Here is a 144,179-nt window from a genome sequence, read left to right as displayed (position 1 = left end):
ATTTTGCTACACTCACGTTAACATCTGCTAACCATGTGTATGTGACAAATAAAATGTGATTTGATTTGATTTCTATCCCCCAGCAGTGTAACTTCTGCATCAACTCACATTCCCAAACATTTAGATCCCCGGAACGCAGCCCGCTTTCCAGCTCACTCTCCAGATCCCAATCACTGGAATTCTAATCAGCTGTTCACACACCTGCATGTCGTCATCGCACACTATTTACTTCAGTTCCTTGCACCCCATCACTGTGAGGTATTGTTTGTTTTGAGACACACTTTTTCGGAGCTGTTTTTTCCGGTCCGTCTCTCCTTCCGTGTATGATAGTGTTTTGCCTGCCTCACTAACGACACCTTTTGTTGCCAGTCCATACCTGCTTCAACGATATCAGGTGCCACAGCCTCCTCTCCTTCATCCTCCCCTATATCCATGCCTAATAAATACGACGGGTCCCCTGGGAAATGACAAGGATATATCGTGCAGTGCAACCTGTACACAGACCATGACCCTGCTGACTTCACCTCTGACAGGGACAGGGTGGACTTTGTCATCTCCCTACTCACAGGCAAGGCTCTGGATTGGGTCACAATGGGCCGCTCATAGTTCTGATCTGTCCTCTGAATCACGTTTCCACTCCCTCTTCAAGGAGGTGCTCGGCCATTCAGTTATGTGAGCTGCGACAGGGCCGTCGCTCCACCACTGAGTATGCCCTTGAGTTCTGCACCATGGCTGCCGGCAGTGGATGGAGTGAACCAGCTCTCCTTACCGGAAGGGTCTTAATTGGGAGTTACAGACGGAACTGGCCTGCAGAGGAGATTTAACGGACCTAAACCAATACATCCAGATGTCCATATCCATTGGCAACCTACTGGTGGTCCGCAGACCTATACAGTCGCTCATTGCATGTGAGTCTTCCACGCCCTTGTCTCGTCCATCACAGTCCAATAGCCCCGAGCCCATGCAACTCGGCCACGCCCCTCTCATGCCAGCCGAGAGACAACGGTGGTTACATGAAAACCTAAGCCTCTATTGTGTAGAGAATAAAAACCTCACTAGGTGTCCTATTCACCCCCCATGAGGGGGTGACCACAACCCCTCCACTTCCGCCCGGGTAAGCACCTCTACGTTTTTGAATATTACCAAAAGGCAGTTTGGTATCCCGACTCTTCTTTCTGCTAATGAGGTCACTCAGTGTGTGGAGGGACTAGTGGACTCGGGGGGCCGCAGGAATTTTATTGACAAACAAATGTTACAACAGTTAAGAGTCAAACTAATCCCTGTTAATCCTCCCCTTAGGGAGAATCACCCTTCAGATTGGCTTCCTTAACTGTCATTCAGTTAAAATGGTGTTAACTTCAACTAAAGAACCCCTCGTCCTCGGTCACCCCTGGCTAAGCCTTCATGAACCTGCCATCTCAGGGCGACAAGGGGAACTGCTGTCATGTTCTCCCGCCTGTTTTAATAACTGCTTCAGTCTAACCTGTCGAGCCACCTCTATACACGAATCGGAGTCTGCAATTCTAACCCACATCCCACCTGTATATGCCCAGTTTCTGAATATCTTCAGCAAGAAAGGCATCCATTCTGCCCCCTACATGGGGCATCACCTCCCATCCCAGAGAATGAGGCTTTGGACACTTGTATAGAAGAGGGATTGGGACATGGGATTCATCCGTCCATCTACGTCCCCGGCTGCATCCAGTTTATTTTTTGTGAAGAAAAAGGATGGAAGTCTCCGTCCCTGCAATGATTACCAATCCCTCAATGACCTTACCATCAAGAATCGCTTCCCTCTTCCTCTGATTCAGACCGCACTAGAACAAGTTGGACAGGCTACCATCTACTCCAAACTGGACCTACGTAGTGCTTACAACCTGGTCTGTGGGGATGATTGGAAGACAGCGTTCATCACCACTAGGGGTCACTATGAATACCTGGTTATGCCCTACAGTCTCACCAATGCTCCCGCAGTCTTCCAGTCCTTCATGAATGAAGTTTTCCAGGACATGATCAACCAGTTCCTCATCGTGTACATTAATGATATCTTGATCTACTCCCACTCCCTTGCAGAAACATGTACAGCATGTGCAACTGGTTCTTCAACAACTACAGGACCACCATCTTTATGTCAAGGCTGAGAAGAGCACCTTTCACGTTACTACGGTAACCTTCCTAGGGTTCGTGCTGACCCCAGGAGGGTTCAACATGGATGAAGGCAAAGTCACGGCCATGCTTAACTGTCCCATACCTACCAACGTAAAGGAACTACAATGGTTCCAATTGTTCTCCAACTACTACCGCCGGTTCATCCGAAACTGCAGCAGCACAACCGCTCCTCTCTCAGCTCTCACCAGCCCAAAAAACTCCAATGGACCGACACCGTCCTTAACCAGTTATGCATTAGGGGGCGCTATTAAAAATGTTGGATGAAAAACGTTCCCGTTTTAAACAAGATATTTTGTCACGAAAAGATGCTCGACTATGCATATAATTGACAGCTTTGAAAAGAAAACAATGACGTTTCCAAAACTGCAAAGATATTGTCTGTGAGTGCCACAGAACTGATGCTACAGGCGAAACCCAGATAAAAATCCACGAGGAAGTGCCGCATTTCTGGCTTTCTACCCAGGACATCCGGCTCCGTGACTACTGCAAAAAGTTCACTCCCCGGTTCATTGGTCCCTTCAAAATAACACACCACATCAATCCTGTCACCTACCGTCTCCAGTTGCACCACCATTATCGGATCCCCTCATCCTTCCATGTGTCCCTCCTCAAGCCTATGAGGTACCATCCTCCTGTGGCACACCTCGGCGAACCCCTCCCCCCGGCTTTTTGATCCTGGCTTTTTAACCATAACCTTCCTGAAAGCCCAGCTCCGCGCCCCCTGCTCAGTTTCTTAGGCCGTCATGAGCCACCCGTGGAAGGGGTGGGTACAGTAATGTCTGCGTCCATTCACACTCCCAAACATGTAGATCCCCAGAACGCTGCCCACTTTGCAGTTCACTCTCCAGATCAATCACCGGAATTCTAATCAGCTGTTCACACACCTGAATGACATCATCCCACACTATTTAGTTCAGTTCCTTGCACCCCATCATGTTGAGGTACTGTTTGTTTTGAGAAAACCTTTTTCATAGCTCTGTTTTTTCCCGTCCTTCTCTCCTCCCATGTATGATAGTTTTTGCCTGCCTCACTCACGACGCCTTTTGCCTATTCCCTGCCTTTACTGTTGCCATTTTTGGACCTACCGTATATGACCTTCTGCCTGCCCCTGGATCCAGCTTCCTGCCTCCTCCAATGGTCCCTTTCATTAAACACCTGCTGCGCTCGGCACTTGAAACCAGCTCTCTCCCCCAAGCAGCACCTGGTGCTGTGGCTGTGCAATGGATTTACAACCCATAGTTTACTTTTATATCAGTGGAGGTCATACAATATGATATTTTCTGTTTCCTAAAATGGCTTCAGCTCAGGACCCAGACGTATAAAACATTCCAGTGACAGCTATACATTTCATGTGATGACACTACTCTGAAACAATCTCGATATTGCCTTTCCCCATCATTAACAAAACCCGACCAGAGTTCTGTACTCCAGTGCATTGTACGCTCATCTATCCGGCCTCCAGAAAAACCATGGCACTCAGTGGTAGATAGAAGAAGTAGATACACTCAGGGGAAAGGGAGTTGGATTGGTTGTTAAATGCTGAGCTCCACGGTGACTGGAGATATGACACTGGTGAGAAGAGAGAGGGGGGGGAGGGAGGGAGGGAGGGAGGGAGGGAGGGAGGGAGGGAGGGAGGGAGGGAGGGAGGGAGGGAGGGATAGGAGAGAGGGAGAATGAAGGGAGGAGAGCAGACAGACAGAACAGAATGGAACAGACAGGGGGAAACGTTGGCAGGTGCTTCATCATCTGCTCAGGCATTCTCAGGCCGACCGTAAACAGTAATTTGGCCTCCCAAAGGACCCGACTTCTCCATAACTAGCACAGATATAAATCTCCTCCTTACTCTAATAAATTAGGCACATTCTTGGGAGAGTTTGCTCTGCAAATGCATCATACAACCCAGGAGAAAAAGAGGGATTGTTTGCAGAATTGTCAAATGAAGCGTAAATGTATTTCCATGAGTTACTATTGGATGATTTTACTTTGATTCAAAACAAATATGTGATGATTTTTCAATGCAAACATGTTACTGAATGAATAGACCCTTCACATGGTGAAATTATACATTTCCCCTCAGCATCTCTGAGAGCAGTCATTGCATCACGTGTGACTGTTTGCGTTGGCTCAAAGGTGAAGTGCAAGACGAAGGCCTGGTTTCTGTCAACCCGTCATAATATTTATCCTTCAATATGACTTGTTGTGTGCATCAATTTTCAATGAAACTCTATAATTCGTGAACGGATGACAACACTTGACGACACTTGCATATTGCTTTTACACCTGCAGGTGTTAGTTTACGTAAATAGGCATATGGTAAGTTTTGGACCAATCAGATCTCTATTTGAGACTTGCGACAGTGTGCCAGAGTGCTTTATTCAGATCACTGTGTTGTGTGCATATATACTTTAGTGATGTGTGATACTTCCTTGTCAAGGGCAGAGTTATAAACACAGCGGAGCTACGGTAAATACATCTCACAGAGGCTTGTATAATGGAAATAAAGAATAATCAATTAATTAAAAATGTGGTCACACACACATACATACATACATACATACATACATACATACATACATACATACATACATACATACATACATACATACATACATACATACATACATACATACATACATACATACATACATACATACATACATACATACATACATACATACATACATACATACATACATACATACATACACACATACACACATACACACAGCTTTGTAATACTATACTTGTGAGAGCTTTTTACCTAAACCTTAAACCCTAATTCTAATTCTAACCATAACCCTGAACCCAACCCCTAATAGCCTTTTTATAAGTGAGGACTGGACAAAAGTCCTCACTTTTCTGAATTTTCCTTGGTTTATCATTGTTGTGAGGACCACTTCATTTCGAACTCAGTTCCAGTTCCAAGTAAATATAAAACAATGAATTATTACATCAAACATTCCTAGAAAAGGGTGGGTCAAAATGTCTACAGGATGTATTCATGCAGCCTATCACCATGGCTGAATGATAGGTTTGGCTTTGAACAGCACTTGTGGTGTCATCCAATGGTGGTGTCATCCAACAGGTGTCATCCAATGGTCCTAAAATCACAGCCAAGAAGTGGTCTCTCGTGCGTGTGTGCGTGTGTGTGTGCGTGTGTGCGTGTGTGCGCGTGTGTGTGTGTGTGTGTGTGTGCACATGTCTGTGGAAATATGCTAATCTCTCTAAAGGTTCAATGCAGTCGTTTTTATCTCAATATCACATTATTTCTGGGTAACATTTAAGTAACTTACTGTCGTTTGTTTTCAATTACAATGGTAAATGCAATTCCTCAAGCAAGAATTTCGCTAGGACTGTCTGGAGGTGTTCCAAGAGAGTGGCCTAATTGGAGGAGCCTAATGGGAGAGATATGTAACCTGAAAACTAGCAGTTATTGGCAGAGAGAAAGGCAAACTGTCTTTGTTATTGGTCTATTCAATTAGAACGCCTAGTGACGTCAACAGCCAGTCCAAAAACCTCACCCAGTCAAACAAGCTGTAATTTCAGGCACTCTTTTCAAACAGCTCTTACACTAAAAGTGCATTATCATAATTTTCACAACTTCAATATATTATTCTAACCTCATAGTGTGTAAATATATATAAAACACAGGAACATCACATTTTAGATTGCACTGCCCCTTTAACAACAATCTGTGTTTGCTCATGCATAGCCTTAGTCCTCTCAGAATCCCCCAACCCTTCAGTCGGTAACAGATGACTGACATAGGGGTAACATCCAAGGTATTATGTAGTAATCATTATTTCTATAATTGCTGGATATCACCTTTCTATCAAGAGCATATCAATGAGCTGTCACAATGACAATCTGCAGCTTTTTTTATATTAAAGACAATTAAATAGGTCAGGACCACCTCCTCCAGCTATTTAGAACAAGAGCACTGATGAGCTTTCTAGAAATGCAATTATATAATTGATAATTAATGACAAGAGTTAGGTAACACCAATATTACCCTGAAGGCTCCACAAATTCAGAAAATGGGAAATAAATGAATCATTACATCAAGTTTATCAATCAAGGGTATCACAAATGTGAATCAGGTTTTAATTGCCTATAATTAAGTGTGCATGAAGGGCTCTAATAGGGGAGAAAAATAACAGGTTGGTATGGGTTTGTTACGGGATTGTGTAGCTACCAACAGGTTGGTATGGGTATGTTCCGGGTTTGTGTAGCTACCAACAGGTTGGTATGGGTTTGGTAGCTACCAACAGGTTGGTATGGGTTTGTTATGGGATTGTGTAGCTACCAACTGGTTGGTATGGATTTGTTATGGGATTGTGTAGCTACCAACTGGTTGGTATGGGTTTGTTACGGGATTGTGTAGCTACCAACAGGTTGGTATGGGTTTGGTAGCTACCAACAGGTTGGTATGGATTTGTTATGGGATTGTGTAGCTACCAACAGGTTGGTATGGATTTGTTATGGGATTGTATAGCTACCAACAGGTTGATATGGGTTTGTTACGGGATTGTGTAGCTACCAACAGGTTGGTATGGGTTTGTTATGGGATTGTATAGCTACCAACAGGTTGGTATGGGTTTGTTATGGGATTGTATAGCTACCAACAGGTTGGTATGGGTTTGTTACGGGATTGTGTAGCTACCAACAGGTTGGTATGGATTTGTTATGGGATTGTATAGCTACCAACAGGTTGGTATGGGTTTGTTACGGGATTGTGTAGCTACCAACAGGTTAGTATGGGTTTGTGTAGCTACCAACAGCTTGGTATGGGTTTGGTAGCTACCAACAGGTTGGTATGGGTTTGTTATGGGATTGTATAGCTACCAACAGGTTTGTATGGGTTTGTATAGCTACCAACAGGTTGGTATGGATTTGTATTGCTACCAACAGGTTGGTATGGGTTTGCATAGCTACCAACAGATTGGTATGGGTTTGGTAGCTACGAACAGGTTGTTATGGGTTTGGTAGCTACCAACAGGTTGGTTTGGGATTGTGTAGCTTCCAACATATTGGTATGGGTTTGTTATGGGATTGTGTAGCTACCACCAGGTTGGTTTGGGATTGTGTAGCTTCCAACAGATTTGCAGGGGTTTGTTATGGGATTGTGTAGCTACCATCAGGTTGGTTTGGGATTGTGTAGCTACCAACAGGGTGGTATGGGTTTGTGTAGCTACCAACAGGTTGGTATGGGTTTGTTATGGGATTGTGTAGCTACCAACAGGTTGGTATGGGTTTGTTATGGGATTGTGTAGCTACCAACAGGGTGGTATGGGTTTGTGTAGCTACCAACAAGTTGGTATGGGTTTGTTATGGGATTGTGTAGCTACCAACAGGGTGGTATGGGTTTGTGTAGCTACCAACAAGTTGGTATGGGTTTGTTATGGGATTGTGTAGCTACCAACAGGTTGGTATGGGTTTGGTAGCTACCAGCAGGTTGGTATGGGTTTGTGTAGCTACCAACAGGTTGGTATGAGTTTGTGTACACTAACCCGGCCAAGGTCAGCCATTCACTCAGTTTAACATTCCAATAAAATGATTTTACAGAATGGCGTGTGTGGATTTCACAGGTATTTTGCCGAGCAAAGACAATTCTTTTCATAAGTATCCTCATGAAATAGTTGATATTTAATGAAATAATACTAATAATATGTTCCCTAGTAATTTATTTTAACTCATCTAAAAAAAGATAATTACAAATTCAAACATGTATGAAAAGTACTGTAAATACGAATAATTATAATAATATTTTCAGGGCAAAACTATATTTTTTCAACTGTGCTACAATTTACACTTCATCAATAGAACACACCGTCATCCCAGAGAACCTAATCACACTTTGATACGTAACTCCAAAATAAGAGAAATAATCCAGTGGCCACCTTCTTAATGAATAATTGAATGGTGTCTTAGCGGGCTAATGAATGAATGTGGTTAGGGTTTGAGTGATAGACCTCTGGTTGGACGGCCTTCCCTGGAGGCTCAGGGCACTGGAGACAAGGATGCCATCCTCTATAACCTGTATAATTGGTCATCTGACATGAGTGACTTGACTCTGTGTGTCCGTGGCCGTCGTGCCAGTGGAGACTGACCCTTTAACCACACCATTTATTACAGGAATCCCTGAAATCACTCCAACTAAGGGTAGAATAGCAGTGATCAGGGAAACAAAAACAAAGAGCATAAAAATGCACACTATTAGTGGAGGCAGTGGGAGTATCTTAGCCTGCATATCTGATAGGGAGAATAGAAAACATTCACACATATACACATGTCATTTCTTAATTTGAGTCAGTTTGCTACATCAGGAAACGAGAAATTATTATGTGTTTTATAATTAATGGATATTTTTGTAGGAGTTCAGAGGGGAAAATCAAGTCAGAAATTTCAAAGTTGAAATTACAAACTTTAGAAGCCTTTTTAAAGTACACTAAAATACACTAAAGTTTTACATTTCCTGCATTGCAGGAAACATATCTTGCAACAGGGGGATGAAATTAAGATCCTGTACTCTCTAATAATGAAATGTCTGTCTTGGATTTTCCAAATAATAACAAAAATCAGAGAAGCAAACACAATACAACTGCAGTAAAACCCTGCACAATTCATGCATTATTTTATTTACTCTTGTATGTTTCCATCTAAGGAGGTGAGCGATGTGGTTTCTTGGGTCGTTCCCCATGTATACATTTGCACTGGGCTTGTCCAAACAATCATACTTACATTTTAGCACAACTATCAGCACACCCTATTCCACAGGTCTGATAACATTCTCACCACAGTTCCGGTGTGGCACTCTGGGGAAACAATGCCTTGTTGACATGAGTTCCAGCCTCACAATGGCCGCCACACAACATCAGGGTTGCTGTTTTTGTTGACACTGTTTAAGCCCGCCATTGAAAGCCATGCCACTGTGGACACAGCCATGCATAATTGGAGCCCTCTGTCATACAATACAACAAATAAGCGCCTTAAATGTTTGAGCATGATACGCCAGGGAGCATGCACACAGAGGGAGAGAGAAGCAGGTGAATGCAGCTGCTTTGATTTTGATTTGATTTGAATAGAGTATAGGCTGATAGAACTGAAGGAGGGAGAGAGCGTAAGATAGGGATGGAAGGAGAGAGGGAGTCCACAACCACTAGGGGACACTAGTAAGTCACAAACGGCTGGAGTGGTGTGTGCAGCAGGCAACACCGTGAACAAAAGACTTTCTTTGTTGCACTCTCAGATAATAAAATAATTCAGAAATAGCTACTTGACTGCTTTACAAAAGATCTTGACAATGTGTTGGCCCGTAATGCACAGGAACAGCTACACATTTACATAATCACATGAAATGTAAACCACAGACCACTATGGCCAACAAACAAACAGACAAGGGAGAGGGAAAAAGGATTGACTTTCACCAATGGAATTAATATACCCACGAAAAGTACATTTTTACATTATGTACCTGCTCACAACAATGGGAAACATTTGCAAATGTGGAGTTTTGCTCTGTCTGAAAAGTCTGTCAGAAAGGCTCTTTCAGAAAAGCTTCACAGCTTTCTGTAATGAATACTCTATACAAGCCTTATGTTACACTGTAGAGTAGATGAGAGAGTACTTACCTACCACAGGAATGATTTACAACTTTTATTAATACAATTTCCTCTAGAAACAGACCTGCCTTGATGTAATATACATATCCCACAAAGACTCCCATGTTATTCTATAATATAAAACAGAAACAAAATCATCATTGGGATAGGTAGAAACTAGGGCCGGGATGATACCAGTATCGTAATACACGTTAATATCATGGCAAAGAAACAGAACACGAAGAGGATTAAACTTCTTTAGGAAAACAGCTGTTGGAAACAAACATCATTATGTTTTCATCCAGGGTCACGTTAATTTATTGTCAAAGCTATAGCACACCATATTTTATCTGCAGCTTTTTAAAGGACCAAAACGTTGGATCTCTTTCGTGTTTTCATTTGTGACATAGAAAACATATTGCAATACTGGTATTGTCACAGTCCAGGTAGAAACTTGACACTGAAATACATTCTCTTGCACTATAAACATGAACTAAGATAAATTCACCCACAACTATACCGTACACACAGTCTCAGTAGACTATTAGCATAAAACACACAGCTGAGTTGTCCATTTTCTGTGTGTCTTAAAAAGGGAACATTGTCCTGTCTGTAACTGGGTTAACTATGAGCATTAACACCTCTATTCACCTCCATCACCAGATAAAACTGTCACGAAAGGGCCAGTGTATTGCCTTTGCTATAGCAACCAAGCACATAACATGCCTCCTCCTCTAGCAATTAAAGGCAGAGCAATATTCGCCAGTGACATGCATAGTTATAGCCTTCGTTAGTTTCACAATGCTCCTCGTGAATTAGTAACATCTGTTAATTGCACATTTATTGCACTCAAGACCGCAGAGAGATACACTAAATGGCTGAGGAAAAAAACATTGCACTTCAATAAGAGAGTTATGAATTAATTGAGAAATTTGAACTTAACCTTTGGCAAGGCAAAAATAAAACAAATAAATATGTGGACTCTTCATTCTTAGTACAAAGGAATTATAATCTTACCCCACCTGAACATTAAATGTATTTGTTATTACACTCATAAATGGGAATCTTAGGCTTCAGTAAATATAGCATTCAACTGCTGTGTAGGTATAAAACATTAGAGGAGACAGTCCATGGAAAAGTCTAGAGATTTAGTCCACAATTTATACCTAAATTAGAGTAAAAAAACACAACATTTGCATTTTCTCTCAAAAACTCCTTGAAGCAATATATTAACAACTAGATTTTTTCAACGATGGAAATACAAATATGACAATCATCCAGCAGCATAATACTTCTGCTGTTTGCACTTCATTGTCGCCTTTTCAAATATCCTCCTAGTGTTTAATTTCCATGTGACAAGTTTGACTGACAATGTGGCTGGTGTGTTTGAACCATGTGCTCGGTTTCTCTGTCATTCCCTCACATATTGAACAGAAATAATGACTATTCTTGTGCTGAGTATTTGTGTTATTGTTGTGGAGCGTTAGTAGCGGCCCCAGATGTTTGCCTAGCGTGCTATCAGCGGGAGTGTACAAATACAAACACATTTCTCAGAGTTATTGACCTTTATCTCTCCACTTTCTTGACAGCCTTCTCCAGTTATTGACAATACAAACACACGGGGCAAAGTATAACCTTTCATTTACAGAGTCCTCTCTTCCTCTCTCTCTCTCTCTCTCTCTCTCTCTCTCTCTCTCTCTTTCTCTATCCTATCTCTCTCTTCCCCTCTCTCTCCCTCCTCTCTCTTGCTATATATCCTCTCTCTCTCCTCATCCCTCTCTCTCGCTCTCTCTCCTTCTCTCTTCTCTCTCCCTGCTCTTTCAATTTGTTGAAATAAGATGGCAGACAATAGTACTGTTGATTTCTGCCATTTCTCTTTCATTCCAAATTTCAGAGGCTAATGTCATTAGACAGACACAATAGCTGCTATTCAGCCCCGGATACAAAGATACGTCAACTATTCAATCTAGTTTTGACATTCTGACATTAGAGCAGACTGTTGTTTTCATATTTGTTTGCTTACAATGCCAATAATATCATAAATCATATATTCCTTTAAACAAGCTATCTGTCCCCCTCGCATTTTCAAATGACCACTATATTTATATGTATGTAGGTATACATACAATTTATACTGTGGACATGTTCAAGTTCTAATGACATATTCTGACACAAAACAGGGGACATAACTCACCATAATCAAACTAAGTCCATCTGTAGTAAGAGTAACATTTTCATGGCATTACAGGACACCTTTTATGAGAAATAATAATGATCCCGAGAATAGGCTTGAAGAATCTTCCTGCATCCATCTCTAATGGTAAACAACACAGTGATGATTCATTTACTTCACCTCTGCTTGTAGAAAATATTAGCACCACTCTTCCAGGAGAAATCATAGTGTTTTTGAATATATCATTTTGCATTTGAACAATGAAAAATAACATCCATAATATATGGGTGTCCCCACCAACCAGCCACTCTGCGGGCACTTCAGAGCTGAACATTACATTGTTAACAATCCAGACCAATGTTTGGTGACCACGGTTAATCATCAAGAAACAAAGACATCAAACAATATTTGATAATGAGAGAAATGCCTCCAGGATATTAGGAATGGGGGAGAGAGAACACAGCATGAGCCTCACTGCAGAGGTAGAGAAGCACACCAGACACAAGCCGCATTCGCACACCACAATGTGAGTGTGTGTAACTTCCCCCAGCCACACTTTCCCTGAGCGGGGGACAAAAAGCACACACTCATCCACACGCAAACACACATACATGCCAACGGTTCTTATAGAGTTATAAAGCCATTAAACATTGTCTCTTTTATTAAAGTTCATGACGAGATAATTAGAATTCAGCGAGTGGAGCCAGTGGTGAGATTAGAGCTTTGTGGAAATGTGTTTCATTTTGAACCTCACTGCATCACAATTGAACCCAATTATCTGCAGTTAAAATGTCTTTGTGAGGGCCAGAACAGTAAAGCTCACACTGACAAAGATCCAAAGGAGATGAAAAATAATTAAGACAAAGATTAAAAAATAAGTTTGGATGGGATTTATTTTCCCCGGGTAAAAATAATAATATTTCCAATTTTTTTACAGTATATGCATGGCTACAGGCTTGAGTTTTGTTCATATTTTACTGTACTGACTATACATATGGTATTCATTGAACAAAATATATCCACAAATTCCTGTAGATATTTGTACAAATACACCACATTGCATATCTATATACTTAAAAACTCACTGTGCTGTTATATAGTGCAGACAGCATTATTCCTAATATAGAAAGACTCAGTAGGCATGATATATTTTTGTTTCTCAGCTGATAATAAATCCATACTCTATTGGTTTCATTTTAAGACATCTCGTTGTCAGTTTAATTAGAGTTTAGCTGAAATTAGTAATTGGGGAGCCGATGTGTGTGTGTGTGTGTGTGTGTGTGTGTGTGTGTGTGTGTGTGTGTGTGTGTGTGTGTGTGTGTGTGTGTGTGTGTGTGTGTGTGTGTGTGTGTGTGTGTGTGTGTCAGGGCCCCTCTTCCCTTTCCCTTTCCTCACACAGGGTATTACTTGGTTATCCTTGATTGACGTGACGTTAACGGTTTGGCCAAATCGAAGCAGATCCAGCAACCTGGGCCCAACTGCAGCATGTGTCGCCACCTCCGTCATGCAAATTGCATCCGGGCAGCCCGTTGACTATGATTAATGAGCCTGGGCTACAGCCTTTGTTTCCGCGTGCAGCCATTTAGTGTGAAACACAATCCCAAAATATTATCTATCCCCTATTAATGCAGTAAATTTGTTCACACCACACATGTTGTTTAGAGCAATTTACAAGGAGAATGAGATGGGAAGAGTTTTGTGAGCACTATTGCAATTAATTACTTGCCCCCTAATTAAATGAAAGAAACAGATTTGAAAGCTCCAGCAAAACACACTTCTTGTCTTCCTTGATGTAAAATATGGATGTGGGATTTTCAGGGGCAGTCATGCTGTTAGGGGGGACGTTTTGTACAAACGCACGAATCCGATACCTTGCTAATACTACAGGCATTTCCTGGTTATGGCTTGCCTCAAGTTTAAACTGTTATTTTTTTAGAGCTGAGAACCTAGACTCCCTGATGATTGGAGAGCAATTCTGTGGTGGAGAGAAGTGATGTCACTGAATGTGTAAACACTGGGGGAAAAATGAAACATTATGACAACACGGCTGCTTGTATTCTATTACAAAAGTGATGGTGAGATGGTAAGGTCCAATGTGGCAAGAGTGCAATTTCCTTAAACATAGCGTGATGTGTAAGGGAAATGAATCAAGGTCACAAATCCTCAGGATTAAACAGTTATGAACTGAAAGAATCAATAAAAAACCATGATTACTTTCTCTCGATGTCTCTCTCTGTCACACACACACACACACACACACACACACACACACACACACACACACACACACACACACACACAGAGAGCCACGCTCTCCCTCCGCTGATAGCAGAATGCAAATGTTTACCAGGCATTAAGGTATATAAGTGCCATTAGTACCACAGCGCTTAGCACTACAATTGTGTGCCCAGAGCTGTGGAGCAGAGATCAGTGCAGCGTCTTCTGGATATCAGAGGGAAACATCCTTTGTAAATGTATCTCCCACTGTGAGCAGGCTTCACAGCTGGTTAACGGCACTGTGTGTACCGCTGTCCTGTTTACATGCCGCCTCCCAAGCACTCCTCTCCTCTCCTTTCTTCCCCTCTCTCTTCTCTCTATCCTCACTCCTCTATCTCTTTCCTCTTCCAGCTACAGTGCCTTTGCAGCCTGCTGTGGCTCTCACTGTGTGTGAGACACACACTCACACATGAACACACCGACTCAGACACTACTTGCATCCAAGCACACAGAACTGCTCAGTGCTCCCCCACCTCCCCTGTAACCTCTGATACCAGTCTTTGGAGCCATTACAGTATGCTGCCTTACTTATTTTTATATTTTTATACCCTCACATTGATCCTTTATACTGCCTGTTATACTGCCTATTACAAAGTCTGCTCCCCACCAAAACCCCTGATCCTTTGATACCTAGACGGGTAAACTGCTCCAGCCGCCCCTGACCTCAGCCTTTTATACCAATTAGATGAGACTGCCTCAGAGGCCCTGATTTTATCTCCTCATACTGATCCCAGTACACTGCTCCCTTTTGTAGCACATCACGGTACACTGAGCCCTTTTAGTCCCCGAGACCAGGCTGGTTCATACAACCCCCAGACCGGGGCTCATCACAGCCATCATACTACACTGCCCCACAACAATACAGCTTTATTTTGATACACCGCAGGTCAGGTCACAGTGAGTCTGGCAGGCCCGCGACACCTTTGTGTTCACCGTAAAGGGAAAACCATGTTCAGTCATACAATGTACTACTGCCAGGTGGTGTTGTGATGTTATGATACAAAATGACACATTATGACAAAAGTATAGATACAATCAAAGAATTGGAGACAATATCAATGAAAAATAGGCAGGTCCATTTGTTTTCTTTGATCATTTATTGTGATTGAGAGATTTAATTTAAGTTCATGTTTTATTTTCTTTTAAGCTCCAGACTATTCTAGAGTAACTAAAAATCTAACATTGGCCTATTGTACAAAAATAAATAAATAGTCAAACTCACAGTAGAAATTACCTGATTATACTGCTTTCCTTCCAACAGGCACCTGTAAATGAAGTGTGTGTGAGAGAGACATTCTATTGGTCCAGACTGTGGTTTAGCACTGCTCAGAGAGTAATTGAGCCTATAAAATAAGACCATTGTAAAAATATATATTATATACTTATCTGACAGGAAATATATGACATAGTACATAAAACATTTCAAAAGAGAGCACTCAATACCTGCATCATACAACATAGGCAAATACAATTACCCACAATTTCACTAGATTCAGGTTTTAGATAAATAATGTCTGTACCAGTGGAGGTTGCTGAGGGGAGGATGGCTCATAATAACGGCTGGAATGGAGTCAATGGAATGGAATCAAACACGTGGATTCCATGTGGTTGATACCATTACATTGACTCCATTCCAGCCATTATTATGAGCCATCCTCCCCTCAGCAGCCTCCACTGGTCTGTACTCATATTACACTGAGTATATTGACAGTAAAATACAACTCTAAATACTTGACTCTTTATGTAGGCCTATGCCACCAGATAATGAAGGGTATTTCACTTGAGGAACACACTTATGCACTAAGCTCAATAACCCAGCTTTTACAAATCTTCTGTGCTTTGTCTACTATTATCCACAATGTTGTATATGTGTTCCTGCCACGGGCACTCGGAGTATAAACTATCAAGAGCTCCAATGAAATGAGATATAACGCATCAAAAAATGATGCCTTCCTGCCTCATAGTAGGCTACCTGCTTTAACTTTCCTTTCATACTTCATAAGGGTCAAAGTGGGCCCTGACCAACGACTACTTTTAAAGAGCAACATTTTCTAAACTACTCCCATATGGACACTGATCTGGAGTCAGTGGAGAGGGGATATCACTGGGGTTTAGGAGTTAAAAAGAAGCTACTTTGTATTAATGCCTAAAAGAACATCCAGGTCGTGTCTCTTTAATACAAAATCCCTTTAAAATGTCCTTTGGCAGCAAAAAGAGGATTTCAGGGTTTCTGAAAGTGTTGATATATGATTGAGTGGAAAAAACTGACACCAGTTTATAATAGCCATATCAGTTTTGTAATTTATCATTTTATATTTCCAGTTCATTATAAAAATGTCAAATGATCCAGGTTGGCATTTTGGTGAAACACATTCAAAGTGAATGTATTGTTCAGTAGTTTATTTAAATGTTTTAAGTATGCTCTCCCATTCAATGCAGCTATTGTAGGCTATCAAGTAAACATTTTAGATAAATACTGAGTTTTTAAAAATCAGAAATGCATTTTTTATTTTGCTGTAGGGCTCAATTTATTTTTAGGCCACTATAATGAAATAGAGTACCATGCACTGGTCTTGAATGCAGCATAATTTGTCCAACTTCATGCTGTTATTAGATTAGCGTACTTTTTGCTATCATTCAAACAGTTTGATACAGTGAACAAGATGGTTAGATAAAAACACACTAGCAAACAATTTTACAGCTGATCTTGTCAGATGATATCACAACAACGTTATTGATAGTGTTGTTTGTTTAGACACGCAGATTTAAAAAGAAATGTCTGTCTCGGGCTAAATACAAGGAGATAGTTAAATGAACCGAACATCTGAGACTCACATGTCAGTGTATGAAGATATAGAGGGAAATATTTGCAACGTCAGTGATGATGCTTCATAATGGATATTTCAGTCTTCGAATAGTTCACCTTCTTGATTTTGTTATCAGTTTTTGCTAAGTCATTTATGCTTCTTATCTACTGTAGAGGCTATCCTAGCCCTAGCTCTCAAAACCCCTATTCCATAGGGTCTTCAGCAGTTAGCTTCACCACGGTTGGCTGTGTGTACACTACAATTCCAACACTGTTTGAAGATTTTGTATAAATCATCACTTGTGAAATGGTTTTCGAAACATATGATGATATGCCCCTTATCTTTCATATCAGCAATATATAATATTTCAAATAAAAAAGCTACAGTTACTGGAGTAGTTTTTCACCGATCCATGGCTGTGTGCTTCCAGGTAACTACACTTTATTCCCAGTTATGCTTACACACAGGTGTTCGGAGAAAGCTAGAGAGCTGATTAACACAGGTGGCCGCCTCTGTCTTCTGCAAACAAGAGTTGTAACATATATAGGTGTGTAGTAATTTAAACTTCTGTTTTTTGAAAATGATTTCTCTCACTGATATGAAAGATGCATTCTTTATGTTTCCAAAACCGCACAGCAAGTGATGCGTTTTAATGCATCAGGGCTCTGAACAAAACTCCCCCGACCAGAATAAACTATTGTGAATGAGCGCTAAAAGGTAGTTAGCATCTATGAATGGGTTATCCTAGCCCTTATCATGACCCCAATTACATTGGGTCATTGCACCTCTCTTTTTGCCTTGTGAGGGAAATAACCGGACATTGGCCAAATGTTCTGTCTAAACGCAAATAGCCTCCACCTCGCATGTGTTACGGTTTTGGAAACATTTGGAACTTAACTTTCATCTGAGCGAGAAACATTGGTTGGGTTTAGATTTAGCAATTTACATTTATTTGCCCACTAACATTGGGTGAACAGCTGCGGTGATTGTCTATGCTATTGGATAGAGCGCAATGAGACGGACAGAAATACTGCACCAAGTTAGATGTAAAATGATGCAACTAAAACATCCTATGCTTAAACGTCAACATTTATTACAGATTTCTTGAGTTATCGTAGATTCATTCTGGGGATTTTGAGGAAGTGAAATATGCTTCTGGGTCTACAGTGTCTCGTGGGGGACAAACATCATTAACCAAATGTGGAATTGGTCAGGAAACACAGTTCCAAGACTTTCTAATGAGCAACAGAAAAACACACGTGCCAATCTGCTTTTTCAGTGGCTCTTTAAATTACAGTAGAGGGTCTGTCTCTGCAACATAACATGTTGTTGACTCCCACACCAGTAGGCAGTGTACTGTATGTCCAGACAAAGTCAATAGCTAATATTTTGTTCAAGAACATGTTTATTGAGAAAATATAAATACAATGAAATTCTGCTGTTTTCATGCATAGTAGTGTTTAAACTAATATTTTTTTTTACATTGAGTGACTGAATTAATTTAGCAATATATGTATATTCCATTATGTAGGCTATAATATGAAGTGCAAAAAAGTGTGTATTTATTTCAAAATATGTTGTCCACAATGTCCTACTAAATTCAGCCTCAGTAAGAAATCATCTATAGACAGTACTGTTCAATGTTTCTGCATTGAATTTCATTAAATCAGCCAGCGTCTCCTCTGGTCCACTTATGTAGCTGGCTGCATGTTCAGAAATATAAGCGGGGGTTAATGGCTGTGTTTGCGTTTCTCCTTGACACTGAGGGGCAGCTCTTTATTGAATGTAACACATGTAATCCCCCAAGGCCACCAGGACACCGCTAGATTCTGCCGAGGTCACTTACAAAGTCGAATGAATTTGGAGCTTCCTACAAGCATTGTGCCCTAATCACCGCCAGAAGAAGGTACCGGGGTCCCCAAGGGGAGGGGGGGGGGGGCACAGCCTACCTGCCTTTGTTCTCCGTGTCAGCATTTTACAGAATATGTTATGTGCAAAGTGCGTTTCAGCTACATATGTACTACCTTTTTGTCCATATTGGAATGCATCTTTGTAATGTTTATTTAGGTTCTGAATATGATCTTTAACATTAGTGTTTCTGTTTCTCAACCAAACCTCTAACTACCAGTATCCCTCCAGTAAGAACCGTTTTTTGGGGGTGATAATTAAAAGAAAACAAACATTTTCATTCCAATATTTCTGTATGGCTGGTCCTCCCAGCACTGCTGGCTCTTTTGTTTAGTCTTAGCAGTTATTGTTATTATTTCCTTCGGCGTAACCGATCACGGGGAGGCCCCTGCTCTTTAAAAACCCTGAGTCTTGTCACCGGGCCTGACAGACAGGCACCGCAGTAGTGTTTTCACAGCCTGCAAAATTATTCTGCTTGTCCAATCAGCTGAGCCTGACTCTGGAGGGTTAGTGATTGGACTGGCAGGAAATCAGGCTCTCAAGACATAACATATCGACTAGGCCATCCATCATCTCTTAGCATGCGTTCAGGCACGGCAGGCAGACAGGCAGGCAACCCCCCCCCCCCCCCCTCCCTCTCCTCTGACTGTGTGGGAGCCCTGCCACTGCGTAAATACTGGCCAGGCCGGATGTAGGCAGGTGGGTGGTTGGGAGGGTGGGAGATGGTGGACTGGCCCATTCAGGGTGCAGCAGGGACAGGGAACAGGTAGGCAGAGGGACACTTATCACAATACTGAAAGGCTAAGGATGGATATAAAAGTAGCTTGTATAATGACTAGGCTACCTTACATCAGTGGTTTCATGACAGTTTTGTTATTAACATGACTGTCTCAATGCAGATGAATGACAAGCTAGATGCAGGAACTATTGACTGTGAATAAAGTTATCCTAATCTTAATATGGAACTGGTGATGTAGGCCTATGTCATAAACATGGATATCCTATTTCATTTTTTTTTAAATATGTGAGTTCTGGCTGGGAACGCAGTTCATGCTATGTCATATGGTAAAAATAAATGCATAAAATGAACATTTGACCTAATTTTGAGTTGCACTTACAGCACAATTAATTGGAAAATATATTTCACGGTTCTAAGTGTTTAAGCACAATAGCATTTAGCAGTCATTGCTTTTGATAGGAGACTCAATGGGAAGAGGATCAAAATCCCGAACGATAATGATTGTGATAGGCCATTTCAAGGTAATTTCCAAAGGGCGTCTGTCAGTCTTTCTGCTGGGATATGAGTAGGGAGGGAGGAAAAGAGAAAGCTAGAGAAAGGGAGGGATGTGCCGGCCGCTGTCCCTTGGCTGTATCGCCTGCATAACACAGATGTTGGGAGTCATCTGTGAGCATGGCCTTTCCTGCAGAGCCCGGGCTGTTCTGAGGGGGAAAGAATTGGACACAGTGCTGTCACTTTTACCCCCCCCCCCCCTTACAATGAAGGGACATGCAAATGAATCCCCCCCGTCACCCCCCTCCTTGCAGGCTGTCCCTGTTCCTGCCTAGTGTCTGGCTGCCTGAGCCCAGGTCACAATGAGAACCAGGGAGGCAGCAGCACGGGGGTGGGAGAGGGCTCAACACAGCCAATGTGACATCAGGCCTTTCTCTCAACAACATATTAGAATTGGAAATGATGGGCTGCTGCTCTGAGGCCTCGCCTGGCTTCCCCCAGTCCAGAGGGGACCACTGTCCCTCCACTCGCTTTGTCCCCAGGGAGAGGGAGGGGAGAGAGAGAGAGTGGGGGGGACTCCTCTGGCCCTATGTGCTACCTTATGAATGAATTTGGATGTAATGATTACTCCCCTCTTTAACGGCCCGTTCAGCTCATTCTGCATGGCTCCTCTAAGTTAGAGAAGGGTGTGGATGGGTGTGTCATGTGGGGAAAAGAATGCGGCAGATGCTTTTGTTTTGGATACGTTTAAAGTGAAAAAGTGTGAAGTCCACCCACCAACACACACACAGTAGTCACCCGGCCCGTAGTCCCCCGGCCCGTAGTCCCCCGGCCCGTAGTCCCCCGGCCCGTAGTCCCCCGGCCCGTAGTCCCCCGGCTCGTAGTCCCCCGGCCCGTAGTCCCCCGGCCCGTAGTCCCCCGGCCCGTAGTCCCCCGGCCCCTAGTCCCCCGGCCCCTAGTCCCCCGGCCCGTAGTCCCCCGGCCCCTAGTCCCCCGGCCCGTAGTCCCCGGCCCGTAGTCCCCGGCCCGTAGTCCCCGGCCCGTAGTCCCCGGCCCGTAGTCCCCCGGCCCGTAGTCCCCCGGCCCGTAGTCCCCCGGCCCCTAGTCCCCCGGCCCGTAGTCCCCCGGCCCGTAGTCCCCCGGCCCCTAGTCCCCCGGCCCCTAGTCCCCCGGCCCATAGTCCCCGGCCCATAGTCCCCCGGCCCATAGTCCCCCGGCCCCTAGTCCCCGGCCCGTAGTCCCCGGCCCGTAGTCCCCCGGCCCGTAGTCCCCCGGCTCGTAGTCCCCGGCCCGTAGTCCCCGGCTCGTAGTCCCCGGCCCCTAGTCCCCGGCCCCTAGTCCCCCGGCCCGTAGTCCCCCGGCCCATAGTCCCCCGGCCCGTAGTCCCCCGGCCCATAGTCCCCCGGCCCGTAGTCCCTGAACGTTTTCGAATCAGGCCCTAATGTGCCGTTTTCATCAGCAGTGAGGCAGGCTGCAATATGGTGCTGGGGGAATATGAATGTTGATTAAGCATGCGTTCAGCCTTTTGAAATTCTGAAGAAGTGTCAGAATAATGGATGTTGAGCAAATGTCAAGCATTTGTTAATTTCTCTGTTATTTGGGGTTTATCTAGCGTGATCTGGGGAGGAAAGTGGAGGCCAGCGTTGTTGTGGCATGTGCCATTGATATGGTGATTTCTTGGCTGGAGACACTTTGTTTTTGATGGTAGTATTCAGGCTGGGGAGGAAGCTGTGGGACTTGCTCATTGATTATTTATTGCGGCTATGGTGTTTCTCTCTATTACATGCCAGTTAATCCCAAGGATGTCACATTATTCTTTAACTAACTTCTGTGCTCACGCTGATTTAACATTTTCAGCTTTGCACAGAGGATTGAAAATCATGTTGTTTTTGGTCGAATTGTTGACAAAAGTTGTCCTGTTTATTTCCTTTTCCATGTTTTGCCCTATTTTCAGTTTAAAGTTTATTTTGCAAAATATGTGCCATGTCTTTATACTGTTTATTGAACGTATTGAAGTCATTGTTGAGAGCTCTGTGGGCGATTTTCACTTCAAACATTTGGAGACTTGAGACTTGGCTAGCTAATTAAACTACTGCATATCTTGGAACAGAAGAGTTCACACATAGCAACAGAAAAATGAAAAATGAAAACATTCGTTGCTAAATAACTCAAACACTTGGAAGAACTTAGAATCACATCTTTCGTTTCACTTTAACCGTAAAATGTAGCGTATTTAGGCCAGATTTCATTCTACCATTTATTTTGTTCATCATTTCACTGTACCCCAAGCATGTGTCCTACTGTACCATTGGATTTTAACTGGGGGTGTCTGAGCCTGGATGTGGGGATGACATTAGCCAGGGCTGGGTCTAGCCCAGAGGCTGCAAGACAGGTCAGTAGTGAGGGCTAGCCTAACAGCCCCCCTGGCCTGGATGACCACTCCACATGCCTCTGGCTCTCATGGCTCTCAGCTCAGACCTAAACACAAGCTGGCAGCTAGGGCTTATGGGTGAAAACCACCCATTCAGTAGGAGTGCTGTCTGGAGCAGGCTGGGATGCTGTCGCTGGCTGGGAGGACTAATTACAGAACTGGACAGGTTTATGTCATCAGAAAGAATGGAGGGAGGAAGGAGGGAAGGAGCAGTGAAACTATGCTGAGTCTACAACTTGATGTCAGGCTGAGGAACTCATGAATAATAGATGTGATCAATTAGTTGATTAGGAAGCGGTGGAATAATATGCTTCCTCACAGGGATGTCCTACTCTGGCTTCAGCAAGCTCCCCAAATTGTAATGTATCGCCTCATTGGGCTAAAAAGTACTCCAATAAGCTGCTGCCAATTGCCGGAATGTGTCTCTTATTAAGTAAAGATTAGGAGTTTAAAAATAAATGAAAGTGAACAACATTCACTGATTTCCATAGCAACCTCTGACAAATTTCTCCAATAAAATGGGCATGACTTTCAAAGATGATAAACAACACACAGGACACACACAGGGGAAAACATATGTAGTGCAGTGTACAGTACAGCTGGGCAGCTGTAGCCCCAGGATCTGTTTGCATACTGGGATCAATTGCAAAAAGGAGAATGGAACAAATTGCCCAGAATGGTGGCGTAACCGTGCTTGAGGGAGTAGGCAGGCAGTTGGTCAGCGTAATTTGTTTTCTTGCCAGACCAGATGACCCTTGCTGTATATGATGGACAACCAAGGACTCATTTTAAAAAATGTCCTGGAGTTTTCAGAGACAGCTATGATAATAATTGCACTGGAACAATAGTAACGCGCCATAATAGCTGGGACGTAGTTTGTCACGAAACACATATGGAGAGGCCGCTACCTTTCATGACTATTCATAATTATGTCTGTGATGGTCTTATGGGACACTATTTTTACCACAGTTACATGAAAGCCCTGACATATTGGACACCTCTGAAGACACTTGATTTAAAAGATGATAATAATGAAGTGAGTGGGGTAATATGTACCTATTTCAGGACAGCTCTAGAGAGATACCCTGTTGTGTGCTTCTGTTAAAGCCATCTCTGTCGACACAGTCACACTACTCCGAAGAGAGCTGCAGTGGGCTATGGCTTCCTTGGAGAGAAGGAGGGAGGGAGATCCTGCCTGTAGTTTGATCCTCCCTGGTGCTGATGGGAGTTGTGGTTCATTCCTGGTGGTTCTCCTCTGAATCACTCTGAAGCCACAGATTAGAATTGTATTGTTCTCCTGTCAATTAAATATTTGACTTGGTTTTCAATATAGGTCTTTGTTTATTGCTCTTCATTGCTTTTAAGGAGCATTTGCCACAATGTAACCACAATGGTGATTTATGTGTGTACGTGGTAACCTTGAAGATATCTTCACAAGAAAAGGAACACATTTCTGTTAACAAGAATACATTTTGGTTAAGTTGGTGTTGTGACTCTTTACATGCACATCCCCATTCTAGATAGGGCAATTGTAATGAAGAAAAAAATGTTTAATAGTAAATATTTTTATTCAGTTAACAACTATTTGTTTGGAATGCCATTACTCAGAGATATCTATTTGTTTTTTGTGTTTTGTGTAAATGTATCACAGTTATACATTAAGAACTATCCCCCCCCCCTCCCCGATTCTGTCTTGCTGATGATGGTAGACTTTGGTAAGCAACATATGTTAGGCCTCTTATCAGCATGCGTCATTAGAGGGATTTGCATGTGCAGAGTTTTTAACCAAAGCACATCCAGCTATATTCCTTGTAGTGCAAAATAGATTATTTTAAGGGAAAGATAATGTGTTTGAAATAACATTTCAGAATTATGCTTTTACTCATATATTAAATCTCTTTTCACAGGGATAACTAAATGTGTAAAATATATGGATCAGATAATGTTAATTGTTTTAAGCCATTCCACTCTCGGCCATATCACTGAGAGAAGGTTGTAATAGCAACACTTAGCTAGACCAACTGTACAGCAGACGAAGGTACAGTAGCTTAATCAGACCTGGATAAAGTGTCAACCATTAAAATGCTAACACCGACACTCATACTGACTTTCCTTTTCGTTTTCACCCCCCCCCCCAAACGTTGGAGTCATTAGTAGGAAATCTGCTATGCCTCAGTGAGCTTCGTGCCCTGAAGAGTCACGACACACACTGCTCTCTACATATAGATCCTCCAAATGCTAAGTACTGTCGCAGCATATGATACCCACGCCATTAGCCAGGTGGCTTTCATTAGGGAAATTACTGCTATTGTTTATAATTAATTATTTGTAAATAGGAAGATTCTGAGAATAATTGATAGCTTGTAGTATAGCCCCTCAATTAATTAGCTAGTGAGACAATCTGGTGGTAATCTGTTCACCGTTGGTCATTTTGATTGTTTGTGATTAAAAAGCACTTCTGCCTTTTCATTGTTAGTATTATGATGGTGCATTTTTGGACAACTAAAGAAGGGAAAAGGGAACCCTATTCAACCTAACATGATTTGATAAGAGAAACGGAGTGGGACTAGTCTCATCCTCGAGGGGGTTGGGGGACCCTACAAGCATTGACAAAATATGCCAACCAGAACCAGTATACATGTACACAGACTCAATTTGTTATTTACAATCCAATATACTCTTCAGTGTCTTACAATGAACAGGCTTAAAGTGTTAAACACATGGCGATGTGTAATATATTCCATGGTGAATTCTAGAAGCGAACAGACAGTCCTAGCAGCGTAGTAACAAAGTGAACATCCTAATTGTTTTATTCAAATCTGAGGCACTACTATTTTGGGCTCTGTGCATATTAATGTGGCTGTCTAGGGTTGTGGGGCTGGGGAAGGGTAATTACACAGAGAGAGAATGATTCCCTAACCACTCTTCTGTTTCCTAACCTTCTGTCTTTCCACGTTCACAATTCAAGGCCGCCGGGAAGGATTGGATTCTGTTTTCCTTTTTTTGCAGAAAGGTCATTGTGTGTGTGGAAATTTTGACCCTTTGCAACTTCACAATGCCATGTTTTTCCTAAAACACTCAAGTTGCATACGATTTTAAGATAGCTATGAATAGGCCAAACTAGATTATATAGATCATATATGCATTATTTGGTAACACTTTACATTACACTCAGCTTCATTACACATGATGACACGGTCATAACCATGGCATAATGTCATAATAGCTGACATAACCTGTCATATGGTCATAACACTGTCATGACTTATATTTAGACCTGTTGTGACATATTGCATTATTTTATGGCTGGTTATGAACCGACATAAGTGTCAAAACCCACAAAACCTACCACACAAGGCAAATCATTCCATTACACCTTAGCCTGTCAACAGTATGTTTGTTATATAAAAATGTCTGACATTTTAACCATATTAAATGATCATTGTAATTGCGCGCACATGGATGTCAGACATGCACCTACCCAGATGCTCTGTTACTAATGAAGGGAATGAATACAGGAGCAGATTTCAGGAGCAGGACAAGACACCCTGTTTTTGACTGATGACTGACATAAGGGCATTAACGTGATAGGCCTATCTGGCTTATATGATTATGATGTCATAATGCTTCTTGACAGCGTCATAAAGTGCATTTTCATAGTCTAAGTAAAGTGACACAGGATGGTCATAATGCTTCTTGAAAAATCTAATCAAATTGTATTTGTCACATGCTCCAATTACAACAGTGAAATGCTTACTTACAAGCCCTTAACCAACAATGCAGTTCAAGAAATAGAGTTAAGAAAATATTTACTCAATAAACTGAAGTTTAAAAAATCGAATCAAAAAGTAACACAAGAAAATGACATAACAATAACGAGCCTATATACAGAGGGTACCGGTGCTGAGTCAATGTGCAGGGCTACAGGTTAGTCGAGGTCATTTGTAAAGTGACTATGCTTGGATAACAAACACTGTGTAGCAGCAGTGTAAAAACAGAGGGGCGGATGGTCAATGTAAATAGTCCTTGTGGCAATTTGATTAGTTGTTCAGCAGTCTTATGGCTTGGGGGTAGAAGCTGTTAAGGAGCCTTTTGTTCCTAGACTTGGCGCTTCGGTACCACTTGCCGTGCGGTATTAGAGAGAGCAATCTAATATGACTTGAGTGACTGGAGTCTTTGACAATTTTGGGCCTTCCTCTGACAGGAAGCTTGGCCCTAGTGATGTACTGGGCCGTACGCACTACCCTCTGTAGCGCCTTATGGTCAGATACCGAGCAGTTGCCATACCAGGTTGTGATGCAATCGGTCAGGATGCTCTCGATATTGCAGCTGTTTAACTTTTTGAGGATCTGGGGACCAATGCCAAATATTTTCAGTCTCCTGAGGGGAAAAGGTGTTGTCGTGCCCTCTTCACAACTGTACTGGTGTGTGTGGACCATGATAGATCGTTGGTGTTGTGGATACCAAGGAACTTGAAACTCTCGACACGCTCCATTTCAGCCCCGTTGATGTTACTGGGGGCCTGTTTGTCCATCCTTTTCCTATAGTCCACAATCAGCTCCTTTGTTTTGCTCACATTGAAGGAGAGATTGTTGTCCTGGCACCACACTGCTAGGTCTCTGACCACCCTATAGGCTGTCTAAGAAACTTAATGATGGTGTTGGAGTCATGCTGGCCACGCAGTCGTGGGTGAACAGGGAGTACAGGAGGGGACTAAGCACGCACCCCATGAGGGCCCCCAATATGGAGGGTCAGCGTGGCAGGTGTTGTTGCCTACCCTTACCACCTGGGGGCGGCCCGTCAGGAAGTCCAAGATCCAGTTGCAGAGGGAGGTGTTTAGTCCCAGGGTCCTTAGCTTAGTGATGAGCTTTGTTGGCACTATGGTGTTGAACGCTGAGCTATAGTCAATAAACAGCATTCTCACATATATGTTCCTTTTATCCAGGTGGGAAAGGGCAGTGTGGAGTGCGATTGAGATTGCGTCATCTGCGAATCTGTTGGGCGGTATGCGAATTCGAGTGGGTCTAAGGTTTCCGGCATGATGGTGTTGATGTGAGCCATGACCAGCCTTTCAAAGCACTTCATGGCTACCAGTGTGAGTGCTACATGGCAGTAATCATTTAGGCGTGTTGCTTTCTTGGTCACACGGACTATGGTGGTTTGTTTGAAACATGTATTACAGACTCGTTCAGGTAGAGGTTGAAAATGCTTTGAGGACATGTCCTGGTAATCCATCTTGCTCACATCGGTTACGGAGAGCAGTCATCTGGAACAGCTGGTGCTCTCATGCATGATTCAGTGTTGCTTGCCCCGAAGCGAGCATAAAAGGCATTTAGCTCATCTGGTAGGCTCACGTCACTGGGAAGCTCGCGACTTGGTTTCCCTTTTGTAGTGCGTAAAATCTTTCAAGCTCTGCCACATCCGACGAGTGACAGAGCTTGTGTTGTAGGATTCAATCTTAGTCCTGTATTGACACATTGCCTTTTCGATGGTCCTGCTCCTTGAGAGCGGCAGCTCTAGCCTTTAGCTCAGTGCGGATGTTGCCTGTAATCCATGGCATCTAGTTGGGAAATGTACATACGATCACTGTGGGGATGATGTCGTCGATGCACTTATTGATGAAGCTGGTGACTGAGGTGGTATACTCCTCAATGCCATTGGATGAATCCCAGAACATATTCCAACGGTGCCATCAAAATAGTCCTGTAGCGTATCATCCTCGTCACCTGACCACCTCTGTGTTGAGCGAGTCACTGGTACTTCATGCTTTAGTTTTTTCTTGTAAGCAGAAATGTGGATGATATACTTATGGCCAGATTTGTCAAATGTAGGGTGAGGGAGAGCTTTACATGCATCTCTGTGTGTGGAGTTAGAATGGTCGAGAATTTTTTTCCCTCTGGTTGCTTATGTGACATGCTGGTAGAAATGAGGTAAAACGGATTTAAGTTTGCCTGCATTAAAGTCCCTGGCCACTAGGAGAACCACCTCTGGATGAGCATTTTCTTGTTTGCTTATGGCCTTATACAGCGCATTGAGTGTGATCTTAGTGACGGCACCAGTTTGTGGTGGTAAATAGACAGCTCTGAAAAATATAGATGAAAACACTCTTGGTAAATAGTGTGGTCTACAGCTTATCATGAGATACTTTACCTCTGGCAAACAAATCTCAAGACTTCCTTAATATTAGACATCGCACCCCAGCAGTATTGACAAATAGACACACACCCCATCTCCTCGTCTTACCAGACTTAGCTGCTCTGTCCTGCCAATGCACAGAGAAGCCAGCTAGCTCTATATTACCTGTGTCGTCGTTCAGCCACGTCTCGTTGAAACATAAGATATTCAAGTTTTGAATGTCCCGTTGGTAGGATAGTGTTATTCATAGATCATCCCGTTTGTTTTCCAATGATTGCACGTTAGCCATTAATAAGTGTCGAAGTTAATTAAAATACGATGAAAGAAACGTGACTATAAAGAATTAGTTACAACAACAAAGGACTTAAGAAACAAACTTCCGAACAAAATGAAACTTCTTGACAGGGAAAAAATACATTTGAATGTTGGTTTTGAAATTCTTATGTTGGTGTCATAACCATCCACAAAATAAAGCAAAACATGTCATGACAGTGTTGTGGCCATATTATGATAGGTTATGACAAGTTATGTTAGCTGTTATGACATATTATGACATGGTTACGACCGTGCCATAATGTGTTATGATGCTGGGTGTCAAGTAAAATGTCCCATTATTTTATATCTATTTAATTACTGTTATCATATTGGCTAGATAAAACAACAGTCGTTACACAACCCAAATGTTGACTCAGTTGGTCAGTACCTGGGTCACTGGCTCTCTCACCTCACACAACGCAAGGGTTAACTCTTCAGATTGACATAGTATCCGGATGATGTCCCAGTCCATAGTATCTGTTAGTCAGACTGTGTATTGCTGGGGTAAAAACCGACACTGTATTCACTCCTGAGATTCATCATGACATGATGAACTGAGAAGAGGCCGTGGTGAGTTCAGTTGAATCTCTATGTCCTCAGCAAGGTGTGAAATAAAATGTTTATCTGCCTGGGTATTTCTAGAAGGTGGGTAATCAGTGGTGGGCAGGTCATCCCATGGCACTGGACATTGTGAATTACCCCAGGTCTTCCATGGGAAAGAATTAATTTGATCTGCAGATAAACTCCTCCTTGTCTTATTTACCTTATCCTGTTTGTTACCTTTTGTTGATTTGTTTACTAGCTACACACTAATGCATGAAATATGAGGTAATATAGTACACTAATGTGCATAGTTACTGTTATCTCCTGTCGCCATGCAGCTCTTATCTAGAATAGGATTATTCATTTTAGCCTGCATTAGGATGCAATGAATGGGTGCACACACGCATATTGGAGTCTTAATAACTTTCCACTCAAAAAGGAAATAAAATCTGGTTCAGTTGGGCTCTTTTGTTGTGAAATTACTGTGTTTACATAGATTTTTTTGTTATCATAGCCACTAAAAAGAGTCAGAAATCCTCTTATTATGAAGCAGAGAGAGTGGTGAATAAATGTGGATATGGGAATGTAATGCTACTGTTGAGCGGGCTGGGAGATCAGACCTCTATTGTAAGGCTATACTCTTGGCTCTATGTTTTTTTTAGCATGAATTGAGCGTAGTGCACCCAGGAGGGCACAGGTTGAATATACATTAATGTAAAGCCTGCAATAACTTACTATTAATGTCTATTCAATGGATAGAGGGATTGCTTCAGTGTAAAACCTTGACAGACTCTGTAAACCCAGGACAAGCCTTGGTTTGTGTCCAGTTATGGAGCGCTCAAGCTCCCTGCTTTCCATCTTGTAATTTGTCTCTTCATGTCCAGCTTTTGTAACTTGGAAGAATGGAACAAAATGTTTTTTCCCCCTTCTATTCAGTGTTTTCACTGGATTTCTAGGTGGGATTAAAGCATCGCAGACAGAAGCGAAAAACAAAAACCAAACATTCTTAACTGTGCTGTTTGAAACATATGCTTTCACAGATATTAAGAGCAGTTTGTGTCCCTTTAAACTTAACAGGGTAAAAATGTAGCAATTAGGCAGTAATCACGCTCATTATACAGAGTGATCCATTTAAAACCTAACAGATGTCTGTTTCAGCAGAGGGACTCAGAGAATAGTGCTATAATGTTGTTGAAATGCTCATGTGCAAGGTGGGGAAGAGTTATATTTTCTTTCCCCTAAGTGTCCACATGTTGACAGTTGACCGTTTAATGGCCCACTTAATTGCAGTGGCCCCTTGGTCCCTACGTATCATTGCAAATTAACGTCGAGGCCGCCGCCGTGTTTTCTCTCTGAGACCCTTTTTTGATTTTGTCATGTTACTTTCTTTCTTTCTTGACTTGTCCACATGACAGTGACATTAAACACTAGACACTAGCAGTATTGAAAATTAGGCTAGTCTTAGTCTTCCACAGTCACAGTGGTACAACTGTTTACAACCGACATCTGGAGAAGTTAACACTGAGGCTTTTGCAGGGTTTAGGCCTATAGTCATCATAAAGTACTAAACTATTCCAGTGCTGTAGTCCTTTTATCAAGGCCTCAGATTCCTCTGCCTTTGTTTACATGTCACATGTGGTCATTTCATGGTCTGCAGTGATTGATGGCAGAGAGCTATATGGACTCAATATTTCAATGCAGCTAGGAAACTAGGGCTTCTAGTCAGTATTTACATACCATTCTCAGGTGACTTGTAAAGAAAAGTCCATAAAATTTAACAATGAAATGTACTGAGAGCAGTATATGGAGACACAACATCTCAGGAGACCATTGCTCTCTGCAGTTGGTGTGTGTGTGTACTGTACGTGCATGATGTGTGGGGGGATGTTTGTACCGTCCAATGAGGAAAAAAAATCTGTCACTGCTTTAAATATTTTTGATTCAAAGACAGGAGGTTTAGGTGGGTGGGAGAGAAGAGTACCATCGGAGGGGCTGTGAATCCCCGTCGGAGTGCCAGGTTTTCCCCCACTGCCAGGTGTTTGACATTGACTGGAGTTGGAGATTAATGTAGCTTATGGCAATCCATGGAACGGACCGACTCCTGGGAGTCCCAGCTTCCTGCCGTGAAAGTTTCCATTTTCAAAGCACATCAGTTGCACTGGGAATGTTCCAGAACATCCCATATGCCAGCACTGACAGTCAGGCAAACTTTCTCCCACCCCAAACACCCCCTGCCTACACCCCCAACCCCCCCACCCCACACCCCTTTTCGAATTAGAAAGAATGAGGGCTCCCTAATCGCTAACAAAATGTATTTCAATATGTTGCCACTGGGCACTGTGTTCCCTGTACTGCTAATGGAATTGAACCCCATTAATTATTTACATGGATTTGCTTTGTTTCTCCCTCATGTTTGTGCCTTTGAGCTTGGTTACAAGCTAATAATACTGTCTCAGCGGTTTTCTACAGCACCAGGATGCACTCAAAATAACAACGATGATACAACGATGGACTGGTCTATTGTGTCTGTGTTCGAGGGGCAGGAAAAGATGGTGTGAGCAATAAAAAAACAAAAATCACCAGCTAGACTACATTTTCTCTCATCTCAAGCCACACACACCAACCTGCCCCTCCTCACCTCTCTCCCTGCTGCTGGTCCCTCTCTGCAGGAATCCTTTGTCCGAAGTGTTCATCTGGAACAACTTTGCCACACTTGTTTTCATGTTCTTTTAGATTACAGGGCAGCCGAGCCGGCCCTGGCTTTGAAGCTACTCTCTTGCTCCCTTTGTCTCTGTGCAATGCACTCTGGTAATTAACTTTGTCCTTCTTTTATTTGTTCCAGTCACTCGCAGTCCACTCTTCTGAGCATCTTCTCCCTGGAGTACCAGGTTAGACGTTTTCTACCTTTGTGAGCCCTGACAGGTGCCTAATTGAATGATGAATGTCCCTTTATATCTTTGTAATTGAACTGCCAGCACTCTGATTGGTTTGGAGGATGCCCCCTCCCTCGTTGTCCTCTCTTTCACGTGGAGGGCCCTGCTTGCCTGAGTCTCGGTGGATGTCTGCCAAGCCTTCCCATCCATCTGTCTAATAACATCTAGCCGCTGCTTATTTGGTGGACCTGTAATAAATTATGCTAAACCATTATTATTCTGACAATAATAATTTCCCTGTGTAGTGCGGCTGCGTGTGCTAAATGTTTGCTGACTCGCACTGTCACTGCCGCTTTCCACAGCTGACAGCGGATGATGATAAATGACCGCTGCCGCGAGTGGCAGAAGGCAGCACAGGCAGAAAATGGAGTCATTTATCATCCCCCTGACAGATGTCAGTCACGCCGCCCATCTCGAGGGAATTACATTTTTTGGTGTAGTAGTTTTTAAATAAGTCATTTTTTAAGCAATGCTCTTTCTCTCCTATCCCCCTGGTTAAGATGGGTTCAAATTGCATGATGGAAATGCGTTATGTTGGGGTGGCAGGCTGAGGAATAGGTTGCTGTTTGATCGAGGCCTTGTCTTGACTCGCTGTGAGACCCTGGGCAAACTTATTGAGATTCAATTACTATGACCCCTCTCTCACAGACTGTTCATACACAATACCATAGAGCCCCCAAGGCTGAGTGATTCTGTTCTTTGATTCGGGGGAAAGAAAAGCTATATGTTTTTTGCCTTTGTATTGCATTGCATGGATAACAAGTTTACCATATGGATATCAGCTGAAGTATGTGTATAATGTCTTTCTTACAAGCATGTTTATTCAAATGTTACTATTAATAATTGTTCCTTTACAAAAATAAAATGTAATGCATTTAATATTAATAACATTGTGTACTATTTGTTCTAGAAAATAACCAAAATAACCATATCAAGGCATCATGCCCTGGACATCATTGAAAGCTACTACCAATGGTATGGCCCTGCTTTCTCCCACTCGCCCCTCTTTCTCTTCTCTCTCAGGAAGGGAATTGTTCAAGTCGCTCGATAGGAAGTGGACAGGGCCTCCATGACAGATATAACCTCCTCCAAAAAAATCACCACCTTCAGGATTCATTCTAGACACCCAGCGTTCCTATCGCACAGCCCCTCGTTCCTCCCCTGAAGAAAAGGCAAAACAGCAGTTGGACATTTACCTCACACGGGCTTTTGTTTGACTGATTATCCCTAATTCTATTAAATGTTAAACACATAAGAAAACAATTATAAAAGACAGGCTGAAGGGGGGTCAGCTTCTTTGCATATCACAATGGGCCTTTAGCTAGTTTATTGGGCTGTTGGAAATGAGGCCAGGATAATGCACTTGTAATCCACTTATACAACAACAAACCTCAGATGATCTGGGTTAGATCTGAGGGAGCTTTGGTGATTTCAGTTGCAAGGGGGGGAAAATGCATTTTGGGGCAGGCTGGGGTGTTAACTAACTAACTATCATGCTTGTCTGGCTTTAAAGAAATCTGAGTCTTCCAAGCACTGCCGTTTTAACCACAGCAAGCCTGCCATATGCCACTGAGGCCAAAGTCATCAGGGACATTAACATGTCTTGGCTGGCCTGGTCTCGTCCTCTCTCCTCTTCAGTCTGCCTTTGTGGGCTGTTCTTTTTTTCAGTGCTGTCTGTTGTTTCTTTGTTATAATGAAGGTACACGAGTGAAGCCCTGTTGGAGCGGGTCAATGAGGTAATAGCATATAACCTCTATTTCTCTCTTCCTCTACCCCCCCCAACACACTTTATTTGTACTTTTATTTTCCATTTGAAGTGCACACAAGCAAGTCTGCACCAAATCTAGGTACAAACATAATTCTCCCTTGAAAAACCCCTGAATGCGTTTCAAAGAATTGTTTTTCCCTGTCTGGGATTGTGGAAATTTGACAAATGGTCCGGTCTATGGACCAATTATAATTTGTATTTATTTCTTAACCCATTTAAGACAGATGTGAAAATAGTTTGTCATATTACATCTTTATTATGTCCATTTCATAATTGACATTCAAAACTGCCACAGTTACTTCAAACTTCAGACAGGTGAGGTGCAGGCAGGGCACTGGTTCACTCTTCGATTCATCACAATATTGTTTTAATCAGGCACCGCACTTCCCAGTTACACCACAGAAAGAACTATGCTACTCTAAGCCTTCATTTTTGGGGTTTGGAATAATATACATTTTCACACTACTCAAAATATGTAATGCTAATTGAACATGTACCTGTCAGGTCAAACGTCAGTGTTTAGAAACTATTCTAGGTTACTGTGAGGATTTATTTTTGTTTCAGTGTGTGAGAGCACTGGGTGTTTGTATTAAACACTTGCTTGGTGCTGTAAGTATTAAATTGTTGCACACGGCCAACCTCTGACATATTACATTAATAAGAATTAATGTGCTTTGCGCTAGCTGGTGTTTTCTGTGCATTGCAGCCAGTCAGCAAATTAACAATTAACATCATGTTAGTCTCAAGGTTTAATGGGTAGTGAAAAGGTGTGTGGTACAGTAGCCGTAAGATGCTATGCTATTAGGGACGCTCCTTTCACACCCTCCACATCCTTAGTACTGTTCCATGGGGGAAATGGAGCTAATGGACTCATTGAAACAGAAAGCCTGGGAATAGAAGTTTACCCAGATAGTAGCAGAGATTAGGTTTTAATATCCCCTTCCAATAATGATAATTTCTGTTCACATGGGTTGGTGCAGCCATAGGTATCTAGGTAATGTCATTTTTAAATAAAATGTAGCCTATCAATAAACCTTACATATCTACATTTTTTTCTCAGTTCGTGATCTATTCAATTTCAAAGCATAGGCTTTTTTTAAGCTGGAAGGATAAAAAAGTATGACTAAACACATTTATTTATTTGGTTCACTCACACTTTCTGTTGTCCTGGGGTCGTGTGTGTCCTCTTGAATCTTTTTAAATGACATTCAAAATGTTTACTGCAGCCCCTTAAAACCAAGCAGCGAGAATCCATGCTTATTTTTCAAAATAAACATCTGACTAGTTCACATGCATCAGGGGCACCTCAAAGCTAACTGTCATTATTCATTCTCCATTTAAGTGACATATGATTTTTTTTTCAAATGATTAAACTGGAAGATAACTGTCTATGAACCATTTAACTGTCATTTTAATACACTACTTAACATTTAAACCAAGCACATGCTCTTGCAGATAGCTAATTGATGTTGTCTCAGCCATTTATGTGACATTATATCTCCTACAGGGGGAAATGATTAACATTGAAGAACTATTATTTTTCCACGTGAAATATTTTTACATTTAAAAGTTGTTGTTTTTGGTACATTTTTATGGTGCTACGTGAAGGTCAGTTAAGCACACATGCTTTAGGCTCCAGGCATTAGACTGCATTAGGCTGTCTGTGAGTGTAACACCCTTTAGCATCAGGCTAATAAAAGTAGGAATGGATAGTCTCTTTACAACTGTAATTCTTTTCAGCAGGCATTCAAGGGCCTGTGAATCTTAGTCACATGTTAAACTCATGAAGTGCTGTGATTTGAGAAGCTGGGAGATGGACTGATGATTAATATGAAAATTAGGGAGATGCAAGTACCTGAACTAATCAGCTGGTCCTTATGCAAGCTGGGCCAGCGTGGGTAATGTTGCCATTTTTCATGTGTCAGAGCTGATGTGGGTTACTGGGGATGCAACCCTCTCTTGTTATCCCGGGGTTTATGTGAATGGAAGAGAGGGATGAATCTTGGAAGAGGGGAAGAGATGGCGAAAGAGAAAGAGGGGGAGGGGGAAGAGAGAGCGATTTTGAGAGAGACCTGTAGTCTACACAGACTAAGATGCTCCCACACTAATAAAGATTTAGATTGTCTCCTGACCTCTGTTATAATTATAGACATGTTTGGTCTTAAGCTAGCTGCCTCTATGCAGAATTATGGAGATGTTAACAAATACTACCGGCGATTGTTAAAGTCTTCGTGCAGAGTGGAGTACTCTCTCTCGCTCTCTCTGCTTCCAACACCACCAGGAAGGATCACACAGATGAAACACTACAATCTCACTACAAGCTGAGGGCAAATTCACTTTTGGTCCCCAATTATGCTAACAAAAGAAAAATGTTCCCTGGCTGTAAGAACATTCGGTTTTCTAAAGAAGTAACTGAAAATGGCACACATTTAACTGGCCATCTTTGTGTATTATTGAAGCAATGGTGATATTAGGTAAAAATAAAAATTATAACCACAAATGTATGAAATGCATAAAAAATCCAAGTCCAGGCACTTTTGTGGGTATGAAAGTTAAAAAGCCTTTAATGTGTGGGTTAAGTCATTATATACTATACATACAGGCTAACGCCTGCATCAGGGTGTCTTGTTATTAGGTAGTTGGTCATTTCAAGTGTTTTCCATTTTGATATTGTGCTGTATTAACTTTTGTCCATACTGCTTCTTTTTGCATTATTTTCCTAACATTTTGTTACACTGTGTGAATAAGAAAAGAAAACACCTTTCTTTCCTCAAATCATTGCATTTCAAGGTGCCTGTTTGTAAAAGTGTAGCCTCCACGAGAGATAATCAGTTGGTGCACCTGTCCTTATTCCTAACCTGTTTTGACCCTCCCAGAGTAATACAGAATATGGGGCTACTGAACAATAAGTAGTGAGATGGAATGAGGGAGTGGGCTGGTGGGCTTGTTGTCAGGGCCAGATTCGCACTGGTAATCAGGCCTCCAAATGAGTCATTAGAGTCCCTGTACCTGTCAGGCTTACCCTTGACCTCCATCCTACTGCGGCCTTCTCACTTCTCAAGGTGTCTTCCCTTCCTGCCCTTCAGACTGCCTCTACCATAGGTCCGCCACTCTTCCTCTTCCTCTTCCAGTGCCTGTGATATTAGGCATTGTACTGTAGTTACTAGCTCCAGTCCCTCTGGTGGGTCCTGTCCTGTTTTCTCACCTTGGTAATCGTCATATGATTAAAGCTCTGTCTCTAGGTTGTTTGGGCTTTATTGTTGCTTATTAAGGAAATGTTAGGTTGACGGGGTGGTTTGCAAAAAAATAAAAAATTCTTTGAAGCCTGCTGTCGAAATTTAGGTCAAGGACGTAAAACAGGACAATATAGGCCTACTGCAATTTAGCTCCATTAGAAAATGTAATTATATCTGTGACATCAACCCAACATGGACAGCCAATGTTATTCCAATGGAGTCATTCTTAGTTCTTCAAAAAAAACTTTGACACGTCCAAATGATACAAAATTGTGGGAATGTCTTTGAATGTCTCACAATTGTGCCGTTCTCTATGGAGGGAGGATAGCAGAATCCCTCCACCCTGCTCTGTTTTGATGTGAACTCTCTAGATCCTCTTACCACACAATACTCATCCATTCTCTCCCTTGTTCTTTTAACCCCTTCACCAGTGAACCTCTCCCCCGCACTCATGGCTCGTGTCATCGTGGACAGGTTCCTTCTGGATCACGAGGGCGAAGTGTGTGAGTAGGGCCTTTCTTTCTCTCAGTCTTAATTCCCTTCTCGAGAGAAGCTTCCACCACAGTGCTGCTGCTGATGTTGTACAGCCCACACAGTCTTAATGAGAGATGGGCCCCTGCCACTGCTACTACCTGGGGTAGATGACTGACAATTAAGCACTCAGAAGACCACCCACCACTTAACTGCTGTTTAGATCAATGCTAGTTCATTTCATCAGTGTTATTTATAACCCCCCTGATCACCCCCTCTCCCCCTTCTACTCTACCTTACACCCACCCTCTCTTCCTCCCTCCCTCCCTCTCTCCCTCCCATTTCCACCCAGGAAATGGAATTGAAGGGAAAGTGTGGCAGAAAAAGCAAATGGTTTCTGCATAGCGCAGCTGATGGACACAAAGGGAGAGTGAAAATATAGATACAAATATTGTTTCTTGAATGTACCTTGTGCACCCACAATAACGTTACAAAGAGCAACAGGATTTAGGGATCCAGGGGTAAAATTGCCACTGGATAACGAAAAATCCTTTAGTTATTTTCCAAGTGTCAACTGAATGATTAAATGGGCTTTTAAGTGAACTCAGGGGACGTGCCTGTAATGGGTTGATGAGTAGGGGAGACTGGGGTAAGTTGAGCACAAAATGTTTCAGTTCACCAAATATTTAGCGAGAGATCATCATTTTATGGAGTCTGTGAAGAAAGAAACCACATGGAAAAAGTGGTAACCAAGTTAGGTCCAAAAAACGGATTTTCACCAGGTCAAATAAATTTCTTGTGTTAGAGGTTTCATGAGGCTTGTATCTAAACCAAAGTAGATATATTTTTAGCTTGTTCTACACAGTTGGCATCTCTAGAAACTTCATTATGAGGTCCTAAACCTAGCATGAATGTGCATCTTTGTAGCTGTGTGGGCTAATACAGTCAAAGTGTGCCGTGGGGTAAATTGAGCCAACGGACATTGGGTACGTTGAGCCAATAGCTGGGCCAATGGCAAGTGTTTTCTTCTTTGTAACAACAGGGTCTGGCCTATGTTAAGTGTTAACACTTTGCATTTTTTTAAAGGGAGATTTCACAAATTCTAAACTTTACCTTCGTCATCTCTAGCACCCCAACATCAACATATGTGAAAATTGTGTTTCTATGTTTTGTAGTAAAAAGATAAGTGTTTCCAATTACATCAACCATTTATCATTGGGATGGTGCCGGAGATGCTACATTTGCCCTTTAAGCCTGTGTTAAAGGTCCTTAAAATGACTAAAAGACAAAAGCGTGTTTGGGAAATAAAGACATGCATGGTTTTTAAAAGGTAGTGATAATATTTCATTCAGTACGGACATTTGTAATTGGCTTAACTTACCCTGTCCTGCTGTTCAACTTACCCCATTCCCAGGGTAAGTTGTGCGGAGAGACCACTATTTTTGGACAAACATGAATTCAGATTATTTCCAGTGATACACAACATCCTGAAATAAACTCAGCAAAAAAAGAAACGTCCCCTGACTGTCAATTGCGTTTATTTTCAGCAAACTTAAAATGTGTAAATATTTGTATGAACATAGCAAGATTCAACAACGGAGACATAAACTGAACAAGTTCCACAGACATGTGACTAACAGAAATGGAATAATGTGTCCCTGAACCAAGGGAGGGGGGGTAAAAATGACAAGAAACAGTCAGTATCTGGTGTGGCCACCAGCTGCATTAAGTACTGCAGTGCATCTCCTCCTCGTGAACTGCACCAGATTTGCCAGTTCTTGCTGTGAGACGTTACCCCAATCTTCCACCAAGGCACCTGCAAGTTCTTTGACATTTCTGGGGGGAATGACCCTAGCCCTCACCCTCCGATCCAACAGGTCCCAGACGTGCTCAATTGGATTGAGATCCGGGCTCTTCGCTGGCCATGGCAGAACACTGACATTCCTGTCTTGCAGGAAATCCCGCACAGAACGAGCAGTATGGCTGGTGGCATTGTCATGCTGGAGGGTCATGTCAGGATGAGCCTGCAGGAAGAGTACCACAGTGTTGAGATTGCCTGCATTGACAACAAGCTCAGTCCGATGATGCTGTGACACACCACCATTTGAATTTTTACAAATTATCTTTGAAAGACAGGGTCCTGACAAAGGGACGTTTAGATGTAGATATCTTTGTTAGAAAAAATACTATATTTCCCTTGACGGAGTGATGCTTAATGTAAAAAGGGCTCAACTTACCCCAACTCCCCTAATGGTCACCGAAATGAGTGAGCCATGAACAACACAGTAATTGCTCTCCGTCCATGTCTGCTCCACCAAGCGCAACACATCAACCCAACCGGCCAGACCTATGTATATTTGCGTTGTTATTTTGAGGATAGGGTAGAATATGGCTGTCTGTATTTCATAGTTTTCACTACTTCACCCCCTGTGTAATGCTTACCTTTGCTGGCTGACAGTCTGCAAAAAAAATCTCCCTTTCATTGATGCAGAGGAAAACACGACCTTCAATGCAAAACATTCAGGAGGACTGTAGCTTACGTGTTTAGCAGGGTTATTATTCTGGAGTATATCTACTTTCTTGTGTGATTTGATGGTATTTTTCCCACTGTTTGATTCTGCGATCCTTTCCCTCTCCTAATTCATTCAGATGAGTGTTCGGTGTTCATTTCCTTCTCGTTTCTGTCATTGACTCTCTCTCTCTTTTTCTCTCTCTCTCTCTCTATGTCACACACGCACTCTTACACAGACACTCATACAACTCACATACACAGAGAGAGAGAGTGATCCCATATAATTTCAATTGAAGCATCCTGGAAAGCGTGTGCTAGTGGGGTTGTTTTATGAGTGAATCACATGGTGTCAAAACGTAGTGCCTTAAATTTAATCAAGAACGAGATTAAAGTGGATGTGTGTTATTTTCAACTTCTCCACAGCACAGCCATTTGTCAAAGTCAAGTCTGTTATTGCTTTGGACCCTCCGTTATCCGCTCCCTTTCGAAATAGTAGTCAGAGCGGTGTGTAGAACAAGGCAGTCTTCCAGCAGACAGAGGCATTCTCTCTCTGAGATGCTGCCTGGGAGACTGTCTGCAAAACCCACACACTGGAATGATCTGAGATTAACTTCTTGAAGGCTTTACAGTACTAGGGATGGTCATTTAAAATTATTTCACTTTCCAAATAATATCATATAATTTTTTCAGATATCCAACATAGTTGAAAATGCATACTCACACAAGTGATCTAATAAAAACGTCCGTTCGGATATTCAAATAACAGTGCCCATCCTTAGTGTACAGTATACACTGGGAGTACAAATCATTAGGACCACATTCCTAATATTGTGTTGCACCCCCTTTTGCACTCAGAACAGCTTCAATTCGTCAGGGCAGGGACTCTACAAGGTGTCAAAAGCGTTCCACAGGGATGCTGGCCCATTCTTCCCACAGTTGTGTCAAGTTGGCTGGATGTCCTTTGGATGGTGGACCATCCTTGATACACACAGGAAACTGTTGAGGGTGAAAAACCCTGCAGCGTTGCAGTTGTTGACACCCTCGAACCGGTACTCCTGGCACCTACAACCATACCTTGTTCAAAGGCACGTTAATCTTTTGTCTTGCCCATTCACCCTCTGAATTGTCTCAAGGCTTAAAGGTACTTCTCTAACATGTCTTCTTCTCTTTCATCTACACTGATTTGGATTTAACAGGTGACATCAACAAGGGATCATAGCATGGTCAATCTGTCATGGAAAGAAAAACTATTTAATACATTTTAGAATAACGCTGTAACATAACAAAATGTGGAAAAATGAAGGGATCTGAATACTTTCTGAATGCTTGGTACATACTTACCCTACATAACCAAAAGTATGTGGACAGGTGGTCGTAGAAAAGCTAATTCTATAATAATGGACATTGGTCCCCGCTTTGCTGCTATTACAGCCTCCAGTCTTCTTTCCACTAAATGTTGGAACGCTGCGGGGACTATGGCTTCCATTCAGCCATAAGAGCATGGGCTCCCAAGCGGTGCAGCAGTCTAAGACACCGCATCTCAGTATAACAGGTGTCACTACAGTCCCTGGTTCAAATTCAGGCTGTATCACATCTGGCCATGACTGAGACTCCCATAGGGTGGTGCACAATTGGCTGGGGTAGGCAGTCATTGTAAATAAGAATGTGTTCTTAAATGACTTGCCTAGTTAAATAAAAATATTTTTTTAGTGAGGGCACGCACTGATGTTGGATAATTAGGCCTGGCTCGCAGTCAGCATTCCAATTGATCCCAAAGGTGTTCAATGGGGTTGAGGTCAGGGCTCTGCGCAGGCCAGTTAAGTTCTTCCACACCGGTCTGGACAAACAATTTCAATATTCATTTGCACATTAAATATGTAGCTTTGTGATTGAGACCACAACAACAGCAAAATCCAAATAGTAATGACAAAGACATAATTATTGAAAAGAAAAATGTGGATTTTTTTCAGTCTATAGATCATAAAATTCTAAATTATGTATAGGCTACACAAAATGCATACATGCACGCAGTTATAGCCTGTCTTCAAGCACAATATAGTTAGGCTGTAGCATCTATGCAACTTCCCCATTCAGATAAATGGTTGTCTGCTGCTAGCCAGCTAGCCAACCTGTGTGAGGGTGACTTATTTGACACAGCCTCTCTCTCTCCTTCGCCTCCCCTCTCAGCAGTGACCTGCCTGGACTTTGGCAATGAAGCGCTTCACACACAGGCTCCATGGTCAAATCCTGGAATCTCCCTGTGTGTATATTAGACGTCTGTAATGTGTTTCCATTATGAAACAATGCTAGGATAATTGTCTTTGCTGGCATTTAGCTAACAGGTTTGTTCAGGGCTATTGGCAGGCATATCCATCATTGCCCCCCACCCCCCGCCGAACACACTGTGAGAGTGTGGCAGGAGAGCGAGCGGTCTGCAAAGATCAATATACTTCTATATAAGGGGCATTACCCCCAACTGGGTGAGAGACTTGCCTTTGCCTATCACCATCCTTTTTTTAAATTCCCATTCTCCCCTCTTTCCTTTGCATTTAAGAGGCACAGAAATGGGGCCTTTGAGACTGTGGAATATATGTACATATTACTACAGCCAGATCGATACAGACTTAAATAGTTCTCTATACTTTTCATTGTTTTACTAGTGGTTTGTCCTCTTCCTCCTTTTCCTCCCTTCCTCCTCTTCCTCATCTTCTCTTTCCACTTCCTGTTAAAGGATTGGAAGGATTTTCACTCAGGCAGGACCATAGCAAGGCTATTTGGGGGCTCATGTAAATAAATTAATAGATTCAAAGCAGTTTAATCACGTATCGAATATGACATCAACATCCAAAATGCTCCTCGTCTCATGAAGACAGACTGGCCACTCCTTGATTCCTAGAGCGACACCAGCACTTCGAGACAATAGTATTCCCCTGTAATTATCTTTTTCCCCCAATACATTTCTTCATCATGTTTTGAAGATGTCTGTATTTATGTAGTTTTACAGGCCTACATCTTCTATGCACACTAATATAAAAATATAGATTTTTATTTTTATTGGTCACCTTCAGAACTTCCTAGATATTACTTTTTCGACCCCTTGACCTGTATGTATTGAGAGGGTCCCAGAGCCAATTGATGATGATAATGATGGTGATCCTCTTAGCAGCCGCTTACTTGGAGATAAAAAAGGGACACTGAGGAAGATCCTCCTCTTTCCATCTCTCTCTTCATCCCCTTTTTCTATTCAGCCTTTTTGTTTTGAATAGTTAGAGTCACGGCACTTCATTAGTAAGGAAGAAGTAAGGAGAGGAGGAGGCAGAGGAGGGGGGGGTGGTTGTGGGTGAGGTAAGCAGGCACGTGGCACTTCACTTGACAAGTATACTAATTACTCCTGTTCAGCAGAGGAACTGGAGTCAGACCCTACTGCAGTCTAATGGGCTGACCCATGGAGATCTCTGTATGGTATAGCCAGCCTCAATACACACACACACACACACACACACACACACACACACACACACACACACACACACACACACACACACACACACACACACACACACACACACACACACACACACACACACACACACACACACACACACTCTCACACTCTCATTTCACTGCTATCAGGTGGAAGCGGATCAGTTCTGCCCCAGTAACCCCTTTTGGAGCTCTGCTCCTCACCACACAGCACCACCAAACTAACGGCAGGAGGAAAGAAACAATTTAAGAAAAAAACAGATTTCTCTCTCTCTCGCTCTCTCTCTCTGTCTCTCATCTTATTTTTAAAGCGGGGGGATAAATTTAAAAGGAGTAAATTGGAAAATCAAATGAGGGCTTTAGGCAACCGTGGAGATTTGCAGAGCTGTCCGCTGGTGTCTAGGAGGCTCATCCATCATGTCCCACAAGTAGTCAATTCCTCTAGTATCTGTAAATGTTTTCAGATATTAGCCAATTTATATGCTCCGAGATTCATCATGGAAAATCAGCTTTAGCAGTGCACATTATCAGGACCCGTCTCTCCCCTGCTCCATGAAGTTTGATGAATGAGAGCTCCTCCACAGCTCAATGGCTTGTGTATGGAAACGATGAAGGGGGGCTTGGATGAAGGTGGGGGGATATGCAGGGCTGGGTTGTCATGCGTCTCCCATCTCCCATGGAAAAAAATCTTATTTTTTTTCCATTAATAAACAAACTTGCGGAGGAACTCATCAGTGTCTGGGGCAATAACGATCGTCATTGGTTATTGTGTATTACAGTCCTCCCTCAACAAATGTTGCATTCTAATGAGCTTTCCTGCAATTAATGACTTTTTCACCCTACTGGAAACAAGGGGACCGACGATACAATGACATGAGAGTAAGGAGAGTGAAATCAAGCAAGGTTACGTTGTTGTGTTTACAGCACCGAGCTACTTACCTGGTAGCGTTGAGCGTTTTGTTGTGTGTTTGAAGCTCTATTAAAAGGGATGTTGTGTTGTTTGTTAACACTAGCTGTTTTCTTTAGCAAATCCCAATGGGAGGTGAAGCGTTTGCTTCTAAATTCTCTTCTTCTCTCCTGCTCCTCAGATGTTGACGATATGATACCGCAGTCAGAATGTATGCCAACATGGGACAATTACAATACATTTGGTGTATATTTACATGGTGCAAAGGCATGCTGCAGGGCTTTGTTCTCTGCATGTGAGGCTGGAACATAGTGTTTGAGAGTGTGTAGTATATGAATTTGTGTGTGTCTCTCTCGCTCGCTCGTCCAGTGCAGCGAATGGTGGAGTCTTTAATAGCATGCTGATGTTAGAGGAAGGCTGCAGCGACGCGAGGGAGAGAGCCAGGGATGCTGTGCCATGTTGTTATTTACTGCTGTGTGGCAGGCGATTCCCGGCCTACAAATGGCATTAGGGCCTGTGATGAATGAGCATTAGGGTAAAGTCATTTTAAAGGCAGCCTGATTTATTAGCGGCCTGGTCTTCAATTTTCATCAGGTCAATGATTGGCTGAAACTCCACAATGTCAGCTCCAAGGTCACGTGAAAAAAAGGCCAAGAAAAAAACCTTTGTGCTTATCATGGCTACACTAAATAATATAGAATAAATAACAAGATGGAGGGAGAGCGTGTACTAGTCCGTTCGGGGCTCAAGCTAAACTGTACATGTGTTAGTGGCGTGTTATATGAGAGACCAGAATGTAGTGGTGGTCAACCTCCAATTATGGGCACTAGTACGACAAGCTTTAATGATGCTGCTTAATGTCAGGTTTATTACACACTACTGTTTGCAGAAGCAGCATCAAATCTATAAAACTACCATCAAGTCTATAAAACTACCATTAAATCTATAAAACAACCATTAAATCCATAAAACTACAATTAAAGCTATGTAACTACCATCAAATCTAAAAACCTACCATCAAATCGATAAAACTTCCATTATATCTATAAAACTACCATCAAATCTATAAAACGTCCATTATATCTATAAAACTACCATTACATATTTAAAACTACCATTACATCCATAAAACTACCATTACATCCATAAATCTACCATTAGAAGCAGCATCAAATCTATCAAACTACCATCAAATCTATCAAACTACCATTAAATCTATAAAACTACCATCAAATCTATAAAACTTCCATCACATCTATAAAACGACCATTAGAAGCAGCATAAAATCTATAAAACTACCATTAGAAGCAGCATCAAATCTATAAAACTACCATTACATCTATAAAACGACCATCACATCTATAAAACTACCATTAGAAACAGCATAAAATCTATAAAACTACCATTAGAAGCAGCATCAAATCTATAAAACTACCATTACATCTATAAAACGACCATCACATCTATAAAACTACCATTAGAAACAGCATAAAATCTATAAAACTACCATTAGAAGCAGCATCAAACCTATAAAACTACCATTACATCTATAAAACGACCATCACATCTATAAAACTACCATTAGAAACAGCATAAAATCTATAAAACTACCATTAGAAGCAGCATCAAATCTACAAAACTACCATCAAATATATAGAATTACCATTAAATCTATAATACTACCATACAATTTATAAAACTACCATTAAAAGCATCATAAATCTATAAAACTACCATTAGAAGCAGCATCAAGTCTATACAACTATCATTAAATATTTTAAACTACCATAAAATCAATTAAACTACCACCTGGTGCAGCATCAAATCTATAAAACTACCATCAATTCTATATAACTACCATAAAATGCATAAAACTACCATAAAATCTATAAAACTAACATTAAATCTTTAAAACTACAAATAAATCTATAAAACTACCATTACATCCATAAATCTACCATTAGAAGCAGCATCAAATCTATAAAACTACCTTTAGATGCAGCATCAACTCTATAAAACAACAATCAAAATCTATAAAGCTACTATTAAATCTATAAAACTACCATTACATCTATAAAGCTACCTTCAAATCTATAAAACTACCATTAAATCTTTAAAACCACCATCAAATCTGTTAAACTACCATCAAATCTATAAAACTACCATTAGGATTACCATTAAATCTATAATACTACCATACAATTTATAAAACTACCATAAAATCTGTAAAACTACCATTAAAAGCATCATAATTCTATAAAACTACCATTAGAAGCAGCATCAAGTCTATACAACTATCATTAAATCTTTTAAACTACCATAAAATCAATTAAACTACCACCAGGTGCAGCATCAAATCTATAAAACTACCATCAATTCTATATAACTACCATAAAATGCATAAAACTACCATAAAATCTATAAAACTAACATTAAATCTTTAAAACTACAAATAAATCTATAAAACTACCATTACATCCATAAATCTACCATTAGAAGCAGCATCAAATCTATAAAACTACCTTTAGATGCAGCATCAACTCTATAAAACAACAATCAAATCTATAAAGCCACCATTAAATCTATAAAACTACCATTAAATCTTTAAAACCACAATCAAATCTGTTAAACTACCATCAAATCTATAAAAATACAATTAGAAGCAGCATCAAATCTATAAAACTACCATTATATCTTTAAAACCACAATCAAAGCTGTTAAACTACCACTAAATCTATAAAACAACCATTAGAAGCAGCATCAAATGTATAAAACTTCCATCAAATCTTTAAAACTACCATTAGAAGCAGCATCAAGTCTATAAAACTATCATTACATATTTTAAACTACCATAACATCAATTAAACTACCATCAGGAGCAGCATCAACTCTATAAAACTACCATCAATTCTATATAACTACCATCAAATGCATAAAACTACCATCAAATCTATAAAACTACCATTAAATCTTTAAAACTACCATTAAATCTATAAAACTACCATTACATCCATAAATCTATCATTAGATGCAGCATCAAATCTACAAAACTACCATTAGAAGCAGCATTAAATCTATAAAACTACCATTAAATCATTTTAACTACCTTTAGATGCAGCATCAACTCTATAAAACAACAATAAAATCTATAAAGCTACTATTAAATCTATAAAACTACCATTACATCTATAAAGCTACCTTCAAATCTATAAAACTACCATTAAATCTTTAAAACCACCATCAAATCTATAAAACTACCATTAGAAGCAGCATCAAATCTATAAAACTACCATCAAATCTATAAAACTACCATCAAATCTGTAAAACCACCATTAAAAGCATCATAAATCTTAAAACGACCATCCATAGAAGCAGCATCAAATCTATAAAACTACCATTAGAAGCAGCATCAAATCTATAAAACAACAATCAAATCTATAAAGCTACCATTAAATCTATAAAACTACCATTACATCTATAAAGCTACCTTCAAATCTATAAAACTACCATTAAATCTTTCAAACCACCATCAAATCTGTTAAACTACCATCAAATCTATAAAACTACAATTAGAAGCAGCATCAAATCTATAAAACTACCATCAAATCTATAAAACTACCATCAAATCTGTAAAACTACCATTAAAAGCATAATAAATCTATAAAACGACCATCCATAGAAGCAGCATCAAGTCTATAAAACTACCATTAGAAGCAGCATAAAATCTATAAAACTACCATTAGAAGCAGCATCAAATCTATAAAACTACCATTAAATCTATAAAACGACCATTACATCTATAAAACTCCAATTAGAAACAGCATAAAATCTATAAAACTACCATTAGAAGCAGCAGCAAATCTATAAAACTACCATCAAATTTCTAAAACGACCATTACATCTACAAAACTACCATGAAATCTATGAAAGTACCATTACATCTGTAAAACTACCATCAAATCCCTTCAACTACCATTAGAAGCAGCATCAAATCTATAAACTACCATTTGAAGCACCGTCAGATCTATAAAACTACGATTGAATCTTTAAAACTACCATTAGAAGCAACATGAAATATTTGAAACTACCATTAATTCTATGAAACTACCATTAGAAGCAGCATCAAATCTGTAAAACTACCATTAGAAGCAGCATCCAATCTATAAATCTTCCATTAGAAGCGGGAAAAATCTATCAAAATGCCATTACAGTGTGATAAGTTCCCAATAATGCTAATGTGGTGTTGTTCCTTTGATTTCCCTTCCGATTATTAGGAACAGTCGAGTAGTAACTTTGCTAAGTGAAACAAGTGTTGTTGAGGAACAATATACCACCTGGCATCATAAAGTTTGCTGCCTCATATTTCCCGCTTTTTTGATGATCCATTATCATTTGTCATGAGGTGTCCTAACTCGAGGAGAGAGAGAGCCCTCTTTCAGCACTGGGAAGAGCAAGCGAGTGCTCGGGAACACCATATTTGTTCTTCCCCTGCCAGGTGTTTGCGGGGAAGAAGGTTCTGGGCTTTTTATGTGTTCTAGCGAAGACCTCTTCATAATGAGTGTTTAGGTTTAATAGAGGCTTATAGTAAGTCAAGTCTTATAAAACAGTCCTTTTAAGTCGACTTTGTTCCATTGGACACTGTTCACTCTTCTTTTTATAAATCCCTCAAATTAGCCATCCTGTCTTCAGCACTAACTATCTATCTTCACATCTCAGGTAGAGATTCCCCAGCTAGCCATGTTTTTGGAGGGGATCCATAATGCCTGAAATATGAATAGAAACATTCCTAATATTGTCAGTAATGCAATGAGTCTGTCACGACTGTATATATCATTAGAATGGCGCGCCTCAACCATTTTGTCACACTATGATACAATCCATTTAATCTGAATTAAAAATATATACAGTATATATATATATATATTTAAAGAATTTTTTTTGGTGTTGCAGTAATAGGGAATCAATCTAGCGACTTACAACTGATTTATAATGTTAGTGGAGCTTGAATGGAGATGAGAGATGCAAAATAGTCATCATTCATAACGTAAATAACATGGGGCTCCTGTTCTCCAGAGAGAAAAATCTATGGAAAAACTCAATAGGCCAGGCAGGCTATGGACTAGGCTAGAAATACTGTACTAACACTGGCAGCAGCAGGGTCATTTATGGCAAACATGTTCTTGGTGTCTCTATACTCTGTTGATCCTCCATCTTTGTGTCTCCCCAGTCAATGTTACATTTCTGAAAGGTTTGTGATGGATATTTGGATTTTTATGTAGTCCAGAACAAACGTATCTGATTCAACTCATTGAGGGCTTGTTGTTTAGTTAACAAGTCAAATCAGGTGTGTTTGTCCGGGGCTACGAGCACGCAGATGAGCTTCCCTAAGACGATTTGTGCAGAAATGTTTTGGTTGTCCTGGTGGCTGGTCACAGACGATCCTGGAGGTGAAGATGCCGGATATGGAGGTCCTGGGCTGGCAGGCCGGTTGGACGTACTGCCAAATCCTCTAAAACGTCAGAGGTGTCTTATGGTAATGAACATAACCACCTCTGTCCTTTTAGACGGAGATTATATTCTCTGGCAACAGCTCTGGTGGACATTCTTGCAGTCAGCATGCCAATTGCATGCTCCCTCAACTTGAGACATCTGTATTGTCCCCGGCACAAGGTGCACTTGTGTAATGATCATGCTGTTTAATCACCTTCTTGATATGCCACACCTGTCAGGTGGATGGATTATCTTGGCAAAGGAGAAATGGTTACTGAAAGGGATGCAAACAAATTAGTGCATATGAAAAGTTTCTGTGATCTTTTATTTCAGCTCATGTAACATGGGACCAACACTTTACATGTTACGTTTATTCTTGTTCAGTGTAAAAATATGTGGAAATATGTGAAATATTGGAAATTAATCAATACAGTCTCTTTCTTATGACTACTGAGCTATTGCAGCCAAGTTTTGCATGTGTGGGTAAAACTTTGAAATATTAAACATGACTCGTTATTTGTATTATTTAGTTTGACCTTGCCTTGTACTCCCAGGTTGTAAGCTGTTCATTCATAATTGGCTCCTGAATGTTTGCAGTTTACAACTGGCCTGCAGACTAAGCATCAAGCTCACGTTTACTAATAAAGTCACGTCAGAGCCGCCGGTCACGCCTGCCAATCCGCCACTATGTGTCTCCCGTGTTTTCTCCCCGTCCCAGATTCCCCGACACTGTTTAACGGGTGTGTGGGCTTTTTTCCTCCCGCTGCCTGAGCGCTGTAATATTTATTCCCCCTCTTTTCAGTGCACAATAAATGACTGCTGTTATGGACCACTAGTAGACTGCATCAAACAGTATCCTTTCCCATAAAATGTTTAAGCCTGAAATTGACGAGCAGCTATTGAAGGGGATGAGATGTCTGGCTTCACCTGACATAAAAGTTCTGCTTCTGAGGGGAGGTGTTTCATCCTGCCTGCGCCCTGCCATCCTCGTTGCAGGGGGTGGAAGAGAGGATGAGGCTGATGCAAATGCATCTCTCTTGTTCACCGACTGAATCAGGCCCAATGTTCTATGCCACATGAAGAGGACAGGCATGTTATTCACAGCCATTTTTATTTTCTCCCGGTGGGTTATGTGGCTCTTACAATTTGTCAACTCCAATCACAATAGAACAAAGGGATAGACAGGGGGCTACTGTTTTTTAAGTCTAAGTTTAAGATGCATTATAAAGGTTTAGTGTAATTTCAGCCAGCAGTTTTGAAAGTACCGCTCACGAGCCTAAACGGGTCCCCAAAAATGATGCACAATTGTGTACAACGTCATCCATTTTGAATGATATGTTGCATTCTCCAAACAACAAAGAAGTGTATATTATGTTACGAATTCCAATTTGTACAATATGGTACGAATTTGTAAGCGCTTAAGATCCCTTTAAATGTCTTTAAGCAAAGTTGGAATTGTTTTGGTCCCCTGAAAATGTGAGTATATGAGTGAGTAGCAATGGACTACATTTAATATGGTTTAGGAAAATATTACTGTCTGGCATTAGAAAGATGTACTCTACTGCCATTATGCTCAGTTGACCATTTCCCTGTTAGCCTGTCTGCTCAGTGAAAAGACCAGTCTGAGAGTTATCAGCACCATGGAGAGTTCTTGGCATGTCACTGCCACATGAAATACAGCCCTCATAGCTACTACTCTCTCTACTCTTACTCTTGGTCACTCTCTTTTCTCGCAGGTCTCTCTCTCTCTCTCTCTCTCTGTCGGTCAGTCTAGCAGTGCAGACCTAGTGATCAGAGGGCTGGAGATGGGAAGTCATAGGCTGTCAATGTCACGTCATCACCACCAGCACTTCTTCTCCCTTTCCCTCTCTCCCAGATCGGAGAGCTTGGATTGGGGCAGCAAGCGGCCGGAGTGGGGGTCTATTTGGCTATTTAGGGGCAAGCAGCTGGGGACTGCTATGTTTTCTGGGGGGCAAGAATGGGTTTGGGTGAGAAGGGAGGGGTAGTTCTCTGTTCACAGGCAGTCAACCCTGTCCTACCTTGGCCTCCATCCTCATCCCTCTCTTTACCTTCCTTTCACAATCCTCCCTCCAGTGTCAACTCACATTCACTCAGTCTGCCACGGCCAGTTCATGAAAACCGCCCCACTCCTATGTGCTTTTGGAACGGCTCCATGTGGACATCAGAAGATTGGCTCCGATGTATGTGCCGCTCAGAGTATGCATGTATTAATCGCAAGTGTTTTTTGAGTGATTTGTGTGTGTGTGTGTGTGTGTGTGTGGGGGGGGGTTAACGCCTGAAGGAGTTTTATCAGTTTTCCAAAAAGCAAATGATGCATGTCATCTGCCCCTTAATGAATGCAGAATGCTTTCCACGGTGTCTACCACAGTTTCCCTTGTTTCACAATGGCATTTATTCTCAAGGAAAATTATTGTTTTTAGTTTTTTTTCCTTTAGGGACATTAGCAACACAGTTCAGGGGCTGTGTGCATTTTGACAAATTGGCAAAATTAGCATTTGTTCTAGATTTTTGTTTTCTCTGAAAGTTCCGTCTCTTGTTGCTGTATTTGAATATGAAGATTTGTTGTTAAAGTTGAACTTGATGAATGACCTTAAAACCCCTGCTCAGATTATGTACTGGCTAATATTGTGATGGCAGGAGCTTATGATATGCATATCAAGCACAGAGCTTAGCAGGAGAGACCTGATATTAGATGTCTGATCTGTTATGTGATGGGTAACTTCCGTTCCTGTACCCCACACAGACACATACACGCGCATGCTTAACTCCCGCACACACTCACATTGTTGCCACAGCAACCCTTTAAGCAAGGCTTGCCATTTCTATAGCAACCCAATTGACAGGTAGAAAAGTCCTTTTTGCAGTGGAATTTAATAGATTTGGAGGGAAGCTTAATTCACCCTCGAATGCAGTTTCATGTATCATTCATGAGCGGTGAATGCTGTATAAATACAATGTTTCATGTTGTGAGTCATACTTCAAAATGAGCTTAAGACTACAACACTATGTGCTTGATTTTTTATCTAGACTAGAGGGACATCAGCGTTTGTCCTTTGAAAAGTGAATGAAAGTTGCTGAGTGTTGGTGGGTTTCCGTAACCTTTCACCCATAGTGCTATTGGCCAGGAGGCTGACGTGCTCCAACGTGACAAGCTGAAGGAGAGAAACCTGTCCTTAGGTAAAACTACACCTCTCTCACACACAGTCTCTCACACACCACAACAGTTAGCTGAGGTAATCTGTCCTTGCATTGATTCTGTTCTCAGGGGGAGAGTTAAAAAGGGAACGTGGACATGATTGATGTAGTGGGTGGTATCTTCCATTGATTTACTTACAACCATGAGCTGTGTTATCTAATACCCTGTATGTTTAATTCATGCACTCACCCAGTATGAATATTTGATCAAATAAGAGCTTCAAATATACAGGCTTGATGTTTGATCCTCTCAGGTTTCCCCACTCAACCCGTTTCATTGACAACATTTTACAAAATGGTCACTTTCTGACCAGATAGATTTTACAATTGATTACCTTCACCTCCTGCCTCCTGGATGAGAGAGGAGGAACATGGAGATGTATCTGCTATTATAATATTGATGCTGTTTAAATGGTCATCTGCAGTAGGAAGACATTATGGTCTTAAAAAGTAGTCAGTTGTAGTCTCACTATTAATCCAATAAAAAAATGATTTAAAAAATGCTTATTTAACACCAACACATTGCTGAATTCATCTTGTGTAACATGTGGTTTCAATGTTCTAATAGCTAATAAGCTTAGTCAGTTTTTAGCCATAATCACGCGGTTGACCATGTGAATTGGTAATTTCCCCTCCAGCAACAATAGAGGCTTTTCAAACGTGTCTTCTAGGTTAGTGTTGCCCTCCCCCCTAACACTATTGTCTTGTCCAGAGGCTCTATGTCAAGGTAGTGAGTGTCCAGGTGTGAAATGTCACCCCATCCCCTCGATCAGATGAGTGATGAAGAAAACAAGTCATTCCCCCGTCATTAAGAAGATATTATTTATTTGGGCCGGCGGTGCTGACCTTTCTCCAGGCCTGCGTGGAGTACTGTTCGAAAACTGTCAGAGTTTGGGGGCCATGGAGGCAGCCCTGCCTCACGACACCCGGCCTGATAAATGGATTGGAAATAAGCTCCCCGACAGTGGGGACGGACCATTAATTTTAATCAAAGGTGGTGTAAAAAGGCGATCAGCCTCGCATGACAATGTCAACAGCCCGGTAGGTGTTAGGAGAGAGACCACACCACACAGTCCCTCCACCACCACTATGGACCTCTGGGTGGAGGCTGCCTGCCACAGACCTTCGCTTCTCCTCTTTCAACCCCCCCACCCAACACCTTCCCTCTCCCCCTCTCTGGCCCATTAGTCGAGCTTGGCTGGCTACGAAGAGGCAGGCCTCCGGAATTGAATGACCTGGTCAGCCTGAGATTTAATGGAGAAATCAGGTGTTGGGCGGATAATGGCCGAAGCGCGCCAGGAGTCAAGGACAATGGCTGCGGCCCGTGCAGGCAGGGGTCAGGCTCACAGCGGCTATAATGCCAACCCTTGTCTGTCCCCTTTATGCTTTATGAAGCTCCACCAACCCATCTACTGCTGAAGCTAGTGGAGAGTGGAGTAACTACCAGGCTTTATAGACATTCTGCAGTGGTTCCGCAGTAAGTGTCACATATAGTTAATGGTTTCACTGTTTCCTGCTGTCCTAGGCTGTGTCTCGGTGCTTTTGCAACTGAGCTTTTGTTATCACTGCTGTGGTGGTAAAGAAAGGCATCTTGGGTAAAACATGCTGGTAAGTGTGAAATGGCTACTGGGGCTATGAAGGGTCAATCTGGAGAAATTAGAATCTAAGGTAAAACATGTGAGTGCATAAAACATACACTGTAGGTTGTCACCAAATAAGTGCCCATGTTTCTTTATCTCTATGATATGGTCAAATACCAAAATGACTGTGATTGCTGTAGATGAAACCAACTGTGAACCAAATGTTATGACAAAAACGCCTGACATTATCCTGGAGGTGCCAATTGGTACGTATCTATTTACATTATTAATGTCAATGATTTTATTTCATTTTGATGTGTAAATACAATGGCTAGTTGGCTATGATAGCAGGTCTTTTACAGTTCTCTTGAATATTTACAAGGGTATGAAGCCTTTCTCGTAACAATACACATTTCATTCCATGCTAGTTGCCATTCTAGTTGATATCACTGAGAAGTTTAAAAGTGAATTTAGCACAAAAATGTCACGTCTCCTCCAAATGCTAGTTGTGTGACTTGCCACTGGCTGATTGTTGCAGTCTACAATATAATACGTTAATACAGTGTGCTTGTGTTTTTTATTATAATGGGCCGATAGACACTCAAAAGCACTGTTCTCAATTGGAAACATCTTTTCTTGATTGTAAATGCAAGGTTAGACCAGGGTAAATCCAAAGATCTGACTATCCTACGACCTTTGTGTTTTCTTGTTTCAGCTGTGGAAGGCCATATCGTCCACTGGATTGAGAGAAGGGCCTTGTTTGGGCATGACCACAGCCATTGCACCTACCTGAACAAGCAGTTCTGGAGCTACTGGAAAATGTATGTCTTCTCATTGGAATCCATTTTGCATCACCAAACCTACTACTATGCTTGCAATACACTTCCTAACATCTCCCAAACATTCCCTTTTCAAATCATTAGCCGCTCCCCCCTTTTAAAGTCTTCTGAAGGCAGGTCATATAGTTGTGTTTAAGACAACTTCCTTCCAATGCAGGCTATGTCCAGAACAAACCTACACACAGTGTAAAATGACCCACTTCCTCCCAAAGAGGCTCAACGTATGAACATACATGTTGTAGGACAACATTACAACACTAGTCACATCCATCCTGGTCCTGGGGTCTGAATGAACATACATGTAGTAGGACAACATTACAACACTAGTCACATCCATCCTGGTTCTGGGGTCTGAATGAACATACATGTAGTAGGACTATATTACAACACTAGTCACATCCACCCTGGTCCTGGGGTCTGAATGAACATACATGTAGTAGGACAACATTACAACACTAGTCACATCCATCCTGGTCCTGGGGTCTGAATGAACATACATGTAGTAGGACTACATTACAACACTAGTCACATCCATCCTGGTCCTGGGGTCTGAATGAACATACATGTAGTAGGACTACATTACAACACTAGTCACATCCATTCTGGTCCTGGGGTCTGAATGAACATACATGTAGTAGGACTATAGTACAACACTAGTCACATCCATCCTGGTCCTGGGGTCTGAATGAACATACATGTAGTAGGACTACATTACAACACTAGTCACATCCATCCTGGTCCTGGGGTCTGAATGAACATACATGTAGTAGGACTACATTACAACACTAGTCACATCCATCCTGGTCCTGGGGTCTGAATGAACATACATGTAGTAGGACTACATTACAACACTAGTCACATCCATCCTGGTCCTGGGGTCTGAATGAACATACATGTAGTAGGACTACATTACAACACTAGTCACATCCATCCTGGTCCTGGGGTCTGAATGAACATACATGTAGTAGGACTACATTACAACACTAGTCACATCCATCCTGGTCCTGGGATCTGAATGAACATACATGTTGTAGGACAACATTACAACACTAGTCACATCCATCCTGGTCCTGGGGTCTGAATGAACATACATGTTGTAGGACAACATTACAACACTAGTCACATCCATCCTGGTCCTGGGGTCTGAATGAACATACATGTAGTAGGACTACATTACAACACTAGTCACATCCATCCTGGTCCTGGGGTCTGAATGAACATACATGTTGTAGGACAACATTACAACACTAGTCACATCCATCCTGGTCCTGGGGTCTGAATGAACATACATGTAGTAGGACTACATTACAACACTAGTCACATCCATCCTGGTCCTGGGGTCTGAATGAACATACATGTAGTAGGACTACATTACAACACTAGTCACATCCATCCTGGTCCTGGGGTCTGAATGAACATACATGTTGTAGGACAACATTACAACACTAGTCACATCCATCCGGGTCCTGGGGTGTGAATGAACATACATGTAGTAGGACTACATTACAACACTAGTCACATCCATCCTGGTTCTGGGGTCTGAATGAACATACATGTAGTAGGACTATATTACAACACTAGTCACATCCACCCTGGTCCTGGGGTCTGAATGAACATACATGTAGTAGGACAACATTACAACACTAGTCACATCCATCCTGGTCCTGGGGTCTGAATGAACATACATGTAGTAGGACTACATTACAACACTAGTCACATCCATCCTGGTCCTGGGGTCTGAATGAACATACATGTAGTAGGACTACATTACAACACTAGTCACATCCATCCTGGTCCTGGGGTCTGAATGAACATACATGTAGTAGGACTACATTACAACACTAGTCACATCCATTCTGGTCCTGGGGTCTGAATGAACATACATGTAGTAGGACTACAGTACAACACTAGTCACATCCATCCTGGTCCTGGGGTCTGAATGAACATACATGTAGTAGAACTACATTACAACACTAGTCACATCCATCCTGGTCCTGGGGTCTGAATGAACATACATGTAGTAGGACTACATTACAACACTAGTCACATCCATCCTGGTCCTGGGGTCTGAATGAACATACATGTAGTAGGACTACATTACAACACTAGTCACATCCATCCTGGTCCTGGGGTCTGAATGAACATACATGTAGTAGGACTACATTACAACACTAGTCACATCCATCCTGGTCCTGGGGTCTGAATGAACATACATGTAGTAGGACTACATTACAACACTAGTCACATCCATCCTGGTCCTGGGATCTGAATGAACATACATGTTGTAGGACAACATTACAACACTAGTCACATCCATCCTGGTCCTGGGGTCTGAATGAACATACATGTTGTAGGACAACATTACAACACTAGTCACATCCATCCTGGTCCTGGGGTCTGAATGAACATACATGTAGTAGGACTACATTACAACACTAGTCACATCCATCCTGGTCCTGGGGTCTGAATGAACATACATGTTGTAGGACAACATTACAACACTAGTCACATCCATCCTGGTCCTGGGGTCTGAATGAACATACATGTAGTAGGACTACATTACAACACTAGTCACATCCATCCTGGTCCTGGGGTCTGAATGAACATACATGTAGTAGGACTACATTACAACACTAGTCACATCCATCCTGGTCCTGGGGTCTGAATGAACATACATGTTGTAGGACAACATTACAACACTAGTCACATCCATCCGGGTCCTGGGGTGTGAATGAACATACATGTAGTAGGACTACATTACAACACTAGTCACATCCATCCTGGTCCTGGGGTCTGAATGAACATACATGTAGTAGGACTACATTACAACACTAGTCACATCCATCCTGGTCCTGGGGTCTGAATGAACATACATGTTGTAGGACAACATTACAACACTAGTCACATCCATCCTGGTCCTGGGGTCTGAATGAACATACATGTAGTAGGACTACATTACAACACTAGTCACATCCATCCTGGTCCTGGGGTCTGAATGAACATACATGTAGTAGGACTACATTACAACACTAGTCACATCCATCCTGGTCCTGGGGTCTGAATGAACATACATGTAGTAGGACTACATTACAACACTAGTCACATCCATCCTGGTCCTGGGGTCTGAATGAACATACATGTAGTAGGACTACAGTACAACACTAGTCACATCCATCCTGGTCCTGGGGTCTGAATGAACATACATGTAGTAGGACTACATTACAACACTAGTCACATCCATCCTGGTCCTGGGGTCTGAATGAACATACATGTAGTAGGACTACATTACAACACTAGTCACATCCATCCTGGTCCTGAGGTCTGAATGAACATACATGTAGTAGGACTACATTACAACACTAGTCACATCCACCCTGGTCCTGGGGTCTGAATGAACATACATGTAGTAGGACTACATTACAACACTAGTCACATCCATCCTGGTCCTGGGGTCTGAATGAACATACATGTAGTAGGACTACATTACAACACTAGTCACATCCATCCTGGTCCTGGGGTCTGAATGAACATACATGTAGTAGGACTACATTACAACACTAGTCACATCCACCCTGGTCCTGGGGTCTGAATGAACATACATGTAGTAGGACTACATTACAACACTAGTCACATCCATCCTGGTCCTGGGGTCTGAATGAACATACATGTAGTAGGCCTACATTACAACACTAGTCACATCCATCCTGGTCCTGGGGTCTGAATGAACATACATGTAGTAGGACTACATTACAACACTAGTCACATCCATCCTGGTCCTGGGGTCTGAATGAACATACATGTAGTAGAACAACATTACAACACTAGTCACATCCATCCTGGTCCTGGGGTCTGAATGAACATACATGTTGTAGAACAGCATTACAACACTAGTCACATCCATCCTGGTCCTGGGGTCTGAATGAACATACATGTTGTAGAACAACATTACAACACTAGTCACATCCATCCTGGTCCTGGGGTCTGAATGAACATACATGTAGTAGGACTACATTACAACACTAGTCACATCCATCCTGGTCCTGGGGTCTGAATGAACATACATGTAGTAGGACTACAGTACAACACTAGTCACATCCATCCTGGTCCTGGGGTCTGAATGAACATACACATAGTAGGACTACATTACAACACTAGTCACATCCATCCTGGTCCTGGGGTCTGAATGAACATACACATAGTAGGACTACATTACAACACTAGTCACATCCATCCTGGTCCTGGGGTCTGAATGAACATACATGTAGTAGGACTACATTACAACACTAGTCACCTCCATCCTGGTCCTGGGGTCTGAATGAACATACATGTAGTATGACTACATTACAAATCTGGTGTGACGACACTCCCACTCTGTCTGCCGTATTCTGTCTTTGTTCTTGTTTCCTTATTAGGATGCCGGTGGGCGGAGTTGGGGAGGGTCGTCAGCTACATGGGAAACACCTGGGCCAGGTGTGTCCCAGGATAAATAGACCTCTTCCACATTCATGGAAGAGACTCTCTCTATGCAGACACCATTGTAGATTGTGTTGTGGTTCTTGGTGGCCTTTTGTTTGTTTGCATTGGCACCTTTCAACACCCTGCATTATCACATTCATGCAAAACACTCACTTACACTACTGATTACTGATTACACACACCATTGTATATTTTCCTTAGTTGCTTTGGTTAATAAATATATATGTTGTTACTCTTTATCTCCACGTTGTCTCCCTTTGTTACGGGCTTTGAGCCGGTTCGTGACACTGGTCACATCCATCCTGGCCCTTGGGTCTGAATGAACATACATGTAGTAAGACTACAGTACAACACTAGTCACATCCATCCTGGTCCTGGGGTCTGAATGAACATACATGTAGTAGGACTATATTACAACACTAGTCACATCCATCCTGGTCCTGGGGTCTGAATGAACATACATGTAGTAGGACTACATTACAACACTAGTCACATCCATCCTGGTCCTGGGGTCTGAATGAACATACATGTAGTAGGACTACATTACAACACTAGTCACATCCATCCTGGTCCTGGGGTCTGAATGAACATACATGTTGTAGGACAACATTACAACACTAGTCACATCCATCCGGGTCCTGGGGTGTGAATGAACATACATGTAGTAGGACTACATTACAACACTAGTCACATCCATCCTGGTCCTGGGGTCTGAATGAACATACATGTAGTAGGACTACATTACAACACTAGTCACATCCATCCTGGTCCTGGGGTCTGAATGAACATACATGTTGTAGGACAACATTACAACACTAGTCACATCCATCCTGGTCCTGGGGTCTGAATGAACATACATGTAGTAGGACTACATTACAACACTAGTCACATCCATCCTGGTCCTGGGGTCTGAATGAACATACATGTAGTAGGACTACATTACAACACTAGTCACATCCATCCTGGTCCTGGGGTCTGAATGAACATACATGTAGTAGGACTACATTACAACACTAGTCACATCCATCCTGGTCCTGGGGTCTGAATGAACATACATGTAGTAGGACTACAGTACAACACTAGTCACATCCATCCTGGTCCTGGGGTCTGAATGAACATACATGTAGTAGGACTACATTACAACACTAGTCACATCCATCCTGGTCCTGGGGTCTGAATGAACATACATGTAGTAGGACTACATTACAACACTAGTCACATCCATCCTGGTCCTGAGGTCTGAATGAACATACATGTAGTAGGACTACATTACAACACTAGTCACATCCACCCTGGTCCTGGGGTCTGAATGAACATACATGTAGTAGGACTACATTACAACACTAGTCACATCCATCCTGGTCCTGGGGTCTGAATGAACATACATGTAGTAGGACTACATTACAACACTAGTCACATCCATCCTGGTCCTGGGGTCTGAATGAACATACATGTAGTAGGACTACATTACAACACTAGTCACATCCACCCTGGTCCTGGGGTCTGAATGAACATACATGTAGTAGGACTACATTACAACACTAGTCACATCCATCCTGGTCCTGGGGTCTGAATGAACATACATGTAGTAGGCCTACATTACAACACTAGTCACATCCATCCTGGTCCTGGGGTCTGAATGAACATACATGTAGTAGGACTACATTACAACACTAGTCACATCCATCCTGGTCCTGGGGTCTGAATGAACATACATGTTGTAGAACAGCATTACAACACTAGTCACATCCATCCTGGTCCTGGGGTCTGAATGAACATACATGTTGTAGAACAACATTACAACACTAGTCACATCCATCCTGGTCCTGGGGTCTGAATGAACATACATGTAGTAGGACTACATTACAACACTAGTCACATCCATCCTGGTCCTGGGGTCTGAATGAACATACATGTAGTAGGACTACAGTACAACACTAGTCACATCCATCCTGGTCCTGGGGTCTGAATGAACATACACATAGTAGGACTACATTACAACACTAGTCACATCCATCCTGGTCCTGGGGTCTGAATGAACATACACATAGTAGGACTACATTACAACACTAGTCACATCCATCCTGGTCCTGGGGTCTGAATGAACATACATGTAGTAGGACTACATTACAACACTAGTCACCTCCATCCTGGTCCTGGGGTCTGAATGAACATACATGTAGTATGACTACATTACAAATCTGGTGTGACGACACTCCCACTCTGTCTGCCGTATTCTGTCTTTGTTCTTGTTTCCTTATTAGGATGCCGGTGGGCGGAGTTGGGGAGGGTCGTCAGCTACATGGGAAACACCTGGGCCAGGTGTGTCCCAGGATAAATAGACCTCTTCCACATTCATGGAAGAGACTCTCTCTATGCAGACACCATTGTAGATTGTGTTGTGGTTCTTGGTGGCCTTTTGTTTGTTTGCATTGGCACCTTTCAACACCCTGCATTATCACATTCATGCAAAACACTCACTTACACTACTGATTACTGATTACACACACCATTGTATATTTTCCTTAGTTGCTTTGGTTAATAAATATATATGTTGTTACTCTTTATCTCCACGTTGTCTCCCTTGTTACGGGCTTTGAGCCGGTTCGTGACACTGGTCACATCCATCCTGGCCCTTGGGTCTGAATGAACATACATGTAGTAAGACTACAGTACAACACTAGTCACATCCATCCTGGTCCTGGGGTCTGAATGAACATACATGTAGTAGGACTATATTACAACACTAGTCACATCCATCCTGGTCCTGGGGTCTGAATGAACATACATGTAGTAGGACTACATTACAACACTAGTCACATCCATCCTGGTCCTGGGGTCTGAAATGAACATACATGTAGTAGGACTACATTACAACACTAGTCACATCCATCCTGGTCCTGGGGTCTGAAATGAACATACATGTAGTAGGACTACATTAAAACACTAGTCACATCCATTCTGGTCCTGGGGTCTGAATGAACATACATGTAGTAGGACTACATTACAACACTAGTCACATCTATCCTGGTCCTGGGGTCTGAATGAACATACATGTAGTAGGACTACAGTACAACACTAGTCACATCCACCCTGGTCCTGGGGTCTGAGTGAACATACATGTAGTAGGACTACAGTACAACACTAGTCACATCCATCCTGGTCCTGGGTTCTGAATGAACATACATGTAGTAGGACTATATTACAACACTAGTCACATCCATCCTGGTCCTGGGGTCTGAAGGAACATACGTGTAGTAGGACTACAGTACAACACTAGTCACATCCACCCTGGTCCTGGGGTCTGAGTGAACATACATGTAGTAGGACTACAGTACAACACTAGTCACATCCATCCTGGTCCTGGGGTCTGAATGAACATACATGTAGTAGGACTACATTACAACACTAGTCACATCCATCCTGGTCCTGGGGTCTGAATGAACATACATGTAGTAGGACTACATTACAACACTAGTCACATCCATCCTGGTCCTGGGTTCTGAATGAACATACATGTAGTAGGACTATATTACAACACTAGTCACATCCATCCTGGTCCTGGGGTCTGAAGGAACATACATGTAGTAGGACTACTTTACAACACTAGTCACATCCATCCTGGTCCTGGGGTCTGAATGAACATACATGTAGTAGGACTACATTACAACACTAGTCACATCCATCCTGGTCCTGGGGTCTGAATGAACATACATGTAGTAGGACTACATTACAACACTAGTCACATCCATTCTGGTCCTGGGGTCTGAATGAACATACATGTAGTAGGACTACAGTACAATACTAGTCACATCCATCCTGGTCCTGGGGTCTGAATGAACATACATGTTGTAGAACAACATTACAACACTAGTCACATCCATCCTGGTCCTGGAGTCTGAATGAACATACATGTTGTAGAACAACATTACAACACTAGTCACATCCATCCTGGTCCTGGGGTCTGAATGAACATACATGTTGTAGAACAACATTACAACACTAGTCACATCCATCCTGGTCCTGGGGTCTGAATGAACATACATGTAGTAGGACTACATTACAACACTAGTCACATCCATCCTGGTCCTGGGGTCTGAATGAACATACACATAGTAGGACTACATTACAACACTAGTCACATCCATCCTGGTCCTGGGGTCTGAATGAACATACATGTAGTAGGACTACATTACAACACTAGTCACCTCCATCCTGGTCCTGGGGTCTGAATGAACATACATGTAGTATGACTACATTACAAATCTGGTGTGACGACACTCCCACTCTGTCTGCCGTATTCTGTCTTTGTTCTTGTTTCCTTATTAGGATGCCGGTGGGCGGAGTTGGGGAGGGTCGTCAGCTACATGGGAAACACCTGGGCCAGGTGTGTCCCAGGATAAATAGACCTCTTCCACATTCATGGAAGAGACTCTCTCTATGCAGACACCATTGTAGATTGTGTTGTGGTTCTTGGTGGCCTTTTGTTTGTTTGCATTGGCACCTTTCAACACCCTGCATTATCACATTCATGCAAAACACTCACTTACACTACTGATTACTGATTACACACACCATTGTATATTTTCCTTAGTTGCTTTGGTTAATAAATATATATGTTGTTACTCTTTATCTCCACGTTGTCTCCCTTTGTTACGGGCTTTGAGCCGGTTCGTGACACTGGTCACATCCATCCTGGCCCTTGGGTCTGAATGAACATACATGTAGTAAGACTACAGTACAACACTAGTCACATCCATCCTGGTCCTGGGGTCTGAATGAACATACATGTAGTAGGACTACATTACAACACTAGTCACATCCATCCTGGTCCTGGGGTCTGAATGAACATACATGTAGTAGGACTATATTACAACACTAGTCACATCCATCCTGGTCCTGGGGTCTGAATGAACATACATGTAGTAGGACTACATTACAACACTAGTCACATCCATCCTGGTCCTGGGGTCTGAATGAACATACATGTAGTAGGACTACATTACAACACTAGTCACATCCATCCTGGTCCTGGGGTCTGAAATGAACATACATGTAGTAGGACTACATTAAAACACTAGTCACATCCATTCTGGTCCTGGGGTCTGAATGAACATACATGTAGTAGGACTACATTACAACACTAGTCACATCCATCCTGGTCCTGGGGTCTGAATGAACATACATGTAGTAGGACTACAGTACAACACTAGTCACATCCACCCTGGTCCTGGGGTCTGAGTGAACATACATGTAGTAGGACTACAGTACAACACTAGTCACATCCATCCTGGTCCTGGGGTCTGAATGAACATACATGTAGTAGGACTACATTACAACACTAGTCACATCCATCCTGGTCCTGGGGTCTGAATGAACATACATGTAGTAGGACTACATTACAACACTAGTCACATCCATCCTGGTCCTGGGTTCTGAATGAACATACATGTAGTAGGACTATATTACAACACTAGTCACATCCATCCTGGTCCTGGGGTCTGAAGGAACATACATGTAGTAGGACTACAGTACAACACTAGTCACATCCACCCTGGTCCTGGGGTCTGAGTGAACATACATGTAGTAGGACTACAGTACAACACTAGTCACATCCATCCTGGTCCTGGGGTCTGAATGAACATACATGTAGTAGGACTACATTACAACACTAGTCACATCCATCCTGGTCCTGGGGTCTGAATGAACATACATGTAGTAGGACTACATTACAACACTAGTCACATCCATCCTGGTCCTGGGTTCTGAATGAACATACATGTAGTAGGACTATATTACAACACTAGTCACATCCATCCTGGTCCTGGGGTCTGAAGGAACATACATGTAGTAGGACTACTTTACAACACTAGTCACATCCATCCTGGTCCTGGGGTCTGAATGAACATACATGTAGTAGGACTACATTACAACACTAGTCACATCCATTCTGGTCCTGGGGTCTGAATGAACATACATGTAGTAGGACTACAGTACAACACTAGTCACATCCATCCTGGTCCTGGGGTCTGAATGAACATACATGTAGTAGGACTACATTACAACACTAGTCACATCCATTCTGGTCCTGGGGTCTGAATGAACATACATGTAGTAGGACTACATTACAACACTAGTCACATCCATCCTGGTCCTGGGGGTCCTTGAGAACTTCTCAGAGCTGGCTGCCTCGCTGTGGCTGGATTGTTTTTCCAGAGTGCACAACACATTGTTTAAGAATGGAATCAGAGTAACATAAGGGTGATTAATCCAGTACATCTGTTGTCATAAGAACCCCTTGACTGGAACGAGAGACGGGGGGCTGGATGGTCCCACACTGGGGAGGAACAGAGGCGTGCTGCCCGTCTCATGTAATGGCCCCTCTGTCAGACCTCAACCACAATGCAACATACATGCAGTACAGGACCTCTTGTCATTGTCTCTGAGTAGCACTTGCACTCCAGGCATCTGCCAGGGAGTCTCTGAGAGGGAAGCCTGGCCCAGGACATCTCCCTCGAGGAGTATACAAAGTTTGAAAACAAACTGTAGCAGCAGTAAAGGGGAAGGGAAGTGAGGTATGTAGGGGTGTAAACAGCTGTTTGTGGATTCAGCTTTCTCAGAAGTGAAAAGTATTTTCTTATTGTATACAGCAAATGTACAAATGGTGCTCAAGGAGAAATCCTTAGTCCTTGGGTTGTACTGGTGAAATGATTGATGATGTGTACCGGAGCGTCATTCACAGCGTTGTGGCTCATATAACCTATAGCATCCCCTTGAGTGCCCACTCACTCGCCCTGTGGCCATCAGAGGCTTCTCTTACTCCCTCACCTTGGTGATGGCTTCCGTAGCGCCTGGCACCATGGAGACCTCACCTTGCAGGTTTAGTCACTAGACGACCGACACAACAACCAAGTGTGCTTGTGTGTCAGGACATGGCAGAAGCGAAATGAGGAACCATAGCGCTCGCGTGTGGCCTCTCTCCCTCTATCCTGGCCTCAACCATGGCTTCCAAACTCACTGAGCCTGAAAGGGGAACCCTACCACCCCACTCCTGATGCTGTGGCTGCTACAGCCCCAGCCCCCTCAGCTGTGACGGCTGGCTGACACATAGTGACATGGCGGGCCAGTGCCAGGAGGTTCCAGATTCTCCATGCTGTGACCAGAGAACAGGAAGAGCCTTGCTGTATGGAGAGGCTGCAGCAGGGAGAACATAGACGGCAGGGTAGCCTAGTGGTTAGAGTGTTGGACTAGTAACCGGAAGGTTGCAAGTTCAAACCCCCACGCTGACGAGGTACAAATCTGTCATTCTGCCCCTGAACAGGCAGTTAACCCACTGTTCCTAGGCCGTCATTGAAAATAAGAATTTAACTGAATTGCCTAGTTAAATAAAGGTAAAAAAAATTAAATAGACACAGTTGTCAAAAGGTCATAATGGCAGAGTAATATGATTGGGCCTATCTGATTGCCAGTAGTGTGATAATGACAGTTATGATTGACAGCACTTTGTCAGTTTTGTATGTCTATCACAAATATAATCACTTGGATGATGTTGATGATATCGCTGATATTTATATTAAAACGTAAATTAGACAATTGAGGTGAACGGCATGGATTGTTATACATCAGGAGAGTGTTAAGCATGTTTATAGACAAATGACTTCCTGATTGACTTAACAGATGCCATTAGCGCAAACATCTGTCTTCCAGGGAGGATGATTCAACAAAGTACTGAGCAGTGAAATTAGAGCGACTAGCAGGATGCCAAGGTCATAATCAACAATGTGTTTTATTTTCTCAGTCTAATATAGTTTTATTTGGAAATGGCATGCAGGGGAGGGGGGAAGCGCTCTGCTGTAGCATTTGATAGTATTGGGCACCCCAAGAAACCACTCACTGGAGTGTGACATTCAAAGGGCCATCACCTGTCATGGCTGACATTTTTAGTAGGCCACATTAAAGAAGCACCTTTAAGAAAGTTTTTTGACCAGAAAAAAGCTTTGGTCGGGATCCAGAACATTCCTAGACCATGAGGGGATGACCAGCATTTAATAAGAAAACACTTGAATCAGAACTGTCTCAGTCAATCAACGCTGTCTGGCATCATATATGAGTCAAAGCTTGATTCCTATTAGATCCTATGATTAGTACCACAGGCAGCACGACACGGCAGCAATAACAACAGACTGAGACTCTGAGGTCGATGTACCCTAGTCTGTTGTTGTACGGACGAAAACAGCACATCTACCTGCTGCAACAGAAGTGCATTGTATTAGACTAGAGTTATGGAATATAGACTGATTGTAAGATGGCTGCTCTAATCCTAAGAACCTAAGAAATCTGTCCATTCCAATCTTCATTGGTATTCAGTGCAGCGGCCTTGTCGGGGTGCATTAAGGAACTGACAGTGTAGATCCCATCATGTCAGCCAGCGGCCTGGTCAGATAAACGCTGTCGTGTCAAAAAAATGTCTGTCCCTTCAGACCCCACCTTTCCCAGCACCCTTGTAATTTTTAATTGACATTTACTGCTGACATTTTGTATGCTCTCCCTCATATTGTTAGGCCAGCATCATAGAGTCTGAGAAGCATGAGCTGCCCCTGCACTTGTGTGTGTTTGTGTCGAGGGAGGAAGGCAATGAATCTGGGGTCACTGCATTGTTTGCAGTCACAACCATGTCAAGCCACAGAGAGGGAGAGCAAATGAGAGAAGGGGAGCGAGCGAGGGAGGGTGGGAGAGAGAGAGAGAATGATGGGGTGACATCATTCTCCCTTCTCTTCTCATTAGCGGTATCATTTCATGTGACGGGTCCTGGAGGGCTCAGGGCCTTTGTTTGTCCGTTCCTTCATTCCTTCATTCCTCCAAGACAGGTTCCAGTGGAGGCAGTCCCAGCCCTTTGGTTTCTCATCAACATGACCTTGTAATACCACCACCACATTGTTTATGACTTCACTCCTCCTGACTGACGTTTACAGTGATTTGTTTATTTTTTCATGTATTTTACCCCCCTGCCTTTTAACCAAACTCCAGCACACAGAGCTCGCGTTAATTGTTCTTTGTTTGCCCTCCAGTCTTACAAAGTGAGCAACGGCTGTGTGTGTCCTCGAAACTAAAACGACATAACTAATTTTCCCTCCAAAGCCCTCACCAACAGCATTCATCATCCAAACAATAGTCTTGCCAACACACTAACCTCGTATTCAACCTCTCTTTAGTGGAGTGAGGGGTAATGATGCTGAGCCGAGGCTCCGCCTCCAAGAACAGAGAAGAAACTGCCTGGGAATAAAACAAGTGTTGTTCCGGCCCAGAGCCTGGATGAGATGGCACGGCATCTCCACGGCAGCCATTGGTCTCCTCTACCCATCCATCTCTGCTGGTGGCGTTCCAGACAGAGAGGAAAGGCAGCCCTACTGACAGACGGGCAGATCATTGAGATATCCATCTCCCCCAACTATCAGAGTTGCATAAAAAGCATTCACTTGCCGGTGAATATGAAACACATAATGAGCCTGCTGTGTGTTTTAGGAGAGGTGGGTAAGGTTAAACGGAACACGGCATGAAATGAAATATGTGCCCCGTGTTGCCCAAGGAACTGCCCCACCTCTGCCCCCCAATGATGATGTAAATCAATTGTTGGCAAAGTTGCCCTAATAAATACTGGGTGGTGGTGATAACAGGAGAGAATATGTCTCTGTTGTGTCATCAATGTGTTTCTTGTTGACGTACAGTCATTTATTATGCACACGTTGGTTGGCAATTAGACTTTGTCTATCTGAATTAGGGCTGTAACGATTATGGAATTTTGGATAATGGTTAAATGTCATGCAAATGGTCACAGTTATTGTCATTTTTGGTTAACTATTTTTTGAGCTTGTAATGCATCATAATGCATCTTTGAAAATGAGTTATGACCTACAGTACCTAATGAATACAACACAGCTTTTGTGACACCCCTGTTGAAAAAACAAATGGATTTGACCGCTTGAAGCTTCTCCTCCCGACTGTGCCATTCCACTTGTAAAATGATTAAAACTTTACCCACTTCCTGTAAAATGAAATACTGCTATTGGGTAAACTACATTGACTTGCATATGAAGTTGAAACCCCCCTTCAAATAAAATGTATCTATTAAGACAAGTTTGGCAATCATTTTTTTTATTTGATGGTTATTGTCCATAATTGTAGGGCGGTTTGTCATCCTATACAGTGTTGTATTATAGGGGTTGTCATGATTGGGTTTGACTCGTCTTGGAGAGAGAAGGGAACAGGGGACTGGGCTGAGTGGTGAATGTCCGTCTGGGATGCCCATCACTGTCGTCTGATCTGGACATTGGTGTTCCTTAATTGCAGAATTGCTGACTGGAGGACTGTGCTGATACGCGTTCTCCCTCTGCAGTATCTGACTCTTAAGGTTCAGCTGTTCTTTAGGTCTATACAGTATGTTTAAGTACCACAATAAAGTCATGCTCGTCAAGTTCACATTTTCCAATCATATTCCAAACACACAAGTAAATCTTAATGTAGTCTGGTTGTAAAAACACATATCACTTTCTCTCTAAATGATAATGCATCAGCTAAAGCAAAGAAAACAAACTTTCATTCATTGATATTGGTACAGATTAAAAGGGCAAGTGTAGAGCTAAATAATTTGTTTCCAGCTTCACCACCCCCTCCACACCACACCATACAGGACGATGGACGGCCTTTGTGGAAATGAGTGTGATCGCAGCCCAGCTCTCTCGCCCCTGCCCAAAGTTAATCAGCTGTGCAGTTCTTTTAAACTGCAAATGTGTCAGAGTTGAAAATGTTAGCGCTCCTAATGGAGACTTGAAAAGGTTAGATCTGATAAGAAGCTGTCAGGCGTACACAAAAATGATTTATGGCATTATAATGGGACAACATGGCTCATTTCTTCCTCATATGGAATGGGGGTTAAGACTTTTGCCTTCGTCATATACATCATCGCACTTGACCACTTGGATGTTGTTGCTGTGGACACACTCTCTCTTTCTCTCTCTCTCTCTTGACAGCTTGGCTAACAGACTGCTAGAGAGTTGTTTAACGTAATATTTTATATTAGTTGACACAGCTGCAATCATATCTTGAGTACATTCAGAACTTTTTCCAATTATTTCAGACACTGTAGTGCATGCTGTGGTTTCATCAACAGAAATTACATGATAATTATGTTATAGTCTTAGCCTGGTCAATCTGATTAGCCTGACATCAAATTAAAAGGTTGATGTAAGATATTGCTATAATGATTTCATTTTTAATGGGTATGTCCATCATTTTGCATTACATCCTAAAACAACAAGGCCAGGAATGTCTAATTAATAAATTGTAATGACTTGTGGGCTCTCTTGTGGGCAAGCCTGAGCTGATTTGACCTTTTCCTCTATAGGAAGGGTTCTGGTTGGACACTGTGTGAGATAGGATAAGGTGTGTTTAAGGGAAGTATCCTTTGTGCTTTTGGGTGTGTACAGTATGCAGTGCCCAAGCTTACAATGCTATTATGTGGTGTGAGTGTGTGTGTGTGTGTGTGTGTGTGTGTGTGTGTGTGTGTGTGTGTGTGTGTGTGTGTGTGTGTGTGTGTGTGTGTGTGTGTGTGTGTGTGTGTGTGTGTGTGTGTGTGTGTGTGTGTGTGTGTGTGTGTGTATGTGTGTGTGTGTAGGCAGGTTATGGCTAAAGGGGAGTGTGCTTCTGGCCTAGTGGCAGAATTGAAGTGGGGCCATCATAGAGCCAGAGCAGATAGAGGATGTCACCTAAGAATCGCTTGCCCAGGGGCCACAGCAGCCAGGCCTGATCCTATGAGGCCAGACATCACAGGGCTATTCTCAGGGACAGGGCCCCCACACCTCTGGGGTGACAGTGTGACAGGGAGAATACCTGTGACATGGTACACCGCACCTCGCCACGAGAGGCGTGTGCAGAGAGGACAATGTGGCGATAGTGATGAGGATTCACAGAGGTGCATGGGATTAAATGCATCATTATCTCCAGAACTGAGAAGGACTCCTGTAGTTTTCGGGGATGATAGGCCGACGTTAAGAGGACATACTGAAGTGATTGTGCTCCTTTTTTAAGGACAATGTTTATGTAAACACTAGGTGTGGATTAGTTCATTTGACCCATTCATTGTGGAAGTGTTGACATCAGCTTTTCTGGGTAGAAGTGTCCGTAGTCCTCCAGACATTGTCTTTTCCTCCCATTCATTATGTTGTTGATACCCCATGTGGAGTTGGAACGTGCCTTCTTTTATTGTTTCCTTTGTTATAACATCTTCCTGGAGAATCTACCATAGCTAGAAAAATAGATCCACAATGGAGGTCCCCCAGGGCTCAGCGAGAGAGAGTGTCTATTTGGCCACAGAGGTAATACATCACACCGAGGTGGAAAGCTACAGCTACTCCCGTATAACAAATCAAATCAAAAATCTAATCAAATCTAATCAAATCAAACACAATTTGTCACATGCGCCAAATACAACAAGTGGAGACTTACCGTGAAATGCTTACTTACAAGCCCTTAACCAACAGTGCAGTTCAAGAAGAGTTAAGAAAATATTTACCAAATAAACTAAAGTAAAAAATAATAAAAAGTAACACAACAAAATAACAATATCAATAACAATAGGCTTTATACAGTGGGTACCGGTACTGAGTCAGTGTGCGGGGGTACAGGTTAGTTGAGGTAATGTGTCAATGTTGGTAGTGGTGAAATGACTATGCATAGCTAATAAACAGTGAGCGGCAGCAGTGTACAAATCAAATAGGGGGGGGGGGGGGTGTAAATAGTCTGGTGGCCATTTGATTAATTGTTCAGCAGTCTTATGGCTTGGGGGTAGAAGCTGCTAAGGAGCCTTTTGGTCCTAGACTTGGCGCTCTGGTACAGCTTGCAGTGTGGTAGCAGAGAGAACAGTCTATGACTTGGGTGACTGGGGTCTTTGACAATTTTATGTGCTTTCCTCTGACACCATAGGTCCTGGATGGCGGGAAGCTTGGCCCCAGTGATGCACTGGGCCGTACCCAATACCCTCTGTAGCGCCTTACGGTCAAATGCCGAGCAGTTGCCATACCAGGCGGTGATGCAACCAGTCAGGATGCTCTCGATGGTGCAGCTGTAGAATTGTTTTGAGGATCTGGGGACCCATGCCAAATCTATTCAGTCTCCTGAGGGGAAAAGGTATAGTCGTGCACTCTTCACGACTGTCTTGGTGTGTTTTGACAATGATAGTTCGTTGGTGATGTGGACAGCAAGGAACTTGAAGCTCTCGACCTGCTCCACTACAGCCCCTTCAATGTTAATGTGGGTCTGTTCGGCCAGCCTTTTCCTACAGTTCACTATCAGCTCCTTTGTCTTGCTTACATTGAGGGAGAGGTTGTTGTCCTGGCACCACACTGCCAGTTCTCTGACCTCCTCCCTATAGGCTGTCTTATCATTGTTGGTGATCAGACACTGTTGTGTCGTCAGCAAACTTAATGATGGTGTTGGAGTTGTGTTTGGCCTCGCAGTCATGGGTGAATAGGGAGTACAGGAGGGGACAAAGTACACACCCCTGAGGGACCCCAGCGTTGAGGATCAGCGTGGCAGATGTGTTGGTGCCTACCCTTACCACCTGGGGGCGGCCCGTCAGGAAGTCCAGGATCCAGTTGGAGGGAGGTGTTTAGTCCCAGGGTCCTTAGCTTAGTGATGAGCTTCGTGGGCACAAGAGCAACTCAGAAATACTCAGGCAAAAGACAAGTGGGCTTGATGTTTGAAGGATTTCATGCTTTTAAGGACACACATTTGGGTGCTTTGTTTAAGGAGTCTAAGGTGGAATCCTCAACACTTCAGGTCCCCAGCAGCCTCAGGATTTAGTCACTCTGCACTAAGCTAAGCCTTCATGTCACCTATGTATTTTACTGCCTGCACATTTATCCACAACTGTCTCTTAACGTTTAGGGCTGCTGCGTGCGGGGTTACGGCAACAGCAAGCAGGAGGTGTGTACTGTATATGTAACGGCGTTCTTTGTTTGTCGCAAGAAAGTCGGACCGAAATGCAGCGTGTTGGTTACTCATGTTTTTAATGAAACAAATGACGATACATGAAATAACTTATAAATACAAAAACAACAAACGGAACGTGAAAAACCTATACAGCCTGTCTGGTGAACACTAACACAGAGACAGGAACAATCACCCACGAAATACAAAGTGAAACCCAGGCTACCTAAATACGGTTCCCAATCAGAGACAACGAGAATCACCTGACTCTGATGGAGAACCGCCTCAGGCAGTCAAACCTATGCAACACACACCCCTAATCAGCCACAATCCCAATAACTAAAAAACCCCACTAAGAAATACAACAAACATAAACCCATGTCACACCCTGGCCTGACCAACTAATTAACTAAAACACAAAATACTAAGACCAAGGCGTGACAGAACCCCCCCCCCCCTAAGGTGCGGACTCCCGAACGCATCTCAAAACTATAGGGAGGGTCCGGGTGGACGTCTGTCCATGGTGGCGGTTCCGGCTCGGGACGTGGACCCCACTCCATAAATGTCATAGTTCCTCCCTTTCGCGTCCTGGGATGATCCACCCTCGCCGCCGACCATGGCCGAATAGTCCTCACCCAGAACCCCACTGAACTGAGGAGCAGCTCGTGGCTGAGGGGCAGCTTGGGACTGAGGGGCAGCTCGGGACTGAGGGGTAGCTCGGGACTGAGGGGCAGCCCAGTACTGAGAGGAAGCCCAGTACTGAGAGGAAGCCCAGTACTGAGAAGAAGCCCAGGACTGAGATGAAGCCCAGCCAGGCAGTTGAATCCGGCAGATCCTGGCTGACTGGCAGATCTGGAAGAGTCTGGTTGACTAGCAGATCTGGAAGAGTCTGGTTGACTGTCAGATCTGGAAGAGTCTGGCTGAATGGCAGATCTGGAAGAGTCTGGCTGACTGGCAGATCTGGAAGAGTCTGGCTGACTGGCAGATCTGGAAGAGTCTGGCTGACTGGCAGATCTGGAAGAGTCTGGCTGACTGGCAAATCTGGAAGAATCTGGCTGACTGGCAGATCTGGAAGAGTCTGGCTGACTGGCACATCTGGAAGAGTGTGGCTGACTGGCAGATCTGGAAGAGTGTGGCTGACTGGCAGATCTGGAAGAGTCTGGCTGACTGGCAGATCTGGAAGAGTCTGGCTGACTGGCAGATCCTGGCAGACTGACGGCTCTGGCTGCTTCATGCTGACTGACGGCTCTGGCTGCTCCATGCTGACTGGCAACTCCATGCAGACTGGCAGCTCCATGCAGACTGGCAGCTCCTTGCAGACTGGCAGCTCCTTGCAGACTGGCAGCTCCTTGCAAACTGGCAGCTCTAGCTGCTCCATGCAGACTGGCAGCTCCTTGCAGACTGGCAGCTCTAGCTGCTCCATGCAGACTGGCAGCTCTAGCTGCTCCATGCAGACTGGCAGCTCCTTGCAGACTGGCAGCTCCTTGCAGACTGGCAGCTCTAGCTGCTCCATGCAGACTGGCAGCTCCTTGCAGACTGGCACCTCTAGCTGCTCCATGCAGACTGGCAGCTCCTTGCAGACTGGCAGCTCTAGCTGCTCCATGCAGACTGGCAGCTCTGGCTGCTCCATGCCGACTGACAGCTCCTTGCAGACTGGCAGCTCTAGCTGCTCCATGCAGACTAGCAGCTCAGGCTGTTCCAAACAGGCAGGAGGCTCCGGCAGCGCTGGAGAGTAGAAAGGCTCCGACAGGGCAGGAGAGGCGAGGCGCACTGTAGGCCTGATGCGTGGTGCTGGCACTGGTGGTATTGGGCCGAGGACACGCACAGGAAGCCTAGTGCGGGGAGCTGCTACCGGAGGGCTGGGGTGTGGAGGTGGTACTGGATAGACCGGACCGTGCAGGCGCACTGGAGCTCTTGAGCACCGAGCCTGCCCAACCTTACCTGGTTGAATACTCTTGGTTGCCCTGCCAGTGCTGCGAGGTGGAATAGCCCGCACTGGGCTATGTGGGCGAACCGGAGACACCGAGCGCAAGGCTGGTGCCATGTAAGCCGGCCCAAGGAGACGCACTGGAGACCAGATGCGTAGAGCCGGCTTCATGGCATTTGGCTCGACAGCCGCACTGGGGACACCGTGCGCACCACTGCATAACACGGTGCCTGCCCGGTCTCTCTAGCCCCCAGGTAAGCACAGGGAGTTTGCGCAGGTCTCCTACCTGGCGTAGCCATACTCCCTGATAGCCTCCTCCCCAAGAAATTTTTGGGGCTGATTCCCGGGCTTCCATCCACGTCGCCGTGCTGCCTCCTCATACCAGCGCCTCTCCGCTTTATCCGCTTCTAGTTCCTCCTTGGGGCTGCGATATTCACCAGGCTGAGCCCAGGGTCCTTTTCCGTCCAGTTCCTCCTCCCATGTCCAATTCTCCAAATGGTGTAGCCTCTCCAACTGAAGCTGCTTCTGTTGCCTCTCGTGTAGCTCCTGCCTGTTAACACGCTGCTCGGTCCGTGTGTGGTGGGTGATTCTGTAACGGCGTTCTTCGTTTGTCGCAAGAAAGTCGGACCAAAATGCAGCGTGTTGGTTACTCATGTCTTTAATGAAACAAATGACGATACATGAAATAACTTATAAATACAAAAACAACAAACGGAACGTGAAAAACCTATACAGCCTGTCTGGTGAACACTAACACAGAGACAGGAACAATCACCCACGAAATACAAAGTGAAACCCAGGCTACCTAAATACGGTTCCCAATCAGAGACAACAAGAATCACCTGACTCTGATTGAGAACCGCCTCAGGCAGCCAAACCTATACAACAACCCTACTCAGCCGCAATCCCAAATACTAAAAAACCCCACTAAGAAATACAACAAACATAAACCCATGTCACACCCTGGCCTGACCAACTAATTAACTAAAACACAAAATACTAAAACCAAGGCGTCACAGTATAAATGATTAGCGGGACACAAAGAGGCACCCCAGCGTTAGGAGGATATCCTCGGCCTCACCATGTGACAGTCAGTTTAAGATAGGAAAGAAAGCCTTCAGTAGCCTAAATGGAGGAGGCAATGCGAGCTACATGCCTCATCCACAGATTCCTGTTTGGTTGCGGAAACTTTGTCTGAAAATGAGCTTACATATTTTTTGTCAGCCTTCAAGACCTGTAGAGGCACATGCTTGTTTTTCTTTTTTTTCTTCGTTTTCTTCCCCTCCTTCTTTTTTTCCTTTGGTTGACCTTCCGGGTTTCATTCCAGGCAGGAGTCAGCAGCATTTATCATCCCTGTGAGATCCTGTCTAGGGGCGCAGAACAGAGAGGAGTAGGCTTGGATTAGAATGGCTCTTTGTAAAACCCAATCGTACAGGAGAATTCTGATGGCTAGAATAGTTTTGAGCAGATGTGGGCCCCTGACCCCCCAAAGACATTGGGGCCCGGCCGTAGTATAGCCGACGTGGCGGGAGATGTGCACTGTTATTTTTCTGACACAAAGATAGCCTTGTGACAAAAAGAGTGTTCACGCCGAACAGAACAACCACTCAATCCACTGTATCTCACATCACACAGGCCTGTTAGACATGTCCGCTGTATAAAGCATTACAAAGAGATGGCTGAAGATAGCAGGATAATTACAGGGGTGTGGGGGGACTGAGTGTTATCATTTGATGGCTATGCTATTCTAGCTTGCTGACTCGAGCCATTGTAAAGAAGGGCAAATGTGGTTTGAAGACATTTTATAGACACACACACACACACACACACACACACACACACACACACACACACACACACACTAGGAGAGAGTTGTTGTTATAATGTAATGTATTTCTAAAGGCCCTCAGATAAACCCCCTCTAAGTGTCTCATCTTATGTAGCTCCACAGTGGGCTTTAATAGGAGCCTAAAGTCAGAACCTATTAAACAGCTTAATTATGGTCTCTAGGAGTGCAGAGGAGGGCAGAAAAAGCCCAGAAGTCATCAGATGATCCCTCTATTCAACACAGAAGGCCAAGGAGAGCGCTGGACCATGAGGCTCAAGCCTGTCAAAAGGAAATGAAGGAGGCTGAAAAAAGGGGATCCATACCCTGGCTGCTCCACAGCCTCCGCCACAGCTAAAATATACCCAATTGAACGGAAACAATCTGGGCTTTTGTTCTTCTATCAAGCAACATGCCGTGACATTTGGTTTTAAGGAATTGCATTAGACACAGAGGGAGAGGTTTTTCCACCCTCTCTACTCTCTTTCTTTCCGCATGAAATGGAGAGAAGTGGAATGCATATTTTAGTTCTGGTTGCGCTAGCTTCATGACATGGCAAGTGTTTAACAGCCTTTTGGGGAGGATTACTTTCCCCCGGTATTTTTCTGATTTATTCATCTTTCCGTTGAGGCATTAAATACCCAGTGGATATGGGCTCACTGTATATCCTTTTCCTCAAAATAGTACATCTAGTCAGTGTGTCTGCCCTCTCAAAGGTACAGTTGAAGGCGGAAGTTTACATACACCTTAGCCAAATACATTTAAACTCAGTTTTTCTCAATTTAATCCTGGTAAAAATTCCCTGTCATAGATCATTTAGGATCACCACTTTATTTTAAGAATGTGAAATGTCAGAATAATAGTAGAGATAATTATTTATTTCAGCTTTTATTTCTTTCATCACATTCCCAGTGGGTCAGAAGTTTACACTCAATTAGTATTTGGTAGCATTGCTTTTAAATTGTTAAAATTAGGTCAAACGTTTCGGGTAGCCTTCCACAAGCTTCCCACAATAAGTTGAGTGAATTTTGGCCCATTCCTCCTGACAGAGATGGTGTAACTGAGTCAGGTTTGCAGGCCTCCTTGCTCGCACACGCTTTTTCAGTTCTGCCCACAAATTTTCAATAGGATTGAGGTCAGGGCTTTGTAATGGCCACTCCAAAACCTTGACTTTGTTGTCCTTAACCCATTTTGCCACAACTTTGGAAGTATGCTTAGGGTCATTGTCCATTTGGAAGACCCATTTGCGACCAAGCTTCAACTTCCTGACTGATATTTTGAGATGTTGCTTCAATACTGTATATCCACATAATTTTCCTCCCTCATGAAGCCATCTATTTTGTGAAGTGCATCAGTCCCTCCTGGCGCAAAGCACCCCCACAACATGATGCTGCCACCCCCGTGCTTCATGTTGGGATGGTGTTCTTCGGCTTGCAAGCCTCCCCCTTTTTCCTCCAAACATAACGATGGTAATTATGGCCAAACAGTTATATTTTGGTTTCATCAGACCAGAGGACATTTCTCTAAAAAGCACAATCTTTGTCCCCATGTGCAGTTGCAAACCGTAGTCTGGCTTTTTTATTGGTGTTTTGGAGCATTGGCTTCTTCCTTGCTGAGCGGCATTTCAGGTTATGTCGATATATAGGACTCGTTTTTCTGTGAATATAGATACCTTTGTACCTGTTTCCTCCAGCATCTTCAAAAGGTCCTTTGCTGTTGTTCTGGGATTGAGTTGCACTTTTCACACCAAAGTATGTTCCTCTCTAGGAAACAGAACGAGTCTCCTTCCTGAGCGGTATGATGGCTGTGTGGTCCCATGGAGTTTATAATTGTGTGCTATTGTTTGCACAGATGAACGTGGTACCTTCAGGCATTTGGAAATTGCTCCCAAGAATGAACCAGACTTGTGGATGTCTACCATTTTTTTTCTGAGGTCTTGGCTAATTTATTTAGATTTTCCCATGATGTCAAGCAAAGAGGCACTGAGTTTGAAGGTAGGCCTTGAAATGCATCCACAGGTACACCTCCATTTGACTCAAATGAAGTCAATTAGCCTAACAGAAGCTTCTAAAGCCATGACATAATTTTCTGTATTTTTACAAGATGTTTAAAGGCACAGTCAACTTAGTGTATGTAAACTTCTGACCCACTGGAATTGTGATACGGTGAATTATAAGGGAAATAATCTGTCTGCAAACAATTGTTGGAAAAATGACTTGTGTCATGCACAAAGTAGATTTCCTAACCGACTTGCCAAAACTATAGTTTCTTAACAATACATTTGGGGAGTGGTTGAAAAACGAGTTTTAATGACTCCAACCTAAGTGTATGTAAACTTCCGACTTAAACTGTACATATTTATATATTAATCTGATATAGACAGAATTCTAGATGCAAGTATTTAATTTAGTTTGATTCTAAACTTATTTCATATATTGAATACATTGAATAATATAGAGAACATGGATATTTTCCATTTTTTCTTGTGCTATAATAGCTACTCTCTGTCTAACACATAGTTGTGTCATTCGTGGTCTTCAGTGGCCCATCACTCATAGTGTGTTGTGGTGCCGTGGGCTGGTGATAAGTCATTCTTCATAGATAAGCCAGACTGCTTCCCCTTTCTAGTCTGACTGTCTTGCTCAATCCTGTCCTTCTCTGCTCTCTATTTCCCTTAACCCCTCTTTCTCTTTCTGATGCCTGTACTCTACATCTTCAGAATCCCACATCTTGCTGTTATCATCGAGGACCAGAGAAATGCAGCTATAGACACTTCTTCATAATCTGGGACAAAAGTGGAACGATGTCATACGTACCACTCCTCTGTGTACGCCCACACACTACTGTGTGTAGTAATTCCGTTTGTGACGTTTTCCGAGCTCTCTGTCCTGTTACAGTGTGACTTCTGCATGTACTGACCTCAGAGAGTCACACATGAAGGTCCTTGGCTTATCTGTACCTGAAAAGAGCCTTTGAGACTCCAACCTGAGGGCAATGCAGGGTTCAACAAAATGTTGTTTTTTAAAATAACCCATGGTCACCTAAAGGTCTTCTTGAATATATCACAATTAGCAAGCAGCCTTCACTATGAATCTGCTCTGAGTAAATCACATCATGGTTATAAACAGAACTCTTCATTTCCAACCATATGAACAATGTCAGGAGAATAAATGTATTTTAGAAAATTAAGTTAATGTTATATTGTCTCCAGTATCCTTTCATCAGAATAATGTAAATGTAAGCTTTTCAAGAAATGAGTATGCATACTTTATGTCATCATAGTTAAGAGTGCAGTTTTTCATTACAGTTCCTCCTTCACCTACATTTGTTTAAGCTCTTTTTAGCTTATCTGCATTTTAATAAGACTTCTAAAATGTATAAATAAATATGTAGACATAATGTATGAGATGTATATCTGGTCTCACTTAGTGGTAGCCCTGACGTTGTTTAATGGATGTACCAGTCTCACTTAGTGGTAGCCCTGACGTTGTTTAATGGATGTACCAGTCTCACTTAGTGGTAGCCCTGACGTTGTTTAATGGATGTACCAGTCTCACTTAGTGGTAGCCCTGACGTTGTTTAATGGATGTACCAGTCTCACTTAGTGGTAGCCCTGACGTTGTTTAATGGATGTACCAGTCTCACTTAGTGGTAGCCCTGACGTTGTTTAATGGATGTACCAGTCTCACTTAGTGGTAGCCCTGACGTTGTTTAATGGATGTACCAGTCTCACTTAGTGGTAGCCCTGACGTTGTTTAATGGATGTACCAGTCTCACTTAGTGGTAGCCCTGACATTGTTTAATGGATGTACCAGTCTCACTTAGTGGTAGCCCTGACGTTGTTTAATGGATGTACCAGTCTCACTTAGTGGTAGCCCTGACATTGTTTAATGGATGTACCAGTCTCACTTAGTGGTAGCCCTGACATTGTTTAATGGATGTACCAGTCTCACTTAGTGGTAGCCCTGACGTTGTTTAATGGATGTACCAGTCTCACTTAGTGGTAGCCCTGACGTTGTTTAATGGATGTACCAGTCTCACTTAGTGGTAGCCCCGACGTTGTTTAATGGATGTACCAGTCTCACTTAGTGGTAGCCCTGACATTGTTTAATGGATGTACCAGTCTCACTTAGTGGTAGCCCTGACGTTGTTTAATGGATGTACCAGTCTCACTTAGTGGTAGCCCTAACTTTGTTTGATGGATGTACCAGTCTCACTTAATGGTAGCCCTGACTTTGTTTCATGGATGTACCAGTCTCACTTAATGGTAGCCCTGACTTTGTTTGATGGATGTACCAGTCTCACTTAGTGGTAGCCCTAACTTTGTTTCATGGATTTACCAGTCTCTCTTTGTGGTAGCCCTAACTTTGTTTCATGGATGTACCAGTCTCACTTAATGGTAGCCCTGACTTTGTTTGATGGATGTACTAGTCTCACTTAATGGTAGCCCTGACTTTGTTTCATGGATGTACCAGTCTCACTTAATGGTAGCCCTGACTTTGTTTCATGGATTTACCAGTCTCACTTAATGGTAGCCCTGACTTTGTTTCATGGATTTACCAGTCTCACTTAATGGTAGCCCTGACTTTGTTTAATGGATGTACCAGTCTCACTTAATGGTAGCCCTAACTTTGTTAGATGGATGTACCAGTCTCACTTAATGGTAGCCCTAACTTTGTTTGATGGATGTACCAGTCTCACTTAATGGTAGCCCTGACTTTGTTTCATGGATTTACCAGTCTCACTTTGTGGTAGCCCTGACTTTGTTTCATGGATGTACCAGTCTCACTTTGTGGTAGCCCTGACTTTGTTTCATGGATTTACCAGTCTCACTTTGTGGTAGCCCTAACTTTGTTTCATGGATTTACCAGTCTCACTTTGTGGTAGCCCTGACTTTGTTTCATGGATGTACCAGTCTCACTTTGTGGTAGCCCTGACTTTGTTTCATGGATGTACCAGTCTCACTTTGTGGTAGCCCTGACTTTGTTTCATGGATTTACCAGTCTCACTTAATGGTAGCCCTGACTTTGTTTCATGGATTTACCAGTCTCACTTTGTGGAAGCCCTGACTTTGTTTCATGGATGTACCAGTCTCACTTTGTGGTAGCCCTGACTTTGTTTCATGGATTTACCAGTCTCACTTTGTGGTAGCCCTAACTTTGTTTCATGGATTTACCAGTCTCACTTTGTGGTAGCCCTGACTTTGTTTCATGGATGTACCAGTCTCACTTTGTGGTAGCCCTGACTTTGTTTCATGGATGTACCAGTCTCACTTTGTGGTAGCCCTGACTTTGTTTCATGGATGTACCAGTCTCACTTTGTGGTAGCCCTGACTTTGTTTCATGGATTTACCAGTCTCACTTTGTGGTAGCCCTGACTTTGTTTCATGGATGTACCAGTCTCACTTTGTGGTAGCCCTGACTTTGTTTCATGGATTTACCAGTCTCACTTTGTGGTAGCCCTGACTTTGTTTCATGGATGTACCAGTCTCACTTTGTGGTAGCCCTGACTTTGTTTCATGGATTTACCAGTCTCACTTTGTGGTAGCCCTGACTTTGTTTCATGGATTTACCAGTCTCACTTTGTGGTAGCCCTGACTTTGTTTCATGGATGTACCAGTCTCACTTTGTGGTAGCCCTGACTTTGTTTCATGGATGTACCAGTCTCACTTTGTGGTAGCCCTGACTTTGTTTCATGGATTTACCAGTCTCACTTTGTGGTAGCCCTGACTTTGTTTCATGGATGTACCAGTCTCACTTTGTGGTAGCTCTAACTTTGTTTTATGGATTTACCAGTCTCACTTTGTGGTAGCCCTGACTTTGTTTCATGGATGTACCAGTCTCACTTTGTGGTAGCTCTAACTTTGTTTTATGGATGTACCACAGGACAATATGTTCAAAAACTGATAAAAAGTGATATGTTGTGTTAGAATTTCTGCACATTGCTGTATATTACTGTATTATTTCTCTAAAATCATATTAACAGGCCTGTCAGATAAATAGAGATACACTTTAGTACTCTTGTCTTTATTTCCACACTGGCTTGGCATTTGCTGAAGAGATTTAGCGAAACCAAGTTCTCCCCCGACCCCCGACCGTGGCTGTTCCCACCGCTCTCCTCTCTTGTCTCTGGTTTGAGTTTCACGTCTCTCAGCGGACTGATTGCTTGATAGCTTAAACATCTCAGCCCTCATAGCCATCGTTGGGAGTGGTGTGTAATCAAAGACACATGAGGAGCCGGCGTCCAAGCTCTGACCTGATTTCACTTATCAATTCTGGAGGACTAATGTACGATATCGATCAGGTCAACAGATTTGTCTCTTCAAAGCCTTGCACATATATAAACGATTAGGGAAAAGGCATTCGGGAACTAATCTTAACCTCTTATGATAAATAGTGCCCTCCAACCAGAAGTCCTTAGCTGCGAATATGGTAACGTTCTTTGTTATTTTCTGTGCAAAACATTAGGCCCACAGCGCATAACTTTGTGGCCAGTGCTTGAAAGGGTTAATGGTGTGGTATGATCCACATTCCAGACTGTCATCGATGTAATGTTTCATCGGAGGCTGGAGGTTGAAACGGACGAGGCAGATATCCCCTCCTCTTCTTTGGAGTGATGCAAGATAACAGGGATGGACATTTTTTAGCAAGTAAAACAAACTCTGTCCGAGCTTGAGCTTTGGGCCGCCTTTGAATGGCGGCCGCGGAGACGTCAAAGAAATCCATTTCTCATTTTGAGGGATATCTCTATCAGCAGGCATGTAGGCCTTGGATCTTGGTCCATGTTAAACCCAGAGTCTGTCTCTTCAATGACGGCAGCGTGTTTTAAGTGACCAGTCTTATTTTTATTATGGCCGTCTGTGTCAGGGAGGTTAGAAATGAGGAGGCAGAGTAGAGTTGTCTGGTGAAAGGCCTCTGATAGAAAGTGCCACTTCAATTTGAGCCAGCTGCGGCTAGGCCAAGGCTGGCTCGCTGTCCAGTCCGACAGTTCACATTCTCTTCTCCTCGGACTGGAATGAATGTGAAAACTATTCACTTCAGACAGAGTTGCGCCCGTCAGTTTCTGATCCCAGCAGCAACTCCCACTCACTTACTATACTGTTGTTTTTTCATGAACTCAATTTAAAGATACTGTTTTTCAGAAAATAAAAGTTGTTCATTTTTTGGTTCACTGGCTCAATAGTTTATCTCTTCAGGGTTGACAAAACATCCAAAACAAAAATCAATTTTTATGAAGAACAAACCACATGACAACATTGACCTCAGATTATTATTACATTCTTACTGTCCTGAACTTTTCATTTGAATCGTATTTGAAAAGTAGGTTTCTTGATTGCATTGGCGTAGGAAAGGGGAGTTCACTACACCTCTCCTAATTTGGCGATGAGGGGGTTTAGCAGCTTGGGGAACTCTATCCTCTGAGTTGCTGACAGTCCACAGCCCCCTGAGTCCCCTCTGAGGGAGTCGCGGTCAGAGAAAAGATTACCGACTCTGTTTTGAGTAATCGTTGTGGTTTAAATTAGAAAGGGGATAAATTCTCTGAATAATGATGGCAAAACATTTAGCTTCAGCTGCCTGGGTGAAACTAAGCACACTCACTTTAAACCTTAAACTGCTCTTTTTTCCCCTGCAGTTTTGTTTTGGTATTGTAGCACTGAGTTCATGGGAAACTCACTCCAAGGTTACCTGCACCCTTGCAAAGTGATAGAAAAAAATTGACATGGCCACGACAATGTTTTTGCAGTTAGTTGAAATATTACTATCCTTGTCAAATGTCATTTTGAATGAGAAAGCAAACATATTTTAATCAGAGTTTTAGAAGCTGGGCTTTTTAAACCGTTGACTCTGGCAGAAAGGGGTCAGCTTATTGCGACATTTGATGTCATGTTGGTCTCCCTCTCCATTTTGATACCACAGCATGGAAAGTTATACTCTCCCCCTCCACCCCTCCTCCTCACACACACTGTCTCTTATACACACACAAACACAGGCCAATGTAAAACTACCAACATTCTCAACGCTGTGATCTTCCCAAAGTGTTTTCTGCTTCTTCCTGCCAGCCCTCCTCTCAACTTCAACCTCCAAACCTGACATGTATCATTGCCACTGAAGCCATCCTACACTGTTCTAACAAGGCTGGGGTGGAGGGGGGTTGAAGCCGTGTCCCCCAGGGCTCGGTCCTTAGTCCATCTCAGGCTCCTGGCTGGCTCGCCACCACATGACCACACCATAGCTAAACACGAAGGGAGCGCTCCAGCGGGCTCGGCTCAGCCTTTAACTACACAGCGGCCCGTATCGCTTTGGCTCTCATAATTACTGTTATAACAGCACAAGAGGGGGGGAATATACATTGTAAATTGTGTTTGACAACGTGGGATTAGTGGTTTTGTCGTGGCTTGTCTTTAGTTATTAGTCAGACTTCCTCCCGCCACAGATAAGTCCTGTTGCCGAACATACCAAGGTGAGCATTGTAGTAGTGATACCCTTATCACCAACATTGATTTAGGGCATGTACCCTGTGACAGAGGCCATTGTGCACAAGAGCTATCTATCATCCAGGTTTGATTTCTGTTCAGGCCTGCCTCCAAGTTGTCTACACGTAGACAGTCTGCTTGACATGTGGGTGAAGGGTTGGGTTGGGAGGGTGGCGCAATGCGCAAGGTATGGAACTCTCTACGGCGTTACACAAGCAGCCTGTTTTAAGATGTACTGTTTTAAGTAGAGAAGGTGTTTATCGGCTGACTTGTGCATTGTGGTTTGAACATGGGAAGGCTGTGTTTGTTTAGTTGGATTTACCAAACACTGGACTGATCCACAGGCTCTCTATCTCACCCTATAATAGCTAGTCACATTCAGACCAATGTTAGCATAATCTTTGATACCTCACAACAAGCTAAATGTAATGTGTTTATCACATATGTGTCATATTTGTAAATTATGATAATTTTGCAACAATTTATTTCCTAAGGCTCCAAAGCTGTAGGTAGATATTTGCTTTGAGATATTTGAGCTCTTCAGATTTTCCACTATTTAAATTCCAATGATAATTTTGTACCCGATGGTAAATAATCTTATTCATAAACACACTAGTTCAGTATTTTTTCTTAGCAAGGTTTTTTCCCCCACTAGTCTGGAGATGGGTATTTATTGTGATTATTGTCGTTCATGGCCAGACTTGTAACCTCTGTCTTAAATGTTGTACTTACTGTGGCGTAGATTTAGGAAATCATACTTTCAAATATGTCATGCAGGTTATTTATTGCGATTTTGTTTTCCACAACTTCTGCAGAAGATTTAAAGCTGTCAAAGATTCTCCTGGAGCAATTGAATTTATGTTGTGCTCTTAGTGCTGTAAGATGATGCATTGTGTTTTTGAGAATGGTTGGTGTTGGTTTTGTGGAAAATGTCTTTGTAGCCAACTTGTTATGGTGCTGCTCTACTCACTCTCTCTCTTCAGAAGACGATTTAAGTAATTACACTTCAGTCTATAATCAAAACCGTGTCAGGTAGTTTGAGAAACCTTGGATTTATACGGTGGATTCTTTTCAATACAAGGGCAGCTTTAAGCATTTTTATGGTTCTCTCCTCACATTATATTTTTTCCTCAAGCCCCTCTAACATGTCACATCCCATTACACAAATGTGGATACGGTAAATTAGCGAGGAGGGTTCTTCTGCTGATTATGTTATGTAGTTATGGAGCCTTCTTTTTGTTATTATGTTTTTTTCTTCAACTTTTTACAGTTTGCTGAGGTTCGCTTGTTAGTTGGGGGGAAATGTAGGTCTTCTCAGCTCTCACATTTTCTCCCTTTCGAAAGATGATGTGTTTTTGCAATTCAAATATTTGTTCATTCTCCTCTCCAGCGTTGAGCCCCTTTGAACCAGGGAAGTTCTATCAGGCCCAATGACAGTGTGAGTGTGCAGCGTGACAGTGCCAGAGCCAGAGATACACTATTTCTAACCATATATTTAAATGGAAAGGAAATACCAAAAAAATACTACATGTTTTGCATGCTGATATTTTTGTGATTTGGAGTTTTGAATATTCAGGTGGTGTACAGTACATGCAGAGCCTGAACAGCATTAATTTAGTTAATGTGGTTTGTATGTGCTTGTTATCTTTATGAAAACCAACATTTCTTGAGAGGGTGAGAGGGAGCCAACAATTTGGCAGATACTTTTGATGAAAAGGTTGGTTAATGTATTTATGGCCTGCGAAAGAGGCAGGTAGCCTAGCAGTTAAGAATGTTGGGCCAGTAACCCAAAGGTTGTTGGTTCAAATCTCTGAGAGTAGGTGAAAAATATGTCTTTGCCCTTGAATAAGGCACTTAACTCTAATTACTCCTGTAAATCGCTCTGGACAAAAGTGTCTACTAAAATGAAAGATGCTTTTTAGGTCCAAGGCTTTACATTACATTCATGGTCTCTTTCATAATAAAAATAGGATATCTGTCCATTGATGTGCACAATCCTTATGTGCACTATCATTACTGTAGTGTCTGGATGGTTCTAGAGAGAAAGATTCCCCTACACATCCTATCAGTGCCTGTTCTTGCTTTTCACCACAAACCAAGCCCAAGACAAACAAACCATAAATGAGCCTCCATTGTCCTCTTCTCCCTTCTTAACGTACAGAATATATCAAATAATGAATCAAAGAATTGTCATCTGAAAGATGAGCAGCCCTTGCACGCCGCACCCTATAATTTCAACCCTTTTCTTCCCTTCTCCTCGTTAACAAAAACAAAAAACAGCAATTAATCTAATTTTAGGTCCAATTTCCATCCCGCTCCTGAAGTCAGAGCGAGTCCCCTGTTTTGTTCCTCTTTGGCTTGGTTCCTCTGCATAATCATTAAAGGCCCAATTAATGTCACCCTTTAGCTGAAGAGTGCTCATTTTTATTGGGGAGCTGACAGTCGCTGCCATGAGTGGCGCAGTGTAATATGCATTAATTGCCCCGTAACACTGGTAATTACCAGTTCTTCAAGCCTCTCAGTAAACTGTCAAGCCCAGACACGACTGCTTTGAAATAGATTACTCATTAAGGGGACCTGCCCTGTTTTCCAATGTGGGCTTGCTGTGTTGCCATAAAAAAATACAAATAAATGTTGTGCTCTTGAACAAATAGTTGCCAAGAGCAATTTCCTACTACAACTTCCCGGTGATGGGTCCTCTCTTTCTTTCTCTCTCTTTTTTTGCGTGGGCAAAATGCAGTTTCAGCCATCACTTGAGGTGAGGGGTCAGGAAGGTGGAGACAGGTGTCCATCACAGATCTTAAAGGAAAGAGGTCAGCAGTTTTTCCCTGGTTTATTCATCATACCTGCTTTGATGTTTTCACTTTCATGTTTTAGGTTGAGCTGAGTTCTCATTCTCCGGTACCAATACTGTGTTTTCTGTCCCATTTAATTAAATCAATTATATATTCCTATATATTAGGAATATATAGGAGTATTTTCGTTTTTGCTTGATTTGTTGTGTTTCATCACCCCGGGTCCCTCTTTGCAGATCAGATCAAAGCTGTCTTGTTCAAATAGTAAGGTTGGCTCACTTCACTAAATGGGCCCCACATCACGTGATGGATAGAAAAGACTTGATACGGAGTGCAAATAAATGATTGAAAAACAGAAGGGAAAACATGGTGGGACGGAGTGGGTGTTGACGTTGTGTCATGATAAGATACTGTACTAGAGGAAGAACAGACTAAATCAAACAGGGCCAGCTATCGCACGTCCTCCATGGCTGAAGGCGTTGGCCTGTTTAGTCATGCTAGAAACAATATTTAGATTTCACCAGAGCTTTGTAAATGCTCCAAGTGGTGCACTGAGCCGGTTTCTCTCCTCCCTATTGTTGTTACAAAGCACCTTTTTGTCATTACTAATTTAGCTCAGCAAAGGAAATCACAGAATGTGAAGACCATGAGAAAAAACCTCCCCTGTACACACACACACACACACACACACACACACACAAACACATTCACAAACACACAAACACACACACAGACCACTTTTGTTTTATCTCCCTTATAGCACCTGCTTCAGGCAATCTGCTCCCACTCCTCTCAAATGAATGTTGTCACGGCCCTTCAGATTCTCACCCGGCTATGTGCTAATGAAAGGAGATGGTACAATTTGAAGAGACCAGGTAGAAGCCAGCAGTGCACAGCTGAACCAGAAAGAGGGGTAGGGGACACACACACTGCAATGAGACAAAAGACATGCCAACCGTTAGTCCTCTCGCTCGCTGATATACCCATTACGCTTCTCAAATATCACCCAGACCTCAGTGTGTGTGTCTGTGTGTCTTTGTGTATGTGTGTGTGTTGGTCGAGCACTTATTGAATTGTTTATGACAGGCTTAATTGGGCTAATTGAAGACATTAAGATTACCTGTCAGCTATGTGTATCCAAACTCCCCATCCGTCTGACAACTAGTGACAAGTGAGGGACCCCGTAACATCTTTCATGATGGCGCCTTCCCAAGTGGTAATAGTGACAATAGAGGCCGCTCTAATTTGATGTAGACAGCCTCTATCACGTGTAGCGGGCCAGTGGGGGGGGATAGGGGATAGGGGCTTTGGGCTAGGCTGGCCTAATGGAGTCCCCTTTGGCATCCTGACAGGCCGATGAGGGAATTTGAAGTGGAAAAGGGCTCCAGCATTTTCAAGTGTTGAGGAACACGAGTCAAGATGCTCCGGGCAGTGGCCTTAAAGAGAGAGAGAGACAAGGGAAAGAGGAGGGGAGAGGGGAGAGGGGGATGGGTGTGTGTTTGTGTGTAGGGGTAATGGCTGGCCACCCATGGTTGGAGATAAAGGCAGTGTCCTCTACCATTAAGATAATATCACCAGTGATCCCATACATTTACATTTTTGTAATTTAGCAGACACAATCCAGAGCAATTTACAGTAGTGTGCATATGTTTTCATACTTTCTATTTATTTTACTAACCAGGCAAATCAGTTAAGAACAAATTCTTATTTAGAATGACACCTACCCTCGACGACGCTGGGCCAATTGTGTGCCGCCCTATGGGACTTCTAATCACGGCCGGATGTGATACAGCCTGGAATCAAACCAGGGACTATAGTGACACCTCTTGCACTGAGATGCAGTGCCTAAGATCACTGCACCACTCGGGAGTCATGGGTACTGGTCCCCCATGGGAATCAAACCCACAACCCTAGCGTTGCATGCTCCATACTCTACCAAGCGAGGACACAGTGACCATAGAACAGTACGTAAGATGCAATATCTTTGTCTCAGGACTGACAATCATCATTTCTTGGAGCTAGTAAGTTATCATCAACATATATCAATGTCAATGTCTGAACACTGCGCCAAAGTAATGCCTGTATTTAATTCCACAAGATTACACATTTGGCCCTTACCAATGCTTGTTGCGCTGCTTTGGTATGTTAGTCTTTTAGCCATAGAAATGAAGGACTTTCCACACATGAACTGTGAGCAAGATTTGGTTGCCAGGTTTTGGCCAGAGAGCTCCCTATCCTTCCAGTCAGGGAATGTGCTTCTGTATGTCTTAAACTGCCCCCCCGTCCCCTCTGAGAGCATTGTGTGTGTGGGGTGCTATGCTGTGCGGTGTCATCGCTATGACAGATCAACACTGCCATCCCCGGAGATCCCACTGTTTGTTTTTCCTTCTTTCCAAAAGGGTTAAACTGTCAGGTTGACAACTCTCTAGACCCTCAGACCTTCCTCTCGCTCTCTCTCCCCCTCCCCCCACCTTCATCTCCAAACCAGTGAAAATCAATACCAGATTGCCAAAGGACCACTGTTTTGGCGTCTGCCTGACCCATGGATGTCCCCCCTGTTTCTCTCTCTCCATCTTTCATTACATGTAGTGGAGTAGTTAACTTCCAGTCCTCGCCTAATTAGTTTTGCTGGGTCCAGGTCGAGGAGCCTCCCTCTTTCCTTCCAAAGCGCACTCTGTGTCTGTCTGTCTGTCTGTCTGTCTGTCTGTCTGTCTGTCTGTCTGTCTGTCTGTCTGTCTGTCTGTCTGTCTGTCTGTCTGTCTGTCTGTCTGTCTGTCTGTCTGTGGCCCTTTGAAGGGACACGTCTGGGAATAATAAAAAGGTCAAATCCCAGCACACACATGGACTGACGCATAGACATAAACCCCTGGAGTTGCTTGTATAGGGATCTTTGTTTTGTTAGCAAATTTTTTAAAACTACAATGAAATTTGATTTGCACCCCTGATCATCAGAGAAAACACTGGTGGTATTCCATGTAGCCCATCGCTAATGGAGAGTTGTGCTTGGACTACTCCCAGGCCTGCTCTCTCTTCTGGGCTAGTGCTGCATCCTGGGAGGCCTGATGTCCACCAATGATGACCTCAGGTCCAACTGGCTCAAAGTTAACCTATATGAGGTGGCCACCATCCTTTTACAAAGTGGACATGAACATAGATTTATTTAATTAAGTTCTCTCTTAGAATGTCTTTGTAATATTTAAACTTTTGTTATTGTAGATAATATGTATCAGGTTGATATTTAAGGTAAATCATTGATTTGGCTAAGCCACTGATATTGGAGTACTTTCTGTGGCTTGTCTGCTGGAGGTGTGTGTGTGTGCGCCAGTGTGTGTGTGTGTGTGTGTGTGTGTGTGTGTGTGTGTGTGTGTGTGTGTGTGTGTGTGTGTGTGTGTGCGCCAGTGTGTGTGTGTGTGTGTGTGTGTGTGTGTGTGTGTGTGTGTGTGTGTGTGTGTGTGTGTGTGTGTGTGTGTGTGTGTGCCACCCACATGTCCATGTTCCGTCAGTTCGCCGACCGCTGGAGAGACCCAACGACATGTAGCCCCCTGGCCTCCTCTCCCTGGGGCTAAAATGACCCCACAGGAATGTAAACACAGTGCAGAGTAAGCAGACTACTTTCTGTAGACATTTCCCCCTGCATCGTCAGTCTCTAAATACCCAGGCTACCCAACCTAACCCGGGCCTGTCCCACATGGAACCAGAGATGAGGGTTGACACTTAGCATGGTGGTTCTGTGCAGAATCTGGCCTGACTGCTAACTCCTTTCGAAACTAGCCAGACTAGACCACGTTCCAAAGCTTACTGTCAAGGAGTGGAAGGATGATACCACTCTAGCCTATATCTGTCGAAGAAACGGTTGAAGAAGAAGTCCCCTTTTTCTTTATTCTCTCTCTCTCTCTCGCTCTCCTTCTCTTTTTCGTCTCAGAAAGGGGCTTGCTCGCAGCACCAATTCATTAGCTGTGTGGGGTAGCTGTAAGCAATAGGGGCTGGAAGGAGAAGTTCAGATGGCTGAGTGCTGACATGTTGATTTAGTAGTGGTAACGCGATTGTGCACTTCCAAAGGTGCTGACTAGGACGAAAGCCAGGCCTGGTTTCACCCAGGGAGACTCTAGGAGGGCTGCACTCTAATTTTGGGTTCCCCTTTCTCCTAGATGGAAAGGCCTCTGGGCCTGCAGACAACAAACATTCACACCTCCCTATATGCTGCTATTGATTCAGCTTTCAATGAAGCAACAGAGGGGGATTGAATATGTGACACTCTTACCTTGATGCTGGTCTGACAGGGGGCTTAAAGGGACACTTCGGGATTTTGTCAATGAGGCCTTTTATCTACTTCCCCAGAGTCACATGAACTCCTGAATACCATTTTTTATAGATAATCTTCAAGCATGAATAAGTAAAATAACTCAACACAAAATGTAAATGAATGCTAGTAGATAGCCATAGAGATCCAGTCTTTGCACTTACGCTAGTTAGCAATGGCTCACAAAACTACCTCAAACTACCTTCACACTGGAAACATAAAAATGGTATCCAGAAGTTCATCTGGGGATGTAGATAAAGGGCCTCATTGCCAAAATCCCGAGGTATCCCTTTAAGCTCTATGTGTATTGTGCATAATGTTTCATAGGCAAGAAATGCAAACATCCAAAGCAAGCTGAGTGAGTGGAGTGGTGAGGCTAAGGCGGATAGATCTGTTCCATGTGTGTGATTTGTCTTGAGTTCCTATCAGCAGCACAAGGTCAGGTCAGGCCCTCTGAGACCAGACCAGGGCTAGACCATGAACGCTGTGTGTTTATCTCTGCAGATTAGTGGGAGGTAGAGGACACACACACATGCAAGTATGCACACAGCCATATAACCTCATATACACACACCTATACCCTCTCTGCACCCCCCCCCCACACACACACACACACAGACACACACACAGTTACCTACTTACCTCTGTTGGAGCCATCAGTGGTGCGGTGCCCAGGCAGCCCTAGCAGGGCCAGATTGGGTTACAGTCCAAACTGTTGTTGATTAGGGTCGTGGCTGTAGAGGGGGCTCATCCCAAATTGAAAGCACATAAGCAGGCAGGGTTAAGGGCAGGATTAGGGCTAGGGCCTAGCGCCGTGCCGGAGCACAGCAGAGCGGACACAAAATGGACGCCCTTTCACTGGGTTTCCCCAGAGAGGGGCGCTAATTATCGTCCGGGGCTGCTGGGAGTTCACAATAACAGGTTAAAGGAGTGTCTATTCCCCTGATACTGTCATCCTCCTCTCTGTCTGCAGCGCTCCCCAGCCTGTACCACGGGACACTTCCTGTCTCTGAGCGGGGCTTAGAGACATGGGGATTCATCAAAGAGCCAAGGGGGGACTGTATACATCTCACAGTTAGCACAAGGGTCTGTGTTTAGTTTTGGAGCTTAACAGGCCTTGTCTGAACACAGCTTTTTTTTAAGGCATATTCGTCTTCTGTTTTCATACTTGATGTTATTGAATATTACAAATTTATGAATAAGTAAAATACAGACACTCAACACAAAATGTAAGTGTGTGTTCAGTAAAACAACACTCCTTGCACACAGATTAAATTGGTCCTGGCTTTGTTACATGAGACACCATTCATAGAACAAAATGAGGTCCTGTAATAAAATGCAATTTAAATGTATGATCTCCTACTGAATTCCTACTGAGCATGTCATAATGGAAGGGGTTGGTCCATTCTGGTGATGTAGAGAGCCATTCAGAGATGATGGGGAACACATCTCTGGGAAAGATCAGAACTAAGTCACCTGACACTTGCTCCAGTGACTGAGGGTGAGGAGAACAGAGCGATGAAAAGCGAGAGAGTTGGAAAGAGAGACTGAGAGAGATGAATAGAGAAAGATGGAAAGGGCGAGGGAGCGGGAAAGAGTTGGATGAAGCCACAGTGGATGGATGAAGGTCTGTGCTGTAGCCCAGCAGCTTGAGTGCTTTGTGCTTTCTTTTTTGTAGTTCATGAAAACATCATGGTAGGTTGTTGTATGAAGGTGTGTTTAGGGCCGGCCCTGCTGCTCTGAACGCAAACCAGCCACGACCAGGGCCAGACCGCCAGTTGTTTGGTTTTGCTCCGCAGCCAAAACAGGGGAGTGTGTGTCAGAGCGCATCGAACCGTAACGCAGCAGATCTGAGAATGATCCGACCCACACACACACACACACACACACTGGTCGCCCTGATATGCGACTCTACTCAATTTGAAATTGTGTTTTTTACATTGGATAAAAGTAGATAAAAGTAGAGACTCAGAGCTAGGAAATGGTATATCATACATTGCAGTTGAGGAGCAATGTGAAAGTAATTCTGCTTTGAAAGTCGATAAACGTGTAACCCCACTTTTGAGAAAATGGCCCTTGAATATTTTGGTCACCTACTGGAGAGCTCTTCTTTGTCTTCATCCATTCAGCATCATTCACATCCTCTTAAGCCTTAGCCCCACCCATCTCTTTAAGGATTCACATGTGAGGCCATGTGGTAAACACACATCTAAGTGTATTTGTCACATGCACAGGATACAGAAGGTGTAAACTGTCACGTCTGCTCCCGCTCTTCCCTCCCCTGGGGCTTGAGGGCGCCAGGCTGCCCTGCATCACGCACTCCTGCCATCAATTGCGCACACCTGCCTTCCCTCGTCACACGCTTCAGAGATATTGGACTCACCTGGACTCACTTATCATCTGTTTATTACCTCCCTTATATTTGTCAGTTTCTCTGCTCTGTTCCCTGCTGATGCATTGATTGTTTTTTGTCTTTGTTTTCTTGTATGCTGACACTGTTCCTGTCTAGTTCCATGTCCGTTCCTCATTAAGTGTTTGACCTGCTTCGTCTCTCCAGCGTCAAGTCATGTGACAGTAAACGGTACAGTCATAGAACTTACATACTTGATTTGTAGCAATTTCAAAAACAGAAAGTGTCCAGATACAAATATTTGATAAACATTTTATTGTTATTAGACGACACTTACCCGACACAGTTGTCTAAAATGATGGGTCATGTGAAGGAAATGCTATAACCACATCTAGCTAAGTGGATGGGTCACTATTGTCTACACATGGCTGTAATCAGCCACAGACACACCGGGTAATTTGATGGGTCATGTAATAAGTGGAGTGGCGTGGAGTCTTTTGTTTAGACATGTAGTTAGCTAGGTAGCTAGCTACCTAAACAATGCACTGGCAAAACCTCAACTCACACTATTACCAAAACAAACAATGTCCTAGCTGTAGTATGAATCTGCAGGTAGCTGAATATAAACAATATAGGTACAATGTTCACAAGCTAACATTAGGCTATAACTAGCAATGCAAATATTTCTGATTCTAATAATATTACTACACAGATCATACACGTAACGTTAGCTAACGAGCCAGCAAGCTAACATTTCCTGGCTAACAAACAGTATGCTTTAACTTGCAATTAAAATGACAAAATTAGACATTTTTATCTGGAAAATGTAGCTAGATTCTTACCCGTATACATGGATGAACACTTCACAGCAGACTGGAACCATTGAACTCTGTTTTGTTTGTAGCTTTCACTTTTTCTACTGATCTGTCGATAGCGCCTGCTAAATTACATTTACATTACATTTAAGTCATTTAGCAGACGCTCTTATCCAGAGCGACTTACAAATTGGTGAATTCACCTTCTGACATCCAGTGGAACAGCCACTTTACAATAGTGCATCTAAATCATTAAGGGGGGGGTGGTGAGAAGGATTACTTATCCTATCCTAGGTATTCCTTGAAGAGGTGGGGTTTCAGGTGTCTCCGGAAGGTGGTGATTGACTCCGCTGTCCTGGCGTCGTGAGGGAGTTTGTTCCACCATTGGGGGGCCAGAGCAGCGAACAGTTTTGACTGGGCTGAGCGGGAACTGTACTTCCTCAATGGTAGGGAGGCGAGCAGGCCAGAGGTGGATGAACGCAGTGCCCTTGCTTGGGTGTAGGGCCTGATCAGAGCCTGGAGGTACTGCGGTGCCGTTCCCCTCACAGCTCCGTAGGCAAGCACCATGGTCTTGTAGCGGATGCGAGCTTCAACTGGAAGCCAGTGGAGAGAGCGGAGGAGCGGGGTGACGTGAGAGAACTTGGGAAGGTTGAACACCAGACGGGCTGCGGCGTTCTGGATGAGTTGTAGGGGTTTAATGGCACAGGCAGGGAGCCCAGCCAACAGCGAGTTGCAGTAATCCAGACGGGAGATGACAAGTGCCTGGATTAGGACCTGCGCCGCTTCCTGTGTGAGGCAGGGTCGTACTCTGCGGATGTTGTAGAGCATGAACCTACAGGAACGGGCCACCGCCATGATGTTGGTTGAGAACGACAGGGTGTTGTCCAGGATCACGCCAAGGTTCTTAGCGCTCTGGGAGGAGGACACAATGGAGTTGTCAACCGTGATGGCGAGATCATGGAACGGGCAGTCCTTCCCCGGGAGGAAGAGCAGCTCCGTCTTGCCGAGGTTCAGCTTGAGGTGGTGATCCGTCATCCACACTGATATGTCTGCCAGACATGCAGAGATGCGATTCGCCACCTGGTCATCAGAAGGGGGAAAGGAGAAGATTAATTGTGTGTCGTCTGCATAGCAATGATAGGAGAGACCATGTGAGGTTATGACAGAGCCAAGTGACTTGGTGTATAGCGAGAATAGGAGAGGGCCTAGAACAGAGCCCTGGGGGACACCAGTGGTGAGAGCGCGTGGCGAGGAGACAGATTCTCGCCACGCCACCTGGTAGGAGCGACCTGTCAGGTAGGACGCAATCCAAGCGTGGGCCGCGCCGGAGATGCCCAACTCGGAGAGGGTGGAGAGGAGGATCTGATGGTTCACAGTATCGAAGGCAGCCGATAGGTCTAGAAGGATGAGAGCAGAGGAGAGAGAGTTAGCTTTAGCAGTGCGGAGCGCCTCCGTGATACAGAGAAGAGCAGTCTCAGTTGAATGACTAGTCTTGAAACCTGACTGATTTGGATCAAGAAGGTCATTCTGAGAGAGATAGCGGGAGAGCTGGCCAAGGACGGCACGTTCAAGAGTTTTGGAGAGAAAAGAAAGAAGGGATACTGGTCTGTAGTTGTTGACATCGGAGGGATCGAGTGTAGGTTTTTTCAGAAGGGGTGCAACTCTCGCTCTCTTGAAGACGGAAGGGACGTAGCCAGCGGTCAGGGATGAGTTGATGAGCGAGGTGAGGTAAGGGAGAAGGTCCCCGGAAATGGTCTGGAGAAGAGAGGAGGGGATAGGGTCAAGCGGGCAGGTTGTTGGGCGGCCGGCCGTCACAAGAAGCGAGATTTCATCTGGAGAGAGAGGGGAGAAAGAGGTCAGAGCACAGGGTAGGGCAGTGTGAGCAGAACCAGCGGTGTCGTTTGACTTAGCAAACGAGGATCGGATGTCGTCGACCTTCTTTTCAAAATGGTTGACGAAGTCATCTGCAGAGAGGGGGAGGAGGGGGGAGGGGGAGGAGGATTCAGGAGGGAGGAGAAGGTGGCAAAGAGCTTCCTAGGGTTAGAGGCAGATGCTTGGAATTTAGAGTGGTAGAAAGTGGCTTTAGCAGCAGAGACAGAGGAGGAAAATGTAGAGAGGAGGGAGTGAAAGGATGCCAGGTCCGCAGGGAGGCGAGTTTTCCTCCATTTCCGCTCGGCTGCCCGGAGCTCTGTTCTGTGAGCTCGCAATGAGTCATCGAGCCACGGAGCGGGAGGGGAGGACCGAGCCGGCCTGGAGGATAGGGGACATAGAGAGTCAAAGGATGCAGAAAGGGAAGAGAGGAGGGTTGAGGAGGCAGAATCAGGAGAAAGGTTGGAGAAGGTATGAGCAGAGGGAAGAGATGATAGGATGGAAGAGGAGAGAGTAGCGGGGGAGAGAGAGCGAAGGTTGGGACGGCGCGATACCATCCGAGTAGGGGCAGTGTGGGAAGTGTTGGATGAGAGCGAGAGGGAAAAGGATACAAGGTAGTGGTCGGAGACTTGGAGGGGAGTTGCAATGAGGTTAGTGGAAGAACAGCATCTAGTAAAGATGAGGTCGAGCGTATTGCCTGCCTTGTGAGTAGGGGGGGCAGGTGAGAGGGTGAGGTCAAAAGAGGAGAGGAGTGGAAAGAAGGAGGCAGAGAGGAATGAGTCAAAGGTAGACGTGGGGAGGTTAAAGTCGCCCAGGACTGTGAGAGGTGAGCCGTCCTCAGGAAAGGAGCTTATCAAGGCATCAAGCTCATTGATGAACTCTCCGAGGGAACCTGGAGGGCGATAAATGATAAGGATGTTAAGCTTGAAAGGGCTGGTAACTGTGACAGCATGGAATTCAAAGGAGGCGATAGATAGATGGGTAAGGGGAGAGAGAGAGAATGACCACTTGGGAGAGATGAGGATCCCGGTGCCACCACCCCGCTGACCAGAAGCTCTCGGGGTGTGCGAGAACACGTGGGCGGACGAAGAGAGAGCAGTAGGAGTAGCAGTGTTATCTGTGGTGATCCATGTTTCCGTCAGTGCCAGGAAGTCGAGGGACTGGAGGGAGGCATAGGCTGAGATGAACTCTGCCTTGTTGACCGCAGATCGGCAGTTCCAGAGGCTACCGGAGACCAGGAACTCCACGTGGGTCGTGCGCGCTGGGACCACCAGATTAGGGTGGCCGCGGCCACGCGGTGTGGAGCGTTTGTATGGTCTGTGCAGAGAGGAGAGAACAGGGATAGATAGACACATAGTTGACAGGGTACAGAAGAGGCTACGCTAATGCAAAGGAGATTGGAATGACAAGTGGACTACACGTCTCGAATGTTCAGAAAGTTAAGCTTACGTAGCAAGAATCTTATTGACTAAAATGATTGAAATGATACAGTACTGCTGGAGTAGGCTAGCTGGTAGTGGCTGCGATGTTGACACTGCACTAATCAAGTCGTTCCGTCGAGTGTAATAGTTTCTACAGTGCTGCTGTTCGGGGGCTAGCTGGCTAGCTAGCAGGTTGATTGCGTTACGTTACCTTAAAAAGAACGACAATAGCTGGCTAGCTAACCTAGAAAATCGCTCTTGGCTACACAATTGTCTTAGATACAAAGACGGCTATGTAGCTAGCTAGCTACGATCAAACAAAACAAACCGTTGTACTGTAATAGTTACTACAGTGCTGCTATTCGGGGGCTAGCTGGCTAGCTACGTTAAAAGAACGACAATAGCTGGCCAGCTAACCTAGAAAATCGCTCTAGGCTACACAATTGTCTTAGATACAAAGACGGCTATGTAGCTAGCTAGCTACGATCAAACAAAACAAACCGTTGTACTGTAATAGTTACTACAGTGCTGCTATTCGGGGGCTAGCTGGCTAGCTACGTTAGAAGAACGACAATAGCTGGCCAGCTAACCTAGAAAATCGCTCTAGACTACACAATTGTCTTAGATACAAAGACGTCTATGTAGCTGGCTAGCTACGATCAAACAAATCAAACCGTTGTACTGTAATGAAGTGAAATGAAAATGTGATACTACCTGTGGAGCGACGCGGAATGTTGACCGGGTAGTTGGAGTTCAATTCGGTAGAGGTTGGCTAGCTGTTGGCTAGCTAGCTAGCAGCATTTCCTACGTTAAGGACGACAAATAGCTGGCTAGCTAACCTCGGTAAATTAAGATAATCACTCTAAGTCTACACACTCTAAACTGCACAATTATCTTGGATACGAAGACAGCGAAGACAACTATGTAGCTAGCTGACACTACGCTAATCGAGTCGTTCAGTTGAGTGTAATAGTTTCTACAGTGCTAGTGGACAGTGGATGTTAGCTAGCTGCTTAGCTAGCTGCTGGGCAGATACGTTAGGACGACGAAATACGATAATTATGCAATTGTCGTTGATACAAAGACGGCTATGTAGCTAGCTAAGAAGAAATTGCTAAGATTAGACAAATCAAACCGTTGTACTATAACGAAATGTAATGAAAAGTTATACTAAAAGTTATACTACCTGCGGACCGAAGTGTAGATGCGACCGCTCGCTCCAACCGGAAAAGTAGCAACATTTTTGTAGTTCTCAATGGCTAACGTTATATCTTTCAAAAAACAACATGGTAGAAAGGACTGTCAACACATACTGAACAGCTCACATTATATACAGAAGCGTGCTACATGGCAGACTAATCCAAACTCATCTCTCAGCATGTCCAGCCTATACACTATCTCAGCCAATCATGGCTAGTTGTAAGGTTCCTGTCTTTTTCCATGGCTAAACCAACTAGGTTCATAATTTAAGGATGGAATACAAGTTTATTATTAGGCACATGAAAGTTCACATGTTCCAGAATGTATTTCTGCCAAAAAACGCATTTAGATAAATGTATGTTGCTCCTGTGAAGTAGTGACTTGTGACATACGCCTAGTTTCCTGAAACGACTCACTAACGGTCGGAAAGTACAGCCACAGTATAGTATGGTTTTCCATTGCACCATCCATACTGCGGAAAACGCATCTATAGGAATATGCTTTCGTTTTGCACATGATTTCATGCAGTGGTCATTAGGGCTCTCATCCATAGGCAGACAGGTCCTTTGTATCCATTAATAAACCTCAGAGAATCATCATCATTATGATCATCCACTGAAGGAGCTCCACCTCCATCCACTTCTCCCCAGCTAGCACCGTGCCAGCTTTACTAGATGAGGAGTCTAAATCTGGCCCTCCATCTCAGTTATCATGCCTGGCCTGCTGGTCATCACGTGTCTCAGTCCCACTCTCACCCATAGAGGCCAAGTGATTAATACACCAGAGCAAGGTAATGAGCTTTAGCAGTTTGATACAATTATTACATCCAGAGTCGACTGAAGAAGAGCCTCTGTAATCTGTATTTACCAGGTTATCAATACAGCTGCTTGATAGGCTTTAGGGTTGTGGAAGGTGATCCTATTAGAACACGCAGCTAGTTGGTGTCAGAAGTGGGATCCTTTTAGGTAGGTGATAGGGTTGTGAGGGGTGATAGGGGTCTATAATTGGCCTAGGGTTCAACATGGTGATGGGCTGGTGGGAAGATGACAGTTTTAGGAAGATGATAGTGCAGTGGGAGTGTGAGAGGACAGGGAGGGGTTCTAGGGTTGAAGCAGATAGTGGGTTTAGATTTGTGTCAGGGCGAAAGGAGTTTTTTTCTGTTAGAAGTGGGATACCGGCTGTCAGAGCGTGGGGTAATGGGAAGGGATTTGAGGTTCTAAGGTAATTAGGTTGTTTGCTTACAGGACATGATTGTTTATGGGGTTGACCATGTTTCATGTGTTTGAAGCTATAGAGCAGGGGTCTCCAAAAGGTTGAGCGCGTGCTACCAGTAGCTGGCAGCTCACCTACTAAATGTGGAACTCGCCAAACTATTCTGAAAGTATTTGCAATTTGTCATGTGTTCCATCGCAAACTGTTATAAACAAATCTTACAAGTATTCGACACCAAAAGCTCCCAGATATTATCTAATCAATGAAACATTTACATTATTCCGTCACTGGTTAGCCACTATTGGCTTAAAAAGCCAAACCTAACACCATATCTGCCAATTAATTTCCAGCAATATTGCCCATCTGTGCAAATTTTTTGTCTATCACTCCTGCATTTGTCCATTACTCCGTGTAGCAAGTTGATGTGATAACCGTCTGGTGGGTTGACAAATACTTTCCCCAAAACCTTCTTAACCAGTTGCGACGAGCAAACCCATATCCGGGAGCGTAATCATAGCCTCAAATGCATTAGCATAACGCAATGGACATAAATATCCCTAGGAACTTTTCCTATTCATGAAAATCGCAAATGAAATGAAATAAATATATTCAAACAAAAGCTTAGCCTTTTGTTAACAACATTGTCACCTCAGATTTTCAAAATATGCGTTATAGCCATCGCTAGACAAGCATTTGTGTAAGTTTATCATGGCATAATGCTATGCTAGGCTCTGCTGGCAGCAGGCAACATTTTCACAAAAATAAGACAAGCAACCAAATTAAATCATTTACCTTTGAAGAACTTTGGATGCTTTCACTCAGGAGACTCCCAGTTAGATAGCAAATGTTCCTTTTTTCCAAAAATATTATTTTTGTAGGCGAAAAAGCTCCCGTTTCTTCACCATGCTTGGCTGAGAAATCGACCGAAAAATGCTACAACTATAACGGCAAACTTTTTTCAAAATTAGCTATACATAATATCGACAGAAACAGGGCAAACGTTGTTTAGGATCCATCCCCAAGGTGTTTTTAACAAATATATTCGATAATATATCCGTTGAGGCAGTTGGTTTCTCATAAGAAGCGATTGGAAAAATGGCTACCTCAGTGTTTTACGCAAGGTTTTCTGCGGGAGACACTATGTGACCGCATGCAATATATGGTCCCTGACAGCCATTCTTCAAGGGAAATGCCTAAAAGACGTCACAATGCTGTAAACACCTTGGGGAAAACGTGGAAAACGTAAGCTCATTCGTAACTCATTCACAGCCATATAAGGAGTCATTGGCATGAGGCGGTTTCAAAAAATGCGGCACACAATTTTTATCTGGGTTTCACCTGTAACATCAGTTCTGTGGCACTCACAGACAATATCTTTGTAGTTTTGGAAACGTCAGTGTCTTCTTTCCAAAGCTGTTAATTATATGCATAGTCGAGCATCTTTTCGTGACAAAATATCTTGTTTGAAACGGGAACGTTTTCCATCCAAAAATTAAAATAGCGTCCCCTAAATCCAACTGGTTAATTAAATGTTAATTGCAAAGTAGGCTTACCTGGCAGAAGTCATGAGCAAGTACATCATTTATGTCTATTATTTATTATTTGCCATGAAATGAGCAGCAGCAGTACAGAACCATCGCTAGACCAACACATTTTATGGCACATTCCTCACTCGCTAGATGCACAATGGACTCATGAACCGCTAGTGGGACACCTGTGACAATATCCGGGTGAAATTGCAGAGCGCGAAATTCAAAATACAAAAATCGTAATATAAGAAATTCATGAAAACACAAGTGTCATGCATCATTTAAAAACGTAACTGTCACGCCCTGGCCATAGTTTACTTTGTATGTTTCTATGTTTTGGTTGGTCAGGGTGTGATCTGAGTGGGCATTCTATGTTGGATGTCTTGTTTGTCTATTTCTGTGTTTGGCCTGATATGGTTCTCAATCAGGGGCAGGTGATAGTCATTGTCTCTGATTGGGAACCATATTTAGGTAGCCTGGGTTTCACTGTGTGTTTGTGGGTGATTGTTCCTGTCTCTGTGTTTTGCACCAGATAGGGCTGTTTAGGTTTTTGCACGTTTGTTATTTTGTTAGTTTATTCGTGTCTAGTCTCTCTATTTAAATAAAATGAATCACAACCACGCTGCATTTTGGTCCGCTCCTCCTTCTAGAGACGAAAGCCGTGACAGTAACTTCTTTTTAATCCAACAGCGTTGTTAGATTTCAAAAAGGCGTTACGGCGAAAGCATATCATGCGATTATCTGATAATAGCGCACCACATCAAAATACTTTTTCAACCAGCACAGGCGTCACAAAATCACAAATAGCGATTCAATAAATCACTTACCTTTGAAGAACTTTCTCTGTTTGCAATCCCAAAGGTCCCAGCTACACAATGAATGGTGGTTTTGTTCGATAAAGTCCTTCTTTATATCCAAAAAGGTCTGTTTAGTTTGCGCCAATGATTTCAGTAATCCACTCGTTCAACATGCATACAAACGAATTCAAAAAGTTACCGGTAAAGTTCGTCCAAACAAGTCAAACGATGTTTCTAATTAATCCTCAGGTACTCTAATATCTAAATAAACGATAATATTTAAGACGGAGAATAGTATGTTCAATAGAGAAGATAAACAACGAAGAGTGCGCACCTCATTCACACGCTAACAAGACTGCTTTTCTAATTAGAGACACATTGGAAAAACTACAACTACTTGCTCATTTTGACATCTAGTTGAAGCCATAGGAACTGCAATCTGGGTCCTATATTTTTATATCCCATAGGCTAGCATTGAAATGGCCTGTGAACTAAAAATAAAAAATCGGGATAGATTTTCCTTGGGTTTTCGCGTGCCAAATCAGTTCTACTCACAGACATTATTTTAAGAGTGTTTTCTATCCAATGCTACCAATATGCATATCCTAGCTTCTGGGCCTGAGTAACAGGCAGTTTACTTTGGTCACGTCAGTCATATGAAATTCCGAGCAATAACCAGTATGCTAAAGAAATTAAAGGGCTAGATGCACAATTAAAGGAGAATTGCACTCAAAAAGCTATTTGTTAGTTTTCCTCCACACCTAAAAAAATTCTCTGTGATATATCAACAAGATTTTATTCTGAAAAATGAGCGAGAACAATCACATCGCGTCAGTGTTTTGCATGCATTTTACAATAAATAGTCGATAATATTTCAACCGGGCGGTAGATTTTCAATAGGAGATAGAAAGAAATGTTCTCGCTCCAGCGACGCGCGCATGCACAAATCTGAGGACATTTAGCTATCCACTGACGTGATGTGATCATTATTGCTCATTTTTCAGAATAAAAGCCTGAAGCTATGTCTAAAGAGTGTTCACACCTTGTGGAAGCCATAAGTAAAGGAATATGGTTGATATCCCTTTAACTTCTTGCGTCGAGCAATCCCGGATCCAGGATCCTATTTATAGCCTCAAGCTCATTAGCATAACGCAACGTTAGCTATTCATGAAAATCGCAAATGAAATGAAATAAATATATTTGCTCTCAAGCTTAGACTTTTGTTAACAACACTGTCATCTCAGATTTTCAAAATATGCTTTTCAACCATAGCTAAACAAGCATTTGTGTAAGAGTATTGATAGCTTGCATAGCTGTAAGCCTAGAATTCAGCCAGCAACATTTTCACAAAAACAAGAAAACCATTCAAATAAAATAATTTACCTTTGAAGAACTTCAGATGTTTTCAATGAGGAGACTCAGTTAGATAGCAAATGTTCAGTTTAAAAAAAATATTATTTGTGTAGGACAAATCGCTCCGTTTTGTTCATGTTTGGCTATGAAAAAAACCTGTATCCAGTTATAGCCTCAAGCTCATTAGCATAACGTAAAGTTAACTATTTATGAAAATCGCAAATGAAATGAAATGAATGTGCTAGCATTCAAGCTTAGCCTTTTCTTAACAACACTGTCATCGCAGATTTTCAAAATATGCTTTTGAACCATAGCAAAACAAGCATTTGTGTAGAGTATTGATAGCTAGCATAGCATTTAGCGTAGCAACATTTGCACAAAAACCAGAAAAGGATTCAAATAAAATCATTTACCTTTGAAGAACTTCTGATGTTTTCAATGAAGAGACTCTCAGTTACATAGCAAATGTTCAGTTTTTCTGAAAGATTCTTTGTGTAGGAGAAATCGCTCCGTTTTGTACATCACGTTTGGGTACCAAAAAAAAACGAAAATTCAGTCATCAAAACGGCGAACTGTTTTCCAAATTAACTCCATAATATCGACTGAAACACGGCAAACGCTGTTTAGAATCAATCCTCAAGGTGTTTTTCACATATCTCTTCATTGATATATCGTTCGTGGATGTCTACTTTCTCCTCTGAATCTATTGGAAAAAGACATGCTGCTGAAGATGACGCACCAATTTCGATGGAGGACACCGGGCGGACACCTGGCAAATGTAGTCTCTTATGGTCAATCTTCCAATGATATGCCTACAAATACGTCACAATGCTGCAGACACCTTGGGGAAACGATAGATCGGGCAGGCTCATTCCTTGCGCATTCACAGCCATATAAGGAGACAATGAAAAACAGAGCTTCAAAAATCCTGCTCATTTCCTGTTTGAAGTTTCATCTTGGTTTCGCCTGTAGCATCAGTTCAGGGGCACTCACAGACAATATCTTTGCAGTTTTGGAAACGTCAGAGTGTTTTCTTTCCAAAGCTGTCAATTATATGCATAGTTGAGCATCTTTTTGTGACAAAATATTGCGCTTAAAACGGGCACATTTTTTTATCCAATAATGAAATAGCGCCCCCATAGATGTAAGAGGTTAAATGGAGAATAGGCTTGCAATGGAAAAGAGAGGTTTCAGAAAAACAGCACTTCCTGGATGGATTTTTCTTAGGTTTTCGCCTGTAATATCAGTTATTTTATACTCACAGACAATATTTTGACAGTTTTGGAAACTTTAGAGTGTTTTCTCTCCTAATCTGACAAGTATATGCATATTCTAGCTTCTGGGCCTGAGAAATAGGCACTTTACTTTGGGAACGTTTTTCATCCAAACATCAAAATACTGCCCCCTAACCTCAAGAGGTTTTAACCATTGACATGGACTCAGAACATCGCATTTTGTTGTTTCTCTATGAACAATTGTAATTTTCAGAGTGAAAAACTAAAAATATATACAAGGGGAGAAAAGATAACTGAGAACATCATTTGGAAAATGTAAAACATCATTTTGGAAAAAGAGAGATTTTATAGGATTCCCTCATAGAGTTGTTTAGTAGCCATTATTTGACCAGGTATATTGACAGACCATGATGCACTACTTTCTCTAGTACACTAAGGACCCGGGGAGAGTTACAGGCGAGAAGAGAAGAATGGGCCTATTTGAAAGCTAGAAAAAAAATGTCCATCACGCCATGTCTTTTTTTAAAACGTAGATCTCAATGCTGGAAAAGGTTGGAGGAGAGCTTTGACCAATGACAGGCAGGGTCAGAGGGCCCAGGGCAGGGGTCAGAGGTTTGTGTGGTTTCCTGATAAAACTCCATAATCCCCTCTAATCTCCGTCGCTCCTATTGGCATCCTGCGCCGGTGGGCATAAATGACCTTTCACCCCTCCATCCCCCTATCCACCACCAACAGCCATAGAAGAAAAAGGTCCACACCCGTGTCACGTCCCATTTCCAAACCCCATCAACAGCAAGAGAGACAGAGGCATAAAAACATCTAGAAGAGTTACACCTGGCGGAAGATGTTTTATTCTTCATTACTCTCTTTTTTTCCTTAATTGCGGTGCTTGTATAAGTTTGTGGGGTTCATTTGGAGGCTGATCGTTGGCTATGGCCACCTTGTATTTTACATACCTGGATGGAATTGAACGTTTCCAGCAGCATAATGGAGGGAGGAGGAGAGGAGAGGTGATTTGTGTTGTGTTCTATTCTTAGTTGCAGTGATGTCAATAACCAGGCTGGTGGTTGGCTGACTGTTCTGTTCACCTTGTGTTATTTATGAACAGTCGGGCAGCAGGACGTGGGGGGGGGGGTTATTTACCACCTGCTTTGTTGGAGGCCACCTCAATTGGCAGAATCAGCCCTAAAAGTCCTGTGCATAGGCTGGCGGAAGGGCCTTTTTTATCAGTACTGTGCTTATCATTGGGCTGGCTGACGCAGGCAGGCTTCCATACTGGGCCATTGAAATATGCAGGCAGTATGTACAGACAGATGCAGGCCGTATCGGCTCACTTGCAGGCCTTGAGTCCCCCCCCCCCCCACCCCACCAACACCACCACCACCACCACCACCTCCTGCAACTCAGTTCAAGCCCTATAAATAAACAGCTATTAATCAGCCACCCACAGCAACAACTGACCACGGCTGTGACAGCTAGGACCTGACTGGCTATCTCTCTATCGCAACCTCTACCTCTCTCTGCCTTTCTCTCTCTCTCTCTACCTCTACCTCTCCCTCTACCTCTCTCTCTACCTCTCTCTCTACCTCTCTCTCTACCTCTCCCTCTACCTCTCTCTCCAACTCTCCCTCTCCCTCTACCTCTACCACTCCCTCTACCTCTACCTCTCTCTCTACGTCTCCCTCTACCTCTCTCTCTACCTCAACCTTTAACGATCCCTCTATCTCTACCTCAACCTCTACCTCTCTCTCTACCACTCTTTCTACCTCTACCTCTCTCTCTACCTCTCTCTCTACCTCTCTCTCTACCTCTACCTCTCTCTCTACCTCTCCCTCTACCTCTCTCTCTACCTCTCTCTCTACCTCTACCTCTCTCTCTACCTCTCTCTCTACCTCTCACTCAACCTCTACCTCTCCCTCTACCTCTCTCTCTATACCTCTACCTCTCTCTACCTCTCTCTCTACCTCTACCTCTACCTCTCTCTCTACCTTTCTCTCTACATTTCTCTCTACCTCTACCTCTCCCTCTACCTCTGTCTACATCTCTCTCTACCTCTCCCTCTACCTCTCCCTCTACCTCTCTCTCTACCTCTCTCTCTACCTCTCCCTCTACCTCTCTCTCTACCTCTCCCTCTACCTCTCTCTCTCTACCTCTCTCTACCTCTCTCTACCTCTCTCTCTCTACCTCTCTCTACCTCTCTCTACCTCTCTCTACCTGGCTCTCTACCTCTCCCTCTACCTCTACCTCTCTCTCAACCACTCTCTCTACCTCAACCTCTCTCTCTACTTCTCTCTCTCCCTCTACCTCTCCCTCTACCTCTCTCTCTACCTCTCTCTATCTCTACCTCTCCCTCTACCTCTCTCTCTACCTCTCTCTCTCTACCTCTCTCTCTCTACCTCTCCCTCTACCTCTACCTCTCTCTCTACCTTTCTCTCTACCTCTCTACCTCTCCCTCTACCTCTACCTCCCTCTCTACCTCTACCTCTCTCTCTACCTCTCTCTCTCTACCTCTCCCTCTACCTCTCTCTCTACCTCTCTCTCTCTACCTCTCTCTCTAACTTTAACTCTCCCTGTACCATTCACTCTACCTCTAACTCTCTCTCTACCTCTACCTCTCCCCTACCTCTCTCTCTCTCTCTACCTCTCCCTCTACCTCTCTCTCTACCTCTCTCTCTACCTCTCTCTCTACCTCTCTCTCTACCTCTACCTCTCTCTCTACCACTCTCTCTACCTCTACCTCTACCTCTCCATCTACCTCTCCCTCTACCTCTCTCTACCTCTCTCAATACCTCTCTCTCTACCTCTACCTCTCTCTCTACCTCTCTCTCTACCTCTCCCTCTACCTCTCTCTCTACCTCTCTCGCTACCTCTACCTCTACCTCTCTCTCTACCTCTACCTCTCTCTCTACCTCCACCTCTCCCTCTACCTCTCCCTCTCCCTCTCCCTCTCCCTCTACCTCTACCTCTCTCTCTACCTCCACCACTCTCTCTACCTCTACCTCTACCTCTCCATCTACCTCTCCCTCTACCTCTCTCTACCTCTCTCAATACCTCTCTCTCTACCTCTACCTCTCTCTCTACCTCTCTCTCTACCTCTCCCTCTACCTCTCCCTCTACCTCTCTCTCTACCTCTCTCTCTCCCTCTCTCTCTACCTCTCTCTCTACCTCTCCCTCTACCTCTCTCTACCTCTCCCTCTACCTCTCCCTCTACCTCTACTACTCTCTCTAACTTTCTCTCTACCTCTACCTCTCCCTCTACCTCTGTCTACATCTCTCTCTACCTCTCTCTCTACCTCTACCTCTCTCTCTACCTCTCTCTCTACCTCTCTCTCTACCTCTCTCTACCTCGCTCTCTACCTCTACCTCTCTCTCTACCACTCTCTCTACCTCAACCTCTCTCTCTCTACCTCTCCCTCTACCTCTCTCTCTACCTCTCCCTCTACCTCTCTCTCTACCTCCCTCTACCTCTCTCTCTACCTCTCTCTATCTCTACCTCTACCTCTCTCTCTCTCTACCTCTCTCTCTACCTCTCCCTCTACCTTTACCTCTAACTCTACCTCTCCCTCTACCTCTGCCTCCACCTCTCCCTCTACCTCTCTCTCTCTACCTCTACCTCTACCTCTACCTCTAACCTCTACCTCTACCTCTCCATCTACCTCTCCCTCTACCTCTACCTCTCTCTCTACCTCTCTCTACCTCTCCCTCTACCTCTACCTCTCCCTCTACCTCTACCTCTAACTCTCCCTCTACCTCTCCCTCTAACTCTCCCTCTACCTCTCCCTCTACCTCTCCCTCTACCTCTCTCTCTACCTCTACCTCTACCTCTACCTCTCCCTCTACCTCTACCTCTACCTCTCTCTCTACCTCTCCCTCTAACTCTCCCTCTACCTCTCCCTCTACCTCTCCCTCTACCTCTCCCTCTACCTCTCTCTCTACCTCTCTCTCTACCTCTACCTCTACCTCTACCTCTCCCTCTACCTCTCTCTCTACCTCTACCTCTACCTCTAACTCTCTCTCTACCCCCCCTGTTCTATCTGCCTCTACCTCTCTTTCTACCTCTGCCCCCCCCCTTTTCTCTCTGCCTTAGCCTTAGTTACTCTATCACTCTTTCTCTGAAGTGGTTGAGCAGGTTCCAGACCTGTATTTCAGGGGAGAGAGAAAAATAAAAGAATCCCTGTGCCTTTACCAGTTTACCTTGCAACCCGATGTATGGACCTGCGAACAAAGACGTCTTTATGGAGAAAATCATTGCAGGGCCATTTGTTGAAAATGTTTGGATGGTGATGTAGAATTAGGTAAAGGTGTGGTAGCGTCAGGGGTCATTTTGTCTCCATTTCATTTACACTGCAGCAGTAATTTATAAATAAATTAGTGTTGAATAAATGTTGTTTTCTTGCCCAGATTTTTCAGAGCACCGTCTCACTATTCCTGACATATCAAATGAACCTTGACCTTTCTTTTCTTTTTGGAATGTTCAATGCTAAAATATAGGCCTTGCTCTCTGACATCCAGAGACATTCACAGAGTGTGTGCTCACTGTGCAGATGAGAACTGAGATTAAAAGACAGATTTCTATAACTTTTTATTAGAGCTGACACTGTGTAGGGCTACAATTAGTATTTTAATTATGCTACGATTGTGTGTGTGTTAGTATTCATGTGTGTTATGTGTCCGTGCTATTATATGTGCCTGTGTGCGTGTGCCTGTGTGTGTAACTGTGTGTGGCAGGCAGTGCTAATAGTACTCTGTACACCTCCATGTGGGTCTTTTTTGTTCCTGAGTGCCGTGCTCTCATTAAGCTGTCGTTTTTAGCAGCATGGCACCTGCTTTAAGAGAGAACCGTTAGCGCTAACGACAGACAGCGCGCCTGGCAGCCTCAATCTTTGCCCCTCCCGACTAGTCCACTTGCTGAAATTAGCTACATTTCACAAACAATTTCACAAACTCGTTAGGCAGTTAGGTGTTTATTGGAAGACGACAGACTTTCCCTTGAGCGGTGTATAATACACACCCGCAAGGTTAAGGAGAGAACCAGCCCACATAATAAGCCACAATTACAGAAAAACTAGAGGCTCAAATGGGTTTCTAATTCATTACCAGACTCCTTTTAGAGGAAGCTTCTTATGGTTTATACGTTTACAACAGTTTTTCTGTTTCTTTTGATTTGGTCCATTGAAAATACTTGGACCCCTTTGTGCTACCCAACCTTACCTGCTTAACTTCAACCCCACCTTACGACCCTTGACCCTTTGCTTACCTCACCACCTCTCCTCTGTCAGCACCCGTGTTAGTGTGCTAGGACTAGGCCTTGCTCAGTGATTTTACTTTAAGGTCCCCCACTATTATGGACTCTTATTCATTCAGAGTAGGATTCAAAGCCCATTTATTTTCTTTACGGTGACACTACTTCCCCTGTGTTTATAATTGAGCTTGTTTCAATTTGTGCCCGGCCTCCCCTGACAAGCCAGGGCCTTGATGTATCGTTCGCCGCTGTACGCCTTATCTGTTGATGTACAGTTTTAACCTTTTCAGAAGGTTGCCTCTACCAACCGTTCCCCTTTCTCCTCCCTCACCCCACCCCCCTTCCCAAGCAAGGAATACATATTGTACAGGAAAGAGGAGCATAACCCCTTTTCCAAAGTCATCTAATGTAAATGTTTAGGTTTTGTTTCCATAACATTTCCATAAAAAGAGTTGTGGCCCGTACAGTGGCTGGTTGAGATATGAGAGGGAAATGGAGGCCTGTGTATGTGACTTTGCGGTGAACTTGCAGTGTGCATCTGTGGTCTTTCTCCATTTGTTCGCTCACAGATACAAGGCCGTAAATCACACACTGTAAAACAGGGAATGCAGGACGGTGGTGCAGGAGTATGTACTGATTTTAGGGGCTGGTACAGGAAGAGGGAGGGTGTGTGTGTGTACATGTATGTGTGTGTACTGTATGTGTGTGTACTGTATGTGTGTGTACATGTATGCGTGTGTACTGCATGTGTGTGTACTTCATGTGTGTGAACTGTATGTGTATGTACATGTATGTGTGTGCACTTTACGTTTGTATACTGTAAGTGTGTGTACATGTATGTGTGTGTACTGTACTGTACTGTACGTGTCAGGTGGGATACATCATACATGCATTCCTTGAACATGTAGCTGAAGGCTGATGTCATGACACTTGACTACCGCTGCAGGTTGTGGTTATTTACGTCGTCAAGATGCCTTGTTGTCACGCACATGTCAAAGGTCAACAAGAAGATTCATAATCACAACTATACAGTATCACCACTAGTATTGGGGTTAACGTGGTACACAAGGAATGTTATGTAGTCAGAAACATGTTCCTTTTTCAAATTGGGTAATATTATTACATTTACTTTGTCAAACAACGTGTGCTTTACTTTCTCTACCGGGTGCGTGTTTCTATGATCCGATTTCGACTTGTTTCCTCATTTAGTTCTTAAGCGAGCAGAGAAAGGCTGTTCGAAGAAATGTCATGACAGCTGCTCTCAGTAGAAATGTATAGAGGGCGCACCTCTGATCTTTGCCATTGATCGCGTCTGAGATAGCAAAGCCCACATAGAGGGCTTTCCCGTCTAGTGGCAAGTGTGCCCTCTATCTATCTTTATGGGTCCGTGCACGTGCGGTCTATAACCAGAAATTGCAGCTTGAGAGAAAGAGTTTGAATGAAAAGTCTGGCTTACAGTATATATGGCTAATTAAGCAGCTCATATAGTGCAGCACTTGTAGACGAGCACAGGAAAGAAGCTCCACAGATGAACGGAGGAACTAGTGATCCAATATGAGTTAGTAAGTAGCCTGTCTTTGGTAGAGCGGGAGTGGCTCGCCTTGTTCCCTCCAACAGTCAAACAAATGGTGAGATTTATACCACCGTATACCACGGGTATGACAAAAACGGTATTTTTACTCTTCTAATTATCTTGGTAACCAGTTTATAACAGCAGTAAGGCACCTCAGGGGTTTGTGGTATATGGCCAATATACCACGGCTAAGGGCCGTATCCTAAGAACTTAGCCGTAGTATATTGGCCGTATACCACACTTCCTCTGGCTTTATTGCTTAAATATAACGCATTTGTAACGACGTTCTTCGTTTGTCGCAAGAAAGTCGGACCAAAATGCAGCGTGGTGGTTACTCATGATCTTTAATGAAGGATCGCGATACATAAAATAACTATTACAAAATACAAAACAACAAACGGAACGTGAAATCTAATTACAGCCTATCTGGTGAAACTACACAGAGACAGGAACAATCACCCACGAAATACAAAGTGAAACCCAGGCTACCTAAATACGGTTCCCAATCAGAGACAACGAGAATCACCTGACTCTGATTGAGAACCGCCTCAGGCAGTCAAACCTATACTAAACACACCCCTAATCAACCACAATCCCAATGCCTACAAAAACCCCAATACAACAACACAATAACATAAACCCATGTCACACCCTGGCCTGACCAACTAATTATCTAAAACACAAAATACTAAGACCAAGGCGTGACAGAATCCCCCCCCCCTAAGGTGCGGACTCCCGGACGCACCTCAAAACCATAGGGAGGGTCCGGGTGGGCGTCTGTCCATGGTGGCGTTTCCGGCTCGGGACGTGGACCCCACACCATAAATGTCATAGTTCCTCCCCTTCGCGTCCTGGGATGATCCACCCTCGCCGCCGACCATGGCCTAATAGTCCTCACCCAGAACCCCACTGAACTGAGGAGCAGCTCGTGACTGAGGGGCAGCTCGGGACTGAGGCAGCTCGGGATTGAGGGGCAGCTCGGGACTGAGGGGCAGCTCGGGACTGAGGGGCAGCTCAGGACTGAGGGGCAGCTCGGGACTGAGGGGCAGCTCGGGACTGAGAGAAAGCCCAGCACTGAGAGGAAGCCCAGTACTGAGAGGAAGCCCAGTACTGAGATGAAGCCCAGCCAGGCAGTTGAATCCGGCAGATCCTGGCTGACTGGCGGATCTGGAAGAGTCTGGCTGACTGGCAGATCTGGAAGAGTCTGGCTGACTGGCAGATCTGGAAGGGTCTGGCTGACTGGCAGATCTGGAAGAGTCTGGCAGACTGACGGCTCTGGCTGCTTCATGCTGACTGATGGCTCTGGCTGCTCCATGCTGACTGGCGGCTCTGGCTGCTCCATGCAGATTGACAGCTCTGGCGGCTTCTTGCAGACTGACAGCTCTGACTGTTCCATGCAGACTAACAGCTTTGGCAGCTCCTTGCCGACTGGCAGCTCCTTGCAGACAGGCAGCTCCTTGCAGACTAGCAGCTCCTTGCAGACTGGCAGCTCCTTGCAGACTGGCAGCTCCTTGCAGACTGGCAACTCCATGCAGACTGGCAACTCCATGCAGACTGGCAACTCTGGCTGCTCCAAGCAGACTGGCAGCTCTGGCTGCTCCATGCAGACTGGCAGCTCTAGCTGCTCCATGCAGACTGGCAGCTCTGGCTGCTCCATGCAGACTGGCAGCTCCTTGCAGACTGGCAGCTCCTTACAGACTGGCAGCTCTAGCTGCTCCATGCAGACTAGCTGCTCCATGCAGACTGGCAGCTCTGGCTGCTCCATGCAGACTGGCAGCTCTAGCTGCTCCATGCAGACTGGCAGCTCTGGCTGCTCCATGCAGACTGGCAGCTCTGGCTGCTCCATGCAGACTGGCAGCTCTAGCTGCTCCATGCAGACTGGCAGCTCAGGCTGCTCCGAACAGGCAGGAGGCTCCGGCAGCGCTGTAGAGGAGGAAGGCTCTAGAAACGCTGAACAGGCGGGAGACTCCGACAGCGCAGGAGAGGGAGAAAGCGCTGGCTGTGCTGAACAGGCGAGGCGCACTGAAGGACTGGTGCGTGGTACTGGAACTGGTGGTACTGGATCGAGGACACGCACAGGAAGCCTGGTGCGGGAGCTGCCATCGGAGGACTGGTGTGTGAAGGTGGCACAGGATGGACTGGACCGTGAAGGTGTACTGGAGAGCCTGAGAGCAGGACTGGCACAGGACGTGCAAGGCTAGGTAGGTACACAGGAGGCCTAGTGCGTGAGGCTGGCACATTTTTCACCAGCCGACTAACACGCACCTCAGGACTAGTATGGAGCGCTGACCCAGGTGCCATTAAATCCCCGACACGCTCCGTCGGACGAATCTTGTACCTAAAGCACCAAACTAGCAACTCCCTCATTACTCTCTCCTCCAATTTCCCCATTAACTCCTTCACAGTCTCTGTTTCGCTCACCTCCAACACCGGTTCTGGTCTCCTCCTTGGCTCCTCACGATAAACAGGGAGAGTTGGCTCAAGTCTGTCTCCTGACTCAGCCACTCTCCCTCTGAGCCCCCCCCCCCAAGAAATTTTTGGGGCTGATTTTCGGGTTTAGCTCTGCGCCGCCGTGTCTTTCTTTTCGACTCCATTCTCCTATAGCCCTCTTCGCACTGCTCCAGCGAATCCCAGGCGGACTCCGGCACTCTCTCTGGGTCGGCCGCCCACCTGTCTATTTCTTCCCACGTCGTATACTCCAAGCCTCTGCTGTCCATAACGTCCTCCCTTCGCTGCTCCAGCTGCCTGTTAACACGCTGCTCGGTCCGTGTGTGGTGGGTGATTCTGTAACGACGTTCTTCGTTTGTCGCAAGAAAGTCGGACTGAAATGCGGCGTGGTGGTTACTCATGATCTTTAATGAAGGATCGCGATACATAAAATAACTATTACAAAATACAAAACAACAAACGGAACGTGAAATCTAATTACAGCCTATCTGGTGAAACTACACAGAGACAGGAACAATCACCCACGAAATACAAAGTGAAACCCAGGCTACCTAAATACGGTTCCCAATCAGAGACAACGAGAATCACCTGACTCTGATTGAGAACCGCCTCAGGCAGCCAAACCTATAATAAACACACCCCTAATCAACCACAATCCCAATGCCTACAAAAAACCCAATACAACAACACAATAACATAAACCCATGTCACACCCTGGCCTGACCACCTAATTATCTAAAACACAAAATACTAAGACCAAGGCGTGACAGCGTTACTTTCCACACAAAGTAGTATTGTAAATTAACATGTTACAGTGCCTTGCGAAAGAATTCGGCCCCCTTGAACTTTGTGACCTTTTGCCACATTTCAGGCTTCAAACATAAAGATATAAAACTGTATTTTTTTGTGAAGAATCAACAACAAGTGGGACACAATCATGAAGTGGAACGACATTTATTGGATATTTCAAACTTTTTTAACAAATCAAAAACTGAAAAATTGGGCGTGCAAAATTATTCAGCCCCTTTACTTTCAGTGCAGCAAACTCTCTCCAGAAGTTCAGTGAGGATCTCTGAATGATCCAATGTTGACCTAAATAACTAATGATGATAAATACAATCCACCTGTGTGTAATCAAGTCTCCGTATAAATGCACCTGCACTGTGATAGTCTCAGAGGTCCGTTAAAAGCGCAGAGAGCATCATGAAAAACAAGGAACACACCAGGCAGGTCCGAGATACTGTTGTGAAGATGTTTAAAGCCAGATTTAGATACAAAAAGATTTCCCAAGCTTTAAACATCCCAAGGAGCACTGTGCAAGCGATAATATTGAAATGGAAGGAGTATCAGACCACTGCAAATCTACCAAGACCTGGCCGTCCCTCTAAACTTTCAGCTCATACAAGGAGAAGACTGATCAGAGATGCAGCCAAGAGGCCCATGATCACTCTGGATGAACTGCAGAGATCTACAGCTGAGGTGGGAGACTCTGTCCATAGGACAACAATCAGTCGTATATTGCACAAATATGGCCTTTATGGAAGAGTGGCAAGAAGAAAGCCATTTCTTAAAGATATCCATACAAAGTGTCGTTTAAAGTTTGCCACAAGCCACCTGGGAGACACACCAAACATGTGGAAGAAGGTGCTCTGGTCAGATGAAACTAAAAGTGAACTTTTTGGCAACAATGCAAAACGTTATGTTTGGCGTAAAAGCAACACAGCTCATCAACCACAACACACCATCCCCACTGTCAAACATGGTGGTGGCAGCATCATGGTTTGGGCCTGCTTTTCTTCAGCAGGGACAGGGAAGATGGTTAAAATTGATGGGAAGATGGATGGAGCCAAATACAGGACCATTCTGGAAGAAAACCTGATGGAGTCTGCAAAAGACCTGAGACTGGGACGGAGATTTGTCTTCCAACAAGACAATGATCCAAAACATAAAGCAAAATCTACAATGGAATGGTTCAAAAATAAACATATCCAGGTGTTAGAATGGCCAAGTCAAAGTCCAGACCTGAATCCAATCGAGAATCTGTGGAAAGAACTGAAAACTGCTGTTCACAAATGCTCTCCATCCAACCTCACTGAGCTCGAGCTGAGGAATGGGAAAAAATGTCAGTCTCTCGATGTGCAAAACTGATAGAGACATACCCCAAGCGACTTACAGCTATAATCGCAGCAAAAGGTGGCGCTACAAAGTATTAACTTAAGGGGGCTGAATAATTTTGCACACCCAATTATTCAGTTTTTGATTTTTTTTTAAAGTTTGAAATATCCAATAAATGTCATTCCATTTCATGATTGTGTCCTACTTGCTGTTGATTCTTCACAAAAAAATACAGTTTTATATCTTTATGTTTGAAGCCTGAAATGTGGCAAAAGGTCGCAAAGTTCAAGGGGGCCGAATACTTTCGCAAGGCACTGTACTTTTGTTAGATGTAAAAAGGATTATTACTTTTCCAAGTAACTAATCCCAACTCTGATCACCACGCACATAACATGTAAAACACACACAAACACTCCAGAGAACCCCATGATCAAACCCATACAGTATCACCACAGACATAACTTATAGTCTCTACTATACTTAGCATGAATGTTCCTATCCTTCTAATGTAATTGGTTGTGGTCGTTACTTCTAGTAGGCTGTGATTGGTGATTGATGGTGGAATCTTCCAAGATTATCAAGGTTTTCAAGGTTTTATGAACTTCCTGGTTCTCGCTCTGCAGCCCCTGTGTGCAACTTCCTGTCTGGCTTTTCAGAGATGTCTTCAGAGACCCCAAAACACCCTTTACTGTCTGAGGATAGAGTGTCGGGAACCAAACAGCCTTACTTCACTGTTCTCTCCCAATCTGTTTTTGTGCACGAAGGGGGCTCCTCTCCCGAGCCCAAAAATTCAACTGTGACATGACTTTATGCACGGCAGCTAGAGTTCAAAGAATAGGTATGATCTGCGCTACACAGAGGGGGCTACTGGCTGATCTTTGGGGTGTAATAAATAGCTTGAAAGATGATTTATCACATGTCAGGGAGAAGCAGTGAAATAACGCTGTGCTTCTCCAGCAAAACTGCCATTTTAATTGCTTCTGAGCCTTTTCAATGGGGCTCAGAATATATGATGAGAGAGAGAGAGAGAGAGAGAGAGAGAGAGAGAGAGAGAGAAACACCTTACATTTGAATGTTGTCTGAACTTGACTTTTCTTCGGCAGCTTGGCGAGTCGTTATTATTCATATTGCTTTAGAACAACACTGTGAGCCAAGGCAAAGTGTCTGTCTGTCTGTTTTTCGGGACCTGGGGAGTGAAGCACTGTGAGCCAAGGCAAAGTGGCTGGCTGTCTGTCTGTCTCTCTGTCGGGATGTGGGGAATGAAGCACAGTGAGCCAAGGCAAAGTGGCTGTCTGTCTATCTGTCTGGACCTGAGGATTGAAGCCCTGTGTGCCCAGGCAAAGTGTCAGTCTCTCGGGACCTGGCGAGTGATGCTCTGTGAACCAAGGCAATGTGTCTGTCTGTCTGTCTGTCGGGATGTGGGGAGTGAAGCACTGTGAGCCAAGGCAAAGTGTCTGTCTGTCTATCTGTCTGTCGGAAGTGAAGCACTGTGAGCCAAGGCAAAGTGTCTGTCTGTCTGTCTGTCTGTCTGTCGGGGCCTGGGGAGTGAAGCACTGTGAGCCAACGCAAAATGTCTGTCTTTCTGTCGGGACCTGGGGAGTTAAGCATGGAAATGAAACAGCTGGTCTAGCCTAGCTAGCTTTAGTGGGGCAGTTTAGTTAATAATAATAATTTTGTGTGTTCTTATATTTGTCCTATTTCACACATGTAAAAGTGTGTTTTAACATGCAGGTGTGAATTGGAAATGTCATTTCTGCATATCCCACTCTCGCTGAGGAACCCTGGAGAACGTCGACAAATTTCTCTCCTTGTTGGATCAAGGATTCAAACTAGCGACCTTTCGGTTACTGGCCCATCACTCTAACTGCTAGGCTACCTGCCGCCTGTGAACTCTCGCTGGGCACTGTGCACTGTACAGGACCCTTCCCATGACAGATAGGTTTCTGGGGCTGCCTGGGGCTTTGTTCCTACTATGATTATTGTTATTTCAGTGCCATTGTAAGGTGATCCGGTGTGTATATCACTGTGTCAGTGGGATCTTATCGCACCGGCAGTTTTTTGTTTGATTCAGCACAAGTTTCCTGGACAGGGATCAAAGGAGTACATCTCAGAGAGCTTATCTCCTTTTTTATATCTCTCACTCTCTAATTCACTGTCTCTGCTGCAAATGTCATGCTCCCCAAATCCAAAGTAAACAGCCATAAGCATATGGGATTTGGATGGAAAACTATCTGAAAGCTACTTTAGTATCTCACCATGATGTCACTGTTCTGTTGATGAATGCCTTGCTTTGATAACATGAACCTTAATGTGTTTCTGTCTTCTGCCCCTCCATAGGTTTGGTCCAGGACTGGTCATCCACAGGCATGGTTTCATTGAAGAGCTGGACAGCCAGAGAGACAGAGGCATTCTGCTCAAAGACTGCTTACCCTCTGATATCGTGACCGTCTACCACGGGAACAGCCCAGTCACAACTGACTGACTGACCGGCTGACACTGACCTGAGCAAGGGGGAGGGGAGAGGGCAGGGAGAGAGGTGGGGGTAAGGAAGGGTATCCCAGAGCAGTGCAGAAGTGAATACGTGGATCCGGAAGCAATTTAGCTTTCCTGTGGCGCGAGACTACTGGCAAACATCTGCCCTGAACTCCAGATGAACCTCCCTCATCCCCTCCCCCTTTCTCTCTCTCCGTCAGCCAGCCCAGAGTCAGGCTCATACCTCGGTGCGAAAACAAGGCTGGGAGGTCTGTCCTAGTGCTGGTCAGCCTGTGGCCCCGGAGGCCCCTGGAAGAGGACAGGAACAGAGTTAGGCCAGGGCAGGACATGCCCTTACCAAACAGTGATCCCTGGCCCTTGTCACTCGCTCCTTTGCTCTCCATAGGCAGATAAGGGAGGTGGGTTTTGGGGGAAATGGGGGCAAACAGTCACTCTGCAGGAGGCAAACAGATCACTTCTGATTGGCTTGGGACTTTTCTCTGACCTCTTGCCCTCTGGTTTTGAAAATGTTGTCTTTATGTTATAATATGTCACATTGATAGAAGGAATGTTGTCCTGCTCAAACAGGTTTATAAATGTGAACATGTGTATTTGAATGTCTTATGTTCAGTCCTGTTGTTTGTCATTCTAAAACATATGGAATGCACTGATTGTAAACTTTTTGAATTATGAAATATTTTTCCAAGTTTAAGAACAGGCACTCACACAAAGCACACTTCCATGTGCAGTATGTCCTGTAGGGGATAGAATGGTCTTGGAGCCACAGCACCAATCCGTGTAGACATCTAGGTACATGCAGACACCTGATGTCCATGGAGTGGCTGAGTCTCTCCAGGTGTCGTTGGCTTTTGCTCATCTTTCCAGCCTGAGAGAGATCCTTTTATTTACAGCTCCTAATGGAAGAAACACAGCTGAGCCAGGAGCAGTGGAGATAGCAGTGTAAAGTTGAATTCTGTTTTTAGAGGCATATATTCACTGCCAATAAGGGGTCCTTCTCATCTCTGATAAAGAGTATGAAGACAGAAAAGGGGGTGGCAAGTGTGGGTGCATTTGCCCAAAATAGTAATGCATACAGTACAGTGCGTGAGGCATCTTGGAGTAAAAGTTATTTTTGAAGTCTTGAACCCAAAATACATTCATAAAACAACCTTTAAATGTATTCTTTATTTAATTTACCATAGTATTTCCCCATTAAAATATAACAGGAAAGTGTTGCATCATGTGTTACGCTTAAACCTTTAGCCGGCTCCCATTTACAGTGCCTTGCGAAAGTATTTGGCCCCCTTGAACTTTGTGACCTTTTGCCACATTTCAGGCTTCAAACATAAAGATATAAAACTGTATTTTTTTGTGAAGAATCAACAACAAGTGGGACACAATCATGAAGTGGAACGACATTTATTGGATATTTTAAACTTTTTTAACAAATCAAAAACTGAAAAATTGGGCGTGCAAAATTATTCAGCCCCTTTACTTTCAGTGCAGCAAACTCTCTCCAGAAGTTCAGTGAGGATCTCTGAATGATCCAATGTTGACCTAAATGACTAATGATGATAAATACAATCCCCCTGTGTGTAATCAAGTCTCCGTATAAATGCACCTGCACTGTGATAGTATCAGAGGTCCGTTAAAAGCGCAGAGAGCATCATGAAGAACAAGGAACACACCAGGCAGGTCCAAGATACTGTTGTGAAGAAGTTTAAAGCCGGATTTGGATACAAAAAGATTTCCCAAGCTTTAAACATCCCAAGGAGCACTGTGCAAGCGATAATATTGAAATGGAAGGAGTATCAGACCACTGCAAATCTACCAAGACCTGGCCGTCCCTCTAAACTTTCAGCTCATACAATGAGAAGACTGATCAGAGATGTAGCCAAGAGGCCCATGATCACTCTGGATGAACTGCAGAGATCTACAGCTGAGGTGGGACACTCTGTCCATAGGACAACAATCAGTCGTATATTGCACAAATCTGGCTATTATGGAAGAGTGGCAAGAAGAAAGACATTTCTTAAAGATATCCATAAAAAAGTGTCGTTTAAAGTTTGCCACAAGCCACCTGGGAGACACACCAAACATGTGGAAGAAGGTGCTCTGGTCAGGTGAAACCAAAATTGAACTTTTTGGCAACAATGCAAAACGTTATGTTTGGCGTAAAAGCAACACAGCTCATCACCCTGACCACACCATACCCACTGTCAAACATGGTGGTGGCAGCATCATGGTTTGGGCCTGCTTTTCTTCAGCAGGGACAGGGACGATGGTTAAAATTGATGGGAAGATGGATGGAGCCAAATACAGGACCATTCTGGAAGAAAACCTGATGGAGTCTGCAAAAGACCTGAGACTGGGACAGGGATTTGTCTTCCAACAAGACAATGATCCAAAACATAAAGCAAAATCTACAATGGAATGGTTCAAAAATAAACATATCCAGGTGTTAGAATGGCCAAGTCAAAGTCCAGACCTGAATCCAATCGAGAATCTGTGGAAAGAACTGAAAACTGCTGTTCACAAATGCTCTCCATCCAACCTCACTGAGCTCGAGCTCTTTTGCAAGGAGGAATGGGAAAAATTCAGTCTCTCGATGTGCAAAACTGATAGAGACATACCCCAAGCGACTTACAGCTGTAATCGCAGCAAAAGGTGGCGCTACAAAGTATTAACTTAAGGGGGCTGAATAATTTTGCACGCCCAATTTTTCAGTTTTTGATTTGTTAAAAAAGTTTAAAATATCCAATAAATGTCATTCCACTTCATAATTGTGTCCCACTTGTTGTTGATTCTTCACAAAAAAATACAGTTTTATATCTTTATGTTTGAAGCCTGAAATGTGGCAAAAGATTGCAAAGTTCAAGGGGGCCGAATACTTTCGCAAGGCACTGTAGGCCTGGGTCCCACCATGAGGAGACCGGGGGATCGTGGCTGGGTCAGTCAGGCCCTCTGCACCAAGCCCTCTGCTCCAACCTCAAGCCCCGGTACAAAACAACTGTCCCCAATGTCCTGTTAAACACAGCCTTATGGCTGGGGCTGTGGAATGCTTAGACATCACTTTACGGCTCCTCTCAGAGACAAATACAATCTTTTTCTGAACAGAGGGGGGAACATTTCAGTGAGTGGAGAATAAAGAAAGACAAAATGTGTCAACAGCAGATTCAGTTCCTCTCAGGTTTCAAGCCTTCCTGCCATTGTTTTCTAAGATGGCTGTCTTACATAGAGGAGCCGGGGTCAACCCTTATAAATTATTTTCTGCACACAATGCTAAACCAAATAGGGATTTTTTTTCAACCCACTTCAAAGGTTCTGCGTCAACCCATGAGTCAGCTGGAGAGATGTCCATGAAGTGAGAGCAAATGTAGAAAAAGGTTCCATCGGATGATTTTGTGGAAGTTGACGTCTTTATTTTGTTTTCCTTTCCCTCCTCTTGTCTGCTGTCTCTTTCTAGAGTCATTGTACTTGTCACAACAATGGGGCAGTGAAACTGCTCTCCAAATAAGGATGGTCTGGAGTGGAGCAATTACAAGCCTCTATATCAATACAATCCAGTTTTTAAATACAATCCATTGACATTGGTGGTTTTTAAACTATAGAGTGGAGGTTCAGGGACTTTTTCGTAAAAGTTGTCTGTAAACACCTCTGCATTAGCTGTGTATTATATATTGAAATGTTTACACTTTTTATGAAATGAAAATGCCAGAGGTATAAGTTCGATCCTTCCAGTAGAGCAGACGTTCAGACCACCAAACCAACTTTCTCAGTGGTCTTGGTTATTTATGGTGCGGGAGCCCTGGCCTGTATCTGTCCCAGGCATCATCCTTCTCTTCCATGGGAGTCTCCCTGCCTGCTCAGCCTCTCCCCACCACGAAGACATTCACCAACGGGTGGAAATATATAAAAGTTCAGACTGGCCAGGCCCAGATTAAACGCATGTTTTGGAGATGGGTCGAGTAACATCAAGGGGAATCGGTACACTCTGCGCAGGCCTCAAGTAGAAACTGATATGTTAAGCACATTTTTTTCATATTTTTTGTTCGGTAACAGTAATCAAAGTTTATGATTCAAAGAACAAAAATGAATCATGGGAAAAGCAAGATTTTTTATTGGCAGTGTGGTGGAATTCTGACTGACAGGATAAGGGCTTCAGTGTGTGTTCGAAGGGAATCTAGACAACAAGCACATCCAGGCCTAGTGGTTGAAACTGAAAGGGGGGTAGAATGACTCACTGGCAGTGTGGGACAAGCAGAGGCAGTCCTTAACTTTGGGAGAGAGAGAACTTCAGAGGGACGCTGGTCGCCCTCCAAAAATTATTCCTGACGTGACCGGAGATCGCATGTGCCTCAACGTTAGGCTTACCAACGCTCTGCAAGCCACTCAAATATCCCAAATTCTGTGACGGCCTTAAATGAGCAGCATGGAGTATCGGTTTAAGCCCTTCTGGTAACACAAGTCACTTCCCGTTAAAAGTGACTCTGCCAGTTGGTGGAAACCCAAATATCTGGGATGGGGATACTATGTTGGAACGTTGGAAGGTGTTGACTGAGGATTCTTACTAAGTGAGGTATTGCATTTTAACTCATGTGCCCATTTGTAAAAACAGTGTGCTTGAGGTGTAGCCATGGCTTCAAATAAATCCTAAGCACATATTTGGGGTTCCTCCGTGTGCGACGTGATACGCTGTGTGTCTGTAGGCATCGTTTAGGACCGTGAAGTTCTTCAGGGTGAAGCTGATAGACTATACATGAGCCATATCTACAGTGGCTATATATTTGCGTGTCATCTTTGATTTGTTCACTTTGCTGTATATTGTATTGACGTTGATGAAAGAAGTAGAAGAGGAGAGAAAGAAAGCAGTCTTTGAGTGGAGTGGAGGAAGGAGTGAGGGTTGGTTTGAGTGGAGTGGAGGAAGGAGTGAGGGTTGGTTTGAGTGGAGTGGAGGAAGGAGTGAGGGTTGGTTTGAGTGGAGTGGAGGAAGGAGTGAGGGTTGGTTTAAGTGGAGTGGAGGAAGGAGTGAGGGTTGGTTTGAGTGGAGTGGAGGAAGGAGTGAGGGTTGGCTTGAGTGGAGTGGAGGAAGGAGTGAGGGTTGGTTTGAGTGGAGTGGAGGAAGGAGTGAGGGTTGGTTTGAGTGGAGTGGAGGAAGGAGTGAGGGTTGGTTTGAGTGGAGTGGAGGAAGGAGTGAGGGTTGGTTTGAGTGGAGTGGAGGAAGGAGTGAGGGTTGGTTTAAGTGGAGTGGAGGATGGAGTGAGTGAGGGTTGGTTTGAGTGGAGTGGAGGAAATCAAATCAAATCATCAAATCAAATTTATTTATATAGCCCTTTGTACATCAGCTGATATCTCAAAGTGCTGTACAGAAACCCAGCCTAAAACCCCAAACAGCAAGCAATGCAGGTATAGCAGCACGGTGGCTAGGAAAAACTCCCGAGAAAGGCCAAAACCTAGGAAGAAACCTAGAGAGGAACCAGGCTATGTGGGGTGGCCAGTCCTCTTCTGGCTGTGCCGGGTGGAGATTATAACAGAACATGGCCAAGATGTCACAAATGTTTATAAATGACCAGCATGGTCGAATAATAATAAGGCAGAACAGTTGAAACTGGAGCAGCAGCACGGCCACGTGGACTGGGGACAGCAAGGAGTCATCATGTCAGGTAGTCCTGAGGCATGGTCCTACGGCTCAGGTCCTCCGAGAGAGAGAAAGAAAGAGAAAGAGAGAATTAGAGAGAGCACACTTCAATTCACACAGGACACCGAATAGGACAGGAGAAGTACTCCAGATATAGCATACTGACCCTAGCCCCCCGACACATAAACCACTGCAGCATAAATACTGGAGGCTGAGACAGGAGGGGTCAGGAGACACTGTGGCCCCATTCGAGGACACCCCCGGACAGGCCCACACAGGAAGGATATAACCCCACCCACTTTGCCAAAGCACAGCCCCCACACCACTAGAGGGATATCTTCAACCATCAACTTACCATCCTGAGACAAGGCTGAGTATAGCCCACAAAGATCTCCGCCACAGCACAACCGTGGGGGGGGGGGGGGCTCCAACCCAGACAGGATGATCACCACACATCAGTGACTCAACCCACTCAGGTGAGGGTTGGTTTAAGTGGAGTGGAGGAAGGAGTGAGGGTTGGTGTGAGTGGGGTGGAGGAAGGAGTGAGGGTTGGTGTGAGTGGGGTGGAGGAAGGAGTGAGGGTTTGTTTGCGGTGGTGGTGGAGATGAAGGGGTTAGGGGAGGTAGAGAGACAGAATGCATGGAGGCTGCAGCATTGCCACCTCAAAGGTCAGACCGATTGAGTGGCATTTGGACTCTGACAGAGGTGACCCAGATACTGTGTTATTTCCCCTTCCCAGCGTGGGTCCAGCCCAGGCTCGGTGACATCCACTGGTCCACGCCAATGCACTGAAAGGGGGTGTAACACTAACAGGGGTACAGCAGGTGTGATGGGGAGGGGAGGGGAAGTAGGGTGTGTGGGGTATAGGTCTGTGTGACATTCTAAAAGAGGTAGGAAAATGTGATTATTGGAGGTGGAGGGAGAGGGGTTTGGGTGGCCGTGGAATCTGATACAGGAAAAATGTGATTATTGGAGGTGGAGGGAGAAGGGTTTGGGGGGCGTGGAATCTGATACAGGAAAAACAAATGCTGGTGCACCCTCCCACTAGCCCTCCGATTATGAGCGCCACCGACCTGATGAGAGCTGTCACTGGCTTGTTATTATGAAATAAATGTACTTAGGAGCTGGCGAAGGGGAGGGGTGGTGGAGTGATGCTAATACTGATGGTGGCCATGGAGACAGGGGAGGGGGTGCTAATATTATGGGCTGTCTCAACCACAGGCTGTGATTAGTGATGAGAGCGCAGAGCATAGCCTCAGACCCGAGATGGAGCCCAATCGGAACCCACTAATGCTGCTGACAGCAATGGGCCTGGTTCTCTGTTCATGCTGCATACTGCACCACACTCAAGTTCATTCGTAAATACATAGCCCGGCTTTTGTCAAAACAAGCCAAATGATAATTTATCAGTGTGTAATAAATCATGGCCTGAGATCCTAACAACACTGAGATGAGACGACCCGCCATTATCTACTGCCCCTGCTTCTTTTGGACCTATTTGAAAAGGCAGATGTGATTGGTTATTTTGATAAATTGTTGCCATGGGCAACATAATATTTTTGTCCTGGAAAATTGTGGAAGGGGAGGGATGGAGGAACGTTGGAGCTAAGCAGGATGCTAACCGGATGAGTGGAGAAATGGAGGGATGAGGGGTTGGACTTGTCTTTTTTGTGATGTTTTATGAGCATTTTGTTGGGACTGGTCGTGGCGAGCAATTAACTCTGGAGAGCAATTAACTCTGCTGTGAGCGTCGTGTTGGCTCCTGTGCTCCCCGTCTGAGAAATGGGGGCAGTTTGTCACTTTTACAATTCTTTTTCACCCAGAACCTTCCAACACCGCTAGATTCAACCCGGCTGCCATGTACTTGTGTTCCATGTGACAGGTAAGTAAATATATACCTCCACGCCAACACATCCTCTATCCACTATAGTTGATGGGAGGTCACTCTGCAGAGGCATGGATGATGGCGTTCATTTTTAGAGATGCAATGATGTCAGATTGTGTTGGACGGTTACGGGCCTAAAAAGACATGCTGCTGAGATGAAACGAATCACTCTTAATAATGTCTACATATTGGTTTGTACACATATTAGATCATGTAAACAATGGACGGATGATGACATGATGTACCGTAAAACTTCAATTAATCGCAGTCTCAAATAGCCACCTGTCCCTTTTAATAGCCAGGCATCGGCACACAATTCAGATAATAAACGGCTGTTTCAAATAAACGCCAGGTCTAAATGAATAGTTTATGTGTGAACTTCAGTGAGTAACATAAAGATTGCGTAAAATAACAAAAGGAGGGCAACATCATTGCCATGGATGAAACAGCATGGATCTCACGCAACAAGATCTCGTGGTCTCACTTCAGTATTCAACGTTTGTCCAGGGGGGCAATTACATCTAGGGGTGAAGTGAAAGTAGGTAAATATTCTACGTTTGTCCAGGGGGGAACAAACATTTGTGGGTGAAGGAAAGTAGGTAAGGGTTAAGATTGTTAAAGCAGAAAAAACTAGACGGTTAAGCATAAGTAAACTTGACTAGTGGACGGTATTGAAGGCATCTCCCGATGTCTTGGGGAACTGGACAAACATGGAATACTGAAGTCTATCTGGTGTGATCCATGCAATTAAGGAGGATACAAAGGCCAAAGAGTGAGAGAATAGTGCTGAAGCATGAAATTGGGGTGTGTGATTGGCAGCCTCGTCTTTGCAAGTCTGATCGGCAATGGATTTGTTATTAGAATGTTAATACTGGTCATACTGGTCACAATAAACGTGTGGTAGTCTTTTCAAAATTGTATTGAGCAAAAGCTGAACGCACTAAGGAAATAGACGCCTGGCTCAAATAGAAGCCTGTCTTTAATAAGTGCTGTTTGTGTTCAGTGATTGAAGCAAATAAACGCCCGGGATATTAATCAAAGTTTTATGGTAGCAATCTTATTCAGATGTCACAGCTCACTTAAACCCCATGGCCCTGTTGTAAAGGACTTGTAATGGTCTGTTCCCAGTGGGTTAGAGAGAAACCCTAGCAGGCCATTCAGGTGTTCTGCAATAAAGTGCTTTTCACATTCTGAAGACTTCCTGTCTCCAGTGGCATCCTCCGTTTCCTCCCCCACAGCCAGACAACAGGCTTTCTACGGGCCCAGCCGCTCTGTATCACAACGGTCCCAGTCCCCCAGGAATTGCTGTACCTAGACATAGATAATATATCTTCTCTTCACGAAAAATAAGAGCTATCTGGATATTGACAGCAGTTGAGAAACAAGCCTTACTTGTTTGTCATTCTTCAAGCTTTTTATCATTGTGGATGACTGTCTGTGTAATTAAAGTTTGGACATCCCACCGTTGCTAATTATTACCACTAGCTACCGGTGATGGGCTAAAACAGTTATTGACTACAAATATTTATTTTCAGCGCTGGAGCTACTGACTGCTAACAGGCTCCTGCTACAATATATATACAAAAGCATGTGGACACCCATTCAAATTAGTGTATTCTGCTATTTCAGCCACACCTGTTGCTGACAGGTGTATAAAATCGAGCACACAGTCATGCAATATCCATAGACAAACATTGGCAGTCTCCATAGACAAATAATGGCCTTACTGAAGAGCTCATTGACTTTCAATGTGGAACCATCGTAGGATGCCACCTTTCCAACAAATCAGTTCGTCACATTTCTGCCCTGCTAGAGCTGCCCCGATCAAATGTAAGTGCGATTATTGTGAAGTGGAAGTCTAGGAGCAACAACGGCTCAGCCGCAAAGTGGTAGACCGCACAAGCTCACAGAACGGGACCGCCGATTGCTGAAGCGCGTAGTGCGTAAAAATCATCTGTCCTTGGTTGCAACACTCACTATCGTTCCAAACTGCCTCTGGACGCAACGTCTACACAATAATTTTTTGTTGGGAGCTTCATGACATGGTTTTCCATGGCCGAGCAGCAGCACACAAGCCTAAGATTATCATGCGCAATGCAAAGCCTCGGCTGGAGTGGTGTAAAGCTTGCCACCATTGGAATCTGGAGCAGTGGAAATGTGTTTTCTGGAGATGAATCACACTTCACCATCTGCCAGTCTGATGGACGAATCTGGGTTTGGTGGATGCCAGGAGAATGCTACCTGCCAAAATGGGACTGTTTTTCATGGTTTGGGCTATGCTCCTTAGTTCCAGTGAGGGGAAATCTTAGCATTACAGCATACAATGACATTCTAGACAATTCTGTGCTTCCAACTTTGTGGCAACGGTTTGGGGAAGGCCCTTTCCTGTTTCAACATGACAATGCCCCCATGCAGAAAGTGAGGTCTATACAGAAATGGTTTGATGAGATCGGTGTGGAAGAACTTGACTGGCCTGCACAGAGCCCTGACCTCAACCCCATCGAACACCTTAGGGATGATTTGGAACACGACTGGGATACAGGCCTGATCGCCAATCGCCCGACCTTACTAATGCTCTTATGGCTGATTGGAACCAAGTTCCCACAGCAATATTCCAACATCTAGTGGAAAGCCTTCCCAGAAGAGCAGAGGCTGTTACAGCAGCAAAGAGGGACCAACTCCATATTAATGTGCATGATTTTGGATTGAGATGTTCGACGAGCAGGTGTCCACATACTTTTGGTCATGTAGTGTATCTGTGCCCTCCGCCTGCCTGCTTCCCTCTGCCCCCACTCTACACTGGTGGACACACACACACACACACACACACAGGATAGCTGTTGCATAGTTAGGTGTTTTTCTGTCTATGACATTAATAAGCCGTGAAGGATAACACCTACAACCCTGTGCAAGTGTTTCAGTAGCGAGATACATGGATGTTACTAGACGTAACATTAGGCTTACTGTTGATAACATGGTGTAAATAGTCATTTTGATTCAGGTGCTCTCTCGGCTGAGAAGAGAGTTAACCTGCTGCACAATGGATTCAATAAGCTATTGATTATCGATGACTGAAGTATAGTGGCACATTCATACTGAGTCGGTTCAATTAATGAAAATTAGACAGGCCAGGGAAGTTTAAAAATATACACCGATGGGAACACAGTAATGTGCAGGATTTGTTTTCTGGTTACTACTGATATTTTCTTCCACCACCCAATGTAACAGTATTTCCGTTGAGATTAGACAGCCTGGCAGGCTGGGGAGGATGCGTGCCCTGGCATATTCGATTATTTGACGTTTAGAGGCGACTTGTCAGACACCCACAAACGTGGATTTCCCAAATTAGCGACCAGCTCACTCAAGTTAAATGACAGCGTCGACATTTTGATTTAGGGTGGGAAATGTCTAAATAAATTGATTGACATAGCCTTTATATTACTGAAATTTTACAAATATTAAATACACTGCATTATGAGTTCTAAGGCATTGATTTTAATAAATAGTGTTTTACAGTGTGTAATATGCAGCTATTTTTATGTTATCTTAATTTCTTTCGAATTTTGGAATCAGACATCTTATTAAATGTTAAATTCATGAGGCCTATCTTACATTTTATGCTCAGTATTTTCTAAATATGCATTCCAATTTTCGGGACATTTGATTATTAAGCATTGTCTTCTTAACTCTCTTCCGGGGTTGTGTGGGGTCGTTAACGAAGTGGCTATTCCTATTTTGACCATGTTTGTCTCGAAAGTGTGGGCTAAATCTCGTTATCGAGTTCACTAAACTGCTGAGTTAACATTTTCTGTCTCTTTAACAATTTTTTTCGTCAGAGTGAGCAGTAAGAAACCTTGGGCATCAAATAATACCCAAACGAACCTTGTGTAATCTGCCTTTACACTGTTTATAGTGTGAATTATTGTGGTAATTAGGATAAACTAAGATTTTCCTGTGATGTATTATCAAACTAAATGTCATTGCCCATTAATTACATTCCCGCAGTAGCATAGTGCACAATATCTTAATTCATTCAACGCTACGCTAAAGCTTTGCAATATATGTTTTTATTAAAATAACGAAAAAATAAAATAGCTAATAATAGCCATAATAATAATGGTTTATTATTTTCATTTTAATGTTGTGTATTTTACAAAGTACTGAAATCAATACATTCCCTCTCCTTGAACGTTTCCCTCTTCAATATGTTCCTCAAGGGGAGAGGAAATGTAACTATAAATCAGATTGGGCATATCTACCTGAAAGTGACACCGACTCTCCCTCTTCCTATCTGTTTCTTCTTTCCCTCTCCTTCGCCTTGTTCGGATACACCATTACTATGCTTTGAAAAATAAACCGCAGTTTGTACTGCCATTCGAGAAGATACTGGTTACTGATTCCATTCTTTCAGTCATAATCTTCAAGTGGGATAAAATGAATAGTCGTCGCGTTAGCTACTCAGAGCAGGGTGCTTCTGGTTCACTGCTCTGTGACTTTAGCCGTGCTGTTTACTCTTAAGCCTGACAGTCCAGAGCAGAGATTGCTACTTGCTTGGCATGGTTGTGGTGTTTGAAACCTCACTAGAATACACAAAGGAACGAGAAGCCTAGCTCTCAACGGGTCCCTAGAGCTCACATATTTACCCTAAAATCCATTTTTATTGATTATACCATCAATGGCCCCCTAATACATGCATAAGGAGGTCTATACCTGTGAATAAATAGATGTTGAGAGTCTTTAGGGGGTCGCCTATATACAGGGTCATCTTGGCTGTGGACGCTGAGACCAGATAAGCCTGTATTGACCATTGTTTTGGACATTTTGGTTATGTAGACCTAATAACTTCGTGAATGTTTCATAATTCGTTTCATAAAACGTATAGCATATTGGTTGAGGACTGTAGAACAAACATACATCGAAACAAATTACAAATTAATGATATATCATCAATCACGGGGAGATATATGTGATTTATATGTAGGCTATTTTATTTTCCCGATCCTTGCAAAATATGAAAGCAAGCACCTGAATTTAAAAGCCACTAGGCTATAGCAAAAATTATGAATCCTCAAGGGCGGAAATACAAAAACAATTACAAGTGAATAATTTTCAAGGGATTTCCAATATGTTGTAAGCGATATACCATCACTAAATGCATCAATATAATGTAGGCCAATTCAAAATGTTAGAATGAATACGTGTCTAGGGAGGAAGGAGAAGGAGAACGCAGCTCAGTGCATTCCAAGTGAACACATTATTTTCTCTTCCAGAAGGGGTCGCCATGATGTTGTAGCACAGTGCCCAGGCTTGTAGCCTATTCGATAAACATGGGGGGAATCTCTCTTGCTGCTTGTCCCTGCTCTCTACCCTCCATCCTCTTTCCCTCTCTCCTTCTCTCTTCATCCTCTCTCTCTCTTTCCTGCAGCGTCCTTCCTTTCATTGCCAGAGCCCTTCTGTTATTTACAGTTCTCATGAAATGTCTCACTTTGCTGCCCTAAGCTCCCCGCAAGGAATCTACGGTTTTTTGTTCAAATAAGTGTAAGAATTATACATAAAGGCAAGTTAGGGACGAGGAATTATAAACATTTGTGCGCCTGTTAGTTCCGCCGAATGAGGCAAGATTTATTTGCTGAGTTAAATCCTCGAGCTACAAACTGTGATTATTTTAGTGGAAAACTGGTCAAATGTTGACAACCTTTAAGCTCGTGTAACGCTCAGCATTGGGGAAGGCAACCTAATGAGGAAATATCAGATCGTCCGTCCCTAGGCTGGCTTAATTAAATGTAAACTTATTCAGATATAAAGGCTTGAGCTGCACCTCGCGGCTTAACTAAACTCCCAGCTTTTGTCCTTCATTGGGCTTTATTTATTCTCCAGTCACACGTGCAAATCCCCTTCTATTTCCACAACGCACCGACTAGAATGACCATTGCACTGCATGACCATTGCACTGCAGTTTTCTATTGCCAATTCTGCCCCCTTTAGCTATGTTATTTAACTAATTAGAAAAATGTAATTCATTAAGTTTTAGAGAGGAGGAGGGGGAGAGCTCAATCTGTCACTCAGTTTTAAGAAGACAAGCACCACTGGAGTGTAAAGAAATCGGCTCTGATTCAAAAAAGCGACCAAGCGCAAAAAGTCCTCAACATTAGCCTGCTAGTTATTCATGTGATTTCCCCCTGAAACAGAAAACCCCATCGTTAGTTTTCTCTCCTTTTCAACAACATAATTTTGATGCATGTTTCCACTCACCCATAGATGACGAATGGCCTGGTTAAGTATTTACTATTTAGGCTGTGTGTAGTCAGTGGGATGCAGGTTGGGATATCGTGGCAGTGGTGTATAACTGACTGTCTGATGAATCTCACTAGTCAATAGTCATTTAGTTATCTCATTATAATCATGCTTCTGAATTTTATTTGTTCATTGTAGCCTGTAATGGTACGATTTTAAACACATTTCTGGAGAAAAACTATGCCTATTATTTACAAAACTATTATTAGGCACATCATTATCAACGGGTATCATGATATAAATGTTAATGTCATTATTTGAATTATATTAGCAGTATTATTACTGTGTTGCCGACATTGCTGCATTTAAGTATATTATATTTTAGGCTATAGGCCTATTTCTTTGTTACTTAAAATAAAAATGTATTTCTGTAAATGTGTGGGGTGTTTTCTTTTTCTGGCTGCGGGCACTGTTAAAATAAAAAGGAGCGCTTTTATTCGAATACAGTAGTATTTATCATAAATGATAAATAGGTTATAGGGAGCTGTCTTCGGCAGATACGTTCATCAGGCGTAAATGGGAGGTAGCATGGAGAATTAGGAGAAAGAGTCAGCAACATTACTGCAGGGGATAAGTTGGTGACAATTAAAACACACACACACACACGGAAAGAGATACACTCACTGTATGCACATTCCGATAAATGACTATGCTGAGGATTTGAACACATCCCGCTCCTCTTTCATATCCAAACACTGTGCTCAATAAGGGTATATTAAAGTCAAAGAAAACATACACTTCACTGTAAAACAGCATTTATGAGAAAACCTCCGAAAGATTGTTTTTCAACCGAATTAAAAGTATTTTATATTCAGTTGGAAACTGTTTAGTAGCATATTAGAAACGCATTCAAGACCAACGGTAACTGAACGTGTGTATATCTAATTTTTAGACAACATATTGATAAATCAAATATTTTGGTATCCTCGTGAACCAACAGGAGACCCGATTAAAATATCTCCACCATGTCTAGTCATGTCACAGCAAAGCAATCAAACTATATTTCCAACGCTCCCTCCGTCAAAGTGAAGTTTGTTTCCAATCCTCCACCAACTCGATATCCGTCCCTATTCCCTATTTAAATGAAATTACGTTGAAACAACGTGGAATAGACGTTGAATTGACGTCATTTCCCAGTGGGAAGCCTCCCTTGGCCTCCACAATCCTTGTCCGTGTGCTATAATAAACCATTTTCCCCGTCCTTTATTGATCAGTCAGTCCGAGCTAATGTAATTATCCTCATCAATAGGGGACTGCAGGGAGAATCATTATGCAGTTGACAATGATAAATGATCACCGAAATGCGGCCTTTTCCCCAGCGGACCCCTGCCTCTGACCCGCTCACATACACAACGTAGTCATAGAAACACCTTATGGCAAAAAGAGCGAACTGCTGAAATGTTAAAAAAAAGGAGGTCAGCATTCAAATAAAACAAAAACACACAGAGATAGAAACCCGCCCTAAATAAAAACTTCCCAAAGCAAGCCATTTTTGTGAGGCCAGCTGCAAAGCGAAGATGCGTGAAGCCCCACCACTCACGCGCACCCACTTACAATGCAGCGTTTAGAAAGAAGAAAGCTACACATTTAGAGCGATGTAGGTATAACCTGACACACAACCGTAAATAAAATACAGTTTATTTGCAAAAAAACATCTTAGTAGCAATGGCATTGTGTAGCCTATTTCGTGAGACTCACTCCGAAGAGCCCAATCCTGAGCTAGTGTTGCAGATCGAATAACCTACTTATTTCTCTAGGTGCTCTATAAGAGACGATATTATAAGAAGGTTAGGGCTTTATTAACGTGTTGCCTGTGTACACACAACCAGCAACGGCGTCGTGTTCTGCAGGGTATTGTGGACATTTAATATCGTTGTCTGAGACTGTAGAGAGGAGCGGAAAACGGTCTGGGAAGGTAGTTTTGTGTTGTGCAGAGAGAGCAGTGCAGGGGGACTATTCCTTATTTTATTCCTGCACTAGTACCCGAACTAGCTTTGACAGGGAGGAGATGAAGGGGCGGTGTTGTTTAGCTCGGCTGGATCATCCATCATTCCTGTCACACCGAATCGGCAAAGGGAAACAGCAGAGGCAATCTACCTTCTGTCTCCTAGAAAATGGAGAAAGGGGGAAAAAGGAGAAAAAAACTATTAATATTACACCCCCCCCCCCCACCGCCACCGCCACTACAACCATCCACAATAATCAAGGCGTTTTTTCTCTTTTAGACCAGATAATCTTCACACAAAACGGAGGGCTTCTTCCTTCCGTTCATCCACATAATAGGATGATAAAAGAAGTGTATAAGCTTTTAAACAATTCAAATGGTGCATCATCAAATGCGTTGTGAACGCGGATGAAAACTTAACCGTTTGTCCAACCTGTCAAAGGCTCAGAAAGGTGTTTTCTATCTTCTTTTGACGCAGTTTTGAAACAATTATGTTTGGGTATTTTGCATATTTACTGGATTATTTTTTATTTTTTATGTTTCAATATAGGCCTACATATTTTAATTCCTGTAATATCGAAATACTCATGCAACTAGTTATAGTCTATTACCAACGCAATCTTCCATTTGTAAATTATTTCTTATTTTCACCTTTTCAACTCTGAAAGTCTTGGAGGCTGCACGCTTGAGGGATTAAAATAAATATACCAAACAATTTGATAACAAGAACCTAATAATATCCTTTATCAACATAATTTCATAGGAATAATGAATTATTAGAAATGAGAAAAATCAGGCGAAGATTATTCAGCAATTGGAAAACGGATTAAAAAAATCTCTAAAATCACAGGGCAATTTGTGTTTTGCGTCAGGATCAGGACTGTAAGGCATTTTGAAGGTAGTAAGTTGCAATAAAAGTCAACATAATATCCCCCCCCCCCCCCTCTCCACCAGCCCTATGCTTGTTCTGTCTCAACAACCCAATGCCCCCCCCCCCAGACGTCACTCACCTACAGGCTACAGACAGGGCTGAGCGCTGGAGTTAAAACGGGAAAGCCCTATAGCTCTAACAGTTCTCTACAGTAGACCATTTGAAGAACAAAACAAGTGTTTCGTGTAGTGACCTTCCTAATACAGAATTTCCTATAGCCTAATAAAAAAACGATGTATTAATACTATTATTATTATTTTCAACTGCTTTCAATGTGTGGAAGAAAAATGTAACACAATCCACTACATTTTACAATAGCATTATGGACAGTAGTGTAAAAATAAACCCAGCCATTACAGCATTGTTGGAGTTAAATCCCTTATCGGAAAGGCAGAAAGATTTCATCCTGCAAGACAGAGAGATAGTCATTTCTGGTTTAAGGCTATGACTTCTATGGCCGCGAGCAAACACTGGCAAAGAGATATCAAAAGATTATCAGTGAACCCGTGAGCGATTCACATTACGCCGTCAGGGGTCGCTGTAAAGCGGCGGAAATATTCACTTGCAGCACTTGTATGTTGTCAGTTGGAAACGGTTGCAGCAAAAAGGAAGGGACAAATGCATAGTCTATAGTTTGAAGCCAATGGTAAAACTGAGGTTATTGTAAATATGTTGAACTGTATGCTATCGAAATCGATTATCTGTTTAAAACTCAACTCAAATGGGAAGGCATGCAAATCCAAGGTTTTGTATCTCCATTTCCACTGACATTAGAATGAAAAACAAAAAATCATGCCATATTTGTGTTTCTGACAAAGCAAACCATTGCAAATATAATTAAAACACAGATTTAAAATACATTTTAAATGATTAATTTCTTTTGTTTCAACAGGTCGCCAGATTGCTTTTCTTTCTTCATTCCACTAAAGTGGCACCACTCCCTTGGGGGTTTTGCAACTATAAACTTTACCAGGTAAGGTCACCTAAGTGTGTAGAAATGCACTGTCTTTGAATGGACAACTGTGCTTTATAGAATTACCCTAATATTGATATAGCTATTTAGCCAAACTTTGATAACCATTTTCTGTCAGAACTATCACCATGATAACTTTGCAATAATAATAATAATAATAATATACGACCTATAATAAATATAAACCCATTACTATGTAGGCTTAATTACTATTACTCTTAGTTATGTTCATAACACACAGCACACACAAATCTAACAAAAATCAAAAATGAAATATTTATTACAGCATTTGTGACTGAACACTTTTTAAACATTACGTCACAGTCCTCATACAAGTATTTAATAATGTATTTTTGACAAAGCTTAAGGGAGATGGCATTGTATCATCTAGTGAGGAACACGTGCTGAAAAAGGAAGGAATTCATGGACATACAATATCAATGCCACAGCAGATCTGAAACTAGCAAAAACATTCTTTTTCAATTGAGGTAAACACATAGAATATCTAACATGAAACAATTAATAGACTGAACTCTGTACGAAGTTTGTTGCAATATTCTCTTAGCTTTTTCCCAAAGCTTTGAGTTCATAATTTAAGTGATTTTTTTGTCTTTTTGTCTTTTTTATGTTTTTTGGTGCATCAACCATCAATTGTTTCTCCCAGTGCCAAAGAATCCACCATTGTGTCAGTATTGTCCATATGGCAAGTATGTTTATCCAGAGGCAAAGAAGCAAAGTAGGATGCTGCTTTTCCACTAGCTTCCTTCAATAGGCTCTGTCAATGAGAGTCCAGGATACAAAAAAATAAAATAAAATAAAAATGTATAAAACCAACACAATCCAGTGCTTGGGCAATTCAAACTAATAACTTTTGTTTATATACCTACAGGGCAACATTCATTCATGAACCAAAAAAACGAGGGGCATGAAACATTTTTAAACTGAATCTTCTGGAGAGATCAGGTGTCATTTAGCAGCCTTTTCCCATCATGCCATGTTCTCTATGGGGGACAGCGCCTGTTCTGCCTGTTGCTCTGGTTGGGAGCGAATGGGAGTCCGTTGTTGAGATGTTCCATCTTTTCTGTTTTATAGTGCTGCTGCACCACCGAGACAGTTTCTCCTCCAGGAAGGAGCACACACAGTGTGAGAGAAAGGCTTAACCTTTAATTCTATAACTAGCTCAGGAAACATAAATTGAGTGATCAACGAAAAATGCAGACGTTTTAACTTCGTTTCTATAATTTTTATACTACAGTAGTTATAACTCTTGGGAATCTTTTCTTCTCTTTTTTCTCTCAATTCTCCAGAGTGATTTCATTTGAAAATTAGTTGAACGTGTCACTGGAGAGAGTGGGTACTGTGTTTGTATGTGTGTGTCTTGAGTTGTGTGCGTGTCCGTGTTTGCACGTGTCCGTTGTCAGAACATCTTCTGTTGATCTTTAACAAAAGCCCAAGACAAAGTGTTCATGTCAGCTTGGTCCTCCATTTGGATGAAAGTAACAAAATTGAAAAGGAAAAAAAGAAAAAAAAAGGAAAAAATCATCACAGCTCATCTGGAATTCTGTTTTTAATGTCTAATTCCGGTCAAAGGGCTTTGCGCTTTTATTCTGAAATGTTTTCTGAAAATAGCTTTGTTGTAGAGTTGTTGTTGCTGATGTTTTTTTCTCTTAGTAGCTGCTGCTGTTGTTGTTGATGATGTTGACGTCATTGTGGTAGTAAAGTTCCCTTATACAATTGGGCGTGGATGTCCAGGCCTTGTCCTCCAGCGCTGGGGTCAATGGGGCTCAGCGGGGGGTGGCGGGGGCTATGTGCAGACATGGTGATTCCTGGTTGAGAGGGGGGTCCTCCGTGCATCAGCATGGCTGAGTGATGGGGATGGTGGGTGTGATGAAGGTGATTGGCGGCCGGGCAGTTAGGGGTGGAGGGCAGGTCCGTATCGAAGCTGGGTGGGGTGAGGGGTCATCTGATGAGGAGGGGTGTAACTTTGCGGGGCCATGCTCATGCCCATAGGACCACTCTGAGGTACGTACTCCCCTGGCATGCCTTGAAGCCCTGAGATCAGAGAGTCAGAGAGAGAGGGAGAGTTAAAAACAAGAACTCACTTGAATGGAAAAGTATTACAAAAATGTACTACTGAATTCCAAATTTCGTGACTCTGACATAAAATAAAACATTAATTTATACCTTGTGTAAAGTGAGCTCATTTTGTGGTGTAAAAATTAAGTCAAATAACATACTAACTACATTTAGGATTACACATGCCCCAAAAGTCCAAAGCTACTTCCGAAATGTTGTTTTAGGAGCTAAAAAAGCTATTTTATCACTCTATTTTAGGTGATTGAGAGTCTGTTACAATGTTAATAGAATCATGGTCAGTTCTCAGGTTGGAAAGTGATTTCCAACCATCCAGACACAATCGTCCTGGAGGATGTGAAGCTGGCAGCAATACTGATGTTAGCAACACTAATATTTTTACAGGCAGAAGAGTCAATTCCCCCACTGAATGTAGTGACAACCCGAATAGAGGCGTTTTCTCAGGGGGACGCACTACTGTGAACATGTTTGATTTAAAACCCAGAAGTTATTAAACAATTTAGAGCCATTTAACTATAACAACACGCCAGTCTAAGAATAGCATTCAAGGCTTTGCGTTTTCCACTCCAGTAAGAGGCACTTTTAACCAAAACAACGTGCTACGCTTGGAAAAGTATAATGACAACAACAGCTAAAGCACAGAGATAGCAAGAAACAGAGCCAACAGAGAGATAACAGGAGGGAGAGAGAATGTAGAGTGGAAGAGAGGGAGGGAGAAAGGGAGGTAGGGAGGAGAGGGAGGACTATGCTGAAGTGATACCACTTGGTACAGAGAGTAGGGCCCTGTGCTGATGTGATACCCCTTGGTACGGAGAATAGGGCCCTGTGCTGATGTGATACCCCGTGGCACGGAGAGTAGGGCCCTGTGCTGATGTGATACCCCTTGGTACGGAGAGTAGGGCCCTGTGCTGATGTGATACCCCTTGGTACGGAGAGTAGGGCCCTGTGCTGATGTGATACCCCGTGGCACGGAGAGTAGGGCCCTGTGCTGATGTGATACCCCTTGGTACGGAGAGTAGGGCCCTGTGCTGATGTGATACCCCTTGGTACGGAGAGTAGGGCCCTGTGCTGATGTGATACCCCTTGGTACGGAGAGTAGGGCCCTGTGCTGATGTGATACCCTTTGGTACGGAGAGTAGGGCCCTGTGCTGATGTGATACCCCTTGGTACGGAGAGTAGGGCCCTGTGCTGATGTGATACCCCTTGGTACGGAGAGTAGGGCCCTGTGCTGATGTGATACCCCTTGGTACGGAGAGTAGGGCCCTGTGCTGATGTGATACCCCGTGGTACAGAGAGTAGGGCCCTGTGCTGATGTGATACCCCTTGGTACGGAGAGTAGGGCCCTGTGCTGATGTGATACCCCTTGGTACGGAGAGTAGGGCCCTGTGCTGAAGTGATACCCCTTGGTACGGAGAGTAGGGCCCTGTGCTGATGTGATACCGCTTGGTACAGAGAGTAGGGCCCTGTGCTGATGTGAAACCCCTTGGTACGGCGAGTAGGGCCCTGTGTTGATGTGATACCCCTTGTTACGGAGAGTAGGGCCCTGTGCTGAAGTGATACCCATTGGTACGGAGAGTAGGGCCCTGTGCTGATGTGATACCCCTTGGGACGGAGAGTAGGGCCCTGTGCTGATGTGAAACCCCTTGGTACGGAGAGTAGGGCCCTGTGCTGAAGTGATACCCATTGGTACGGAGAGTAGGGCCCTGTGCTGATGTGATACCCCTTGGGACGGAGAGTAGGGCCCTGTGCTGATGTGAAACCCCTTGGTACGGAGAGTAGGGCCCTGTGCTGATGTGATACCCCTTGGTACGTTGAGTAGGGCCCTGTTCTGATGTGATACCCCTTGGTACGGAGAGTAGGGCCCTGTGCTGAAGTTATACCCCTTGGTACGGAGAGTAGGGCCCTGTGCTGAAGTGATACCCCTTGGTACGGAGAGTAGGGCCCTGTGCTGAAGTGATACCCCTTGGTACGGAGAGTAGGGCCCTGTGCTGATGTGATACCCCTTGGTACGGCAAGTAGGGCCCTGTGCTGAAGTGATACCCCTTGGTACGGAGAGTAGGGCCCTGTGCTGAAGTGATACCCCTTGGGACGGAGAGTAGGGCCCTGTGCTGATGTGATACCCCTTGGTACGGAGAGTAGGGCCCTGTGCTGAAGTGATACCGCTTGGTACGGTGAGTAGGGCCCTGTGCTGATGTGATACCCCTTGGTACGGAGAGTAGGGCCCTGTGCTGAAGTGATACCCATTGGTACGGAGAGTAGGGCCCTGTGCTGATGTGATACCCCTTGGGACGGAGAGTAGGGCCCTGTGCTGATGGGAAACCCCTTGGTATGGAGAGTAGGGCCCTGTGCTGAAGTGATACCCATTGGTACGGAGAGTAGGGCCCTGTGCTGATGTGATACCCCTTGGGACGGAGAGTAGGGCCCTGTGCTGATGTGAAACCCCTTGGTACGGAGAGTAGGGCCCTGTGCTGATGTGATACCCCTTGGTACGGTGAGTAGGGCCCTGTGCTGATGTGATACCCCTTGGTACGGAGAGTAGGGCCCTGTGCTGAAGTTATACCCCTTGGTACGGAGAGTAGGGCCCTGTGCTGAAGTGATACCCCTTGGTACGGAGAGTAGGGCCCTGTGCTGAAGTGATACCCCTTGGTACGGAGAGTAGGGCCCTGTGCTGATGTGATACCCCTTGGTACGGAGAGTAGGGCCCTGTGCTGAAGTGATACCCCTTGGTACGGTGAGTAGGGCCCTGTGCTGATGTGATACCCCTTGGTACGGCAAGTAGGGCCCTGTGCTGAAGTGATACCCCTTGGTACGGAGAGTAGGGCCCTGTGCTGAAGTGATACCCCTTGGGACGGAGAGTAGGGCCCTGTGCTGATGTGATACCCCTTGGTACGGAGAGTAGGGCCCTGTGCTGAAGTGATACCGCTTGGTACGGTGAGTAGGGCCCTGTGCTGATGTGATACCCTTGGTACGGAGAGTAGGGCCCT

The 144,179-nt window shown here is 43.6% G+C and overlaps 3 protein-coding genes across 5 annotated transcripts in view; 1 reads left to right on the top strand and 2 right to left on the bottom strand.

Annotated features, from left to right (window-relative positions):
• Positions 1–20,960: 20,960 nt before the first annotated feature.
• LOC135527165 (acanthoscurrin-1-like) lies at positions 20,961–21,344 on the bottom strand. The gene has a single exon (XM_064955802.1). It carries the CDS (start codon positions 21,342–21,344, stop codon positions 20,961–20,963), a length of 384 nt encoding a protein of 127 aa, XP_064811874.1.
• Positions 21,345–50,304: 28,960 nt separating this feature from the next.
• LOC135527164 (CDAN1-interacting nuclease 1-like) lies at positions 50,305–121,445 on the top strand. The gene is made up of 6 exons (XM_064955801.1): positions 50,305–50,394; positions 51,109–51,242; positions 53,524–53,588; positions 55,387–55,452; positions 55,902–56,007; positions 121,301–121,445. The coding sequence occupies exons 1-6, from the start codon at positions 50,305–50,307 to the stop codon at positions 121,443–121,445; spliced, it is 606 nt and encodes a 201-aa protein (XP_064811873.1).
• Positions 121,446–139,352: 17,907 nt separating this feature from the next.
• The window catches only part of LOC135525721 (homeobox protein Meis2), a 145,257-nt gene continuing 140,430 nt past the window's right edge, over positions 139,353–144,179 (bottom strand). For all 3 annotated transcript variants that reach the window (XM_064953519.1, XM_064953518.1, XM_064953520.1), the window contains exon 13: positions 139,353–141,153. The gene's annotated coding sequence lies outside the window, so the exon portion shown is untranslated. The remainder of the gene's footprint in view (positions 141,154–144,179) is intronic.

This window comes from Oncorhynchus masou, chromosome 32 (genome assembly GCF_036934945.1).
Source record: "Oncorhynchus masou masou isolate Uvic2021 chromosome 32, UVic_Omas_1.1, whole genome shotgun sequence".
Classification (NCBI taxonomy): Eukaryota; Metazoa; Chordata; class Actinopteri; order Salmoniformes; family Salmonidae; genus Oncorhynchus; species Oncorhynchus masou.
The sequence above is the reverse complement of the archived record's forward strand: the minus strand, read 5'-3'. Positions and strand labels throughout refer to the sequence as shown.

Excerpts from the sequence above, each read along its gene's own strand:
- LOC135527165 (XM_064955802.1), bottom strand. The coding sequence starts at position 21,344 with ATGGGCCGGGGGACTAGGGGCCGGGGGACTAGGGGCCGGGGGACTACG.
- LOC135527164 (XM_064955801.1), top strand. The coding sequence starts at position 50,305 with ATGTTTTGGTTGTCCTGGTGGCTGGTCACAGACGATCCTGGAGGTGAA. Across the intron at positions 50,395-51,108 it reads GGCTGGCAGGCCGGTTGGAC|ATTCCCCGACACTGTTTAAC; the intron begins GTACTGCCAAAT and ends TCCCCGTCCCAG. Across the intron at positions 56,008-121,300 it reads TTCTGGAGCTACTGGAAAAT|GTTTGGTCCAGGACTGGTCA; the intron begins GTATGTCTTCTC and ends GCCCCTCCATAG.